At 45.2% G+C, this 144,179-nt stretch overlaps 1 protein-coding gene across 1 annotated transcript; it reads right to left on the reverse strand.

Moving 5' to 3' along the window:
* Positions 1-32,520: 32,520 nt before the first annotated feature.
* LOC138297110 (cystatin-like) lies at positions 32,521-70,361 on the reverse strand. The gene is made up of 4 exons (XM_069236609.1): positions 70,338-70,361; positions 70,079-70,222; positions 38,520-38,633; positions 32,521-33,546 (listed from the first exon to the last, which is right to left on the reverse strand). The coding sequence occupies exons 1-4, from the start codon at positions 70,359-70,361 to the stop codon at positions 33,466-33,468; spliced, it is 363 nt and encodes a 120-aa protein (XP_069092710.1). The 3' UTR covers positions 32,521-33,465.
* Positions 70,362-144,179: the final 73,818 nt, after the last annotated feature.

A 144,179-nucleotide genomic window follows, 5' to 3' on the forward strand; every position in this document is an offset into this window, starting at 1 on the left:
TGGACCCCTGACGTAGGTTTGTTCCTAAACAATAGAGAACAAGGTGTGCTTGGGACAGTAATTAATATAAACAATTCCCTCGAAAGCATGAAGAGGGAAAGTACCTAAAGGGAACACCTACAGTTTGTTTATCTTTATTGCTTGATCTTGATGTCTTAGCGCGGTGACACTGATAATGCAAACTAAAACATGGGACTAACTCAAAATAAGGCAGCCATCTTAAAAGATTTAATCAAATAAATGCGCTAAAACAGAGTAAGCTAAGTAGGGTAAAAGTCACTGGGTGATGGGGGCACGAGTCTGCAAGCAAAAGCCTAAGCTAACTCCAGTATCCCATTAAAACAAACTAGGATTCACTACACTCTTTTTCTCTGCCCCTGCTTGACAGATCACCCTGACACTCTCTAGACAGCAGCTGAACTTGTAGAAGCCTAATGATTCAGCACCCATTCAGGATACAAACAACCGTTAGCCAGCTCTTCTAGGTAAACATAAAGAATTTATTAGAGATAGAAAGACATGTACATGAAGGATGCTCAGTACTAGTTGTACACGAACAGCCTAATTAAAGGAAGTAATACACGATCTTTTATAGTATTAAACCGAAAACATTGACGTATGATTATTTCTCCATTATGGCTGTCATCACGTACTCAGACTGGTACTTTCCAGAAGGGATATTGCTTCAGTTAGCATGCAATGACGATGATATTTCATGGTGGCTGTTCAGAGAGCAAGCCTTGCAACATAATGCGTTCCTAGCAGTAGCGAATTACATTTGTAGGCCTCTTTACTTAATGATAGGCCTGTGCAGAGATTGTCATTGTGTATCACAGGGGCCACTAGGCATAGCATACCTAAGAACTGTAAAATGCAATTCCACATTCCGCCCTCTGATACTCAATGACAAATCTAAGGGTCATGGTGTATTGCTCTTATTTCTACCTCTTGCTCGACCCTGTTGTCATCCTTATATCTTTTTCTTCGATAATGTGTGTGTTTCTGGTGACAGGTTTTTTTCAAGAGTAGGGCCAGGAAGGATGGACAAACTGGTATGAGCACACATAGTGTTATCAGTGCCACGATCCTATCACTAGTACCTCTACCAACCAGGTACCCAAACCCCTGAACCATGCTGCTATTCCATTCAGCATTCCTCCAACGTCTGTCCCATCTGCCACTTTCCCAGCTCCTCCTTCTACCTTTTTTATGTCCTCTATTTCCTTTCTTATATTCCCATTGTTATCCGGTGTATACATGCAGCATTTCTGATGGATCACGGCACCGACCCCTCCCTCTTTTGCCAGGATGGTGTCTAGCACAAGCCTATTCTGGATTACAAGTGCCCTCATGTCTGTGAGTTCCTCAGTGATGTTCCCTAAGGCTGCTGCGGTGTTGCTGGCTAGCCCTTCCACTAATTCGGCCAATCTGTGAATTTCATATTGTGAGTGTGCTATCCCTAATGGCATCACTATGATCCCCTGTATTGCTATTACCTCATCCACCCACGTTGGTGTCCTCTTCCTGCGCACCCCGCCAAGTGTTCTCTTTTCCCCCTTCTGTAATTCTGTTCTATGCGCCATTTTTGGTAGCACGAATGCTAGGTAGCAGGTACCTTGCCATCCTGCTGGCAATTTAAAAAAATGCCAATGTCCCACATATAATAAATATTCCTTTGGGTGGTGTCAGGCCTATGGACAAGCCTGTTGTGTTATTTCTTTTGTATTCCAGGCTCAATGTTGTATTGAAAATACTCTGGCCCACATCAATTCCGTTTTTGCTAGTGTCTGCATTACCTCTTGAGTATTTGAAACACCATGGTGCCTTTATTTCTGTATCTATGGCCAGGCATGGTATTCGTTGTTCTGAGCCATGATCTCTTTCAGTGTAACCCTTCCCTCTTTCTGTTGTAAATGCATTCAATAAATTCTCTTCTCCTTTCTTTGGATCTAATCTCCTACACTTAATTCTTCTCCTATCTTCTTCCTTCAATTTATTTGACAGTCTTTCTACCAATTTTTCTTCCATATCTCCTACATAAGGTTCGTCGTCCAAACCATAGTCATCCCTTTTTCTCCTCATCACCCATGTTTTTATTTCTCCTATGTTTATTTTTTTTCTCGTATTCTCTCCTTTTCCCTTTTCCTTGTTCTCATTTCTTTTAAATTTCCCCCTAACATATTATCTAATATTTTACATGCCACGAATTCTGTTAGGGGCATCTGAGTGTAATTTCTTTTCTCCTGGCTAGTGGTCGGTAGGTGGGTACAGATAGAACAATCAGACACATTTGTAGTTCTTTGTACATTGATACCATTTGCACAAATGTATTGTCCTTATAATCTTCTCCATCTTCTTTCCATTTTGTATATTTCACCCATTTTGTTTTATCCTCCACCCTCTCATGTTGTTTTGAGTTATTGTTGTTCTCACCACCGGTTGCTCCTTCACCTTGGCCACTTTTGGGGATGTAGTGTTCCTGGTCGATCCATGGAATATGTATGTCGTCTTTATATACTATCAGGAACGTTGTTATTATTATAGCTGCTACCGGGGTGAGTAATGCTGTGACTACCACAGGCAACTTCTTCTGCTCCTTTTTCTTACTTTGTAATCTGAAATCCATGTCGCCTTATAGGGTGCGGTCGGATGTGGCTAGCACTGGAAACCAGTCCTATTGGTATGTAACCTTTGGTACCTCCTTATTCCTGTAAGAGTGCCACACGAGTAGTCTATTCCTTCGGTATATTTTCAGGGCGATGTCGAATGCTATTTGACATTTGTAGTTATGCAGAGTATAAAGGGATGAATCTCAATGTCCAGTTCTAAGGGAGTTGGGTGCGACAGTCCACTGACCCGAGGGATGGCCCTTTTGTCCTATTTTTGCTATATTCCTAATTGGAAGAGGCACCTCCCAATGGGGCTACAAGCCGCACCGATCCTAGTGACCGGCCGCTTCCGTAGGACTACTGGGATCTGTACCTCTCGGTTCAAATTTTTCTTGCAGACTTTTAGTATTCTGTTCGTTTATATCCTGATGTCTTTAATACTTAAGTGGGCTCACTTGACTCTCCGACTCCTGTGGAGAGTAGCACGAGCAGTTCTGAAAGAGTATCCTGGTGTCTTGAAGGACCCGCTTGCACCCTCCGACTCCTGTGGGGTTGCAGCACGAGCAGTCCAAAAACAATGTTCCTGTGTACTGGGGAACCCGCTTACACTCTCCGACTCCTGTGGGAGTGTAGCACGAGCAGTTCCGTCAGTGTTGGCTGGTGGCGCTTGTTGAACGAAGGTTGTACCGCTGTGGTGAAGGTGGCATTACTCTCATCAGCAACTTTGTTGGCGGCTGGTCGTCCTTTGGTCCAGCGGCCTTCTTGGTGTGTGAGGTATGGACCCAGGATGTCATGCCCTCACACTTGACTGCTGTGGCTGTTGTCAACAGGACTTGGTGTGGTCCCTTCCACCGTGGTTGAAGGCAGTGACGTCTGGTGTGGCCTTTACCCACACCCAGTCTCCAGGATGAAGTCCGTGTTCCGGTGGTGTACCTTCTTGGTGTAATAGCTGTGGATCCAGGAGGTCAGTCCCTCCTACTTTTCAGGTGACCCAAGCCCAATCTCCTTGTTGGAGATCATGTACAGGTAGTGTTGTCCAGCCAGGAAGGGCCTGCAGCACCTAATGCTGAAGGCAATGCAAACTGCTGTTAAAATGTCTTATCAGATAACTTCTCAGCACCAGACATGTTCATAGGCCAGTCAAACAGTATTTCAGTCGGTGCTCAGTTTGACAACTTTGTCAAGGGTGCCTCTCTTGACCAATGAAGCAAACAGTAGTGCGTCAATCTAGAACCGCTCAGCAGATGCACAAAATCTTTTAAAGGGACATGTCTGACTGGTTTATGGGGTAACTAGTACACTCTTAAACGGAAATCAGCACTCAAAAAATAAATAACAATTACACTCAGTAAAGGTGGAATATTCACACAAACTATTTCACCAAACAAATGGTGATCCAAAGGTCAGGAGAAAACACATGTTACACTGGTATACAGCCAGTATTTTTGGAACACAGCATTGAATCCTATTATTCTATTTCAACACACAGAATATCTGCATCAATGCTGGAAGGGTTGGGACTTTGCAGGCATCACCGCCATCAGAAGTCACTTCCCCTTTCTCGTACAAGTGTGATGTTCTGAAATGCAGATGTTCCTTTAAGATTTTATATTTATTTTATTTATTTATATTTGGCACCCTCATCCTCAGAAGCATATTACTAATAGCTGTATTGCAGCACTACATAGCACATCCTAAGGTAGTAATAACTCTATCCTAATATAGGTATGTTCAATACCCAAAATCAGTTTGGAGAATATTTAGTTGCAATCTACCAACACATGAAGGCAATCCATGTCACTGTGCACATTAAGATGTACCACTAAAGATTCCCATTAATTATGAAAACATAAAACGTAACATAGACAGACGGATACAGAAACCACATCTTCTCGTCCATGTTCTGAAACTTAGGAAAAAACATGGATAGAAAAAATCTCCTCCTGCCGCCAATTATATGCACATATGTATACGTAGATACATACATCCTGCGTCCAGGGTGTATATAAAAAAAATCCTATAAACTTTAAAATTAACTGTAACATTCAGCTGCACATTTATTTATTTTACACTTCTACTTTGTCCGTCATGGTGACATCTCGCAACAATCCATGGCTTTGCCCTTGGAGCCATGCCCAGAGTCTGTGGTTTTCAGAAATGGGGAAGGTAATCTTAACTGCCACAACTAATTTGCAATGCACATTAATTAGGTGGATCCATTAAAGAATCCATTAATATTTACACAAGATCTACTGTCCTGATACAATATAAGCAGTATTGCCGTTACTGCTATAAAATAAAATACATTTATGACAAATGCGTTGCATTTTTATTTATTCATTGCTCTTTTGATACTTTGGTTGCACTCACATGACTTCAACATACTACATGTACTGCAGATGTTTAAACATCCACTTGTGTTATTTTCTTTTAGCATCTTATTAAGTGAAATCGATCAGTCACTAACACGTCATGTGTCATTATTATTACTGCACTAATATGTTTATTTTAAATATCAATACACCTTAGTAGAAGTTTGTTATCACATAACTAACTCACTCTACATCCCAACAAGAACCCACATTTTTATATATCTATTATTTCCTTATATTATTTACAATTCAGCACATAGTAACTTTTCTGTTAATTTCTATACAGTATATCTTCCATCATTGAACATGACTAAATTATTCATATGTACTCTATAGAGCTATGAAAAAATACACAACCAGCGGTATGGAATTACCGTAAACAAACGCCCAGCACAATTCTTCCAGAATGCTCTCTCATCAGATGCAAATATCTGCAGAAGCTTGAAAGCAAAATTTGCTATTCTTTGCTTTCAAAATATCTTCACAAACAATGTAACCGAGAAAGAAACATTCTGCTAAACTACCATGATATTTTAGGTGTCATTTCTTTGAAGCATCATTTAGTAAAACGTGCGGATGCATGGTGGTATTTCCAAAATTTATATTCATAACGGAAAAACCAATGTAACCTTTTCAGCAAAGTTGCACATTGCCACAGTAGTTCCTGGCATGAACAAAACTACTTTGTGCCAAAACTACTTTGTGCCAATATGCTTCGTATGGAAGAGCAGAATGGTGTCACTACCACTGAAGCCAGTCAATAAACAGAGAGACAGAATTCAAATAACAAAAGGTCTGTGATAACCAGTTTGTGGCAGAATTCTTAAAGAAAATCACAAAGTGCACCCATGGTATCTGTTCCTGCATTAGTGCAGATTTACAGCTTTTATGCATGAGCTAGCATTTAACAAGGCAGACCAGGAAATCGGACTCCTAGACAATATTTGTAAACATCATTTTAGCAGGAGAAAATATGCATGTGTTTTTACCAGACAAGTAGATTGATGACACAAACTGTCCCATCCACAAGTAGACATTTTATAAAATTCCACACTCCTGACAACATATTGTTAACTGCTGCAAATGAATCCTCTGTTCCATCAAGACTAAATTTGTTCACTGTAAGAATTTTGGCAACCTTTGCATGGGTCAAATATTTTTAAATGTAATCCCTACATAAAAAATTTCTTATTTGTTGTACACCTGTGGTTCCCAACCTTTTTACTCCTGGGGACCACCAGTGAAACATTGCTGCAAGCCAGGTACCCCCCAAGCAATTTGCACAATTTAAATTTCAAACATGACATAATTCTTTTATATTGAAAAAATATGCAAAAATCTAAACATTTTATTGGGAATGTTGGTGCTGCATCTCAGCGACTAACTTTTCAATCTTTAGTCTCATTTAGGAAAGGTGAATCCTTCGGGCAATTTCTTTAATTATTTCCGGGGCTATTTCTGTTATTATTTTTAGGTACATAAGATCTAAGAAAGCTTTTATACATAAATATGTGGTGGGGAAAGGAAGTAAACCATAAGTGCCTCTCTTCTCTCCCTATCCTTTTTGGCACATGTAATTAATTTTTATTATAGCATCTCTCATACCAGTGTAGGTGTTGGAGCACTTTACAGGGGAGTACAAGGTGTAGGATTCACATGGCATCCGCACTGGTAGGCATTTTGCTAAGAGTGCTTGGTCTGGAGAAGCACAAACTCAGCATTCAGAACAATACACAGTTGTTAGTGTTGTCTTTAATAATAAGAATGTATTTCTACACAGGAAACCACCCCCTTTTTGTTTCTTTCTTTTGAGCAGCATAAGGAAAATGAAAGACTGGGAAAAAAAAGCTTTCTAATTTGTGCTATGCAGTTGGCATGCAGCTCCCTAATTGCAGTTCATAGCTCACTGTGCTAGATTACGATTATGAACTGTACAGTAACTAAAGAATCTCTGTGACAAAAGCAGTAACCCACTGTGCCATCCCCATAAAATACTGTTCTTTGCATAATACACATCCTTTGCAGCCGGCATATTAACCATCTGCACTACTTTTCAGTTCTAAACTGCCACTGTCCAAAACTCTCATTCCTCCCCAGCAGGTACATTAATCACTGGAGTTGTCTTGACGCTTTTATTTTCGCTGTACAATGATCTTTGCAGTGCTTTTAAACCTGCTGAAGAAAGGACGTAATAAATATAAAAACACTCACACATATGTTTCTGTAGAGGCACCAGCTAGAGAAGTGACTTCCTCCCAGCCAGGCCTGGGGCACCCTGGGAATGTGTCACGGACCCCAGTGGGTCCACGGACTATAGGTTGGGAACCACTGTTGTACACTATCCACAGCTGTACAGTGAAATGCCCCCTGAGGATTTTAACCTAAAGCCACTAACAAGTAATAAAGTCAGAAGCTTGTGTCTTATTACGTGTGATAACTTAACAATTGAACTTACATTTTCTACAGTGTGTAAGCATGTTACAGCCATCCCTTGTCTACTTGCAAACCTTTCCCATACTTAGTCTAGTGCCAAATGATAGTGTAGTAATTGGAGTAGTGGCCACATATTTCAGGCCAGTGTATCGCTTTCTTACAATCCTCCCACAAATCTCATGGTACAATAATGCTAAACAATGTAGCCAGATCCTTCCAAAGCAGCCCTTCCCATGGCTATTATTCTGTTTAACTCTGTACATTTTTATGTACGTCGAGAGACTGTGTCTTGTGATCTACAGCTGTGTGTTTGTATTGTTGAGCACCTCCTTCCACATCTTGATGTTATGGATTGTGTGATGTGCATACGTGGACATATCCCATAGTAAATTGTGTGATCCCTCACGCCCCTTTCCAATACACCTTTCATTTCATTTGATATCTGTTCGTACTTCTGTTCATGTTTTCTAATGGCATTAGCCACTTCCTCTTTACCCTGGCTATGGAATAACTGTCTAATTCTTTCACAAGGTCTCTTACGTTTTGCTTTTTATTTTTCACTTCCTCATCCATCAAACGCCATGCCAGGGTGCGGCTTTCACGTTCCGTCTCTGCCTGCTGTTGTAGAGGCAGCTCAGAGTGTTTGGTCCCTTTTGTAGTGCCCTCAGGCTGTAGTGTATTTCCCAAATGTCCTCAAGCAAAATCGATGTTTTGTTCCCGTGACTGTGCACTCGCCACTGGAAGAGAGCTTGACAAGCCCCTATTATCTCTATTTTTTTTTTGTCCTCCAATCTTCCCTGCCCATGTCAGCCCCCCCACCATGTGGAGGAAACCATTCTTCAGTTCAGGCATTTTTTATTTTTAGATTATCCTCCACATACAGGACAGCCCCACATTCAAGGGACATCCCATATGCTACTAGTATGTAGGTGGCATTGTAAAGCACAACACATGTCCGCAAAGCCACAGAAACACTACTGTCAGTTTCCTTCGAAAGTCAAAGTCTAAGTACAGGAGTGCATGTAGGCCTTCTTTCGCCGCTATTTGATATGCTGCACTGTCCTTAGGGGGCTAGGTTGATGTGTCTCTAGTTTGTCTTTACTAAGAGGGTTCCCCATGACTGTCTTACCCTAACCTTTTGTTACATAACACAAAGACAATTACAATCGCTCTAGAAAACAGTAGGATGTCGGTGTGTTCTTTACACCGCTCATACCCCGTGACACAGAAGGGATAACAATGGGTGCATTCACGCACGGAGCTTCTCTCTGCCAACAACAATCATTTATTAGTAAAAGCAAGAAGCCAGTCTGCATTCATGCCACAACTCACACAGCCATGTCCACCTTAGCGCACACAAAGTTTGAAATCAGACAGTACCCAAGGTGCTAGTGACGGCGTCCACACTGGTGTCTTTGGGGGGAATCAAGAGATGACAGAATAGTCAGGAGGGAAAGATAAGAATATCACACCCTTGCTTTCCTGCCCTGGGGCAGGGTGCGGCTGTATGATATCGGAAACTGGACCAGATCCGTGGCCAGTGACACACAGATAGTGCAATAGCGGTGAACAAGCCAGGCAACCACATGTGACAACAGAACCATAGACAAGGGTCACAGTACAACTTGCCCTGTGGGGTGATCCTACTCCCACCCCTTGTATCAAATATGTAGTGAGTGCAGGGTGGCGTTTGTACTTTGTGATGTTTGCAGATTAAATCAGTCAATTGTCATAAAAATGGGTATTATGTCGCCCAAGAGTCCACCCACCTAGTCTTAAATTTTCTAAAAAATTCTTATCCTAAAGCGCAAATGCATGAGGTCAAAATAAATCACAGTGCACCACCTTGTGGTGAACCCTTCACTCAGGAATCAAAACCACTTTCACACACACAATCAATCAGCATTTATATTTCACGCTCTTTTTTCAGTATTTGTACAGGAAAATCAGATAGTTCAATATGTAATAGGCATAGTTCACAGAGCTGCAATATCACCGGAAACAGATAACATGACAATCAAATAACATGACAAATGGATAATATGACAAACAGAGCCTGGCACCACCTGCCTGCTCCACTGGAATGAACCACTATCATTCCGATACTGGAATGAACCACTATCATTCCTATCCACACGGACGCTGACAACACCTGCCAGTTCCTCTTAAATGGACCATTACCATTCTCATACACATAAACACATAGACCCTGGCACAACCTGCCAGTTGTTCTGGAATGGACAACTACCGTTCCACATCTGGGCAATGCCCTTTTAACCTGGGGTTGGCTTGGCGCCTACAACACCCTCTCTGTCCAGAGTTATCCGCCCCAGCTCCTCCGGCTGGGGACTGCAAACAGCGACTCGCGCTGTGTTCTGAAGCAACACCGCTAGATGCCTCTATTCCTCGGACTTCGTTTTTAACAGTAACAAGCTACATGAAATACAGGAAGCTAATCTAAGTATACAGCTGCAGCGCAGGGAGGAAGGAAATGGTGTAATACAATGGAAGGACTGAATTAACACAGAATGCTAGCAGCAGACGAATGGTTATAGGTAACCATCTGAATGTTTTCACGAGGTGCATTAGCGGAGCCCGCAACAGAGGACAACAGAGGAAGAAATGCCCTTGGCATGCCACCGGAGACAGAGAAAAAAAAAATGCCATTATAAAGAAGAGCAGGCTAAGGCGTACGGCAAATAGAAATATTAACCATAAATGCATAACCACTCTATGCAGGAAACATTAACGAAACACCCCAGTTACCTCCCTGTTTCGCAATATTTACACCGAAAATACAGTAGAGCAAACAGCGAGAGCAGGACCACGAAGCAGCCATAGATACTCACGACAGCTCCAGCCTCCGTCGCAGGAGGGGCCCTGCCCAATGGGTCAGCTGTCGCCCCAACCGAAACAGGAGCCGGGCTGAAGGGAGCTATCCACTGAACGAGACCGCAATTCTTCACCAAATGTACAAGCCTAATTATTCAGCACCCATTCAGGATACAAACAACCGTTAGCGAGCTCTTCTAGGTAAACATAAAGAATTTATTAGAGATAGAAAGGCATGTACATGGAGGATGCTCGGTACTAGTTGTACACTAACAGCCTAATTAAAGGAAGTAATACACAATCTTTTATAGTATTAAACCACAAACATTGACGTATGATTATTTCTCCATTATGGCTGACATCATGTACCAGAAGGGATATTGCTTCAGTCAGCATGCAATGACGATGATATTTCATGGTGGCTGTTCAGAGAGCAAGCCTTGCAACATAATGCGTTCCTAGCAGTAGCGAATTACATTTGTAGGCCTCTTTACTTAATGATAGGCCTGTGCAGAGATTGTCATTGTGTATCACAGGGGCCACTAGGCATAGCATACCTAAGAACTGTAAAATGCGATTCCACAAACTGACGAAAGTATAAGTTTTGAAAATTGTGTGAAGATTCATCAAACAGTGCCAAAGTTAATGGCAAAACAAACAATGTTCCATCTATGGTATAAATGGTCCTAACTATAACTACCTAGTGGCAACCAGCACTAGGTAATATAAATATATATTTAGCAATCACATAGTGATGTATCTATAGTTCGGATTTCCAGAGACTGAAATTCTCTGATTTTGCCCGTAAGTAACTTTGCGCCCGCTTGACGAATCGCCACAAAACTTTGCAGACCTTTAGCTTTTTCTACATTGGCAGATAATGCAAAGTTTTGTGGTGATTGGTCAAGGCGGTGCACAAAAAAAAGGGGTCCAAAATGCATTTTTCCAACTATTCTTTTTCCAGTGGCATTTGTATCACCTGTGGTGCTAAAATACATGAACAGTTTGAATGAAATGTGGCAGGAATATTGATTATGGTGTGCAGATAATTATTTTGAGTAGCACAGGGAAGTAGGGAAAATGTATTTTTAAATTATAAGGTATTTTAACTTAGTAATATCTCTGTCAATTTTGTGAAATTTCACTGCCTTTCACAAAATCATTGCAGTACATAATGGTAGCAAGACATTACGTGATTGGCTAATGACTGCCACTACAACAGTTAAAGACAGTCCTGTTGTTTTAAATACACTTAGGCTGTGTTCTGTGTTACGGGCTTAAATACAGGAAAGTATTAGCTTTTATATTTAGGGAACAAGAAGAAAACCAACTACTTACATATATGTAAGTAACTAACACAGAACACAGCAAAAGTGTGCTGAAAACTACATGGCTCTTTTACATTTTGTAAAAATGGCCATTAGCCAATCAGATACTGCCCTTGTCATTGGCATGTACCAGAAAGTTATAGCAGTACAATATGTAACTATTTTAACACATAATTTAAAAGCTACTTAAGTTATTTATACCTACTACTAGAAATTACCATTTGCACCTTCAAATCTATATTCCTGCCACAATAGATCTACTCACTCACTTTCAATCTACTTGTGTTTCAAGTACCAAACTGCACTGTACAACACTCAACTCTAAACCACTGCACTCTAAGCTATTACACTGTAAGGAACGCACTCTACGACACTACACTTTACACTATTCCACTCTACTATATGACACTCCACGACATTCATCTCTACAACACTCCACTCTACGACATTCCACTATACACTATTACACCATACACTACTCCATTCTACTGCATTCTAATGCACACCATTATACTCTGTGCTACTCTATGCCACTCAACTGTATACTATTACATTGTACGCTACAACAGTCTACCCACTCCACTTTGCAGTATTCCACTCTACACTGCTGCATTCTACCCCACTCCACTGTATGCTATTTCACTCTTCATGACTTCACTGTATGCCACTCCACACCACTCCAGGCTAATCTAATCCGCTCTACACCACGGTACACCACTACACTGTACCTCACTCCACTCTGACACTCCACTGTACAAAAAGTCCACTCTACATCACTCCATTCTATTCTATTCCACTACATGCCACTCCAGTGTCTGCAATTCCACTCTGCGCCATTACACTGTACCTCACTCCACCCTATACAACATCACTTTACGTCATTCCTAAACACTCTTGTGTACGCTATTCCCGTCTATGCTACGCCATTCCACTTCACTGTAAACTATTTAATTTTACACAGATCCACTCCATCACACTGCACTGTACGTCACTTGATTGTATGCCGCTCCACTCTGCACTTTTTCACTGTACACCACTCCACTCTATTCCAGTGACTTCCACTCCACTATATGCTCTTACACTGCACCCCACTCCACACTATTCCACTCTATTGTATGCTTCTCCACTATGCTATCCCATCTACACAACTCCACTCTACAGTATTCCACTCTACACCACTCAACTGTAAGCCCCTCCACTATATGCTTTTCCACTCTATGACATTCCACTCTATCTCACTCCACCCCACTCTATGCCACTCCATTGTACACTATCACACTCTACGCCAATCCACTCTTTCCAACTCCATGCCACTCCACTGTATGCTATTCCACTGTACACCACTCCACGCCACTATACTACACACTTTTCCATTGTACACAACTACACTCTATGCCTCTCAACTTTACAATATTCAACTTTGCACAAGTCAACTCTAACCCACTCCTTTCTACCCAACTCCACTCTACCCCTCCACTGTGTGCCACTCCACACTATTCCAAACTATACCACTCCATTCCTCATCACTTTACACTATTTCAGTGTATGCTACTCTACTGTATGCTATTCCACTGCTATGCCACTCCACTCTATGCACTCCACACCACTCAGCACTCTACTCAACAGTCTATGCCCTTCCATTCTACTGTACTAACCTCCACTCTATAGGGCACTCCACTGTATAACAAAGTACTCCTGTCAAATCGAGTCAATAGCACTCTGCTTTACTGTATCCCACTGAACAACACTCTACTCAATTCCCTCTACTCCGTTCCAACCCACTTTACTATACTATACTCTATAAGACAATACTCCATTCTACTCCACTACTATACTTTACATAACTCTGCAATACACTACTCTATGCCACTCATCTTTAGAACAGTCTATGCCACTCCACTCGACGATACTCTATCACACTCTACTCCACGACACTCTACAGTACAACACTGTTATCCACTCTACGGCACTCCACTCTATTATACTGTGACACTCTACAACATGCCAGTCCATCCACTTTATAAGCACCACTCCCCTCTACAACAGTTCACTCCACTGTATGCGCCGCCAGTCAGCTCCACCCCACTCTGCAACACCCTACTCCACTCCAGTTTACCCCACTGCACAACACTTTACCCCACTCTACGGCACTGTGCAATACTCCACTCTACACCGCTCCACTGTACCACCCTCTACTCCCCTCTACGCAATTCCACTCTCCAAGACTCTACTTCACTCTTTGCCACTATACCATACTGCATGCCACTCTATACACCTATACACTACACTGTCTAACCCTCTACTCCACTCTATGCCCCTACACTCCACTGTACAACACACTGACACTTCCTAACACTTTGCAACATACCACTCTGCTTTACTGTACAAGATGCCACTCCAGTTCATGACAGTTCTCAACTATACGCCTGTCCACTCTAGACCACTTCACGCCACTGTAGTATACACAGTATTCCCAACTATAATATATATATATATATATACACACACACACACATACATACATATATATACACACAAGTACATATATGTATTCACTGAAGAAAAAAAAACAAAGGTTACAGGGACGTTATAGTTAGGTTGATGTTTTACCCATACAAAAGCCATCAAAATTCAACAGTTGCAGTTATACTTATGTTAAGAAACTATAACCTGTTGCCCAAAGTAACTTTCCGGCATGAATTATAGTTTATTCAGATAAGTATAACTATAACTGTACAGCGATCAAGCTTACTGGTCACTTCTTAAAATGCAGTTTACAAATGCAATTAAGCGCTAGTTTAAATGGTACCTGAGCTAAATAGTGAATACAGATCCACTTGCACTACAAAAACTTCATTACTGTGAATACGACATGATGTGTTTGGGCAACTGCAAAGAGAGAGAGAGAGAACGTTACTAGTTTAAAATCTTAACTCAGAAGGAATAATGAAATCATTATGTTGAATTTTACTTCAAAACAAACAAGAAAATTATCTTTAGGCACATATGAGACAATGTAACATGTGCTCGTTTTAATTGCAGAATGGTTCTTTCACGTCACCATTTTGTTTAAGCAAACCAGCATTAAGAGCTGTACCTGGTCGTGCAGCCGCTTTCTTCAGAGAGTTGCATGCAGGATGGAACTGGTAGAGGACGCGGCTTGGATGCTAGAAAGATCTGTTTTTGTTTAACCCCTTCGCTGCCAGGCCTTTTCCCCCCAGTTTGCACTTAGGCCCTCATAACTTTTTGTCCACATAAGCTACCCACGGCAAATTTGTGTCCTTTTTTCCAGCAACCTAGGGATTTTAGAGGTACCCTGACTTTGTGGGTTCCCTGAAGGAGACCAATAAATTAGCCAAAATACAGTGAAAAGTTTGTTTTTAAAAAAAACAAATGGGAAAAAAGGGCTGCAGAAGAAGGCTTTTGATTTTTTCCCTGAAAATGACTCAACAAAGGGTTTGCGGTGCTAAATTCACTATCTTCCCAGCTTTCAGGAACAGGCAGACCTGAATCAGAAAACTTAATTTTTCAACACAATTTTAGCATTTTACTGGGACAAACCCCATTTTTACTATTTTTTGTGCTTTCAGCCTCCTTCCAGTTAGTGACAGAAATGGGTCTGAAAACAAAGCTGGATCCCAGAAAGCTAAACATTTCTTAAAAGTAGACAGAATTCTGAATTCAGCAAGGGGGAATTTGTGTAGATCCTACAAAGGTTCCCTACACAAAATAACAGCTGAAATAAAAAAAATATTGAAATTGAGGTGAAAAAACAGCCATTGTTCTCCACGTTTTACTCTGTAACTTTCTCCTGCGATTTCAGATTTTGAAAGCAATATACCGTTATGTCTGCTGGACTCTTCTGGTTGCGGGGATATATAGGGCTTGTAGGTTCATCAAGAATCTTAGGTACCCAGAGCCAGTAAATGAGCTGCACCTTGCAATGGGTTTTCATTCTATACCGGGTATACAGCAATTAATTTGCTGAAATATAAAGTAGGTATCAAGAAAACCTTTGTATTTCCAAAATGGGCACAAGATAAGGTGCTGAGAAGCAGTGGTTATTTTCACATCTCTGAAATCCAGGGAGCCCATACTAGCATGTGAATTACTGGACATTTCTCAAATAGACATCTTTTTTACACACTGTCTTACATTTGTAAGGAAAAAATGTAGAGAAAGACAAGGGGCAATCACAGTTGTTTTCCCATTCTCTGTTCCCCCAAGTCTACCGATAAAAATGGTACCTCACTTGCGTGGGTAGGTCTAATGCTCGCGACAGGAAACACAACATGGACACATCACATTTTTACATTGAAATTGGATATGTTTTTTGCAAAGTGCCTAGCTGTAGATTTTGGTCCTGGGCTCAGCAGCCATATAGGGAAACCTACCAAACCCAAACATTTCTGAAAACTAGACACCCGAGGGAATCCAGGGAGGTGTGACTTGCGTGGATCCCCCAATGTTTTCTTACCCAGAATCCTCAGCAAATCTCACATTTAGCTAAAAAAAGAGAATCAAATTGTTCCCACAATTCTCTGTGGGATCACCACACCGGGACAAATTTCCTACCACCCAACGTTCCCCTCAGCCTCCCGGTAAAAATGATACCTCACTTGTATAGGTGGGCCAAGTGCCTGTGACAGGGAAGAGCCAAAAACATGTCTAAATTTAGGTGGAACCAAAGTGGGTCCAAAAGGGCAGTTTAAAAAAAATAATAATTTAGGCTGACAAGTGGGGCAAAATGTTTATCGGTATAGATGAGACAATGCTGGGTGGTAGGAATTTTGTGGATTCCTGCAGATTCTGGAAGGTTCCATCACAAAAATGTGTGATTTCCAGCAAAGTTGGAGGTTTGCAGGGCATTGTGGGTAAGCAAATGGTGCGGGGTGCATGTGAAGCACAACACCCTGGACTCACCCAGATGTTTAGTTTTCAGATGTGTCTAGGTCCTGATGATTTTTCTACATGGCAGCATCCCAAAGTCCAAAAAGTGCATCTCTCACCATTCCAAGTGGGATGATTTTGAGGGATAGCAAAGCTCTCATGGCCCAAATGTAAAACCAAAACCCAAAATAATCAAATGTCCTATTGCTTGCCGTTGAATAAGATGTTTTAGTGTGCAGGGGGAGAGCTGAAAGACTGTTACCCCCTTCAGTTGGGGTGGGGACAGAACCATGCCTATACTGGTCGGTAGCCACCACCACACTATTTTTTTATTTTTTATTCCCTGCCATCTAGTAGACTTTCTGCCCCCCCCCCCCAAGGGTGTGAATCGGGGGTAATTGCCCCATCTGCCAGAACAACATTTTGAAGAAAATAAATCTTCCCTGGTCTCTGGTGGGCTTTCTGCCCCCAGCCTTTCAAAATTAGTCCGATCTGCCCCGGGGGGGGTCAGATATGGCCAACAGTAATGTGCCCCCATGGGAAGCGACCCTTGCCCAAGGGGCTGCCCCCCTCAAACAAAACACACACATACCAATCCCTGGGTGCCTAAGTGGTTTCTGCCCCCCCAGGGGAAGATCGGCCTCATACAAATAGGCCGATTTGCCCCAAGGGGAGCAGAAATGGCCTAAAATAAATTTTCTCCCCTCAGGAGAGCTACCCTTATCTAAGGGGTCGCTCCCCTTGCGTGAAATTGGTGCAAAAAACAAATCCCCGGTGCCTAGTGGTTTCTGCCCCTCTTGGGGCTGATCGGCCTAATAAAAATAAGCCAATCTGCCCCCAAGGGGGGCAGAAAAGACCTAAAATATATTTGCCCCCCAGGGGACCGGCCCCTGCCTAAGGGGTCACTCCCCATACATAAAAGCAAAGTAAACAAAAAATATATATATCCCTGGTGTATAGGGATTTCTGCCGGTCGGCCTAATTATAATAGGCCAATCTGCCCACGGCCTAAAAATACTTTGCCCCCTTGGGGAGTGGCCCTTGCCCAAGGGGCTGCCCCATCCCCATATGCGCAAGTAAAAAAAAAAAAAAGTGCCCTGGTGTCTAGTGGTTTCTGCCACCCTTGTGGGGCAGATTTGCCTAATAAAAAAGTGGCCTAAAATTAATTTTGCCCCCCGGGGAGCAACCCTTGCCCTAAGGGGTCGCTCCCCACATATAAAAAAAAAAATACATTTTTTTTTTTAAATATATATTTTTTTTATCCCTGGTGTCTAGGGGGTTTCTGCCCCAGTGGGGGAAGATTGTCCTAATTATATTAGGTGGCTCTGCCACCAGGGGGGGCAGAAATGGCCTAAAAATAATTTGGCACCCTGGGGAGCAGCCCTTGTTCACTTGTTTAACTTTAGAAAATGGTGTATCTGTAAATGTGTCTGCACAATATGAACCCTGCACAATATGAACCGTGAAGGTAGTAAGACTTTTAACATCTTCCAATCTTGGTTATTTTAAGTGACAATGTCTCTTTGGACATGTTTTCCATACAGTATACACTGTTTTGAGAAGATACTTTTAAAACTCTGTAGTTTATTTCTCATGAGTGTTTCAAGCAGTGTGGTACAGAGTAAACTCTCTCATTAAACAGTGTTTGCAGTACCCACTTTTCAACTAGAACCCACTTCATTTCTAAGTGTAGGTTTGGTGACTGTGAGACGTTTGATGCAGATAAAGGCTGTCCTACTAGGGTATTAATTTTGGAATAGATGTGGGGCAGAGCCTAGACAGGCAGCAAGATGGCTGCTTGATAGAGGGCTGTGCCAGCCAATTAGCTAATTATCTGGACACAGCAGGCTCCCCTACGATGTCCACCACTATGGCAGCCCCTAGATGGAGGCGGTGAGGCCACCCATGTGCTTAATAGACGTCAGAGCTGCCTAGGGAACTGCACCAAGGCGGACAGAGTCATGGTCCATTTTGGGCCTTGACACAGCCTACGGAGCATGTGGCTGCACTGCAGCCCGGGCCCCCAGCCAGAGCGGGAGAGAGAAGAGCCAGGACTGAGGAAAGTCTTTCACCCTCAGCCACAAGCCAGCCCTCGACTCGGCACCACTGCCCCTCAGATCTAGAAGCTGCGGCTTGCAGAATCTGTCACCGTCAGGTAGCGAAACCTCAGCGCTTGGTGCTTAGCTGCTGGGGCTGCCGACTACAATGCACAACCTGCTTACCGCATCAAGTTGTGCCTTGCAACATCTGAGTTTGCTATGGACTCCCCGTCTCAGCCTTAAAATCCCTCTTCCGGGCGAAGTCGGGAGATGCCTGGAGTGGGCCTGTAAACATGATGAGGAGCTGAAGGAGCATAACACTCTTACAAACGGTAAGCAGGCAGTTCTTTTTTGTCATTCCTCCTGAGACCGGCGGGGCCCTGCCGTGTACCACTTGCACCTCAGCATTGCGAAGCTAGCCCTGCAATATCTTCCGGTAAAATAAAAAACCGCCAGGACAAAGACATCCACAACCTTGCATGCCCTTACACTGCTTCATGGCTGGGACCCCACTCCACCTACGGGCCCCTTCCAACAACTGCTCATGATCCGGCAGGGGCAGCAATATCACTATGCAGCAGCAGCCAAATGAACAGGACAGTCCCCGTCCAACTCTAACTTTTAGACCCTGGGCCTATTTGTGCCCCCCAAAGAGGGAGACCAAACTGGGGAGTGGTAGGGCCGGGGTGCTAATAGACACTCACTACATCCACCAAACTGGCAAGCTCACCTGTTCAATCAGGTACTTGCACCTCTGCGGGGGGTCCCATAGAATTTCACATGGACCTTGACTAACAGCTGCCCTCCTGCACCACAGATCATAGCCCGGGAAATGTCCTCAACAACGACTCCTGAAGATCAATGCCACGAACAACACAAGCGTAACCACGCTTGACGAAATGACAGCTGCCTTTTTCTCTGCCTTAACCAAGCATGTGCTGAACAACGTATATGCATGGTTAAGACAGAGAAAAAAGCAGAGTGGATCGGGAGAGGACGCGGTCAGGGAAGTGGGGTTGGGGCAGGGTTGGGCGATAGTTTTTAGTGGTGGGATGGATTAAGGGATTGGGGCGGAGGGGATCAGAGTAGTTTTGTTTTTTGGGGGTGGGGCGGGGGTCAGGTAGTTTTGGTTTTAGGGGCGGTGGTTATTTTTCATTTTTAGGGGAGGGGGTCGGGGTAGTTTAGTTTATAGGGGTGGGGGTCAGGGTAGTTTCGTTTTTGGGTGTTAGGGCAGTTTAGGGGCGGGGTGGAGGGGATTGGGGTTGTTTGGTTTTTAGGGACAGGGTAGTGGGGTCAGGTTGCTTTGTTTCTAGGGGCGGAGGGGTCAGGGTAGTTTTGTTTTTAGGGGCAAGGGTGGGGGGGATTGGGGTAGTTTGGTTTTTAGGAGCAGGAGTGGGGATCGGGGTAGTTCTGGTTTTTAGGGGCAGAGTTGGGGGTGGGGTAGTTTTGTTTTTTGGGGTGGGGTGGGATAGTTTTGTTTTTACAGGCAGGAATCGGGGTAGTTTTGTTTTTAGGGGCGGACGTAGGGGGTTGGGGTAGTTTTGATTTTAGGGGTGGGGGATAGGGTAGTTTGCTTTTTGGGGGTGGAGGGGTCAGGGTAGTTTTATTTTTGGGGGTGGGGTAGTTTGGTTTTTAGGGGCAGGGGATCAGGTTAGGTCTGTTTTTAGGGGTGGGGTGGGGGAATCAAGGTAGTTTTGTTTTTGGGGGTGGAGGATGGGTAGTTTTGTTTTTGTGGGTAGGGTGGGGTAGTTGTGTTTTTAGGGGCATGGATCGGGGAAGTTTTGTTTTTAGGGGTGGGGGTCAGGGTAATTTGTTTTGGGGTTTGGGGGAATCGGGGTAGTTTGGTTTTTAGGGGGTGGAGAGGTCGGGGTAGTTCTGTTTTTTGGGGTGGGGTGGGGTAGTTTTGATTTTAGGGGCGGGGATCGGGTAGTTTTGTTTTCAGGAGCAGGGGTGGGGATGGGGGGGATCGGGGTAGTTTGCTTATTGGGGTGCAGAGGTCAGGGTAGTTTCATTTTTATGGGTGGGGTAGCTTGGTTTTTAGGGGTGGGGGATCAGGGTAGTTCTGTTTTTAGGTGTGGGGTACTCTTGTTTTTGGAGTGGATGGGGGAAGGGTAGCTTTGTTTTTGTGGGTGGCGCGGGATGGTCGTGTTTTTTTAGGGAGGAGGTGGTGGGGTCAGGTGGATTTGTTTTTAGGGGCGGGGGTAATTCTGTTTTTTGGGGGTTGGTGGGGAAGGGGTAGTTTTGTTTTTAGGGGTGGAGAGGTCGGGTGGTTCTGTTTTTTGGGGTGGGGCGGGGTAGTTTTGTTTTCGGGGCAGGGGTGGGGGATCGGGGTAGTTATGTTTTTAGGTGTGGGGGATTAGGGTAGTTTTGTTTTTGGGGGTGGATGGGGAGGGGTAGGTTTGTTTTTGTGGGTGGGGCAGGGTGGTTGTGTTTTTTAGGGGCAGAAGTGGTGGGGTCAGGTGGTTTTATTTTTAGGGGCGGGGGATCGGGGTAGTTCTGTTTTTAGAGGGGTGTTGGTGGGAGGGATAGTTTTGTTTTTGTGGGTGGGGTGGGGTAGTTGTGTTTTTAGGGGAAGAGGTGATGGGGTCATGGTGGTTTCGTTTTTAGGGGCGGGGATCGGGGTAGTTTTGTTTTTAGGGGTGAAGGTGGGGGTCAGGGTAGTTTTTTAGGGGCAGGGTGGGGTAGTTTGGTTTTTAGATGTGGGGTGGATGGGTCGGGTAGTTTGGTTTTTACGAGCAGGGGTAGGGGAGTTTTGTTTTTAGGGGTGGAGTGGGGGATTGGGGTAGTTTGGTTTTTAGGAGCAGGGGTGGGGGATCGGGGTAGTTTGGTTTTTGTGGGTGGGGCAGGGTAGTTTTGTTTTTAGGGGTGGGGAATCGGCGTAGCTCTGTTTTTAGGGGTGATGTGGGGGAAGGATAGCTTTGTTTTTTGGGGTGGGGCAGCGTAGTTTTGTTTTTAGGGGCGGGGGTCAGGGTAGTTGTTTTTCTTAGATGTGTGGTGGGGTCAGGGTAGTTTGGTTTTTAGGAGCAGGGGCGGGGGATCGGGGTAGTTCTGTTTTAAGGGCAATGCAGGGGCAAGATAGCTTTGTTTTTTGGGGTGGGGCAGGGTAGTTTTGTTTTTAGGGGCAGATGTGGGGGAGTTAGGGTAGTTTGTTTTTTAGATGTGGGGTGGGGGGTCAGGGTAGTTTGGGTTTTAGGGGCAGGGGTGGGGGGATGGTTTAGTTTGGTTTTTTGGGTGTAGAGGTAGGGGTTGTTTTATTTTTGGAGGTGGAGAGGTCGGGGTCGTTTTATTTTAGGGGTGGGGTAGTTGTGTTTTTAGGGGCAGAGGTGGTGTGTGTCGGGTGGTTTTGTTTTAGGGGCAGAGGGAATCGGGGTAGTTCTGCTTTTAGGGGTGAGGTGGGGAAGTAGGATAGTTTTGTTTTTTGGGGTGGGCCGGGGTAGTTTTGTTTTTAGGGGTGGGGGAATCGGGATAGTTTTGTCTTTAGGGGAGGGGGGGGTCAAGTAATTTTGTTGTTAGGGGTGTGGGGTCGGTTTGTTTTGATTTTAAGGGCAGCTGTAGTTTTTTTAAGGGCAAGGGGAGGTGGTAATTTGTTTTTTAGATGTGCCGTGGGGATCGGGTAGTTTGGTTTTTTGGGGGTGGAGTGGGGTGTCAGTTGTGTTTAGGGTGGGTGGGGGGGGTCGGGGAATGTTTTTGGGGCTCAGGATGGGTGGGGGTGTTGGGGTTCGGGGTAGTTTTAGTATTTGGGCTAGGGTATTTCCCGGCCTTAGGGCAGATGGGGGGTGGCATGTTAGAACCACGCATGGCATTCCCACACATGCCTTTATTAGGCATACTTTTACAACAAAAAATTGTTGTAAAGGCATTTGTGGTAACAACGCAGTTGTTGTTCCGACCACGCTGTTCAGGCATGCGCAACATGGGGAATTAAGACATGTGCCAATCAAAGCTCTCTTCCAAAGGCAAACGGCACACCTGCCATGCTGACCAAGAGACATCACCTGAGAAATCCTCTGACTCCCCCTTCTGAGATGCCCAGCATGTCAGCAGTCTAAAGGAACTGCTTGTGGAAGTAAAAACCAGCTTCAGACCAATCAACACGAAGCTGGACCTTTTAACAAGCCACCTCTACCACATGAAGGAGTTGGTATGCATAAGGACAGATTAGACCACCTGGAAAACTAGGTATCGGATGCAGACAACACTCAGGCTGATTCCAGGGAACCCCTCCTGTGCATGGAAATGATACTAGACCTTATCAAAGGTTTGGAAGTGCATTTGTGACATAACCTCTGGATCACAGGAGTCCCAGAGTCTACTGTGGAGGACTTTGTAGAGTCCATGCTCCACAAGTTATTTGGGAAGGCCCAATCCCTGGTCCTCATCATGGTGCTTGTTCATTGCTGTCTCTGGGTGCGTCCCCTCCCCCCCAGGAACCCCTGTTCAACCCATAGTTGCAAGACTCCTCAACTACAGAGACAGCAATGTCACCCTGTGCCAGGCCCAAGAGCGCTGTACTGTCTACTACCAGGGTTACACACTTTCATTTTACCAAACTTTACCCTATCAGTACAGGCCACTCGTCGAGAGTTTCTACCAGCCTAGAGACTCCTTCAGAAAGCCAAAATCTAATATGCACTCTTCTCTCCTGTTAAGCTGCATATCTACCATGAAGAAAACCTCACTACTTTTAAGGATGCCAAGGCCACTCTCAAATTTGCCAAACATCACCGCCAGAAAAGCATCATCCCGGCTATTGCTGTGGAGCCAAGAAGAAACCCACCTCAGCGACAAGGACTAGCATAATGCACATCAGGAGTTGCTGTGGGACTAGTTTACTACCACATAACTCCCCCACCTGGTGGGAATAACCCTGGCAATCACACATGTTCACTTGCATCATTGCTACATTGCATGCACTAATGACTACCATGACTTTTGTTCAACATGATGACAGAAGGGAGCCCACTGTAATTACCCGGGGAGCCGTATGCCCCCTCGGCGACCTGGTGTCAACTTGATGTAATCAAAACAAATACCTAAAGCATTTCCGTTAGAAATTGTAAAAATGGGAGGGTCTTATTGCCATAGAAATGATGGTTAGTGCTCTAAAAAACTAACAAGAGGGCATATCTTCTGAGTTCTCAAATAACGACAAAGCACTTTTAAATCATTAGCCATCTTAATGTTTTTTTATCTAGTTGACCCCTTATTATTTGTTACACTTAGGAGAGAGGGCGTGGTGTTAGCGCCAGAACTGCACGCTTTGCAACAGGAGAACCAAGATCCAGTTTCGCATCAGCTGAACATCCTGTGATTCTGAGCACTTCACCTAGTCTCCCTATACCTAAAATCAAAATGAATGTGTCCTTGTGTAATGTAACTGATAATCATGTACAGCACTCCAGTAGCTTCGGGTCACGTATGCGCTATATAACACTGCAAAAAACACAACAAAACAATTAATTGTCTTCCACAGTTCTGTCATTGGGCTATACTTGGGCTACATTTGGGTGATGTATGCTACAGCTGGACTTTTTGTTTTCTCTGGGGGCTATCTTGGGAAACCTATTTGTTATAAAGCTCCATACTTTCCTTATTTACTGCAGAATCCTCAGGAGAAAAGGGTTTCAGTTTTCCACTTCAATTCCATCAAAATGGCGTTCAGATGTGACACATTTTTGGCATAAATTCAGAATGTTAGCACTCTACTTGCTCATTAGAAAGCTGTGAGCTGATGATCACAATGGAGTTAACTGGTAGTCTGCTGCTGGTGTTGAAAGTTCATGTTTCAGTCCATATGTCAGAATGTTTTAATGAAACAGAAGAGAAAGATACTGGAGTGCTCACTTAAAACATGTCCTAATTGTTCTATCTACAGCACTAACAATAATTTCTATGACAAAATGAACCGCCTTGTGCGGTTCTTTCTAAATTAAATGTTTAACATTTTAGCAGTTTGAGTCAATCAAGATGGCTTCAGGTGTGCCACACGTTTGTCATAGTAAGACTGTTAGCAAGTTAGTTGTTCTCTAGAACACTGGGAGGCAGCAGTAGAACACAAGGGAATCAACTTACAGGCTGCTCCTGTTAAAAGTACATGTTTTACTGAAGATGTCAGACTTCATTCTCAAATGGCCAAGAAAGACAGGATGAAGTTATAGAAAATATGCTCTCATTCTGGCTTCTTGGGCATCTTCCATCACCTCTATGGGCAAAAACCATAAGAAAACAGTTTTCTTGCTAAAATGATTAATGAAATTCCAGCAGAAGGCTTTTTCACAGGGTAAAAATCACCTTAGAGCACACTGCAGTTTCTAAAATTATTATGGTATCATCAACAAATGTTTTATATTGTAACTAAAACCTCTTATCATCCTTTATATGTTCTCCTTTTTGTGACCCTCAAACTCTGGCATTCAGTACAATGCATTTCAATGGGTGCAATCATGTATACTGGTTCCAAGATGGCTGCCAGCACCTCCTGGTTGAAGTGCTGACAGCCAAACATATATCACCACGAGATCTGTGCTTAGACTCTGCCCAGATATCCAAATTTGGTCTTCTTTAAATATCTCAAAAACTACTGAACGGATCTACACCAAATAACAAAAGAAAGGGCGCTTTCTGGACCAAGAGCTGCCTTTCTGCCAAATCTGATGTAATAACGTCCAGCGGTTCGGGCTCTAGCAGTGTCTAAAATCTGTATGGGAAACACACTCTTTTTGCCCCCCCCTCCGCCCCCGCTTTACAGATCACCCCAAATCGTTCCATGCACAACAGGTCACTAGAGGACCTCTTTTTTTGGGGGAAATGTAATTAACATTCACTAGAAAGGGTCAAAGATTATAGCAAAGTCAAAAAATTATTTTCCTATGGAAATTAGGTCCCAACTATAACTACCCAAGAGTGACTCTCAGGAGGTGTAGGTGTATGTATGTGTGTATGTGTGTATGTGTGTATGTGTGTATGTGTGTGTGTGTGTGTGTGTGTGTGTGTGTATGTGTGTGTGTGTGTGTGTGTGTGTGTATGTGTGTATGTGTGTGTGTGTGTGTATACACGCATATACACACACACACATATACTTATATAATTAAGATAGCACAAGCATAGCCAAAAGCAGTTTCTCTATCTCAGCCGCCCCTCTAGGTGTTCTACATGGCAGTTGCAAAGCACTCCACTTTTCCTATTTCTAAACCTTTGAAGGAACTCTTAGTTTTGAACATAAAGGTCAATATTCCAGATTTTCTGTTTTCAGTGGCACTTGTGTCTTTACTGCAGAGCTCGAAGATATAGTTCTGCCCACTGTTCATGTATAAATGGGCAGCGCAGCATCCCTGGGCCTGCCCTCAGCACCTGGCCCATGTGTCTTTTGGCTTCAGGGTGGTGTGGGGTGGGACAGACCAGGTGACGGTCATTTGCAATATAACTTCACGTAGAGCCATTCATACAGCGCAGGTCACAACTTAAACGCAAAAACTGTTAAGTATGAGTAGGCTCCATTTTTTTTCTTATTTAGTCTCCACTCTGTCTTTTCTGTATGTGCAGGAGCCCTCAGCTCAGCTCTTCTAACTGCTCTTTCTATGTTCTGGGCCATGACTGGAGTGAGCATCAGAATTAAAAAAGGGTATTCCTTTCTTTAAACATGAACCAACAAATCGCTTCAGCTTAGTACATAAACTGAAACAATCCATCACATTTAGAGAAATAAATATCCTCTTTAGAATTTTGAAGACTGCCACCACGTTAATAATAATGGGCCAGAGGTCTTCTCATTGGCATTTGGCTCTTCTTGTTTTGAATTTGGGCCATACTGCAGTGTGACCAGAGCAGGTGTCAGAATAGCATTGGCAAAGCCAACAGGTCTTGCCTATGCAAGAGCTAGTGGCTTTGTCAATGCTTTAGCCAAGTTGTGCACCAGTGTGGCTAAAAGTTAGTGGTGTGAAGGAGAGTGTTATGTAGTGGTGCTGAATGGCGTGGAGTTCAGTGGAGTGGAGCAGTGTTGTGGAGGGAGTAGAGTATCAGGGTGGAAGGGAGTAGAGTATCATGAAGAGCAGTGGTGTAGAGCGGAATGGCATAGGTGGAGAAGAGTTGAATGGCAGAGTGGTGTAATGGCATAGTATACTGTTGTGTAAAGCACTGTAGAGTGGAGTAATGTTGTACAGTTGCATAGAGTGGAGTAGTGTTGTGGAACAGCACAGAGGAATACAGTGGCGGAGTGAAGTACAGTGTCAGATTGGAGTAGAGTTTAATAGAGTAGAGCGTCAGAGTGAAGTATCGTGTAGTGTAATGGAAGGAAGTAGAGTGGGCTATTGTGAAGTGGCATAAAATATAGAATGGATTGGTGTACAGCCCAGTGGCACAGAGTGCATTGGTTTTGTGTAAAGTGGTGTTGAGCCCATTGGCGTAGAGTGCAGTGACAGAGCAGAGTGCAGGGGAACAGAGTAGAGTGCAGAAGGGTAGAGTGGAGTGGCACACTGTGTGGTAGTGCAACATGGAGTAGAGTGGCAAAGAGTGCAGTAGCCCAGATTATATATTTTTCAGAGTAGAGTTTAATGGCGTGGAGTGGTGCAGGATAGAGTGCAGAGGTGTAGAGTGGTGTTAGTGAGTGGAGTAATGCAGAGCAGAGTGGTGTAGAGTGGAGAGGCATATAGCACACTGGTGTAGAGTACAGTAGAGTGGTGCAGTGGCAGAGTTGAGTGGCATAGAGTTCAGTAGTAGAAAGTGCAGTCTTGCAGAGTAGTGGGTCAGAGTGGAGTGGTGCAGCACAGATTTCAGAGCAGTGGCATAGAGCAGAGCAGGTTGTTTCAGAGTTGAGTGACACAGAGTGGATTGGTAACCAGTAGAGTGGAGAGGCATTGTATGCACTGGTGTAGAAATGGTTAGAGTGGCGTAGAGTGGATTGCCATAGTGTGCACTGACAAAGAATGGAGTGGTACAGAGCAGAGTGCATAGGTGTAGAGTGCAGTGGTGTTGAGTAGAGTGGTTCAGAGTGGAGTAGTGCAGAGAGCAAAGGCACAGAGCACAGTGGTGCAGAGAAGAATGGAGTGACACAGAGTGCAGTGGCAATGCAATGGCGTAGAGTGGCATAGCGTGCAGTGGCATAGAGTGTTGTACAGTAGAGTGTAGTGGTTTAGAGTAGTTAACATAGAGTGCAGGGGTTTCGAATAGTGTAGAGTGCATTGGCAGAGAGTACCGTGGTTTCAAGTAGAGTGGCATAGAGCGCAGTGATGTAGAGTAGAATGGTGCAAAGTAGTGTAGAGTGCAGCAGCATAGAATGTAGTGGCATAAAGTGCAGTGGCACTGAGTAGTGGCATAGAATGACTCAGACTAGAATGTATTGGTGTACAGTGCAGTGGCATAGAGTGCAGTGTTGCAGAATAGCATAGAGTGGAGTGTCAAAGTGGAGTGATTAAGAGTGCAATGGCTTAGACTGGATTTAAAGCACCATGCCATCAGTGTGAAGGAGCACACAAAAGAAAACAGAAGAACGCTCGCAGTCAAACAGATCAGCAGTTATGCAATTATCTATGTAACCGGGCCGATGTCATGCAAACCGCTCGACAACTGCCCAGCGAGATGGTGCTGTGCAGGAAAGAAAAAGAAAAAGTAGTCCAGAAGCCATGCAGAAAACATGAAGCATTGTATCTTTTCAGTAGTTCACCGGTGCTGTTGAGGAGGGCTAAACACTGGAACAGGCATGACATATGCATGCCTTTCACTAATGAAATCAAGCGAATTGTAAGAGACAAGCCCACTAACCAATAAAACTGATGGCCGTGACATGGGCATGGTTAAAAGCCCACAGAGAGATTACAATAGGGGCCAGAGCACTTGCGTGCTTGACCCTAAAAAGGTGCTTTTTTAATTCTTTAAACAGGACACTTGGAACCGCTTCAACTTAATAACCAAGTCACAGCCATTTTGCATATCATGATTAAAGAAAGAAATACCACTTTTATATTTTGACCACATTTTGGTGGATTCAGATGTCGCTAGTCCATGCTATTGATACAGCATGCCTCCTAGTAACTGTCTGGCATCATCACACAAGAGAACAGTTTAACAACCTCTCAGACTACACTAAATACATTTCATGTTTACACCTAATGAGCAAAGTGCTAGTGTTTTACAAGGAATTGTGGTTAGAGTCAGTCTGTCTTACTTTATGTGATTTGCATTTGAACGTTTTATCAACTTGATCTTTATGGAATTGTGCACATATGGTGCCTGGCTATTTGGTTAAATATCAATGGTTTGATTCTCTGCGTTTAAAGCACCGGATGTCTGCCATTTAAACTAACACTGCAGAATATAAAGCAGAGACAAAAATATGCGGATTCAAATCTGCATTCCCTCCACGTGCAAATTGCACAGCTCCATGAGACACCCATCTTGCAGAGCACTTCACTTAAATGCTCTATTTCTAGACCACTGGAGGGAGTTTTTGCTTTGAACATAAAGGTCAACACTGCAGATTTCCTGCTATCAGTGATAAAGTTGTCTCCACTGCAGAGCTCAAAGGCACTTAAAATCGAAGACAATGAATGTAAACTGAATACCTTCATGTTTTCCAAAATGCAGCATGCCACCAAAAATACATTTTCATTCCAGTACCCCTCCCATTAGGTCATGGTCTGCTCCTTCACCTCTGGCTGGTCCTTCTAGCTCCTTTCACAACATCTGACCTTCGCCTTCAGGAGTAGAAACTGTCCGCCCAATTGATGGACTGCCCCTAGAACTTTGTCTTTTTCTACACCAACTTCCCTCGATATAGTTCATCCTTCTATCAACTACCAGTGATTAAAGCGCAGGCTTGCTTCTCCCTGGGGAGAAGATATGGAGTTAAGAGTCAGAGCGTCCTACGTAGGAATTGTATAATGGGACCTCCTTTGCGCCGGTTTAGCATTGTGTGATTCTGGACAAATCAATGTATACAGCATGTGATCTTGCGTAAGGTAACTGGAGCTCATGTAAAGTGCGCCAGTACCTTTGCATCATGTTCACGCTATATAAAACTGCAACAAAAAACCCGCCTGCATTGTTCCACTATGACCGGTCTGCAGGTGCCAGTGGAAAATTTTGAATAATCACACAATCAGTCTCTCTAGCAAACCTTTAGTACAGTGTTTTCCAATTAAGCCTTTGCCCTGACAGGCACATCAAATTTCATTCAAACTTGCTGATCAGTATAGAGAAAGGTGCAGAAGACATTGTGACGCAAAGGGTTAATTAGCTTGAGCAGTGTAGATGAGCGTGATGCCTGCTGAAACCCCCGAACAACGTGGAAAAGTTCATGATGTTATTTTCAAGCTTGTTTGTGTAGGAAACTCCATCTCAACCTTGAGAACGAGAGTGCAGGGAGAAGATGGAATGAAAACAAAGGCTGGGGAAGGGCTGAGCAGCCAAGAGACAAGTGCTGATAGCATAGTTAGAAAATGCCAGAAAGAGATAGAATCCAACCTTCGAGTTATTTAGGCACTGAAGTGAGGGTGAGGGATTTGAAGCTCGCGGATGGGGCTGTGAAAGCTGCCATCTTCAGACAAAGTGCTGTCTCCCTGTTTGCTGTTTAGAGATCGTGATGCTTGAGAGCGGGAGAGGTCCAAGCGGGCGGTAGAGGGCTTCCCAGCATTTCGTGAACTAAGTTAAGTTCCACACAGGGATGAAAGGCCTTTGTTACTCTGCTCTTTTATTATGATTGATTATTATGCTTGCACTGTGTTTATAATCTGAAGTATTCAGCTCGTTTATATTTTGCTTTCTGAACATCGTAGTGTGAGCTTGCTGCAATAATTGAAACATGCATTTTGGTGTGCAGTAAATCAAAGCTTATCTGAAGTATTCAACTCATTTATATTTTGCTTCCTGAACATCGTAGTGTGATGCATTTTGGTTTACAGTTAATCAAAGCTTATATCGGTCAATGAACTCCGTGTGTGTGTGTGTGTGTGTGTGTGTGTGTGTGTGTGTGTGTGTGTATATATACATATATATATACACATATATACACATACACACACACACACACACAGATGCTCTTTGTAGTGTACTCATATATAAATAGATGCTTTTCATTGCTATTCTTATTCTACTATTGTTGACGTGCTAAATGCATACATTTACCTGAAATTCTAGTAAAGCTAAATTGTATTCATAATTGGCGTGTGGTCCTTCATTGAGTGCCCTTATTGACTTATACCGAACAGGAGTGAGGCACAAGATACTCACGTGTTAAGAGATGCATAACAGTATGTAAGTGCATTGTCGCCTAAAAGAGCAGTGTTTAGGTGTCCGGCATGTATGGCAGAGAATCCTCTGTCTGTGTTGCAACACAATCATTAGCTGCATCTAGATCTTAAAGCTGAGAAAAGTGTCACAAAACGCAGTAATGGATATTACACATCCAGCCATGGTATTCATTGTTAGGATTAGCCTTGGGTAGCAAATTAGCATTTAAAAAAAAATAGGGATTTAGTGCCACTACCCAAGGCCTGAAAGCTTTAAAGGATATTAGAACATTGGAATGTTGGTAGCTCCATTGAAAACAATGGAGTGCTGCGGGCTTTTACTGGCCGGTAAAAGCCCGCAGTGCCAACATTCCAATGTTCGCTTTGTTCACAGCAACAGCTGTGAACAAAGCCTCACGGAGCCCGAAATCCCCTCGGGCTCTGTGAATTATTATTTTTTTTTAATAGAACATTCTGCCCTGAGTGGCAGAATGTTCTAATAGCCTTAGAAACCGCTGTAACGGGCACTACCGGCTATTAAAGTCCCTCTCCCTTGTTAAATGCCCTCTCCTTCGGCTCGGGCATTTAACGCGGGGAGCGGGCCTTTAATAGCTGGTAGAGCCCGCTACGGCGGGCTCTAAGGCTATATTAGAACATTGGAATGTAGAATGCTCCATTGAAGACAATTGAGTAGCTCCGGGCTTCTAATGGCTAGTAAAATCCCAAAGCTCCAATATTCTAATGTTGGTCTTTCACATCTGTAGCTGTGAACAAAGGCCTCTATGAGTCCTAGGGGAATTCAACCCCCTCGGGTTCCTTGAGGCCATTGTTTTTCTAATTAGAGCATTCTGCCCTGATGGGACAGAATGGTCCAATAGCTTCATAGCCCGCCGTAACTGGGCTATCCAGGCCATTAAAGCCCCGCTCCTTTGTTAAAGGCTTTGGCTAAGGCCTTGAACGCAAGAGCGGGCCTTTAATGGCCAGTATAGCACGCTACGGTGAGCTGTAGTCTTGTACATCATGGAACAATGTAGATTACCCTGCACTCAGGTGGCTACTGTGACCCAAACATAGGTAGTGTAAGGGAATAGTTCAATTCAGGTGAATCTGCAGTTTTAGTACAGCAGAGTACATTTATGATAGTACTGATGTTCACACAGACATAGGCACAACAGGAATATATTAATTTCAAGTGGATCTAGATGTGTTCACCCAGGTGTAAGGTAGATGATGATCAGATCGATGTAGATCAGTTGCACTGTTTATACAAACAAGGCCAGTTTAAGAACACACACCAATTCATGTGTGCATCAATTGTATTAATATAAATACACATGACCTCAGCTACAGTCACATCTGGAGAGTTGTAAGGAGATTAGATAATGTAAAACATGTTATGTCACTAGTCCTATTTACACTAATGTGAGAATTCCTTTGAATTTGAGTGAGCCTAAAACTAGTTAAATACACCTACATCTGAGGCTGAAGTAGATTTTAGATCAGGTGGCTCGAAAGCAGATTAGCTATTGTGAATCTAACACTATTGACTGCATTTTAATTTAAATATGTCTTAAACAGATAAAATATTGAAATCAGCACCAAGGAACAACCTACACAGCAGTCCAAGAACACTTCAAAGTCAGATTGTTGTAACCAGTTGTCCTTTTGGCAAATTAGGTAGTCCAGTAGCACCTACGCATTACTTATATGTTATGCTGGTGGGGCACCAACATTTTTGATTGCTTTCAGTTCCACTGTACCAAAGCAACATGACTGATATAGATTTGATGTAGTATTCATGCATTCTACTTATTTCCCATCAATCCCAATTCTAGTTCAGACCATAAATTGCTTTAGTTATTTTTCAGTGATAATTAGTTCCTGAGATAATAGAACCACTCCATGGAATTGGTCTGATTGCTGCCTTAGTTAACCCATCTGCTCTTGACAAGAAGAATACAAGTTAAATAGGTTATATTTTTCTCACCTTCATGTTGGAACTTAGAAGAATGTCTGTGCTTTTCCATAAAATAAGCATGAATTATAAAGACATTTTATTACCTGCTGGAGTTTTCAAAATATACAGAATTTTCTGGCAGTGTGACAAAGTGGTAAGTGGTCTGCCTGGATCTTATGAGAGAGGCCCCTCATTTTATTTTGCGGGTGAGATGGACATCTGGTTTTGTTACGCCCCCTACCTGCAAGAGTTAAATAAAAGGGCATGAGTGTCTGGTAGGGAATACAGAGGCATCAGGTGGATTCTAGCCTTGGTATGCAGGGTGTCAATGTGTATTTGCACCTGCCGTGGGCTTCTGAGCAGAGCATCGGGACAGCAGCAATCTTTCTCTTAGAAATTAAGCACTGCATGTAGTACGCTGGCTGCCTATAACAATCAAGTGCTAAAAAATACAAATATTATGTAGTATGTAAAAAAAAAAAAAAAAGCATTAAGCATTACATTGACCACAAGCAGCTGGAAATGACAATTACGTAAAAACAGATACTAGTTAGTGAGTCTTTAAGGGTATTTCAAAAGGTGCATTACACACAGCTTGCACAAACAAAGCCATTTTGTTAACCATTTTTATTATGCTTAAAACAAGAGTCTCATTAAGGAGTTATTTGCAGAGAAATGAGTAATTTTGTAAAAACTAAAAATAAGTCAGGAAAAAGTATTGCTCTTTTTTTAATTATCGTTGATGAAGCGTATTTATTGCAGTGTGGCTCTGGAAAGAAGGCATCTACTCTTCACACTGGCGTTTCAGCAGTTTAGTCATGCTTTTCCAAGGGACAGTGTAAATTTCAAAATTACACTTTACGGTCTGGTGAAGAAAACATGAAACATGGTTAGAATATGTAGTTTTATATTCTGTTTACTAGAAAAGGAACACTACAACTAGGTGTATACATTAAAATATTAAACAAGTTTAACTATGCCAAATTATATTCACATTTGTAGTGCATTCGTTAACAGCTCATAGCCCAATTGGAAATTAAACATTCAAAAAGTCAACAGGCTTGGCATGGTCATTGAGGTAGTACTCTGTAATCCACAGAAGATAACTCTGAAAGACAAAAGAGACCAGTGGATGAAGAGAGCGGGATGAAAGTCCCTCCCAGTATGTATAACTCAGTATTGCAACATCTGATCGAATGAGTGTATTACACCAGGACCAGAAGTGGATGGGTGTAGGAGTAAGCAATTGTGAGGAGCCATGTCAGGTTTCAAATTACCTCATGAATATTACAAATTCTGAAGTTGGTCGGATGACCCATTGTGATTTGATGATCACTAATTTCTTAAACATAATCCTGGCAAGTCAGAGATATTGCTGACTACTTTGGAGTAGTGAACACCTATATATACACACATGTATAGGTCCTAAACCACTAGAGTAATGATCCACCTCTTCTCAAGTCAAGAACTTTGTCATCCTTGTGGATGGCGCCCGTTCCACTCACTCTTAGATCTCAGCAGTTACCAAGTGCTCCTTCCTTCAGATTTGGGAGGTCATCATATCAAATGCACTGTCTGCCTGTCCATGTTGTCACTCAAACGAGATGCTTCGTGCCTCAATAGGGCCACAAAACTACTGAAGGATCCTATCAAGAAGCAACTTTAAGCATGTCTTATGTAAAATTGATTGCCTCCCTATAAAGAATCACGCTTTAAATCACTTTTAATATTCTTCTGGCCTGTCAATGCAACAAGGACTTAGCAATGATGATGGAAGTAGTGTTTCCTTGAAGAGGAGGGGTTCAAGGAGCTAAATATCAGTAAGGATCCTTACAATAGGGACAGTAAAAAGCAGAACAACAAACAAGTGTAAAGCCAAGTCTCAAGCAGTGTGCTGAAATGTAAGTGGGTAGTTGAAACCCTAAAAGGCATGAGTTCACTGTTCATTAATAAGGCAACCAACATGGAGGAGGCGCAGCCCCCCTTTCTGCTATTACAGGGACCACAAGTGGTCTTTGGCAAGATTCATGAAGTGGAGTTATTTTCTCAAATGCCGTCCTACTCACCAGTTGATATGTACCACATGTCTCCCTACTTAAGACTCCGTTATGCTAGTCCGGAGCAAGTGGCATAGCTGCCTGCATCCTGGCGGTAAAACCTCTGGATTCACATATCACTATCTCTAAGTGACGAGCTTAGCCATCTTAAAGGTTGGGACAACCTTAAAGTAATGGCAATTTATGTTTAGGTTTAATAACAGGACTGCCTGTCCTGTTCTGTATTTAAAGTACCATGAAACCCTCAAGGGTGTAAAAACACTGTACACACAGTTTACATACAACCTGTATTTTGTGGCCCTCCCCAATTGTACTGCTATTCCTCCTCCATCCCAGCACTAAACTTATTTTTTTTTGTTTTTAAACAGTTGAGGCAGTTGGTACTAATGTAGGCAAAAAAAGAAATCGGTGATGATTTCTTCTGTTATTATTTTGTCCCTGTGGCTGATCTACAAAAGTAATACAACGGATCATCTGACAGACTTGTCTGGTCACAGGGATAGTCAGTGTCTGTTTGTTGTCCAAAAATACAGAATACCCAGGGCCATCACTGAGCTGCAGCTTATAAAGATGTTGGATTGTGCACTGACCATGCATACATTTATAAGATAAAATCTAATAAATAAAAAATGGGTATGAAATAAAGCTATTTAACAAAATATATTCTGAACTGATGCTTTAAGAGGTTGCATTTATTTACGATGGACAAATCCCTTCCATTTTGATGCATAGCACATATGTAAGGTTGTCTTATGTGCCTCTCGCAGGATTTGCCTAAACTTCTCAGATACTTTAAAATGTCGGTTGCCAAATTGCTGGAATCCTCTCCCTGAGGTCGAGGTGTCTGAGCTTACTCTGATGCTACAAGAGGAGGTCTGATCCGATGTGAAGTTTATCATGTGGGAGAACAGACATCTCCAGCAGCATTAAATACCATGGCTGCTTTGCACACTTTGGCACCCTGAAGAGGCGAGTGATGGATGTTTGCCTCATTTTCCTGACTACACATTTTATGAGAGTTAGTGCAGGAAAAGCACAAGCAAATACGTTTAACCACCTCACTAAAACTGCACTGCCCATTAACTGTGGATGTTGAAACCTGCAGGTGAAGGTAGGGGTTGAGGCCCAATGGCAGGATGGACTGATCCTCACCTCATTCTATTTTTTATTCTTTAGAATACCTAGTGTTTTGTGTACTTGGTCACCAAGGATGACAGAATGTAAATACATTGCTCCAAACAGCCCCTAGGGGCAGAAATTTGGGTTGCCTTCCGGGGATGGGAAGATGGCCAATGCCAGGTAGAAGCAGCACCCAGTCCATACTTTTATACAAAATGGCTATCCATGTTGCCCTTTCTGAAAAGAGGGATGCTCTTGCTATTGGCCCTGCTGGGTTGTGCTGCCCTCCCCCTTGAAGCCATCCTTGGTGGCTTCCTGTTCAGAGCCTCCTTTTCTTGCAAATCCTTGAACAGTGATCCTCTAGAAATGTGTGGACATTTTGCAGCAGGACAAACATGACAAACTGTTGACACCGGTGTTAGCCCCACAGTAATTGCCTTTTCTTTTTTAGGGTCGAGCCTGCGTCACATGTGCTGGGGCATGCATATCGCTTGAGAGAAACTGTAGTAGTTAAAAAAGGGCTCGGAGCCCCGCCCATGTCACGTCAGTGTCTTACATTGGTTCATGGGCTTGCCTTTTAAAATCTGCTTGCTTTCACTAGTGGAAGGCATGCATATGTCATGCCTTTTCCGGTGGCTAGCCCTCCTCGAGCGCAGCAACGAAGTACTGAAAACATACGAGGCTTGCTGTTTTCCGTCCAGTTTGTGGAGTACTTTTTCTCTTTTTTTGCAGCGCGATCTCGCTTGTTCAGCAACGCGATCGTGCTTGTTTTTTTCTCCATTTAACAAGGCAAGAAAAGTCCGGTTGGGAGTTTACAACGGCTAATAGCTCAAACTCTGAGAAATAAGAGACCCGTTGCATTGCAAATGCTTGTTGTTTTTATGGGATGGTGCCCCCCATTCCCCTAATGCCCCTTACCTCAAACAGCACTGCAACTGTGGGTGGCGAAATGCGTAAGTGCTGCAGTGCAGGCAATGAAGAAATGCACATCTAACACGGGCTAAATTCTGCATACTCTAGAGAGCGACACGACTGGAAAGGGGAGAGTCTCCCCTTTCCAACATTACCTCTCTTGGCCAGATAGGTGCTCAGGGAGCTTCGACACCTATCTTGCCCTTTGCTACCCCTGGCACTGTCTTAGTGACCTCTGGCCTCAGAGGTGGCAAATTCGGTGCCAGGAACAGAGGGACAGCTCGTCCTTATAGAAGCTGGTTGGGACTCCACTTTATTTGTTTTCTGTAAAAGTATTACACTAATAGTGAATAATAAAATATTTTTCACTATTAGTGTAATAAAAATTGAGTCAAATTACCTGGAATATGCCATTTAATAGCAACTGAGGTAAATAAAGAATACTTCTAAATGTATGTTGTGTGGGTGCTTGCGGGTGAGAGTGTGTTTATATGAGAGACTAAGTGTGAATGTATGTGTATGTAGAAGTATATATACATATGTGTGAGAGAGAGAGAGAGAGAGAGAGAGAGAGAGAGAGAGAGAAAGTGGAGGCCAAAGGGCATGTGATGTCACTTCCGCTACCCATGGCACTTCGGTGAACTGATGTCCATGGCTGTAACACTGAGTGCCGACCAAACTGAAAACAGCCGGAGGCATTAAGCTCCTGCTGCTTTCAATTTCAATTATGTCAGCTCAGCTCCCATGGCATTGCTGCGCGTCGGTGAAGTTAAAAGAAAATGTATCTCGAGCTGCAAGAAAAACGCTTTCCTTGCACCCCAAGTGGAGGCATGAAAACCGAATTCATCTGCTGCAAGTACCAGAGGGGTTTCTGCCCTTAGTGTGAAGATGTAACGTTCTCTTCAATACAGCGCTAGTGTGGAGGATGTAAATGTCAGGTGGCCTGACTTAAGGCACCAAGACAAATAAAGCTACAAAGAGTTTAAAAACTCATTGTCACTGCTTACATTTTGCTATGCACCTCAGTGACCAAGGTATCAAAAAATGTTATTCCATTTCTTTCATATGCCTTTTATATTGCTCCAAAGGAAAAACCAAAGTCTTTAAAAGTACATTAAAATGAGCCAATGGCAACCGCTCACATGCAAATGCTTTTCGCACGTACATTATCAAGGTCACATGACATCATCGATAGCATAAACATTAATAAATAATACACAGAATCGTTCCCGTACCTTCCAATATGTGCTATTTAACCCTACCCTTTAATATAAGCCTAATGTATTAAAGTGCATATGAAGATATAGAGCAGAAGCTTGACAACTTTATTCCATTTATTTTTTGTAACGGTCTACAAATAGCTGAAGTCTGATGACAAATGAAACTTCAGACCGCATATCTATGAATCCAATACATGTACAAAATAATAGCATCAAGGGGCTGTTTTTTGCAATCCCTAAAATGTTTAGCACTGATGGTTTGATTAATTTATAATGGATCAACTTCTCTTGTTGCTGCATTTGTCTATTTAATAGGCGTAACCAGAGACTGCATGATTCTAAATATTAATCATTTTACTGATCATAAAGGTCTAATGCAAGTTGAAAATGACAACAGGCAAGATGGCAGAGTATAATATTTGTGTTTTCCAAAAATAGGCTACAGCTTCATCAGAAGGTAATTCTTATCTGAGAACAGCGGGTTTCTTCAATGCATTACCAAGGTATCAAAACAAAAGCATGCACAGTACCTTCAGCAACTCAGGTTCCTTGTGAAGCTCACAGTTTTCAACCACAACATACGAGTTGGTGCAGGTTGTCCGTGCCATATTAACTGTGATAATGTATTTGAGCCCATTCACCACCTTGAAAAAAGGAAACAAAAAACTTCAATTACAATGACTTTTGTTGTGCCATTGACTTTATACATATCGTCTACTCTCCTCTGCGAGGTGGTTAGAAATGTTCACCCTGCCGGAAGGACAAATTCCATGTGGGCAGCATTGCTACTCACATCAAAACACGTTACACACAATCTTCGACATACTAGTCGACACAATCGAAGGAGTAGCAGCATGAGTCGTATATCAGACGATACACAGAAGTGAGATTGGTTCGAGTGCTTTGCACACGTTGAGGTTTTTGAAGAAGGTAAAGCAAAGTTGCGTTTCCTGATTTCAAGGTGTATAAGGACCTCCAGGAGAAAGAATATCTGACAGGAGAAAGAATATCTGACCTAAATTGGCAATGGCTTGCACATGTTGAATACAGACATGGCACTTCAATTATATCTTTCCATCAATGTAAAGTATATTTTTAAATTCTAAGGAGTTTTTACTGGCGAGACAAGAGAACAATCAACCTTTTACTTCCTTGAAATACACGTCAATAGATGTATCTATCGAAACGAGCTAGTTATTGCAGGTGTTATGTGGATTCTGAGAAATGTGGTATCACACCATGTACTAATGCAATAAGAGTAGCACCCTCTACAATAACAAATGTGAGCTTATCCAGATAATATAAGGAGACAAAGAAAATGAGACAACGAAGCAAAAACCGAGAAAGAAAACAGGATAAGGAGTGGGCAGGTTTGTTACCGCTTTGCAAACTGACCCCTGTTACATGGATTATTGCACAACTGCAGATATACTTCAGTGTTTGAGAACTATTTTTTCTTTTGTCTCTTCCCTTCAAGCTCCATGGAGGCCATGGCACTCAGCGCAAAACAGCGCAAACTCCATGGGAGGTATTGATGTGCTGGCCACATTGTTACCTAATCAGACTAATTTCTTTTGGATCGCCCCTTCACGTTCCATAGCTTTCACAAAAACACATGTAATTGATAAACGCTTTATGTAAAAAACACAGAAATCCTAAAAGTGGATCTCCCGACAAAGCAGGATAGCCAATACTACAATTTTCACTACACTCTGGAAACTCACCCCATAATGCTTTGCAAGGCATTACTTTTACAAAACACTTTTGCTCATAACTCAGCCTGTAGTGGTCCTAGGACAATGGTACCACCACCATAACAGTCACAACAACTTGCCCTGTCTACATCATCTCTGGGACCTCACACTAAGTTAGTGGGGACCCCAAAATAATAACCCCTCCCAATACAGTGTCATTTTAAGCTCTATCATGGCTGGAACTTTTGTCTTCCAACTGGGAGCAGTTTGTGTTTTAAGGGCCCAGTTTGTAATAGCACTGAAGTAGGCCTGTTAGGCCTGAAACAATGTGTAATGCACTACGCCCTCCAAGGCCTTAATATATGGATACACTGCATTACTTTCAGCCATTTTCTTTTTATGTGGCTATGCCCTCCAGGAGCTAACTGTATGATTGCATGGCCATGTTTCTTACAAATGCTATTTTTATTGTGGTGTCCTCTAGCATTATTATCTAGGCATTATAATCACATAATACAATATTCGGAGCAAGTAACTCGCTCCATGATGCTTTGCAAGGCATAACTCAAGACTGGGGTGGTGCTAGGACAATGGAACAACCTTCAAAACATTCACCATGACATGCTCTGTTTACGTCATCTCTAGGCCCCATACTTGGGCAACCTGAACAATATTTTTTTACAAAGACTCAGGGACTGGATCCCTGTGTCCCACAAATGAAAAAATATTTAAGTGACCCCAAAGGGCATATATGGTGGTCCCAAATGGCATGGTCCCTACTGAAATGCATGGTACTGAATGTGAGGTTTTTATAGTCAAAAACAGGAGAATGTATAAAGGGTGGTGATTTTAGTTACAGTATAAATCATTTGTTGATGGTACCATACTACTTTTAGAAATTGTGGTCTGTTCTAAGGTGATTTTACCCTGTGCAAAAGCCTTCTGGTGGGATTTCATAAATCATGTTTGAGAGAAAAACGGTTTTCCCCATAGAGGTCATGAAATGTGCTCCAGAACCTAAAACAAGAGCATATTTTCTGTAAATTTACACTATCTTTCTCAACCATATCAGAATGAAGTCTCACATTTCCAGTAAAACATGTACTTCCAACAACTTCCCAGAGTGTTCTAAAGAACAACTGGAGCACTAACATATTTACTTATGACAAATGTGTAGCAGACCTGAAGCCATCTTGATTGAATCAAACTGGTAAAACTTGAAACATTTCATTTAAAAAGGAACAGAATGAGGGGGTTTATTTTGTCATAGAAACTATAGTTAGAACAATTAGGACACATTTTAAGACAGTTCTCAAATATCTTTCTCCCCTATTTCATTAAAACATTCCGACATGCAGACATGCAGACTGAAAGATGGACTTTTAACATCAGCAGCAGACTGCCAGTTAACTCTGTGGTAATTAGCAGCTTTACTACAATGCTCTAATAGCAACTAGAGCGCAAACATTCTGAACTTATTCAGAAAGTGTGGCACATCGGAAAGCCATCTTGATGGAATAAAAGTGGAAAATTGAAATCAGTTTCTACTGAGGAAACTGCAGTAAATAAGGAAATCAATCAGCATCATAACAAATAAGTCATCGAAGATGGCCACAGGAGAAAACAAGAGGCCAAAAGTAGCATAAATATCAGTACAGCCCAATGACAGAAGTGAGAAAACACTTTGGGGGTCATTTTGACCCCGGCGGGCGGTGGGAGCCGCCCGCCCGGAGGGAACCGCCGAATGACCGCACTGCGGTCAAAAGACCGCAGCGGTCATTCTGTCTTTCCCGCTGGGCCGGCGGGCGACCGCCAGAAGGCCGCCCGCCGGTACAGCGGGAAACCCCCCTCAACAATGAAGCCGGCTCTGAATGGAGCCGGCGGAGTTGGGATGGTGCGACGGGTGCAGTGGCACCCGTCGCGATTTTCAGTGTCTGCTTTGCAGACACTGAAAATCCTAATGGGGCCCTGTTAGGGGGCCCCTGCAGTGCCCATGCCAATGGCATGGGCACTGCAGGGGCCCCCAGGGGCCCCATGACACCCGTTCCCGCCAGCCTCTTCCTGGCGGTGTAAACCGCCAGGAACAGGCTGGCGGGAAGGGGGTCGGAATCCCCATGGCGGCGCTGCATGCAGCGCCGCCATGGAGGATTCCCTGGGGCAGGGGAAAACCGGCGGGAAAACGCTGGTTTCCCTTTTCTGACCGCGGCTTTACCGCCGCGGTCAGAATTGCCCCAGAAGCACCACCAGCCTGTTGGCGGTGCTTCCTCCATCCCCGGCCCTGGCGGTCCATGACCACCAGGGTCGGAATGACCCCCTTTGTTTTTTGTAATCTTATATAGTGCAAACTTGACCTGGTGGTATTGGAGTGCTTTACATGAGCATCAGTTACATTACACAAGGACACATTCATTTTGGTTTTAGGCATGGGGGGAGGGATTAAGTGATTTGTCCAGAAACACAGAATGTCGAAATGACGCCAAAACTCAAATCAGGGTCCCTAGTTGCAAAGTCTACAGCTCTGGCCGGAACCTCACATCCCCTCCCCTAAGTGTAACATAAAATCAAGGGATAAACCGAAAAAAGAAAAAGTAAAATACCAAACCTTTTAAAAGTGCTTTGGCGCTGAGAACTCAGAAAATACGTACTCATTTTAGTTTTTAGAGCATTAACCATAATTTCTAAAGGAAATGTTTTAGGTATTACAGTTTTAAATACATCAAGATGACATCTGGTGTGCCACACTTTTGTAATAAATATAGAATGTCAGCAATCTAGTTGTTCATTAGAATACTATGAGGAGGCAGAAGTCAGGGGTAAGGACTCGGATAAATGAGGGCAAGGATGAGGGTGCAGAGGGGACAAGTTGAGCACACTGGACAGGCGGGTGGTGCAGTTGCAGCACAATGGACCATGGAGGGCAGGGGAAAGGGGGTAGAGACAACAAACCAACAATGCAGGACAGGAAAGAGGATGTGGCAGTATAACAGACCATTGAGGGCATATGAAAAAGGCAGTGGCAGTACAAGAATACATGCCAATAGATGTGATTCAGGCAGGAGACTCACAATGTTTTCAAGCATAACACAGCTTTATTTTATCTGTTTCCTGTCCAAAATCTCCTCTTTTTCCATGTACGTCAATGAGGAAAATCAATCCCCCAGGTTTCTTTTTTCAAAATCTCCCTCTTAGCAAGTTCATTGGATCACGCAGGGCATGAGGAAAGGGGTAGAGGGATGGACTCTGATATCAGGGCGCAGGAGGGAGATGGGCAGGTACACCTAACTGACCTGACAGGCGTTGGGGGTTGCAGCAGCACAATACACCACACAGGGGAAGCGGGATGGCAGTGCAGCACAACAGACCATGGAAAGTAATAGGAAGGGGACAGGGCCATGCAGCACATGGACGACAGACAGCGGAGGGTAAAGAGACAAAGGCAGCAAGCGGACCAGGCCGGACAGACAGGAGGGATAGTTGTAGCATAACGGACTATGAAAGTCAGGAGGGAGGGGTAGGGGCACAACAACGGACCACACAAACCAGGAGGAAAGGGATGGAGGACAGCATATGGAAATACAGAGGGCAAGGGCAGCAAACTGGCCATGGAGGGAAGGCAGGATGGACACTGGAAGCACAAGACACCATGGAAGACAACAGGGAGAGGGTCAGGAGCAGCAAGCTGATCACACAGGGCAGGTGAGAGGGGCTGTGTCAGCACAGAAGACCATGCATAGCAGGCAAGTGGGTTAGTGGCAGCACAACGGCCAAGGTGGGCAAGAGGGAGGGGCAGAGTTATGCGCAAAGGACCATGGAGGACAGATGGGAGGAGTAGGGGTTCAACACAGACAAAAGAAGGCAGTGAAGGGGCTTCACAACAGACCATACAGGGCAGGCAGGAGGAGCGGTTGCAGCGCAATAGAGAATGGAGGGCAGGGGGCAGTGGCAGCAAAATGGACCATGAGACAGGAGGGAGGGGATAGGAGCATAGAACTCAGGCAGGGTAAATGTGGCAGGGACAGGCAGCAGTCATTTGACTATGCTCAGTAGGCCACAGAGGCAGTGACAGATCAGCAGAACACTCAGAGTAGATAGGATGGGCAGTGGCAAGTCCATGGTGGGCAAAAAGGAGGAAGCAGGAGCATGCACACAGACATTGGAGGGCAGGGGGGGAGGAGGGTAGGAGCAGTAAGGTAAACACAGAGGCCAAGAAGGAGGACAGTGATGGCATATAGAATTGGGCAACAGAGGGCAGGAGTGGTCTGGAACATCAAGCTAAATGGAGGGCAGTGGCAGCACATGCAGGGCAGGAGGGAGGATGGCTGGTGCATGGACTCGGACAACAGAGGGTAGGGATGAGGTGGATGGGGCAGCATGCTAACTGTCAAAGGCAGGCGGGAAGAGCAATAGCAGAACAATGGTCACACAGGGCTGTATATGAGGGAGCAGGAGCATGGACCTGGACAATGAAGAGCAAGGAGGAGGGGAGGCAGGAGCAGCAAGCTTGGGTTGGAGCAGCACAATGCCAGGCCTGAGTCAAACCCCCCACTCCCTTACCCTCCCACCGTGCATTGAGATGTGCATCTTACTTAACATTTTTTTTTTTTTTAAACTAGAAATTCACTGAGAAAATACAAAGGTTACAGGGATGTTATAGGTAGGTAATAGAATAAAACGAAAACCTTACAAATTCACTAAAAAAATAAATAAAAAAACAAAGGTTACAGGGGTGTTATAGTTAGGTTCAGATTTTACACACACAAAACCATAGAAATTCATCTTCTACAGTTACATGAAATAATTCTTAACTATAATTTGTGACCTAGGGAAACTATAACTCGCACCCTTGCCATACACAACAAAGCCACGCTATCATGAACAATGAGTCAAATCCCACTCTAAATATATATATAATGTATTGGAAATAGTTGGTCTCCCTATAGGTAGCTTATGCTATCTTTATTGAAGACCTAAAAATGTTTCGAGAGACATGGGTCCAGAAACTTAAACTCAAGATACTGAATTCAACACTCATGCCTAGTAACAGCAAAAGTAAAGTGAGTGGTAATAAATTTGTGATAACCTTTAGGCCTCAGTCCCCAAAAACGTTTTAGGTGTGTGTATGGTTAGCAACGGTGCTTGTCTGGTGAACTGATCTAGCACTCAGTTGTCTGATGAACCAAGTAGACAGGCAAAGGAATGCTTCTCTTTCAGATGGCTACACACAAAACTGATGCCAACTTGGATTTAGAGCGAGAAAAAGGAAGCTCTACGGAGGAACTTTAGGTTCACCACTAAAATAGCATAATCAGACCTGAAAATATGGGTTAGTCTGCATGAAAACATCTAGTGTCTGGATTAGGCAATAAAAAATTGATGCCTAAGAAAGATGACAATCACTCAAAGGCTTGCACAGGTGTAACAGATTTGTATTTACTTTAACCCCCCAAACCCTCAAAGTACCTTCATGTAACTTCCTCTGGCTTAATCTTCTTTACCCCCTAAAAATAATTTAAACAACTAAATTCTTGGATACATACAACTCTCTCAGCCCTATTTGGGCCACACCCGACCACATTAAAATTAAATGAAAATAGTTGGCGTCCTCCATCCAAAACTTTGTTCCCCCTCTCACTCTGAGGGACGATCTATCTGCTCTCAATAACAAAACAGAAAGGTGATACCATAGCGACAGAGCCACTGTAAACACAAAGAAAAGTCAACTGTCTGCCATGTTCTGCACTGAACAAGATGTCAGCATAAGAGAATCAATTGTAGTTACCCCTTTGTCCCCCTCGCTTACTTTCATTACTACATCAGGCAGTCATGCTTCCAGACACCACCAATCAGCATAACTTTTTCACCTTAAAAGGCCCGTTCCTTCCTTGTCACGTCCAGTTTGTCAAGTCTTTCTGGGTCAGACAACCCAGAATCAGTCTTGTGTGGCATCCACTACGACTTCTGGAACATCCCCTGCACGGTGGGCTGCTGTATGCTTCAGTCCAGGTCCAGCAGAGAAGGGAGCAGCAGAGCACTCCTGTTAGTGCTCCGACCAGCAACTTACTAGAGCATTTGAGGAGTGGTAAACAGTCACTTGGTAACTACTTAGATTCTCACCCTGAAAGGTTAAGGATGCTTTTACATGAGGAAGAGCCCTATTTCTTGTGTAACTGGTCAATCTGGGGGAAAAGGGCAAAGTCTTTTGAAAATGAGAGAACATCAAAGAAAGTCAAGAGGTGGGATATCAGATTCCCAATCTCATTTGGATCATTCTTCAGGCCCTGACTCAGAGGCCCCCTGAGCCCCTCTTACACAGGCAAATATGTGAGGAGGGAGAAAATTCCTCAGATACTGGTACATAAAAAGGGAGGATCTGGGTGTGATCCCATGCCTGTATCAGAAAATGCTGATGGTCTTATTAGGTCTCACATAGGCAGAGTATGCGCTGTGTCTTCAAGACACTTTGTTTACAATTAATGAGCTACAGCCCGCCCATAGCGTACCATTGGTTAGTTTCAGCATTGCTCTCCTTCGCTTCTTTTCTATCTATCAGAGCATGCATGCGCTTTATCGTCTCTTGAGTTTGTGCCACTCCTGGAGCATTGGCCAAGTACTTGTGCTCTTCCACTGCTCCCATTTTTTAGAGCTATTTTTTTGTTTGTTTTCAAGCACTCCCTATGAGTGCTTGTGTTTCCTAGCCCATCTGTTACTCTCCACCCTCTACCCGACCCAGTCCCTGTTTCATCTCTCTCAACCCACCCTCAGGTCTGTTTTCCTCTCCCACATCTGCTCGTCCCAGTTTCATTCATGTGCATGTGTCCCCACCACACCTTGGCAAGTGGGAGATATTTCAGGGACAGCATATTGCATGAACACACAAGACATGTGCGAAATACAACCTGGATAAGGCTCAAACCCACAATCCCCCAGCTCTGGAGGCTGATGCCTTATCCATTTATGTAGTACGCATGCAACAAAATCGCATTCCATGCCTTTTGCAGATGGGGAGGGGGGTGAAGACAGTCTGTGTCTATAATGTTTAATAAGCTCCTTCTAAAAGTGTTTTGAGCGTTTCAAGCTGTGCTTTCTTGGCACAAGGTCTATGCATCTAAATACAAACAGTTAAAAATAAAATAGATAAGATATCAACCCGGTCATAGCAGCTAGCTGCTTCCTGACTCGTAGCGACTAACCTGGTGCCCATTTTGAACAAGAGCAAGTCTAATTCCCCACCACAGTTTTCCAATCATGGTGATTATTATAAGTGCTATGATAAACTAGTGATTATTAAAGATGGGCATTACGCATAATGCAGCAAGCTCAATGAAACAGCAGTAAAAGTAAAACTGGAAGTGATCAGAATTGTCTTCATCATGTACGTCAAATACGAACATGTGCGATTAGTTCTTGGTTATAAACATTAAAATTAACCTTAAACATTAAGAACATTAAAAAAACCTTGCTGCACAAGTTGATCTAGGAAATTGCTTTGTTCCGCAGTCGAACAGACCACCTCTTGGAACAGAATATTTTCGAATTATATTACTTAGCAAATTAATCTGTGTTACATGCAAACTGCATAGAATACTCATCTATCTTTTTGTGTGTGTGAACTGTAAATAAGACCACACCCTAAACATCCAGTTAGTTAGAAATGCCAGATGTGAGGAATCTTCTCCCCACAGCTGTGAGTTACTTTAACAAATTCCACGCCGCTGAATTCAGGGCACAGGACATTATTGTTTTCAAAATAAAATACTCATTTGTTATTTATGAAGAGTTATTTTCCTTGAGTACTTTTCCCATCTGGGAGCTGCCCAGGATCATCCTTAAAACAACATTGCATGTACTTCTGTTTTGTTCGCATTGATAGCCCTACTTCAAACTCAAAAGTGCCTCTGTACTAGATCACTTATCTTGGAATCAGTCTACATGGTTGTAATGTTATGTGAAAAAGATTTGGTCTTATTTACAAGAGCTGTCAAAATAAGTTTTACCACAATCTCTTTTAAGAGTCCCAAACATGCCTATTGCGGAGTAGCCACAAAACTGGATAACATTAAAGTAAAGTAGCTAGTAAGGTAAACAGTGAGTTATTAGTCAATAAAATAGTTTAATAGGCTTGAAGGTCACACATTTGAATCCCAATATGGTTGGCTCAACTTTTAGTACTTTGTATAACTTTTAGTCATGCTGCACAGCAACCGTGCTACTCTACAACATGGTTAAAAGACATTAGCAAAAGCAAATAGCTCTTGCATGGGCCTGTTGGCTTTGCTGCCAATGCTTGTTCTGAAGTATGAAAGGCTACCCTCAATCGAAATGCCCATTCATAACAAGCATTGGAAGTGCATGAAGGTCTGGTTTTGAAAGGAATGTGAAGCATTACCAGTAAATAGAATGGGAATGGATATGTATGTGTGTGGAAGCAAAGTACTATAGAAAAATATTACTGTAGGTTAAATTTTAGGTGCCAGTGGTACTGTCAAGCCAGATCTAAAACTATGTAGGTTAATGCCTGACAACCATAATTTATAATTATCTAAGACACATTGCTAGCATTTCAAAGTTATGTCTGTGCTCCTGAAAGCTCAGTTGAGGCATCTGGATAAATAAACAAAATGACTACAGCTGTGTAGTGGGCAAGAATTATTTTGTTTGAACACACAACACAAAACATGTACTCCAGGGTCCCAACATTTGGGGGGAGTCAAAGACCTTATCTACTGATACTCACCTACCATAAGATAGCTGTGCTGTCAAGTCAGACCCTACAAAGTACAAATATTTTACCAGAAAATGTATTCCTTGGAGAATTAGGAAGAGACTCTTCCTCTTAATGTTGATGCTATACTATCTCCCTTAATTGGCTGCACATCAATGAACCTGGAAAACTGAACCCCAGTAGATACAGTGGACAGGAAGGTGGATGGTGGTTTGAAGAAAATAGTTTGCAGCCAATATTCTGGCCCTTAAAGCAGCAACTTATTTTGAATGTTACCCAAGAGGGTATGAATTGTTCTGATCTCCTTGTACAGGTGGAACAGGAAGCTAAATTACTGGCTGATGTATGAGACATTTTCAGCTCTGAGGCTATTGCTGGGGACCTAGCCAGAAGAAACGTATGGATAAGAAATTGTAAAACTGACTGCTCAGAGAAATTTACCTCTTTGAAGATTCCTGTTTGGGCCATCATGAAGCTTATGAGAAAGATTCTAAACCCTGATCTTCATGCCGTAAGTAATTTTAGCCGAAAAAAAGTCTTCAAAAGTTCCATACACTGTAAACCAGTCAAGCAATTCTAAGTAAAAATCCTGGTTATTGCTAATCTCCTTCTGATCCAGAAGTGATAGGGGGAAGGTGCATGGACTTGTATGATGTATGACAAAAACATTTCAGTCTGTTGGATTTTAATTATTATCATGACAAGCTATCAGATAGACTTTGGTTATTGGCCTTCAGACTCATGATTCAATCCTGCTCCCATTCCCAGAATACTATCAGAAGGTAATCCCTTTGGGAGGGAGCTCAGGCAAAGGAGAGTAATTGTTCCACTCCTTTCAGAGAAAGTCAAAATGGTTTTTATTCTATTCTCTTCCTAGTACTGAAGGCCTCAGGATATTCCAGGCCAGCACTGCATATAAAGAAAGTCAACTCGTACATAAAAAGAAAGCACTTCAGGATCACCACATGACAGAATATAATTCCAATGATCACCAACAGGAATTTTCGATCCACCTTCGTCTTGCAGGACTCATATCTATACATCCCAATTCATGCAAAGCATCAGATGTTTGTATACTTTGCCAGAGGAGATCTTTAGTTTCAGATCAGGGTCCTCCTCCTCAGACTGAAGTCTGCTACAGGAGTTTTCACTTAGGTCCTGGCTCCTCTGGTGGCGCGCCTTCATCAGGCGAGGATGTTGTTTAAATCCCATCTAGAGAACTGGCTGATTAATTCATCTCTGAGGGTTCGAACAGGTTCTCATAGAGAAAGAGTGTGGTCAGGACTAAATTAACATGAGTTTCTGTTATGTTAGCGTTTTTCGTAAAATCAACACAAAGATATGCCCCTTAAACATTACACACAGACATTGATGGGTTAAGTAGTCCCACTTGTCTTTCTTAAAATTAATTCAAAGATGTAAAAACAATGAGTAAATGAAGAAATTATGAAGAAAGCAACCAGATACAAAAACAGTCTTTTTAGGTCGAACCTAGGCAGTACATGTACGGTCTGATCAAAACATGCTGTATTCAGTGTGGGGGCTTACAGCCCGCCCACAGGCTTGCTATTTCCTGGTTGCATTGTCACTCTTGTATTCTTTCTTCCTATTAGTTTACGGCATGCATTTGTCATGCCTCTTTTAGTGTTTATCCCTCCCAGACAGCGGACTAAGTACAATATCACTCCACTAGTTACCATTATAGCATGTGTTTTGGGGACTTTTTTGGGTTGAAAAGGAATGAATACGATCGGTCCTTCTTAGGGTCGAGCGGACGCAAGAGCTCTAGACCAAGTTGTAATCTCTCTGTGGGCTTCTATCCACGCCCATGTCATGCCATGTCATGGCATTAGTTTGTGGGCTTGCCTTTTAAAAACTGATTGATTCAATTTGTGAAAGGCATACATAGGTCATTCCTTTTACACTGTTTAGCCCTCCTCAAGCGCACCGGTAAACTACTGAAAACATACGGGGTTCTGTGTTTTCAGCTGGTTTCTAGACTACTTTGTCTTTTCATTTTATGCACAGAGTGATCTCGCTGGCCAGAAGTCAAGCGCTTTGAATGACATCCACCCTGTTACATGGGTAATTGCACTTTTGCCGGTAACATAGATAATTGCAATTTTGCCAATAAATTTCACTGCGAGCGAACTTCTGTTTCCTTTTCTGTGCCTCCTTCAAGCACATGTCGACCATAAGCTCGCATATGTGAAACTGTTTTACTTTTCATTATTATTTTATGTGGCAAGAAAAGTCTGGTTAGGGCTTTACATTGCTAATGGCTCTAATGCGAGCAAACGGTGAGACCCAAAGTATCGCAAATGCTTGTTTCTTTTGAGGTTGCATTCTTTTTTTTCCCTTTTGAAATTGCGTTATTGCCCTTTAGAAAAGTTTTTGGGTAATCAACTTTTTTGTGTGTTTACATCAGAACTGGAGAATGTTGGCATATTGTTCTGAAAATGAGTTTCAGTTTGCTGTTATGTTCGAGGTCGCAGTTCTCCATTGATATTTTTAAGGCACTAGGACATTAAGTGTTTTGTCCACAATCACAGGATGTTGAGCCGAAGTCGAGATTCAAACCCGGTTCTGCTTTGCTGCCATCTGAAAAGCAGTGGGGCTTTCCTCTTCTTTTTAGATGTAGGTATTGGAGCGCTGTGCACGAGCCAGCTGCATTACACACAGACATGCCTGCATCTGTGCTACACATTTGGGCACTCACGTTTATGCTGCTTTGAAAGTACATGCAACATTAAAATATTTGAACTAGTTTATGTTGTAAAACACTTGATTTAATGCACATTTGGCCCAAAATTGGTCCCCTCAGACAAGTAATATTTTGCTCAAAGTCAAATGTGTGCCACCTTGTTTTGGGTGCCCGAGCTCGCCCTGTTTTTGCTCTCAGTCCGGCCCTGGTTTCGTCCTGGGATATTTCCACGTGCACATTCTGAGAGGATTCCCAAACGCCCCTAGTGGCCCCACGAAAAAAAGGCATTCCCGTACTCTAACCATGGGCCAGCGATGCAAGGAGCGGGCCGATGCCATGAAATATACCACGATAAAACGGTGGGAGCGTGATTTCATTATAGTGCTGTGTCGATTTTAAATCTTATTCGACCTATTGCCACACACGCTGCCAGTTACGATCACATGCAAAGGAGCTGGAAACATAATTTCCAGTAATAGGCCATCAAACTACCCTAGTGCAAGTTGTAAAATGCTGATGTACATGCCAAGGAAAAAAAACGCGTCTAAACATGTTTAAATAATTTTTACTGGAAAAGCACAAGGAGCAACACTGCAATTTATCTTATGCAGTTTTTATGTCATGCAAACTCTATGGTATTGTTCCCTTTGCATGAGCACCAGCTTCATCACAAAAAGCACACATTTATTTTTTAGTAAAGACAGGGGCATTGAGTGTTTTGCCCAGAATCCCCGAATGTGGAGCCGAAGCTGAGATTAAAACCCAGGTCCAAAATCGGCAGCTCTGATTGTCATGCCACGTCCTCTCTTTGTGATGCAGGAGAGTTTTTCAGAAAATACAGTGGTAATAGATCCAAAAGCATTTTATTCCAGTGTAACAAAGCATACCACTTTTCATTGAAAGCATAGTTTCAACGAGGAAAAAAAATATAATTGGCAAATAAAGAGTTTCCCCTTCAGCACAGCCCAGGACGAGAACGCTGTAGATGCTATTTATGTGCATTCCTGTGCAATGAAAGGCTGTGCTCATTTTTATTTTATGTATTTAGGTTTGCAAAAGTGCTTAACTGACATCGGCACAAATGTTACTTTAGCAAGGGCATAAACACAACACTACACACCACTCCATCAATACCACTCAAACCAACTCAGCACCACTCCACAACACTACATTCTACTCAGATTTTCAATACTTTTCTCAACACCAAAAACTTTTAGCCATAATAAGTAGCAACTACACTAATATACAACATAACTACAGCATACTGGCAAAGCCATCAGTGAGACGGATTGGCTGTGCCAATGCTGGTTTTATTTTCTATACATAAAAGAAACAACATCAAAGTAATACAGAAAAAAACCACTATTTGCTCCATCACAAAGAGTCGCCGAAATCCTACCACACATCCCCTTTAAAGCACATAAATACACTCAACCTATCACAATTTTTTTTTTTTTAAAGGAAAACCAAAAGGAGGGAGTAACTCGAAGACCTGAGGGTCCAACAAAGGAGGTGAAACACCCTTCTTATGGTGAGAGTAATGATGCTTTCTATTTTTGATAACAGAATGCCCTGCAGAACTTTCAATCTGTCGACATTTTGGTCCCACTCATTTAATTTCTAAGTACTTTTTTCAGGACAATGATAAGGGTTATACATTCACAGAGACTTCTTCCAAAAGCCACGACTGCTTAAATGTGCTCTGTTAGAAATGGGGTCTCTAGTTGGCAGTCGGTTTGCACCCTGTCACAAGTAGGGACCCTCACTCTAGTTAGGATAAGGGAGATACCTGCTCAGATAATTCCTGCTCAATCCCTTGGTAGCTTGGCACGAGCAGTCAGCCTTATCTCATAAGCAATGTGTAAAGCATTTGCACATACACAGTGAAAACACTACAAAAGGACCTCACACCAGTTTTAGAAAAATAGCCAATATTTATCTATTTAAAACAAGACCAAATATGATAAAAACCCAACATACAGTAACAAAAATATGAATTCTACAAGATTTACTCAAAAATACAGTTCCTTGAAGTCAATAGCTGCACCTGGTGTTATCACGGCGTCATGAGCAACAAAACCAACAGTTCAGGCCGACCATGGCATCGCGGGCCAGCTATGGTGTCGGAACACCCGCAAACAGTACCTTGGATTTGCAGGGCGTCGTGATCCTTGCGGTGAGCTTCGAAGAGAGGCATCGCTGACGTCACGGTGTCGGTTCTGGAGTCGTCGAGCCCTTGAAGTTGACACACATTGTGCATCGAACTCTGGGCTGATGAAGTCGTGTGCGCCGGTGTGGATGGCGTCGGGACTGCAGTGCGAAGCGGGACGATGCGACATGCGGTGCCCACAGGTCACGGTGCAGGTAGCGCCTCTGCGACGGCGTCCAGCGGCATCTGTGAGATTAGGGCTGCGGTGGTAAGCCGGGCAGTGCGATGTGCGGTGTCCACAGGTCACGGTACAGGCAGCAGCTTTGTCGCTGCTGAAGTGCTGTCGCCGGTTGGCTCAAGCCAGTGGTGCAGGACGGGACGGTGCTTCGTGACCCTCACAAGCGTTGTCCACAGGCCACGGTGCAGGCAGGATGCCTGGTGATGACACAGGAGTCGATGGTGCTTGCGTATGTGGACCGGGGCTGTGGTGCGGGAGGGGACGGTGCTTTTTGTACCTCACGAGCGGTGTCCACAGGCCACGGCGCAGGCAGCGGCACCTGTGTCAGCAGGAGCGGCATTGTTGGGGGATGCCCAGGCTGCGGTGTGAGCAGGCAATGCCAGAGTGTGGGGCCCACAGGTCGCGGTGCGAGCATCGGCTCGGTGAAGTCGTCCGATGACGGCATCGGGGAGACCAGGGTCACGGCGCAAAGCTCCGTGAGGCGTCTACAGGTCACGGTGCAGGCCAGCAGTGTCATTGCCAGCGTTGCAGTGGGTTCTCCTCTTGAACAGCACAGAACACACAGTTCACAGTGCTGCAGGTCGAGGAAAGTGAAATCTTTGGTGGCCCGTGAGACTTCCAACAGGAGGCAAGCTCTACTCCAAGCCCTTGGAGAATTTTATCAAGCAGGGCACACAGCAAAGTTCACCCTTTGCACTCTTTTCAGGCAGAAGCAGCAACTGCGGGCCAGTCCAGCAAAGCAGCACAGCAAAGGGACAGTACAACTCCTTCAGCTCTTCTTGTTGCAGAGGTCCCTCTTGATTCCAAAAAGATTCTAAAGGTTTGGGGTTTTGGGTCTTCTTATACCCGGTTCTGCCTTTGAAGTTGACAAACTTCAAAGCAAAGTCTCAAGTGTTTGCAAGATCCTTCCTCGTCCAGGCCAGGCCCCAGACGCACACACAAGGGGTCGGAGACTGCATTGTGTGAGGGCAGGCACAGTCCTTTCAGGTGAGAACGACCACTCCTCCCTCCTCTCTAGCTCAGATGGCTCATCAAGATATGCAGGCTACACCCCCGCCCTCTTTTGTGTCACTGTCTAGAGAGGTGCAAAACAGCCCAACTGTCAAGCTGACCCAGACAGACAATCCACAAACAGGCAGAGTCACAGAATGGTATAATCAAGAAAATGGCTACTTTCTAAAAGTGGTATTTTCAAACAGACAATTAAAAAAACAACTTCACTAAAATATGTATTTTTAAATTGTGAGTTGAGAGACCCTAAACTCCACATTTCTATCTGCTCTCAAAAGGAATCTGCGCTTTAAGGATATCTAAAGGAGCACCCATGTTAACCTATGAGAGAGATAGGCCGTGCACCGTGAAAACCGAATTTGGCAGTATTTCACCATTAGGACATATGAAACACACTGGTATATGTTCTACCTTAAACATACACTGCACCCTGCCCATGGGGCTACCTAGGGCCTACCTTAGGGGTGCTTTACATGTAGTAAAAGAGAAGGTTTAGGCCTGGCAAGAGGGTACACTCGCCAAGTCGAATTGGCAGTTTAAAAACTGCGCACCCAGACACTGCAGTGGCAGGTCTGAGCCATGTTTGCAGGGCTACTACTGTGGGTGGCACAACCAGTGCTGCAGGCCCACTAGTAGCATTTGATTTACAGGCCCTGGGCACCTCTAGTGCACTTTACTAGGGACTTACCAGTAAATCAAATATGCCAATTATGGATAAACCAATCAACAGTACATTTTACACAGAGAGCATATGCACTTTAGCACTGGTTAGCAGTGGTAAAGAGCCAGAGTCATAAAGCCAACAAAACAGGTCAGAAAGAATAAGAGAAAAGAGGCAAAAGGACTGGGGATGACCCTGCAAAAGGGCCATTTCCAACATGCTCCATGCCAGAAAACATCCTACAGTGTCATTAGGGAAATGTTCTTTTCTAGCAGCCTCTACTCAGTATCATATTCTTATGGTTCTCTACTGTATCAAACCATCTTCGCATTTGGAAAACACAAGCCCCAATTCAGTGGTTTATTATAGGTGTGATTGTGTGACTTCACCATGCAATACATTCCTGATACCGACTTGGGTTCAGTTAAGCTCATTTTTTAAACCTTAGTGCAACCCTCGGTAACTAGATTTTTGAGCGGTCAGGCTTAAACAAAGAAAAAGTATAACGCATTTAGAAGCACCAAAAACAAGGAAAAAAAGTCACACAAGAAGTCCAACACCAATTTATAAAAATAACTCTTATTTTTAGATACCAAAAATCGGCTGTAGGGTTTTAGAGAGACAGATTTTTAATTACATCATAAATCACTGTTCTGTGTGCAAAAATCCAACAAGTCTTGGTAAGCAGAAAGTTTAGAACTTTGTAATACCTTTATAAAAGTATGTTTGGCTATTCTGACTTGCTTTAGCTGACCACCTCTGACAGGGAGGAAATCAAGGGGTTGGTAAGGAGTTGTGGGAGAGTTACCTTGGCACCAATGCAGTCTCAGGTCCACTTCCAGGCTCTATGGGTGAACCGCCATAGACTTCAGAGCGGTCGCGGTGCCAGGGATACAGAATACTATGCAGTTGCAGTTGATGGGGGGCTTCCTGGGGCTACCCCTCAGTCCACGGTCCAGATGAGGCCACTTTGTCTATAGGGGTCATGCCCCTCAAAGTCCTCTTCAATCCAGAAAAAATCCAGTTGCCACCAAACTAATGGTCTCCTGACACACTGAAACCAGTGGTTCTTTTTGGTGGAGGCTAGTGTCTGAATTGGGCAACCAAACTGCACTATGATGCATCTCCCAGGTCTCACAGACTTGTGGGCAACTTTTGAGTGGACCTGTTCTTATTGGCTGCGTATAGGCAGTCAGTAGTGATCAGGGAATTGTGGCTACTGACTTGCCAGGCTTGTGGCTCTGGTGCTTTAACAAAAAGTCCACCAACTGACTTTTGGAGTTCATCTCTTTTGTTTGGAGCTTGGGGCAACTTCTCAATGAGCCAGGCACCACAGGCACAGTCCTATCTTTGTCAGCCCGAAGATCAGCAGGTGCAGACCAGCAGCTGGTGCAGCCTTTCTTCCCACTTCTAGAGAACTGATGGGTAGTCCGTCAGTCCTCTCTCTAATCCAGATGTGATCTGAGGTCTGGTTGCCAGGGGTGCCATATTTACGCCCAGAAAGTGCCCTCAAGATGTAGCAGTTACTAGACAAATGAGCTACTAGGACCTTCCCCACGTGATGGAGACTTCCTACAATGTGTGGCATCTAGCTATCCTAGGGTGCATAATTCAGCCCAAACCCAAGATGGCAGAACCCTCCTCTTGTTGTGTGAAGCTTGGTAGCCCACCATAGAGGTGTGGCTACCAGAGGGCTACAAACCCACAGAAAAAGCAGTTAGGCAACTGCTCTCCTCTGTCCCCAACTCTAGTGTGTCTACCTGAACAAAAGAGCAGCCCCTCCATGTGTGTCCACCATTTACCCTGCAAAGGCGGCTTTCCCTTTTGAAGCTTGCCTTTGGGTTCACACCTCAAGTGGCTTCCTGCAAAGGAGAGTTAACACCTATACCAATTATATGCCTCTATTGTTCCCGCTCCTTGGAGTCATTGACACTTTTCCCCAGGAGGGCAGAAATCTGTCTGGTGGCCAGCATCTGTAGACAGGCAATAGAAAACATGGTCATCAGCGTGGCAACTTTCTAAACATTTCAGTTCTTTAAATGTTAAATTAAATTTGACTTGGACATCAGGTCGGGTTTATTGTAACAATTATTTTGATACCGTGAAGTACCAGCCATAGTAGTCCCATTAAGAATTTAACACAGCTGAGTTTTCATCATGTTACCCTGCTCCTGCCAATGGGGCTACCAGCTTTTCCAATAGTAAAAACAACTATTTGGAGTTTTTATTTGTAGGACATACAAAAATACATGTCCTATTTTTAATATACATCACCCTGATTTATAACACGATGGGCTTGCTGTAGGAGAGACATACATATTTTAATATCTGGTGGACTATAAAAAGCACACCGTATTTGTGAATTCCCCTGGAGGGGACTGAGAAAATTGCCAAAATAAAGCTATATTTTGATTTTTCTGGGTAAAATAGGAAAAAGTGTTCTGCTAAAAAGTGTCTGTTTTTTCCTGAAAATGGCATCAATGACGGGTATACCACACTAAATTCACCATCTTCCCAGTTTTTAGAAGCATATAGAGCAGAATAAAAAAATAAAAAATTTTTATCACTGTTTTGTGAATTGTTCCTCTTTTTTGCACTTTCAACCCACTTCCAGTTTGTGGTGGAAACCAGCATGAAACCTATGGGTATTCCAGGAAAGCTGCAGATTTCCAAAAAGTAGGACACAATTCAGAATTCAGCAAGGGATCATATGGGTAGATCTCTCAATGTTTTCCCAAAGAAACTAATTGTTGAAATAAAGAAATAGTGAAAATGAGTAAGAAAAAAACTGCAATTTTTAAACAGCGTTTTCATCTCAAACACTATGGGCCTGATTCTAACTTTGGAGGACGGTGTTAAACCGTCCCAAAAGTGGCGGATATACCACCTACCGTATTACGAGTTCCATAGGATATAATGGACTCGTAATACGGTAGGTGGTATATCCGCCACTTTTGGGACGGTTTAACACCGTCCTCCAAAGTTAGAATCAGGCCCTATGTCATTATGGCAGATTTACAAATGCAATACACCATTATGTCCGCTAGACCTGTCAGGTTGCAGGGATATATAGGGTTTGTAGGTTCTCCAAGAACAAGAGGTACCCAGAGCCAACAACTGCGCGGGACCATACAATGGTTTTTATTGTGCAACGAGTGTAGACCAATTAATATGGTGAAATATGTAGAGTGAAAAATAGGTAGCAAGGAAATCTATGTATTTCTTAAATGAGCACAAAATATGAGTTTAGCTGCAGTGGCTATTTGTATATCTATGAATTTGTGAGCACCTATGCTAGCAAGTGATTCAGAGGGTATTTTTCAAAATGTCTTTTCTTACACACTGGTTTACATTAGGAAGGCACAAATGCATGGTCCCATCCAATTGGTAATAACAAATGTTCTACTACTCTATGTTCCTTCATGTTTTCCTATAAAAATGGTAATTCACTTGTGTGGGTAGGTCTTGTGTCCGCAATAGGAAAAGGGCCAAAATGCAACAAGGACGCATCACATTTTCTCCACTGAAAAGTGACCCTTTGTTCCCCAATGCAGGAGGCTGTAGGTTTTGGGCCATTGGTCAAGCACCAACTAGGGAAATCTAGCACACTTGTACCTTTTTGAAAACTAGAATACTAGGGGAATCCAGAGTTGAGTGACTTGCACAGCTCTACCAAGGTTTATTATACCCAGAATCCCTTACAAACATCAAACTTTGATTAAAAAATAAAAAATGTCCTCAAATTTCAGAGATGGAAGGTTCTGGAATCTGCAGGCAGCCACAAAAATCCTTCAACCTTTCATTCCCCTACATCACCTGATAAGAATGGTACCTCACTTTTGAGGGTCTGCGACAGCAAAGGGCCCAAAATGCAACATGGACATATCACATTTTTCCACTTAAAACGGACCCTTTTGTAGCTGTGGGTTTTGGGCCCTAGCTTAACTGGGACCTAGAGAAACCTAGCAAACTGCACATTTTTTAATACTAGACACCTGAAGGAATCGAGGGGGGTGGAATGACTTGCGTGGCTCTTACTAGTTTTTTTTTTTTAATTATTATTTATTTATTTTATGTTTACACAAAATCCTGTGCAAACATCAAACTTTGCCTAAATCAATACATTTTCTTCACAACTGTGTTATGGAAAGCTGGCACCTAGGGAAACCTGTACATTTTTTTAAATCGGGACAGTTTTGGGAATCCAGGGTGGGGTGTCTCTTGAGTGGCTGTTAGAAACCTAAAATTATTGCTAAAAACACACATTTTCCTAACTATTCTGTGCAGGAAAGTTCTGTTCTGGAATCTGTGGGGATCTACAAATATTTTACCACCAAGAGTTCCCCACATGTTTATTGATAACAAAGGTACTTTACTTGTGCGGGTGGCCCAAGAGACCACCACACAAAAGGCCCTCAAGCTCTACGTGGAGAGATCAGTGATACAGGTAACTGCTGTATTTGGGGCAGTGCTGGGCCATCACCCATGGAAAACCACCAACCACATACATGGGTGAAATGTAGGCACCCAGGGTATTCCATGGCGGTGTGCCTTGCATGACTCCCACAAGGTTTTCTTACCCACAGCGTCTTGCAAACCTCAAACTCTGGCTAAAAGCACACACTTTCCTTACATTTCAGTGATAAAAAAACTCCAGATTCATGAAAAATCCACAAAATACCTACCACCCATGTTCCCCCACCCAGGGGCACACTCCCTCTCTGCCTTCCGTGGAAGACAAAATACCGATTTAACCCCTTTGAGGTGGGAATGTGGCCTCATGTCAGAGGCAGACACCTGCACCCCTTTCTTTAGTCCCAAATGCAAAATGCCTGGTGTCCAGATTTGTGGCAACCTCCCCAACTGGGAGGAACTTTTTATCTGCCCCCAGGGAGCAGAGGACGCTGTTGCCCCATCCAGGGTGGGGGTATGCTCGATGTTAGGGTAGGCCGCTACCTCCATTTATATGTTTTGCCACCATTTTTAATTGCCAGGTGTCTAGGAGAGCTTTCTGACCCCAAATAGGTGCAAATTGGGGGCAGAACCATGGGGGAGGGGACAGGAAGATTGGTTTGTCCCTTTTGGGGTGGAGGTATGGCCAATGTGTTATGATTTGCCATTTTCGACAAGCATGTAAAATATCTTAATGAATCTGAACCCCAGCTACAGATATGTCAGTTTGCTATCTTCTGTTTGTACAATCACCGGTCTGTAATATACCCCACATAATTTCTGTCCAGGTAATGTGATCCAAAACACCAGGACAGAGTAGGCTGTATTCACTCTGCGGAACAAGAACCAGAGTCACCATCTACCCACAAATTTGGGAATTGCTGCTAAATGTGAAATTGTCAGATTGTTGAATCTGGGCCTGATTTTTCATCCATCAGTAACACAGCAACAGCATAACCAAGCTTTACCTTATCAAAGTGGTGTTCAAAGCAGAACGAAAGAACACCCACCACAAAACAAAAGTTCTCTGCAGCTTCTTTAATTGATTGATGGGACATCAAAGTTTAAAAATTGGACCTTAAGCTATCAGATGTAATAACGGAACATATTTTCTCAGTATGCAATGTACCATAATTCCTGCCTCACAAATTATCTGTACCAAAGGTTAGGAACAACATTATTTATGGTATTACCCTGGTTTCTTTGAACAGTAGATTTAGTAATTCTCTATGCATGAAATATTTTACAAAATGGAAAACGTAAGCTTACAACTGATTAGATATTTTGTTTCCGTTGCGTTTGTCTGCTTTTTTTTTAGAAAACGTATATTATTAGACAATGGTGACAGTGACCATTTTACAGTGGAAGTGCTTCTTCATCCAACTACAAATCTAAGAATTTAACATCCACAGGCCCTGTGTATAAAATATACTTTGCTACTGCTGGAGAAGCTGAGAAAATTCGAGATGAACAAGATGATTTATGAACATTTGGGGACAGGAAAGCTTATATATGATATTTTAACAGTAGAATTGGTAGTTTAACACTCAATGAATTACAAAAATGGGATTGATACAAAGAATTTCAGCAAATGAATTGATTAATAGTTCGATTGAGTGTTCAACTTTAAAAAAGGGGGGATAAAAACAGTGAATACAAAATTACAAATGTTTCATCAATGTAGAGTTGAAGAAGAACTGAAAGAATATGAAAGTGAGAAATCAAAGTGCAAAAAGTGTACCAGAGAGAAAGATTAGTCCACAAAGGATAAAAATGAGACCTAATGTTTAAGGTACTTTGAATGGGGACTCAATACGGTTTTAAATGCTGGTTTAAACTTACAGTACTCATAATCAGTCACTTTCTGAATGCGGTATTTCAAAGTCCACATAGATTACATCTATAGCTTCTGTATATAGTCGCCATGAACCATAGACTTTAATGCCATATGTACTGGATTAGAAATGCTAAAATTTGATAAACCTTTGAAATTGCCATATGTTTGCTGAAACTTAGCAGGATGGGCAAAGAGGTGGGCCCAGACAATTTACCAGCCTCAATCTCCAAAATCTATAATCCATATAGCCTAGCTGAGTTAACAGTAGCTGGTAAGGCTCAGGTTTCCTGGATTATCTGTGATTACGCCAGTCTTTAAAAAAAGTGGCCATAAAAAGCTTTTAGAATCTCATTTCAAATCTTTGTTAGATTCCATTGCCAAAGTATATATAAAGCTGTTTTGGCCCGCCTAAATAATTGGGTTGCCTCTCCAAAAATTGTTTCGTTTGGAAAAGACAATTTTCAGCAGGGTCACTTGACTACTGATCACTATTGTGTTTTGAGGGAGGTTCCGCAGAGGTCAAAGTTATATAGGCGTTCTTTGAAATGCAGCCTTCGCTTCAGTGGACCAACTGGTAATGTACATGAATCTAAATATGCAGAACATACCTACGGGTTTCTAAACTGAGCTCTGGTGAAGGCAGATGAAGAGGGGCATTTAACGGGGCTTTCTGCCAAGGTCTCAAGGAGACCTGAATAATCACCTCAGCAATGTTCAGCTTATTCTTATCAGTTCTGGCACCAGCGATTGCCTCATCTTGCTCATTTTCTACTAAGTTAGGTTTCACAAGGACGAAATCATTACTGCAAGCAGATAAATTGGCCATGCTAGATTATACACTAATAGTGATTTAAAAAAAAGCTAAATGCTCTCCAAAGTAAATGCACTGAGAATGTGATCATGATAAACACTGAAGTAAATTATATTAAAAAAGAAGGGGGAAAATTGGATAAAGCTTAGGTGGTATCTGTCCAATAGTAGGCTAGGTGACATACAACTTAATAAAAATGTCGGTATGGGATTCTAAAGATATATGTACTGGGACAATAATAAGGGCCATTTGAAATCTTGTACCTTGTAAACTTAGGAAGCATAGCAACAGTGGATGGACAATTTGTTGTTTTTTTTCTTATACGCCACTCCTCGGGGCTTATGCCAAAACATTTCCTCTATACTACAGCTACATGGCACTGAACTTGTAACTACTCAACAGTAGAGTGAATTTTAATTTGCTCCAGGAAAAATACCTGAAGTGGGGGCCCCACCTCCCTCAGTCATCTATGTTTCAGGGTTTAATTGTGAAGTGCAGTCACTGCTCTCAGACATTTGTTTAAGAAAAGCAAAGGCTCTACAGCTTTTTTCGCAGCGTAGGCAACGATGAGTTTGCAAAACATTCTTCTTTGTGCTGGTGTTTATGGAGAAAACCAAATGTTTAAGTCAGACGTCCTCTTGGCAGGATTGGAATGTCTTGAGAGGCAGTTTAAATGTGCAAGCATTCCCTTAGGTTTGTGGGTATAGTGTGCTCTAAAACATGTAAAAGGCCATAGGATTCAAAGGACAGCTGATGCTGCTTATCTGTCCTCAAAGAACTAGATGATGTCCTAAATACAAGAATTATGGAGGGGTTCTTAAGGTCCTGACTATGTAAGGAGGATACCAGATCCAAAATTACAGGCAGCAATTGTTAAATATTTCCCGAAGATAAACCACGGATGGCAGAGTATGACCTCCAAGAAAACAAGCATTTGCAATGCAATAGGTCTCGCATTTGCTTGAGTTAGAGCTATTGGCGCTGTAAATGTATAACTGGACTTTAATTGCCACATAAATTGGTCTACCTTGTCACACAATTTGGTCCTCACGGCCACATAATTCCAGTGGCCCTGCATATAGCTAAAGTACTTCATTTTCCTTCTTCCTCTATCTGCAGCAAAAAAACAAATGAAAATATAGCCATTATTTATTACATTTTTTATATTATTATTTTGCGGTTCCCCCTCATCCTAGTGTGGGGACTCAGAGATGACCTTGACAGAAAGAGCATGTTGTGCAGTCAGTTATGGGCAAAAATGTTTTGTAAAAGGAATGGCCCCCAAAGCATTATGGGGTGAGTTTCCAAGTGCAGCGAATATTGTGGTATCTTGACTGTAATGCTCAGAACAGCCCAGGAAGGAACCTCTATAAACATAGCATTTCTAGGAAACATGGAGGGTCATTCTGACCCTGGCGGCCGGTGGCCGCCAGGGCCACCGACCACGGGAGCACCGCCGACAGGCTGGCGGTGCTCCAATGAGCATTCTGACCGCGGCGGTTCAGCCGCGGTCAGAAGCGGAAAGTCAGCGGTCTCCCGCTGACTTTCCGCTGCTCATTGGAATCCTCCATGGCTGCGGAGCACGCTTCGCAGCCATGAGGATTCTGACCCCCCCTACCGCCATCCAGTTCATGGCGGGAAAGCCGCCATGAACAGGATGGCGGTAGGGGGGGTCGCGGGGCCCCTGCCGTGCCCATGCCAATGGCATGGGCACGGGCACGGCAGGGGCCCCCGTAAGAGGGCCCCGAAATGTATTTCACTGTCTGCCTTGCAGACAGTGAAATACGCGACGGGTGCAGTAGCACCCGTCGCACCTTCCCACTCCGCCGGCTCGATTACGAGCCGGCATCCTCGTGGGAAGGTCGTTTTCCCCTGGGCTGGCGGGCGGTTTAACTGGAACCGCCCGCCAGCCCAGGGGAAAACTCGTAATACCCGCAGCGGTCTTTTGACCGCGGCGCGGTAATTTGGAGGGCGGGATCCTGGCGGGCGGCCTCTGCCGCCCGCCAGGGTCATAATGAGGCCCATGGTCATGTAACCGTATAGTCAGCCCCTAGAGAGCATAACCACATTAAAACAGAATGATAGAATGTAATGCAGTTTAACCATATATTTAGCCCCTAGAGGGCGTAGTGCATTACACATTTTCAGACCAAGCAGCCCTACTAGAGTAATATTACAAACAAGGACCTTAAAACACAAACTACTTTCAGCTGTAAAACAAAAGCTCCAGCCATGAGAAAACTTAAAGACACTGGCTGGTGGGAGGGCTTATTATTTTGGGGTCCCCCAACCTGATGCCCTTGACAGAAAGAATGTGTTATGAACATTTTAATGGTGGTCCCATGGTCTTAGGACCACCACACAATGAGTTATGGGCAAAGATGTTTTGTAAAAGGAATGTCCCACTAAACATTATAGGGCGATTTTCTGAGGGCAGCAAATATTGTAGTATTTTGACTGTAATGCTCAGAACAGCCCCTAGAGGACACCAGAATAAAAATAGCACTTGTAAAAAAACATGGTCATGTAACCATACAGTCAGCCCCTAGAGGGCATAACGACATGAAAACAGAATGGCAGAAAGTAATGCAATGTAGCCATATGTGTAGCGCCTTATACATTTACAGGACTACTGCAATAATATTACCAACAAGACCCTTAAAACACAAACTACTCCCAGCTGTTAAACAAAAGTTCAGTCATGAGAAAGCTTAAAAAGACATTAGGACGGTCATTATGACCCTGGTGGCCGGCGGAACACTGGCGGTGTTCCACCAGTGTATTAGGACTGTTGCGCATTAGCCACGGGCATACTGCCACCCCTCCACTTTACCGCCAGGCAGTCATAATCCCCAACCGCCAGCCTGTCCATGGCGGTAAACACTGCCATGGAAAGGCTGATGGTAAGGGGCACTGCGGGTGCCCACTGCACTGCCCATGCACATAGCATGGGCAGTGCAGGGGCCCCCAGGCACAGCCCCATCGCACATGTCACTGCCCGAAATGCACGACGGGTGCACCTGCACCCGCTGCACATCAACATTGCTGCTGGCTCTATTATGAGACGGCTTCAATGTTGAGGTGACTTCCGCTGGCCCAGTGGAAATGTCAAAATAGGGTGCCAGCAATACCGCCAGCACTGGCGGTATGGTGGCGCCCGCAGCTTCGGCAGTCCATTTTTCAAGTGCGCCGAAGTCGTAATGAGGGCCTAAATGTTGAGAGAGGCTACTATTTTGGGGTCCCCATCATCCCAGGTTGGGGAGCCAGAGATGACCTAGAAAGGAAGAGCGAGTTGTGCTGACGGTTTGGTGGGGGTCCCGTTGTCATAGGACCAACATAGGTGGAGTTATGGGCAAAAAGAATTTTTAAAAAAGAAATACCCCGCAAAGCATTATGAGGCGAGTTTCCAGAGTGCAGTGAATACTGTATTTTTTTCTGTTTTAAAAGCTCCTTTTTTATTTTTCAACTGCTAAACTTGTACGTAACTCAGATTGAGGTTGTGCTTTATGAAACTTCAAGTCCTCATCTAAAGCGCTGCTTTAAAACAACAACAAAAAAAAGTAGAAGATTAAATAAATAGAAAAGAACCTGCCCCCACACCCTCCAGCTTGCAGCCTTTTTGCGCAGACACCACAAAGAAAGAGCAGCATGCCCAAAACAAGAAAAAGGAAGAAACAGCATATGGCCATGCAGCGCGAAGCAAAATAAAAAAGTAGTGTGCCACACTACTAAAGAATAAATGAAAGTGATGGGTATGAGATGGGCGTAAAGCAAGCCCACAGATGCAAATTACATCATGTCAAGAGACAAGAGGCTTCCGGGCTGCCTAGGAGCCACCTAAAAATAAAAGCTAACGAAAGAAGATTTATTTCTGAAATTAAAGTAACATTCCCTGCCCGACTGCCCAATGTTTATGACATCAGATGCAACTATCTGACATTTGGTCTTACAGTAATGCACATTGAAACTATCTAGCCGCCTTAAAATTAATAGTTAAAACTGAATCTTTGGCCTCGTGGCAGAATTGGCTCAATTTTAATGTATGTAAAAGACATTTTACGGTGTTGAATTATGAAATTATTCTTTATAATTGTGTAATATTTTATGTGCTTTGGGTAAACAAACGAATATGATTTACTTATAAAAATAGGAAAAATAAATACATCTATTGATGTTGAATAGTCCCATCCATGTGACTCCAGCGGAACATAGGGCCAGATGAAGCAAGAATACAATTTGCGACTTGAAAATTGCGAGTCATACCGACTCGCAAATTGCAACTCGCAAAAGTGCATGCAGAAAGGTGTTTCAGACACCTTCTGCGACTCGCTATGGGGTCGCAAAGACCCACCTCATGAATATTTATGAGGTGGGTCGCAAATTGCGACCCCATAGCAAGTCCATGCACTCACAGGGATGGTGGCCTGCTGGAGACAGCAGACCTCCATGTCTGTGACTGCTTTTTTTTAATAAAGCAGTTTTTTTTTTTTTTTAATTGTTTTTTTTAATTGCAGCCCGTTTTCCTTAAAAGAAAACGAGTTGCAATTCATAAAAATAATGAAACCATTTGGTTTCATTTTTTCAGCGACACTCACAAAGGGGAAGGGGTCCCATGGGGCCCCTTCCCGTTTGCGAATGCGTTACCACCAGTGTGACACTGGTGGTAACTGCGAGTTGGTTTGTTTAGCGGTCACAAAGCAACTCAGCATTGCGATGTGGTTGCAAATAGGAAGGGAACACCCCTTCCTATTTGCGAGTCGGAATCACATTTTGTGAGTCGGTACCGACTCGCAAAATGTGACTCTGCATCGCGATGGCCGTTTTGCATGTCGCAAACTGCGTTTTTCGCAGTTTGCGACATGCAAAACGGTTGCTACATCTGGCCCCAAGACACCAAAAATAGAAAAACCAGGGGGCTACTTTGAAAGCACAGGCAAGACCACACTTCCTCCCATTTAGTTCCTGTTCACCCCATGCATTACTTCCCCACTCCTAATTTCCACCACGCCCGGGCTGCTGTGTGTTCTTTCCAAAGCGAAACCATTACTAGCATGAAACAAGGCGAGCCAGAGAGCACAGAAAACAAATTGCACAGCGAGTGGCTTAAAAAGGAAGTGGAGCTGGAAATGCCCGAACCCTCTGGAGGCTGGAACCAAAGACTGGGTGACTCAAAGGTAATCAGTGGCGTCAAGACACTTCTCTCCCCTTCAGCAGCCGCAGTGGGGCCCGCCACTGAAACGCTAGTAATTTATAGCCCTCTTCTGCCTACAGATATAACTAAATATTAATGAAACATAAGGAGGGGTAACCATAAAGGGTGAAAGGGAAGAAACAGGGGCGGCTGGGAGGTGGCAATAAATATGATGAAATGAAGGAAGGGCAAAAGAGGACGAGGATATATGAAGGTGGAATGGATGGACGAATGGAAGAGCGCAAGTAAGGGTGATAGGATGAATAGAAGGTTAACAGGATGGAACAAGGGTTAAAGAACCAATGGGTGTAAAGATGGGTGCCTCAAATGATAAATAGAGGGGGAAGGAAGGATGAGTTTAAGAGTGAAAATATGGATGGATGGATGGAAAGACGATACGTGGTTGGAAGGAAGGATAACGTCTTCATTTGTCATTAGTAGTGGGGCTTAAAGTGTTTTTGATTGTTCTGGCTTCTCCCTTGAAGTGGACAATGAGAATGGAGAAATTACTAAGGTGTTTTGAGCGCTGTCACTTTTTCCCTGCCTGGTCTTGCAGCTGGACTCAAACTCCTAAGCATAACAAAACAATTCATACACTGGTTACAAGAGGTTAACCTGATCCTACTCTGTAAGGTCTTTCACAGCTACTCTTGTTATTTCAGCTTCCGGTAACATTAAAGGCAGAGATTTAGGGAAAGAGGCAAAATGTGTTTTCACACTGACTTGCCTTGGATCAATTAGGGAAAGAATAAATCAAAAGTGAGAAGTATGATCAACAGCTTGGAAAAATCATACTAATCTTATTTTCTTCACATAGAAAGAGGGAGCATTTATGTTATGCTATGCCAGCCCCCGGTAATCAAACGGGGCAAAGCCTACAGGTTTCACTTTGTCAAGAGTATGGATATCTCAAGATGTGGTCTGGAATTTGTAGTCCTCAATTTATACTGTAAAGACAAACTTACAAGTGACAGAATGTACACACAAAATGAACCGGTGAACATAACTTGACATCTCTAAGATTACTATAACTGCAGCACGTTTCTCACATAAAATTAGAATAAAGTGCTCTTAGTTTAAGTCCCGTTTCTCTACTGAAGCCAGGTACTCAACAAAGCACCCTTATTAAGCGAATGAGCCCTTATTTTACAAAGATTGCTTGGCTTTATTTTGTTATCCATCGGTCTAATAATCAGATGTCATAGCAGGTAGGAGCTTTTGTGAATGACGCTGCCAAACTTTTTTAAATGTTGCCAAACTAGTTCCTGTACTGTTTAGGTCTTGTCTATCGGACAGCACAAGCTGCACGGCTGTAAAAGGTCTTTTGTGGGTTCACAAAAAACTTAGTGTGTTTATGCCCACCCAATGCTTACCAGTGGTTTGCCTTTATTGTCACTCTCATTTGAATGCTTCTTATGTGATGGTTTGCCTCCCCTTTCTTATGTTTGTTCCTCCGCCGGAGCACAGCCTCTTTACCGTCCTTTTGACTGGCCGATATGCATCTTTCCACAACTCACATTTAGGGAACTACCTTTTTCTTTTTGTTTCAGCATTACATGCGTTTTCCAGCTTCCCCCTGTGTGCTTCTCCCCCACCAACTCCCTGATGCTCTCTCCCTCATGTGCCGCTCCCCCGTCCCTGTACTGATCCCTCCCTCCTCTGCTGCTCTAACCTCCCCCTTCATTCCCTCTCCTTCTTGCATCTGCAAATAATTTAAAGAAAAAAATGACTGTGCCCTTTTATGGGTGCATGCATGCAGACGTATGTGAAATGACAACTGCATCATAGCGCCCTTTTCTGGCAGATGCTGCATAGCATTAAAAAAATGCCAATGCTGCACAGCATTGACAAAGCCAATATATCCAACAGGCAAGACCTGTTGACTTTGTCAATGCTTATTGCTGAAAAGCAAATGGCCCTGAACGGTTAATGTCGTCTTGATTTGCCTCAGGTTGAAAAGGAAGGAGGGGTCGCCTGCACTGGGAGTAGAGGAACAGAAAAGCTGAAGAACAAAAAAAAAGTCTCTCCAGGGTGCTTGCTATCTGAAAGATAAAGTTAAATGTTTTCCGTTGGATAATCAGCTTGGAAGCCACTGCAGACTTTAATTGATTGAGCTATTTCAAACTTCGTAGTGTGAAAGTTACTCCATCCAGGTGTATTGTAAGAGTTACCAGTTCTGCAATGCGTCCTTTTGTTGGAGATTAAAAAACAAAACAAAGGTAAGCAATTGTACAGTCAGGTTGCTTTAACTGAAGCACTCGAACACAATCTTTTTTTAACATTTTGCAACAACCTAACATTCATACAATCGCATACTGTAACTTTTTTAAACTAAAGACTTGAAATATTCCCAATGCTCTCAGAGGCTGTGAAGTAAAGCGCTTTCATAAACATATAAACATCTCACTAATGCCCAGTAAACAATCAATGTTCAGCTCAGTGACCCTCGCTTAGATACGCAGACATCTGAAATGACCGAATGAACCAACTGAGAGAACAGTGCGTGTCACACAGATTTAACTTGTATCTACTTTTCATTTTAGGTGTGTGCGTTATCACCCCCCCTCCTCCACAACTTCCCATTCCTATCTCCGAAATTGAGTTGTTTGACCCACTGACCTGCTTCTGGACTTTGAGTACTCTGGAGACTTTGAAGGCGAACTTGTCGTTGCTGGCTTTGTTGTACTCTGTTGTTGCGAAATTCAGTGCTTTCTGCACACCGCGATGAGGGGGCCCGCGGGAAGCATAGAGCAACGCTCTAGTCTTCCCCGCGGGACGGTTCGGGGAAAGGAAGTGACGGCGGGACAGGGGATTGGGAGTAAGGTAAGTGGGGGTGGGTCTTAGGGGTGGGAATAAAAAGGGGTGGGGGTGGAGGGACCGGCCTCTTTCCGCGCGGACCCATCGTGCGGATAGTTTGGCCGGCCCCTGTGGGTGCATTTTTATAAAGGTAGTGTGGGGTCTCGGCGGTGCGGTCGGTGGGGCGCGCGGCAACCGGGGCTGGGCACACGCTATCCCCCGTGGGCGGGAATTAACAGGGGGCGGCAAGCGCTCCTCCGCGGGCGGCCGTTCCCCTTTTCCAGGCTGCACGTGTGGTTTGGCAGCCGGCCAGGCCGCGCCGCGGCTCCGCGGCCGGGAAAAAAGATCGGGTTGCGGTAGCAACCAGAATTAGACAGAAACAACCGGGACCAGAAAGGAACCGGTCGGGCACTACTATAAAAAAAAAAAAATATACATAAATATATATGTATTTCTTTTAAATAACTGGGAACACAACTTAGAAGGACACACACAGGGCAGAGAGTTTTTTCCCCCCGCACTCGGTAGGGGAGCCCCCCCCCCCCCCAAAAAAATAAAAAAAAAATAAAATAAATAAATAAATAAATAAATAGATATTTATATAGTTAAAAATAATAAGGGATTTTTAACATAGAGCCCTTGTCTTCGTTTCCCACCGAGTACAGGAGGCCCGGACACAAAAAAAAAAAAAAAAAAAAAAAAAAGGGGGAGGCCCGCCCCTGCGCCATGGCAGCCAGCCACGACGCGGAGGCGGTACGGGCCGCGCTTCGCGTACTTGGCGAAGCGGGTCGGGCTGACCTCCTCAGGCCTGGGGTTTTAGAACAGGCTTGGGTGGGTATGGTGCGGCCGACGCGTGCCGCGTCAAGCGGAGTAGCGGCGGCCGTAGCCGCATGCACATCCCCCGAGAGGCCCAAGAAACCCAAAAAAGCGGCGGTGGAAAGGGCGCATGGCGTACCCTCTCCCACCAGCCAATCAGGTGACGGGGAAGGTCCAGTGGTCGAGCCAGGCCCATCAGACGAGGGCACGGCACCAGCGCGCCAGGTGGGGGGCATAGATCCGCCCCAGGATCAGTTTTTAGAGACAGACGCCCCCGTGCAGGATGAGTTAGTGCGCGAGCATCCCGCACCCCCCACTGACCCCATGCCCATGGACCTGTCTCTGCCTAAGGGCGGGGCTAACAACAACACCAAAAAGAAAGGCAAGGGGCCCAGACTCACGGGCGGGTTGGGCAAGGGTAGGGCCGGTAAGGGGCAGTCCCATGAGACGCGAGGGCAGGCAGGGGAGTCGACGCCCCCCGGCCCCTGGCCTGGCAGGCTAGATATGGACGAGGCTTGGGACCTAGAGGCCAGGATTAAGGAACAGCGCCGCATAGTGGCAGAAACGGAGGACAGGTGGGCCCAATTGTGCTTGGAGAGGGACATGTCCGTGCCACACGGCCGGCAGCTAAAAAGACCAGCAGATAGCGTAGGCAGCACAGGAACCAGGCCGCAAGACGCCGGGAAAGGTAGTTGGGTATGGGTCCCGAGCGACAGGGGCCAGGAAACAGGGATGGATAGCGGTCTAGGCAGCGCGGTGGGTACCAGTGGCGCATGCGGCCAGACTGGGCGCGGAAGGTCAATGCCAAGGCAAGAGGTTGGCAGAAAGAAGGCGATGCCAACGGGGCGCAACACGGCCCCTGCACGTTGGTCCGAAGCGCTAGAGGGGTCTTCGGCGGCCTTCTCTACTCCGCAGGATCGGGGACAATACAGAGGTGGCGGACGCCACGAGGGCCATGAGGATAACCCTGCTAACTATATGATGATGAGCGGGAACGCTAGTAAACAGATGGATGTGTGTGAGGATGATGTGCTGGAACTGGATTATGAGGAGGAGCTGGAGGAATGGGAAGAGGGGGAGATCAGGGAGACAGAGATACTCAGCTTAAGGGGGAGGGGAAGAGGACGCAGGAGCGGCGCAACCCCCCTCTCCGTTTCTATTTTTCAGGAACGGGACTACGGCAGTGGTCCACAAGGAAAGAGGCAAGAGCAAGCACGGGGCCGAGGGGCCCGGAAGGTTTCGCGGCCTGTGGCTACACAAGGAGGAGGTAAAGGGCAATGGTGGTCGGTCTGGGGGGATGGCGGAAAAGGGGATGATGCGCCAATTTACAAGTCTGTAGGAGTAGGTGATGGTTCGATACTTGACCCAGTACCAGCTAAGGATAAACAGGGCGGGGAAAAAGGTACAGAGACACAAGCCAGAGCCACGACCGAGGGCGAGGGTGGAGACAAGGCAACAGGGGAGAAGTCAGGCGCAGAAGCAAAAGAAGGGGGTGAACACAAGAAGAGGCTACCCTATATGGGATTGGCGATGCCTTTGGGCTCACATGTGGCGGAGAAAACGAAAGCCAGAATATGGAGACACGAGTATGTGGACGTTTTTAAGTTATTACATAGGGACATACAAGCCAAGGAAGGGTCTAAGGAGGAGGAATGGGAGCTGGCCCGTAGGCCGAGGGTCCCAATCAATATGGATAACTGGACATCGGCGTTTCTGATTTTTGCGAGTATTTATTGTGAGAAATACCCTGACAGAGCTATAGCGCTATTTAAATACATGGACATTATTAGGAAAGCGCAGATGCATTTTGGGGGTTTTGCCTGGCTGAGTTACGACGAAGAGTTCAGAGCCCGAGTGAGCATTAACCCAGATAAGCCATGGGGGGATGTCGACCCAGAATTATGGATGCAATGGATGGCGTCATCGCAATCCACGGCATCAACTCATACAGCGAGTGGTTTACCGGTGATCTATAAGCCATTTCAGGCACGTCCCGCTCCGGGGGGGGCGGGTGTGGGACAGAAAACAACACCTAGCACGACAGGAGCGTGCTGGAATTTCAACAAGGGTTTCTGCTCCAGACATCCTTGTAAATTTAAACACGACTGCTCCAAGTGCGGGGGCCGTCATCCGGTCACACAATGTTTTTCACTTTCCAGCCCCTCCGAGCAATGGAGGGCCTCAAAAGGCAGAGGGACCCAGGGCGCTCCTGCTCCAAAGGGGACCTACTCCAGTTAGGGTAGATTTTATCTTGCCATGGCTTCACAGATACCCGGATGAGGCAGCTGCGTTGAAGTTAGCTGTAGGTTTTCAAGAGGGGTTCAGGGTCAGCTATCAAGGCCCGCGGGAGAGGCGCTGGGCAGACAACTTGCGGTCTGCGAAGGAACTACCTCAAGTGGTTAGGAAGAAGCTGGACAAGGAGCTGTCATTAGGTAGAATTGCGGGCCCATTCTATGAGTGGCCAAGTCAGAATTTAATGATCTCCCCATTGGGAGTCGTGCCGAAGAAGGCCCCGGGTGAGTTCAGGTTGATTCATCACCTATCATGGCCGGAGGGCACATCGGTTAACGATTTCATTGCGGCAGAAGATACCAGAGTGGAGTATGCGTCGGTGGATGATGCTATTAAATTGGTCAGGGGGTGTGGCAATGGCGCAGAACTGGCAAAATGCGACATACAATCTGCCTTCCGGTTGCTACCAATACACCCTGGGGACTTTGATTTGCTGGGGATGCAGTTTGAAGGGGCCATCTATGTGGACAGGGTTCTGCCCATGGGTTGCGCAATTTCATGCGCTTTGTTCGAAGCATTTAGCACCTTCATGCAGTGGGTGTTTGTAAAAAGTAGTGGGCACTATGCGGTGACCCATTATTTGGATGATTTCCTGTTCGTAGGGAAAAAGAATTCAGGTGAATGCCAGAGGGCCCTGACAATCTTTCAGGAGACGGCACAACAGATGGGGGTGCCTTTGGCACCCGAAAAAACTGAAGGCCCCGCAGCGGTACTAACTTTTCTGGGTATTGAGTTGGACTCCAATACTATGACGGCCAGATTACCAGCACAGAAGGTAACGGAGATACTGGTTTTCTTGGGTCTTGTGAAAGAGGCACGAAAAATCGACTTGCGGACAGCCCAGAAGCTGTTGGGGTATCTCAATTTTGCTTGCAGGGTAGTTAGGGGGGGAAGGACTTTCTGTAGGCGATTGGGTTTGGCCATGTCGGGTGCAGTTTTGCCACACCACAGAATAAGAGTGTCGACGGGACTTAGAGAAGATGTGAGAGTGTGGGAAGCATTTTTGAAACAATTCAATGGGGTATCTATGTGGTTCTGTGAAGAAGAGACAGTGTGGCAGGTGCAGATTTTTTCGGATGCGGCGGGAGCGCATGGCTTTGGGATTTTCTGGGACGGCCGGTGGTGCGCGGAGGCGTGGCCAACATTATGGTTAAAACAGGGAAGAAGTATTGCCTTTTTGGAATTTTTTCCCCTCCTGGTGGCCATGGCGGTATGGGGACAGGAATTGGCAAACAGGACAGTTTTATTCAGAATCGACAATATGGCGGTTGTCGAGCTGGTGAACAGACAGAAGGCGAGGGATGTGAGGGTGTTGCGCTTGTTGCGCCGTTTTATGTTGCAATGTTTATCTTTGAATGTGATATTTAAAGCTGTACATATTCCAGGAGTTTTCAACGAGATTGCGGATTCCCTGTCTCGTTCACAGTGGCAGCGTTTCAGCAACCTGGCGCCAGGAGCAGAACAGAACAAGACACCGGTCCCGGCAGACATTTGGGAATGGGGGGCATGATCACAGGGCTGGTGGAGATGTCCTTAGCGGAATCTACTCGGCGAAGTTACCGGCTGGCTTGGTTGGATTTTCAGTTTTTTGAACGGTTTATAGGAAGTTTTTGGGGACAAAGCAAAGGACAGTTAGAGCATCGGGCGTTGCGTTTTGTGCTGCATATGATTCAGAAAGGGCTGTCAGCAGCCACTATCGGGGGAAAATTGGCAGGGGTATCGTTTTATGGGAAATTGTTTTTTGATCACGACCCGGCAAGAAACGATCTGCTGGGAAGGATGCTGAAAGGTTGGGGCAGGATTAGATCGGTAGAGGGTAGAGCGGCCAGGGAGCCCATTGATTTTGATTTATTACTGGAGTTGTTACACGTACTGCCGGTATGTTGCGCAGACGATTACGAATTGGCACTTTTTCGACTATGCATGGTGTGGATGTTTTTTGGAGCTTTCCGAGTGTCAGAGTTGCTGGGGGTTGGCAGGGCGGTGGGGGTACGCTACAAGGATGTGTGCGCGCACGGTGGCCGTTTAGGGATTTGGCTTAGACGATCAAAAACCGATCAACTAGGCAGGGGTAAGTGGGTATGGTTAGAAAAAGGGGGCAACGTGTTGGCCTGCCCTGTTGCGGAATGGAGTAAGTGGCAATTTTCAGGCAGGTTGAAAAAAGAAGAAGGGGTTTTCACACACAGGTCAGGCTCCAAGCTCACCAGTTTTCAGTTCCTGCGAGTATTAAGGATGGCTTTAGGACGTGTGGGCCGTCAGGCCATGGATTTTGGCACGCATTCATTCAGAATTGGGGCGGCCACGGCTGCAGCGCATTTGGGTTGGGACTGGGCAAAGATTAGGGCAATAGGCCGCTGGAGATCAAGGTGTTGTGAACGATACGTTAGACCCTGAGATGTGAGGAGGGATAGCTTCAAAGTTTTTGGTTGAGGGGGGGGGGGGGTTTTGGATGTTCAAAAACACATGTTACAGTTATTTTTCCGTTGCAGGAGATGCGATTGGTCCATCGCAGGGCAAGACGGTGACATGGCTGGTCGGCCATTCATTTGTACATTGGGCAGCGAAGTTCGCCGAGAAGCAGATATATGGTCGGGCCTTGGGACTATCCAGCAGACGGCACGAGGTGCTATGGTGGGGGAAGAGCGGAATGCGGTGGGGTAACCTGCTTCCTTTCATCACTACTAACTTATCGAACTGGGGATGTCCCGATTTGTTGATCATTCATTTGGGAGAGAATGATTTGGTAAAATTATCAGGACTCACGCTACTGCAGCACATGCAGAGGGACTTGGAGATTCTCAAGGAAAAACTGCATGGTACATGCTTGGTTTGGACAGAGCTTGTTCCACGTAGAGTGTGGAGAGGGGCAGTAAAGTACGGAGCCATGGAACGGGCTCGAAGGAAACTTAACAGAGCAATGAGAGTGTTCTGCTGGGCTCAGGGGATAAAGATACTTAAGCATGAAAATATTACGGAGCAGGAGGCAGCTTTATTCAGAGATGATGGGGTCCACTTGTCCACACTAGGGAATGCGTATTATTTGACAGATCTGAGACTGCTGGTTGAAGAGTTGTGGGGAGAGAATTTGTGGATTACAAACAAGAAATGAGTAGCGCGGGGTGCAGTAGCGTGTCTGGGGGGGGGTGGGGCAGCACAACGCCAAGTGGGTTGGTGCTGGTTGGCAGTAGATGGGGGAGGGTGGTGAGCCAGATGCGGGCTTGGCCACCCTTCCAGGGAATAAACAAGCAGGTGAAGGCTCTGAGTGGGGGTACGCACGAACCAAATGGGGCATGAAAGGAAAAGGGGAGTGCGTAGGGGAATGGAAACGAAATAAGGGTTTGAAGGGGAAGGATGAGCGAGGCAGATGTTAAAGGGAGGGCGTTAATAAAGTTACGGTTTACGTTATAAAAGTTAAGGTTATTTTGCTTATGCAACCCTGTCCTAATAAATGACCTTTTACACTAAGAATACAGCTGTCACTGAGTTATTTCCCGATGAGGGGGCCCGCGGGAAGCATAGAGCAACGCTCTAGTCTTCCCCGCGGGACGGTTCGGGGAAAGGAAGTGACGGCGGGACAGGGGATTGGGAGTAAGGTAAGTGGGGGTGGGTCTTAGGGGTGGGAATAAAAAGGGGTGGGGGTGGAGGGACCGGCCTCTTTCCGCGCGGACCCATCGTGCGGATAGTTTGGCCTCCCACCCACCCGGCAATTGGAAGAAGAGTTTTGAAGGATGGAAGTTAGAGGTAGGGCAAAAAAGGGGGGAGGTTTACTTGTCAGTTAGGGCAGGTTGCAGCAGAGAGCGAGCAGTAGATGGGGGAGGGTGGTGAGCCAGATGCGGGCTTGGCCACCCTTCCAGGGAATAAACAAGCAGGTGAAGGCTCTGAGTGGGGGTACGCACGAACCAAATGGGGCATGAAAGGAAAAGGGGAGTGCGTAGGGGAATGGAAACGAAATAAGGGTTTGAAGGGGAAGGATGAGCGAGGCAGATGTTAAAGGGAGGGCGTTAATAAAGTTACGGTTTACGTTATAAAAGTTAAGGTTATTTTGCTTATGCAACCCTGTCCTAATAAATGACCTTTTACACTAAGAATACAGCTGTCACTGAGTTATTTCCCGATCTACGGTCGCAACCGCAGGAGCCCCCACAAGCGGCCACAATTTACGTTCGCTGTCCGCCATTACCGCGGCAAAGACGGCCGCGAAGACCAGCACCGGTATCTGCCACGAAGCAGCCATGTTTGTCCACTCGCAAGTGATTTACAGCTTCCCTCTGTCCGAGCTACGAACGACCCTCCGTCTCCTCGTGATTCCAAGCTACGTAGGCTCACTGTGTCACCATCCGGCCCAATAGCTTCTGGAGAAAACAAATGAATAGTCCTGTTACTCCTCATCTTGCCTCGTTTATTCTCAAAATCTCCTTTTGGGTAACAACGTTGACAGTGATTAATTTGTAAATAAAAATGTCCCGGTGCCCGAAGCTCTTGTCTGAAACACGCGATTGCTGCAATTAAATGTGCGAGCACGGAATACTGAGGCAGCATATTCCTGATGTAATCTTTGGTCTCTCTAAATCATTTTACAGCACCTCCCTGCCCTTTCAGCTCACTCCTGCAGCTTTCTACCTTTGTGAAGCTTTTTCTCTTCCTCCGTCTTTTCCATGTGTGTCTTTCGCTCGCAGTAAATGCTTGGGGTAGAAAAATAAGTGCTGACCCTAAAAAATAAGTGGCGGTGCCTCGCACCCGAAACCACAGGCACAAATTAAGCACTGAATGTTGGCATGTGAGGAGCAGAGCGTAATGCTTCTGCTTTCCTAAAGATCTTTGGAGCCCCCTGATCACGAGGTGAGCGAGAGAGACATACAGTCATTGTCTATTTCAGAATGCAAAATGTCCAATGTAATTAAGTCAAGAAGACATTGATTTTATTATAAACTGCTACCTATTCATGTTTCATTTAAATCTTCGATTTATGAGTGTGACTGCAAAGGGAGTGAATTTTAACGTTTCCATTTTATTAATAGTTGCTTCCACAAAAGAGAGACTGACATCAGAAAGCATATGGTGTTTTCCTTAACTCCACTACTGTTAAAAAAGTATTTATCACCTTTTTAAATTTCCTTAACTATTTATTTTATGTATTTCCAACCTGGAAAGTACAAATAAGGCATATTACTCAAAGATGGACTAGTGGACGCCAATTCATCAAATTTCCCGGGGTAGCGAAAGTGATATCACACACCCTATGATCCTAATGGAGTCACTGAAGTAACATCATATGGTTTATAATTCCAAATTTTCCAAGGAAGTGATGAGTCATGAACATAACCCTAATGACTTTAATTGGCATTGCTGAAGTGCCATAATAACTGCACGATTATAACAACACAAAAGAGATGGATGTCTACATTAGGGACCACCTATATTAAGGTGATCATTGAAAGTGTTTAGGCATAATAGTTGCCTTAAAATGTAGAGAATGAGGAAAGCAAGGGATTTTTTTGGGAAGGGGTGTTCTCCAAGCCCCCTCCCTCCACCCCTCCTGATAGCATTTTTTTTTAAATGAGGTCAAGTGGATATTAAAGTACACTTTTTCACATACATTTAACAAGGAAAACAATAGGCTCTAAAAAGGCACTCTAACATTTCAAGTCTTTTTTGAGGGTGCTTCTTGCTAACGAAATCTGACTCCCTAGGATTGAATCCTACTTTTTCAAAATGTTATATGGGTGCCCCCGTATGTCAACAATTGCCTCGATTTCGCCAGGGATAGCATTTTGTCATGGGGATCCCGTCCTTTGCCATTGGTGCCCCTCCTGCGAAAAAATAGATACAGTGTGCCAATTCCAGAATTTTGTCGTCCCTACACAATGGGAGACCCTTAAGTGAAAAATTACCTATATTATGTCAGGGCCAACATTTTTTTCATTGTTGCCCCCTCCCACGTGGCACTGTTACCCACCTTTATGACCTTGGTACTGACAACCATGGTTGCAAAGGCAGTGCCACGGATCGCAAAGGGCAACCCAGGGATGGCAGCTGCGCTTTTTGGCGTATCCTAAATTATGACGGTAGCTGCTGGAATGTGACTGGAAAAATAATTTGAGGAGGCTCAAGAAGCACACGTTTATTTTTCAGTTCAGTCGCAAAAATGTACTTAAGATTTGATAAGTAGGTGTAATGGAATGTTTATACTATGTAAGCTGACTTTTATCTGTGATGTTGAACTGTTACTCTGTTAAAGGTATTCTTGGGTCTGGCTGGGAAGAACATGAGATCCCTAAATTACTTTCCGATTCATTTTCCCTTTGTGTTAACTTGGGGCCTGCACATAATACTCCCATACGGACTAAAGTCACTACTTTTATATGGTGTATAATATTAAGAAGCATTGGCAAAGCCAATATAACTGTGACTGGCCTTTTATTTTTGTTCAAACCATTTTTATTGAAAAAAGTGAGCAGCTGCAGAACAGACAGTAAAGGCACATTACATGTTACATTGTAAAAGCATATCAGACCTCATATGTAAGAGTATAGATACAGGATTCAAAAGATACAGCGTAATGTTAGAATCACTATTTATGCCTTTACCATGTAAGGCAACTTGATGAAGTTCATGTCTAGAGAGGTAAAGACCTATGGTTGAGGTCCCTGAATTTGTGCACGGTGAATGAACCAGGTCGAGGAAAACAGAAAAGAAATGGAAAAGGAGGGGTGGGGAGAAAGGAGAAGAAGGAAGTAGGAAATGAGATGGGGAAGATCAACGGTGGTTACAGTGAAGGCAAATCTGGTAATCAACTGATAATGTAAAATGTTAATATGTGCCAGGTGAGTTGAGCCTGGAGGTCTGACTGGGCAGGGGGATTGCTGGGTTCATGGTGGGTCTATTTTTTGTAAGTAATGGTCAGGTTTGTTCCATAGGCAGCCTGTGTGTGATGTGTTATGCAGTTTCTTGTACATGATGTTGTCTGCACGTCTGGTGGCGCACTGGGAGTTCCACAATTTGTTAAAGGGGTGACAGTAGTCGATTTCCATTCTGATAAGACCGTTTTGAACCCACAGCAAGAATTAGGTCCAATAGAAGAGAGTCATGTAAAGGAAGATCTGTACTAGCTGGGTGTGCTACAAAGCCCAAGCATGAGAATAGTAGGGATAGTGTATTTCTGATTTTGAAAATGTCATAGATTGTTTGTAGGATTTTGGTCCAGAACAGGGTTACCATTTTGCATGAGAGAAAAATATGTTCTAGTGTTCCAGGGAGGTCACCATAGCGACAGCAGATATCTGATTGTATTATTCCTAGTTTGTGTAATCTGGTGGGAGTCCAATGAGTTTTGTGTATCATCCAGAATCTAGACTGCACAATTGCAGGTGTGATTTTAGCCATAAAAGCTGAGTGCCAGACTCTATTCCAGATAGGTCAGTGAAGTGTGGTGTGAGATTCTCTGGTATGAGTGGGGACCATTTATTTTTCAGATTATGTGTGAGGTGTGTTTTGGGACGCTCAAGCAGTTTGTAAATGCGTTCTGCTGTGTGACTGAGTTTTTTGAGGTTCCCTAGGAGGCCGGGTACGTCCGCAGTGTGTGGTTTAGGCAATAGTCTGGTGGCCCTTTTAAGTTTCAGAAAGTTGTACAATTTTGGGGGGGGGAGATCGTAACAGGAGCTTAGTTCGGCAAAGGTAGAAGGGTACGGGGAGAGCCTAGATCACCAAGAAGGTGTAAACCTCTGTTAGACCACTGTTCCCTGAACAAGGTTTTTCCATCTAGTTTATTTTATGGGTGTGCCAGAGGAAGGATAGGGTGGAATTGGCAAGGCACTTTTTCAGAGTTTTTCGAACTGCAGTAGTGCAGCGGTTGTGTCAGCTATTAAGGTGAGAGAGTGGGCCACAGGGAGTTTCCAGAGCCCTCTAATGGCTCAATGTGGGACTAATTTTGAGCCAAAAAGGGGAGAGCCATCCTTCTCTCTGAACCACCAGCTGGCATGAGCTGCTAGGAAGGCCTGTTGATATCTGTAAAAGTCAGGCATGTTTAGCCCTCCCCTGTTCTTCACCTTAAGGGAAGGACCAGCTACCCTGGCTCTTCTCCCTTCATAGGAAATCCGAGACAAGTCTTTCCACAGTTTTGAAGAAGGAGGTGGTAAGATTTATGGGTAGCACACTTCAGAGGAAATTAATTAGTGGGGCCACCATAATGTTCGAGTTTTCTGGTCTGCCCCACCAAGTTAGATGTTTGGGGCACAACAAGCTTAGGAGGTCTTTGAATTTTGTTAGTGTCTTATTTTTGGTAATTGCTAGGGAGGTCTGAATGTTCTTTCTGAACCAGATACCAAGGTATTTAAAGGCAACGGTTTGCCATTTTAGGCAAGAGGTGCCCAGGATCGCAGGTGTAAACAGTATGTTCATGGGAAAATCCTCCGTTTTCGATCGATTCAGTGTGTAACTAGAGACCCAGGAGTATTTCTTGATCTTGGCCATGATGTGGGGAATTGCAGGGTCTGTATCTTCTGTAAAGATTAGCACATCATCGGAGTAAACCGCAACTAATGGCCAGATTGGAAGTTAACGCCTTTGATGTTATCATTTTGTGTCAATGAGGAGAAAAAGGGTTCAATTACAAAGAGGGATAAAAGCGGGGAAAGTGGACATCCTTATCTCATGCACTGTTTCAGTGGGAATTAGTCAGAAAGGTTGCCGTTGATTCTGACCTTAGTTGTTAATCGCGTATAAGGCCATAACCATGTGAGTGAATAACTTGCCTCAGCAGAATTTGTTTAGCACCTTTCGCAAAAAAAAATCCAAGAGACCTTGTCAAAGGCCTTTCCCACATCAAATGCAGTCACTGCAGTTTGGGTTTGAGAGTATTTGACCTTGTCCAGTGCATGGCAAAAGACCCGGATATTATCTTCTGCCTTTCAAAAAGCCAGTTTGGTGAGGGGCAATGAGTTTTGGGATCACCTTTTTAAGTCTTTGAGCTAGAACCTTAGCATATATTTTACAGTTGGTATTAATTAGTGATATCGGCCGATAATTTTTAACATGCATGGTATCCTTGTCCTTTTTCGGTATGACGACTATAGTAGGTTAGGAGCCCGTGCCGGTGACACAGCCTGTAGAGATATATGATTGAAAGAGGGCAAGGACTGGTTCAGCAAGGAGGTCGGGAAACCTTTTGTAAAACTTTGCAGAGTAACCGTCCGGGCCTGTGGCCTTGACTACTGGGAGGGATTTTATAGCTTGGCAGATTTCATTTATCGTGAGTGGGGTGTTAAGGAGGGATCTATTCTCTGGGGATGCCATTGGTGGAGGGCAGGAGTTCAAATATGATAGACAATCTTCTGAGTTTATTGTTGAACCCGGTGAGTATAAGTCAGAATAGAAAGAGTGAAAAACCTTCAAGATGTCTTGTGTGGAAGTAAGGGTGGTGCCTGCAGAGTTTTTGATTGAGGAGATAGTGGACCTGCTTTTCGAATATTTCATGTAATTAGCTGAGGCCTTCCTAGCTTTATTTTTGTTGGACAATTTTTCTGCATTCGAGATTGACATCCATTTTTGCACCTTTCTGTTTAATATTTGGTTGTGCTCAAATTGTAATTTACATAGCTGTGGGAGGTCTTGGGAACCCGTGGAGTGTCATGGCTTCGTTCAGGGACTTCATCTATGGTTCTAATGAGTTGAGACATTTGTTTAAGGTTTTATTTCTAACTGTTGCAATGTTCAGCAGAGTGCTTCTAAGCATGCTTTCAGGGTATCCCATCTGATCGAATCAGATGTGTCTCCTGATTTGTTGTCTGCTAGAAATTAACGTATTGCCATAGTGATCTTGGGCCCGGGGGACTCGTTTTCCAAAAGTGCATCGTTGAGGCGCCATAGTTTCGGGAGGGCCTGAGCCGTGGTGAGTTTGAGGTCTAAGGTAATGCACGCACCGTCGCTAATTGTAATGGTTTTGATTTTTGAGTTTTGTGAGAAGGGGATGAATGATTTGTCAATTAAATGTAGTGGCTACCTGAGGGCTAGAATAATCTCCGGATATCAACTAGATTGTTGTTTTTGCAGAATAAGTTAATTTGAGCATGGAATCTACTGCCGCAGGATTTCTGAGAAGAAATCCTGTCTACATTCCCATCCATTGGGATGTTAAAGTCGCCCCCTACTATAATGCTGCTATTCTCTGGGATTTCAGAGATACGTTTGTCTAATTCCTTCAAAAAGTCCACTGAATTATCGTTTGGTACATAGATGTTTACAATGACCAGTTCTTTGTTTTTATTTGAGATTCTGGTGATCAACCAGCATCCCTGATGGTTGTGTGTATGTGATAGTATTTTTGATTCAGAGCTTCTGGAGAACAGAGTGATGACTCTGTTCTTTTTATGAAATACTGGAGAGAGTAAGGAGGAGTAAAATCTGGCATCCATGATAGACTTTATGTGAGTCTCTTGGAGCATGACTATGTCCGCCTATAGTTTTTTGCAGCGGTCGGCAATTTTTCCCATTTGACTGGGTGTTGTATAACCTTTGTATTTAAAGAGATAATTCTAAGGTTAGCCATTTTTCAGTAGTGCATTGTGTGGGTTTTTGTGTGGTTTTGTAAGTGAGCAGGTTATGTGAGGGAGCTGTGGTGTGATAGCGTTTTGTGTTGTAATGCAAAGTGTACGTACTGGGTGCGATTTATACACATGATGTTGGGCCTTGTCACTGGATCCCTTGGGGATGTAGGAAGCAAAAAACTTGACAGGTGAAAAGGCACTTTGGTCGCCTGTGTGAAGAGAGTAAGATAGTTGAGATATAAGAAGCAGAAATGCCTTGTTTGCACAGGGAAAGCAGAAGAAAGGGGAGGTAACCAAGATAACGGATAGGAAAATACAAAAGCGAAACAACTTAAAAATCTTATGAAAATCCACCCTCCACCCCTACCTGTAATGTGGGAGATCCACACTACCCCACCCAGATTAAAGTGAGAGAGAGGAAGGCCACAAGAGTCCAAACCTCAGCTGCAGAGATCACAATTTCATCTTGTAGACAGTATCAGAGTCCCAACATCGAATATTGCCAAAGGTCAGAGTGTAGATCGCTGAATAGATGATGCACAAGGAAGCACATTAACCAGTTTAACTTGAACAGATGACAGCTACTTACGTGATGCCGCTGATGAGAACTTAAGTGTCCTATTTAATCATTCTTTGAGGGCTATGGTCTTATGAAGAAAATGCATATCGACGGTTGGTGAAAGACCATGACAGTACCAGTAGAAGACTCTCAGGCCTCCATTCCTGTTTGGGTAGAGGTATCCATGAATGCTTGGAGGTCAGCTGGGGAAGTGAAGAACATTCCTATGCCTCTGTAGAAAATGCAAACTTTGGCTGGAACAGTGAATTAGAATGGGATATTTCAATCTCTCAGAGCTTGGCGGAGTGCCAGGAAACCTTTCCTTGTTCAGACAGTTTCTTTGCAGTAATCTTGAGATATAGAAATTTGTGATCCATTCCAATGAATTTGTTGTACTTTCTGCATATGAGCGAGAATTGTTTAGGTGTGGTGATGCCGCAATGGAAACAAGATCATTGTGCATGGGCAGTAGTGTTACCATTCAACAAGCTTGGGACTTGCCGGATGGGATTCAGTGGGCCTGTTTGATTTCAAAGTCTCTCGAAAGTAAGGCCCAAGGTGCAGGGAATCCATGTTTCCAGAAACCAGGCACAAGAATTGGCATCATTTTCAACATTTTCAGGAAGCTCGAAAATGCGCAAATTCTCTCTGCGGTTGCAGTCTTCAAGTTCTGAGATCTCTCTTCTCATTTGATTTGTTGGTTGGTATGAGTAGTCCAAGAGTTTTTGAGTTGATGAGTTAGAGTTTTCTAGTGAGCTAATCCTAGACTCTTCTTCTGTGAGTCTAGCAGAGAGGCCCGTCCGGTCATCTCGTATGGCTTGGATGTTGTGGTGCATAACCTCAGTGTTAGCTTTGGTGTCTTGGGCTTGGTCATGGAGTGCATCGAGATGTTGTTAGATAACTTCAATGATCTGGCAAGATATCATCTTTGGATTTGATAGGAGAGTCTGGCACAGGGGGCTCAGGTTTTGGGTGTTTATGCAAGGATTTACTGTCCTTCTGGTCTTTATGTACTTTGTTTCCCTTGTGATCAGCCATGCTGAAACGTAGGTAGATGAGTACCACTAGAGACGTGGGTGGTAATGGCAGGTCAGTGACCAGTGCTATGGTGTTGTTGTGCATCCTAGGTGAGAGAAGTCGTGGCCAGGAGAAGTTCGATCACTGGGAGATCAGAGACGCAAGTAAGCGGAAGCAGGAGAAGGCAGAGCCCCTTCAGTGGTGGTCCATGGGCACCTATGCATCTGTGAGAGTGCACTGTGCCGTGAGGATGGATTCAGGTGTTGGATATCAGATTAGGGAGGTGTGCGTTACCCTGGTTTCTTTAAATTTCATGCTTGAGCTGAGGTTAAGCCACAGACCTGCCAGCTTCACCGGTAGTAGAAGGTTAATGGGGTTTGTTCTCTTAAGAGGGTGAATTTGGATTTCAGTCAGCAAATCACACTTAGGTGCAAAGAGCTCTGTGTGTGCTGTGGGCAGCATATGATGGGTGATATTCAATGGTTCCCCTTCTTTGTTGTGCCAGGGACTTGAAAACAGAGTGAGTTTTCTGCAGATTTGTGGTCTCTGGTGAGTTTTTCAAGGACCGGCAGTTGTCTGGCACAGGATCCTGCTCATAAGCCTAGGGTATGGTAATGGCCGCAAGTAGTAGAGCAGAGCCGGTCACCATCTTAAGGGCAGGAATTAAGCACGTTACAGTCAGTAGCAAAGTGAGGACAGTGTTGGCCCCACAGTCCCAAATAAGTTCCAGGCTGCACTAAAGAGAGAAGCAGATAGCTTGAGGTGAACACTCATTGGGCTCAGAGGATTCTCAATGTCACTAGTTCAGTGCTGCTAGTTTGGCTTGTGGGAGGAAGGCCTGGTGGTAGGAGGCCCCCTTGATTATCTGTGACACTGCGTAGGCCGCAAGGGTCAGGGAGGCCACGATGGCCGGTGACAGTGCACCTGGAGGGAGATGTGAGTCACAGCAATTAGGAATGTGAGACCCTCTTAATCGCACATAAGGGGGGGGCGCAAGCCCCAATACAGACCCGGTAGCGAATAGTATGGGGGTCTGGCCTGCTGCAGCATGTAGAAATGACGCTTGTGTAACAGCCCATGTTAGTACCTTTAGTGTTGCTGAGTCGACAGTTTGGTTGGCGGACCCCAGTTGTTGTCTGGAAGAAGTGGTGTGTTCAGATAATGTCCGAATCCTTAAGCAGAGAGGGTTCTGATCTTCAGGGAATGGCTAGTAGCTGGTGGAGTTGGTATGGAGCTCCCCAAGTATATGGTCCCCATTTTAGGATGCTGGGTTGTTACCAGACCATCGGCAGCATCTGGGCTCACCTGGCATAGTTTGGTTGATTGGCGACGTGCTGAGAGGGATCAGAGTTATGTAGTAAATTGCCTGATTATATCTTTGATTGGGTTTGGATGGCTGGGTGCAGAGATTGGGTTAGATGGTTTGCAGAGCAAGCTGTTCAGGCGGCCATCACTCTCGGGTACAAACTGTGGTTCTAAAAATTCTGGACCCATGTAATTTACTTTGCCACAACAGTACAATTTTAGTATCAAAAGACCGATAATGACTAGTACACTAAGTATGAGCATTTTCGCTCAATTCCAGCAGCGTTTTCACCTCGAAATCGCCATTTTCGTCCTGCACTCGTGACTCCCATTTTTTAAAGTTGCCCTCACATAGGCTTATAATACAGTCGGATTTGATTCCAAGGACACGTACGCCTTGATTGACTTTTCTCTGACCTGGGCAAGCTGGAACCATTGCCTCAGGCCAAACCTGTTTGGTCAGTCCCTCTCCCAGTGGCCGAATCAGATAGCATCAAGGCACACCATGCCATAAAACCCTTATTATCGCTCACACACCCTGCCTAATCTTACTCCCACCTGCACCTGCTCTTTTCTTCTTCTTACTTTACGAGGGGGAGGTGCCCGTTTTTATTGGGGGTCCACACTTATCTGATGTGAAATTCTAGGCCTTGCCGGGTAATTTATTATGGGTTGGATGACATGAAATATGAGGTTTCATCATGACACTGTTTTTTTCCTTTGTAGTGAAGACATGTGAATGACCAACCAAAATGTCAAGAATGTTTGCCTGAAGCTTAAAAAACTGTATATAAGGAAACCTGATTTTGCATTGACACACAGTCTCCTGAGAACATACAAACCGTGCTGTTGTACTTCTAGGACGCTTGTTACTTGGCTGCAGCCAATAAATTCGATCTTTGACTTCACCTAGAAGACTCTGAGTTTCTGTGGTCTGAATCAGGAAAGTACCCGAGGTCTTTGGGTGTACCCTGGCACCGCTGGGTTACCGGATCAGTACCGGTTCTGAAAAACCCAGTACCTCAGTTGGCGCCCAACGTGGGGCGATACCAGCGGTACCGGTCCAAGCCTGAGGTTCGTGAGGAGCTTCGTGTGAAAATTCTGGAGGAAGGCCACCACTTCATCGACCCCTGCATGTCGACGTGGTCCGAAAGTCTTTGCTGCGAGGTTCCCCGCTTCCCGACGGCTACGAAGGACTGCTGCCCTGGCTATCGCCCTGATTTGGACCCTTGATTTTTGGTAGAGCGAAACGATAAGACGAGTCTTCTGGTGACGTCATTGATATTTTCAGTTAAGTATAAGTGGAGCGTCTCCCAGTCCTTAGTTGGACACTTGGTTTGGTCCTTAGTTGGACACTTGGTTTGATCCTTAAGTTGGACATTTAGTTTGGTATCCCTTCGGGATCACTTTGATTTGGAACTTGCAAGTACCAAAGCCGAAGGACTCGTGTATTCACGAGACTATCGTAAACGATAATCCTTTGAAGTTTGAAGCTAGACTAGTGAGTGACGATGCCTGATCTTAGCAGACTTGGAAATTTGTTTTGTCTTGGTTGTAAAAGGGACTCCCGGTTGGAGGACGCATGTCCGGTTCCTCCGATTGGAACTCCAACCTATGAACTATATGTGAAGCACGGAGTAGGCCCCATCACATATAATGAAGTATGGATCCGTTACACCAGAAAAGATGGTGTTTTAAAATGGCCCCAAAATGGTAGCTTTGACACAGAAATCTTAGATAACCTCGAAGTTAGACTTTTTAGGAAGAAAGCCCGGCCGGCAATGTTTGATTCTTTCCGCTTATGGCATAAGGAAGCCAAGCAAAAGGAAATTAAATTAGCTAAGAAAAATAAGAGAGAAAAAGGTATTTCGATTCTGCAAGCTGCTATACAGTTTAAAGATAACGAAGCAGAACAGTTGAATGAGCAGTTGCATAGGCGACACAAAATGACAGTAGATAAATGCTATCCAGTTTTGTCGCCTCTTCAGCAAGATGCAGCAAAAGACTCTGAAAAAGATCCCCTAATGTTGCATTTGCTAAGTTCGCCACCACCCTATGCCCAGAATGCAACGGCACCTCCGCAACCTCTAGTTGCAAAACCAGTGGTTGCATTGCCTCCTGCTCCTCCCCAGCACCCACCAGCTATTCTTCAGTTGGTTCCTATTCCTCCGGTGCAGCCTTCTCAAGGGCCACCGGCTTTGACATCTGCTCTGCCTTTACTTCCTACAACTTTGACTACTATAGCGACTACCACTCCTGGTATTGTTTCTGACACTGCTTCTGTCTCTGCCTTGTCTCATTCTGTTTTTCCTCCTGTTAATTTGTCAACCTCTCCCTCTATCCGTCAGAGAATGACAAACACTGTGACTAGTCTTTTATCCCCTCTCTTTGGGTCATTAGCTACGACCCCAGTTACAGAGCGTAAGCAATTGCGTAGCCAATTGCCTGATGGTATGGAGAAAGAGACACTGAATTATTTGGCGCATAAATGGGTTACTGAACCAGCGAGATATGAACTAGAGTCTGTGATGGATGTCTTCCATCAGTGGGAAGAACCGAAACAGAGATACGTTTTTGAGAAAATGTGTACTTTTCTTTCTGAGGATTTAGAGGAAAATGGTTTGGAGCCCAATCCGCCTAAGTTGTGTCGTATACGGTTTGATTTTTCGACAGGTTTGATTGTGGGTTCAGATGCGACGTTATTGTCGTTTAGGACTGAAGGTGTTTCCAGATTATTGTTTAAATATGATTCTTCTGCTAAAAAGAAAGGGAAACAGTACCCCATGAGAGAAGTTCCCCCACAGTGGAGGGAAGGGGACCCAAATGCTAATCCACCTGTCCTGCCTCACTTCCAGCGTGTCTGGGTACACGTTCCATGGAAGCGAGCTGAAGTTTTAGCCCTTAAGCAGACATTGCCTGATCCCCGTAAGAATCCTACAGGGTATTACAAGGAATTGTCACAGACTGCGGGGTCTTGCATTATGAATTTAGCGGACATAGACATGTTGTTTGGGAATGTTGTTCCACAGCCTTTATGGGGAAAGATTCGCCATGCAGACCATGCTCAAGAATTAGGTGACACATGGGCCAATATTGCTGCTGCAGATGCCCGACAAATTGGTGGTGCTAAACCTGAGCCTTTAGTGACAGAACTTCCTGGTAGAATTATTGATTACATGAAAAGTATAATGCCTGCGATGCGTGTAAACTGGGATAAATTGTCTGCATGTAAGCAAAAGAAAGAAGAAACGGTATCAGATTTCTTCACCAGGTTTGAAGAAACGTTTGTGGACCACAGTGGTCAAGATATGAGCACGGAAGGTGGTCAACGTTTGTTCGTCGATAAATTTGTGCATAATCTGCTTCCTGAGTTGTGTAAAAAGTTAAAAGATTCAGAAAGTTCTTGGGCAGTTTCCTCTTCAGCGCAGATATTGGCTACTGCACAATACTACGAAAATAGAGATAAAGATGAGAGAGATAGAGTAGAGAAGAAAACAAAAGATTTGAAAACGAAGGTTCTGTTACAACAAGCGTACCCGCCACGTGGTGGTCAGAATAGTGGTGCACAGAACAACTATCAGAATAACTATCAGCCCCAACCGTTTCAGAGAAACTCGCAAAGAGCCGAGTATGCTCAACCACGTATCCCAGTAGGTCCCAATCAGTGTTCATATTGCAAGGAAGAGGGTCATTTCAAGTATAGTTGCCCTGCTTTGCTACAGCGCGCAAATGATACTTCCGGTTTAAGAGGTCGAGGTGTTCCACAAGCACCTAGAGGAAGAGGACGTGGATATGTTCCCCAGAACGCGCGCCCATTCCTCCCTCAAAACTCAATGAACAGATTTGATCAACAGGTTAATGCATCCGGTAGGACGGCTCAGTACTATACTGATGATTACTATACAGAGGGTGAGCATTTGGACAGTAATGATTGCTAGAACAGCCATAGACAAAGAGAGGGAGTTGTTTCAGTTCCAGTAGATCAGAGTGGGCCTTATGTTGAGGTGATTGCATCAGGTGTGTCAGAACCTTTTCTGTTGGATACTGGTGCTACCAAGAGTTCTATTATGCACTCAAAACTCCCTGGCGCACCTTTGTCTGGCGAAACAAATGTATCAGTAGGTTTTTCCGGCGCCCCAGTTAGAAATCCGATTTCTAACCCTATATCTCTTTCTGTTGGACCTTGTAAATTTGAAACACCCCTTATTTTGACGACAGGTTGTGGCGAGAATTTGTTAGGATTAGATTTGTTAAAAAGATTGTATGCGACATTGTATTGCTCTCCTTCTGGAGTGCAACTCACATTGGGTAAGAAAGTGGTTTCACCAATGTATTTGTCAAAGGACAGATTTCCACCAGAATTTTCGTCTCTTCCTAATACTCTTTGGGCTACTGGACCTAATGATGTAGGTCTTTTGGAAATTCAGCCATATGTGATAACATTAAAAGCCAATGTTAAAATGCCACGTATTCCCCAATACAAGATCTCCAGTGAGGGGGAAAAAGCGTTGTTGGCAATTATTCGTGATCTGATTGAGAAGGATGTAATTGAGGAGACAAGAGGCAACGTTTGCAATAGTCCTGTTTTGCCTGTCTTGAAGCATACTGACCCTACTCAGCCACCTGTTTATAGGTTTGTAATTGATCTTAGACAGGTGAACAAAATAGTTGTGCCACAGTTTCCAGTCGTCCCCGATATCACTGCATTGTTGACAATGATTCCGGCTTCAGCCACTTGGTTCTCAGTAATAGACCTGAAGAATGCTTTCTTCAGCATCCCTATTGCAGAAGAGAGCAGGGACATTTTTGGCTTTAATTTGGGAGGACGAAGCTTCAGATTTAAGAGAGCTCCACAAGGCTATTGTGAAAGTCCATCCATCTATAGTCAGGCTTTGAAAGCACAACTTTACACTCTTATGTTACCTGATGGCGCCACTCTCATTCAATATGTCGATGATTTGCTAGTTGCCGCAGATACTAAGGAGATCTGCAAAGAAGCAACATTGTCATTATTGCGTCATTTGTCTGATTTACACCACAAAGTGTCCCTTTCAAAGTTACAGTATTGTCAAAAAGAAGTGACCTATTTAGGTCATCTCTTTTCGAAGGAGGGAAGGCAACTGACCCCAGAGAGAATCAGAGCTGTTGCAGCAATGAGTGTGCCAAGAACACAAAGAGAAGTGCGTGCTTTCTTGGGTATTACATCATATTGCAGACAATGCATACCTAATTTTTCGTTAATAGCCAAACCCTTGGTGGCATTAACTTGTAAAGATATACCGAATCCCGTCCCATGGTCTGAAGATTGTCAGAAAAGTTTTGTTGAATTACGTGATGCATTATGTTCAGCTCCTGTGTTGGGTACCCCCAACTACAGCAAGCCTTTTACATTGTATGTCCATGAGAAAGAAGGTTGTGCGTTAGCAGTTTTGACACAACAATTTGGAGACAGGGAGCGTCCATGCGCCTATTTCTCTTCAACCTTAGACCCAGTAGCTAAGGCACTACCGAGCTGCTTAAGAGCGGCAGCGGCAGCTGCTGTTTCTATCCGCCAGTCTGCTGGTTTAGTGATGAATAACACATTAATCGTAATGGTTCCACATGCAGTGGACACGTTGTTAAACAGAACCAAGACACAGCATTTAACTAGTGCTCGATTGTCAGGTTACGAGTTGACATTGTTAGCAAGCCATGTACATATAAAAAGATGCACTACACTTAACCCAGCTACGTTATTGCCAATTGTGACGGAGTTAGATAATTCTGAACAACATGATTGTCTCCGTAGAACAGAAGAAGAAACGAAAGGGAGAATAGACCTTCTGGACACTCCCATTGCAAAGAGTGATGGTACTTTGTGGGTGGATGGTTCGTGCTTTAAGCTCCCGAATGGTGACACGACTGCGGCGTATGCTGTGACAACTTTGGGTACGATTGTTGAAGCTGCACGTATCCCACATAATTCAGCCCAAGCAGCTGAGTTAATAGCCCTAACAAGAGCATGTACAGTATCAAAAGGAATGAAAGTGACTATCTATACCGATAGCCAATATGCGTTTGGTGTGGCCCATAATTTTGGGCGTTTGTGGAAGGAACGTGGGTTCCTGACCTCGCATGGAACTAAAATACAGCATGGTCAGTTGGTAAATGAGCTCCTTGATTCACTTACTTTACCGTTGCAAGTTGCGATTGTGAAGTGTAGCGCCCATAAAAAGGTGACTGATGATGTTGGTCGTGGGAATGCATTTGCTGATGAGGTCGCAAAAGAAACGGCAAGGAATGTGATGAGCCGAATGTATGTCGCGGGCCCTGCAAGATGGATTGGTGATGTTGGAATGTGTGAAGACACGATAGAAAGCGTGAAATCGATTCAAGCTGAAGCCACAGAGAGAGAATTGAGTGTGTGGAGAGAAAGTACGGGTAAATTGGATGCGAATGGTTGTTGGGTCGAGTTGTCAGAACATCAAAGATGGTTGCTACCCGATGCGTATGTGCTTGCAGTAGTTACAATGGCTCATGGAATGGCTCACATCAGTGTGAAAGGGATTTGTAAGTTGTTGGCCCCAGTATGGCAAAATGCAGGAATTCCCAAGTGCGCAGAAAATGTGGTTAGAAATTGCATGGTATGCCTGAAACACAACCCTGGTAGAGGAACCCCAACTCCAGCTGGTCATTTTGCACCTCCTACGTATCCGTTTGAGGTTTTGCAGCTAGATTTCATCCACATGGAGAGGTGCAACAACTTAAAATATGTACTCGTTGTTGTTTGTGCCTTTTCAAGATGGGTGGAAGCCTATCCCCTAAAAGACAATACTGCGCTATCCACAGCCAAAGCCCTTGTGAAAGAGTTCTTCCCTAGATTCGGAATGCCGAGAATGATCTGGAGTGACAATGGAAGTGAATTTGTGGGTCAAGTGATGAAGAAAGTATGCGAAGGGCTAGGCATCAACCAAAAGTTTCACGCTGCAAATCACCCCCAATCAGCTGGTTTAGTGGAGTGCTATAACGGCACTCTAAAGCTAAAATTGGCCAAGATACAAGCGAGCTCTGGTCTCAAATGGCCTGACGCTCTACCCTTAGCACTCCTATCAACCAGAATGACTGTGCATTCACGAGTGAAACTTAGTCCTTACGAAATAGTCTTTGGCCGCCCGGCCAATATATGGGGAGTGCCTAGGCCCAAGAAGTTTAGCGAGATAGAGCATCCTGTCTTGCTTGACTATCTGTATGAATTGACGGCTAAATTGCGTGTCTTACATCAACAGGTCCACGACACCTTGCCTCCGGTCTCTGAATCTCCAGGTCATCCCATTGAGCCTGGATCCTGGGTTTTAATAAAGAACTTTCAGCGAACCAAAAACGAGCAGCCCAGGTGGACCGGACCGCACCTCGTTCTTCTCTCCACAAGATCAGCTGTTCGAGTAGAAGGGAAGAAACACTGGATCAATGGGACCCATTGCAAAAGGGTACCCCTACCTCTGCCATGTGACTGGTGGGTCCAGGAAGGTGTCGCCGACTCAGAGACTGAAACCGTGCCACGTTTTCTGCCTTTCAGCGATGCACGAATAAAAGGAACACTCACTGAGAAAGAAAGTGATGACATTTTACAATCAGCAGTATCACCGTCAGTTCAATTGGACACTACAGAACCTAAACTCCTTTTTCAGGACCACACGATACCTGGGACTAACCGTTATAATCTACGACCAAGAATAAAGGACAAATAAAACAGTTTACTTTTCTTCTCTTTAGCAAAGTTCTCCAATATGGAAAATTATTTTTGAATGACTTTTTGCTTTTTGTATTTTTTTTTAACCTCCATCCGGGTTCGGCTGTAGGATCGTGGCTGAAAAGACTTAGGGGGGTAGCCTGTGGACACAAGGTCTACAGGTCTGGTTTGTTCTAGGGCGGCCTGGAACATTCAGAACACTCCTAAGTGAAGTAAACCAACCGCCACGAACGGCAACGGTTAGAGGATGGAATCTTTCCAAAATGGAGAACATGTTGAAAGACTGAGTTTCAAGAAGAGAATATGTGAAACGATAACCAGGAAACGGTTTTTGCTGCTGTGCATTTTTATGTTATTTAGTATACTTATGTTTTTTATAGGATATATTTTATTCTGTTTTAACGTGATATTGGCACCCACTACCTCGTCTGCACCTCCTCCTTCCACTGTTTCCCCACATTCTTTTCAACTCCTCCCTAAACATGAATCTGCTAGGAGACTAGAATTCATTAATAACTCCTTCATCCAGCTTTTGCACCAACACCAACTAGTGATAAATACAACTAACTGTTGGGTGTGTGGCCTTATGCCTCACACAGCAGATAAAGGTATCCCTTATCTGATCCTGCCTTTTAGCCACAATGGTTCCGTGTGGGCATTCAGAACGATATTCATCTATGCACACTACCCCCTACGTTTTGCGGAAGACAACCCTAAGAAAAATGCTTTGGTTAAAGGAATCATAGACATGATGAAGGACAATATCTCCTACGAGACTATCCCCAGAGATGAGACAATGGCGTATATAGGATGGAACATGACCGGATATGAAGCCACAATGAATGAGAAACAGCAAGCTAAGATATCTTCCCTGATTTGGGTTGTACCCCATCAGGGTCACCTGTGTCTGCAAGGTACTGGCAAGAATCCCAGAGCTCAGCTAGGGGAAAGCGTCTGCACTGAGACATATGTCTTCGCATCTCAGACCTCCCCTCCGCTCTTGGCAGCTAAGGGTACCTATTTCATCTGCCATGATAGAGCCTTTACATGGTTGCCCCCTGACTTTTCGGGCACATGCTTCGTTTCGTTCCTGTTGCCCCCTACCTACACAGCAGCGGCAGATTACCACAAGACAAGGATAGTTAGAGGCGTCTTCAGTGAAGAAGACACTGCAGGACAAGAATTTGGGGACTTCGTAAAGGGTTCTCTGCCGTTCTGGGGACAAATAAGTAACAGCAGGAGCATAAGGCAATTGATAAGAGTGGTTGAATCCACCGTGGCTGAAACCGCTGGTGCCCTTGGTAACTTGACTGCTGAGCTCCAGTCGGATCGTCTTATGACCCTTCAGAACAGGGTCGCATTAGATGTCATACTTGCAGACCGGGTGGAGTATTGTGAGAAAACAGGGCTGATTGCAGAGGCCCCATAACTTTTTGCCCCCATTTTCCACTTTATGCTGGTGTTTTCCTGACTCTGATGGTGCCCTGGGTACTGCTAACCAGTCCCAGGGCCTGTGCTCTGTGTAAAATGGATATGCAAATTAGGCTAATTATAATTGGCTAAGTTAACTTACCTATAAGTCCCTAGTATATGGTAGGGCATGTAGGTTTAGGGACCACAGCATAGGTGGTGCACACCTAGGTGCATTGCTGAGGTGCCCAGTGTCATTTTAAAAGCAAGCCTGCCTTGCTGGCTGCTTTTAAATTAAAGTTATATGCAAATTCGACTTTGGAATTAAAGGTACTTCCAAAGTCTTAAGCTACCTTATTTTTACATATAAGTCACCCCTAAGGTGTGCCCTATGTGCCCCTAGGGCTGGGTGCCATGTAACTATAAGCAGGGACTTTATAAAAATAGATTTATAAGCCCTGGTGAGGTAAAAACAGCCAAATTCGTTTTTCCCTCATTGAAGTAAATGGCCTTCATAGGCTAGAATGGGCAGACTTTATTTTAAATTTTAAAGTCTCCTTAAATGTTACATACCAAGAATTTGGTATCAAATTGATTGTTGTAATAAATCCCACAACTTCCAGTTGTGGGATTTAATATAACTAGTGCAGGTAAAAAGTTTAGACTTTACCTAAAAAGTTGCCAATTTCAGCTCTGCATTGTTTTTGCTGCTGTGCTCTGATTGGCCAGCCTGCAGCAGCTTCTGCCAGGCTACCTTGATGAGGTGTGAAGTGGCCTGACTTCACACAAAGGAATGTGCTTGGGGGAGAGAATCTCCCCTCAGCAGATGGTGAGGCAGGAAGGGGGAGGGCTGCCAAACTGGTCTTCAAAGGCAGAGAAGGACATCTGGAGCACCCAGCAACACCCCCACATCCTGCAACCCCAGACAGCTAGGTGCCCCCTTGATTAGATTAGGAGAGGGCAGGAGAGGGGTGTGTTTATGATTTTTAGCCACACCAGTGGGTGGGCTCAGCCAGATCTCTCCTCCAAAAATCAGATTCATCCATTTTGGATTTTTAGAGACTGTTGCCTTCTGGGATGGATTTTTGCCACACTTCCCAGGAAGTGGTCATCACAGGGGGACGACCCTGTCCCTGATTGGAGAACCAGGGCCCCCCTGCTTTTCACCCAGGAGCAAGGATAAAACTGGCAGACCTGCACCCACACCTCAGATCCCCACCAAATTTCAAGAAGAAGGAACTACAAGGAGAAGAAGGACTGCCCTGCTGGACCCCTGGCCTGCACCTGGACCCTGCACTCAGAAAGACTGCACCAGCTGCACACTTGGGCTTCACCACAAGAAGGACTTTGCCTGGCTTCCACTGGTTCAAGGAGGGACTCCCTGTTTGCTACAGGTGAAAAATTGCTATCCAGAGTCCCCTGCACCAACTCCTGAAAAAGTGACCAGCTGACCACTGTCCAGTGGCCAAAAAGGAGTTTGCGCCAGGTGCATTCTGGGAGTTGAAGTCCGCACCCCCAAGGACCATCACAGAACTTCTGGACCCTTGGGGTGAGCTGTGGACCCCAAAAGAACCTTAAAAGAACATCTGGGTGAAGCCCCAGAAGTTTGGAAAAGATTGGAGAATTTTTGAAAAAAAGCTCCATAAAGTGACCGACCCGACGCGGAAATTCTAGCCGGCTTGCCTCAACCGCGACCCGGCCTGACTTCGTGGTTCGTCCCGGTAAAGAAAAACATCCAAAAAAGAGACTAAGTCCGAACGTAAAAAGTTGACCGGGACCTTCCAGCCATCGTATCCGAGAAGGGCTCCACGGACGTCGGATCAAGATCCAGGTTTACCCCGGTCGAAGGATTTTCATCTCGAAAAAACGACTAAGTCCGAAGGTAAAAATCCCCACCGAGGAAACCGACTTCGCGTATCCGGACAAGGGCTCCAGGAGGTCGGATCCAACTGGCAGGTTCGTCCCGGGGAAGAAAAACATCAAAAAAGAGACTAAGTCAGAAGGTAACTTTTTAACCGAGGCCTCCCGCGACTTGTAGCCGAGCAGGGCTCCATCGCGGTCGGCCTGAAAGTTTGACTTTGCCCCGGTCCTGGTGCAACCAGATGACCCGATTGGCGCTTTTTGTTTCTAAGCGCTAGAAAATAATAATACTTTAAAAATTCATATCTCCGGTTCCCCTGAACCGATTTTAATCGTTTTTGTGTCATTTTAAAGATAAAAATATAAGCTATTTTTATAAAATGGTTTTGGATTTTTAAACTGTTTCCTGTGTTTTATTTAATTACTGTTTTGTGATATTTGAATGCTTTACACTTTGTCTCCTAAGTTAAGCCTTGACGCTCGATGCCAAGCTACCAAGGGTAGAGCTGGGATTAATTTACTGAGACCTAACTGTACCTATGTGGAGGTTAGTGGCTTGTTGCTAGGTGTAGGTACCTACCTGCCCTACCAATAACCCATTTTCCAACAAGTATGTACATTGATCCAGTCGAGTTGCTGTGTTTTTGTCCCAGATAACGCTCCAACAGTATACCAGGCCATCTCCAAACTGCATAGAATTTCCGAATCTATTCATTTAGATAAAGGAGATTGGTCATTAATGGGATGGCTCTGGGAACTGATATCAGCATGGGGATGGAAGATTCTGATGGTCATTGGGATGATCTTGGCCATTCTTTTTCTGTTCTGTCTATGCGTGCAGTGTGCTCCTGCGATATGTGGCCTCTGTGTTACATCATGCATAAGGAAACCTGCACCAAGAGACGAGCTAAATACTAGAATGATGTTACAGCAACATCTCAACGACTTTAGAAACATAGACCTGGACTCAGATTAGCATGAGAATAGGTTTATTGCCTATGTAAGGGCAAAAGGAGGGTTTGTGGTTCTAAAAATTCTGGACCCATGTAATTTACTTTGCCACAACAGTACGATTTTAGTATCAAAAGACCGATAATGACTAGTACACTAAGCATGAGCATTTTCGCTCAATTCCAGCAGCGTTTTCACCTCGAAATCGCCATTTTCGTCCTGCACTCGTGACTCCCATTTTTTAAAGTTGCCCTCACATAGGCTTATAATACAGTCGGATTTGATTCCAAGGACACGTACGCCTTGATTGACTTTTCTCTGACCTGGGCAAGCTGGAACCATTGCCTCAGGCCAAACCTGTTTGGTCAGTCCCTCTCCCAGTGGCCGAATCAGATAGCATCAAGGCACACCATGCCATAAAACCCTTATTATCGCTCACACACCCTGCCTAATCTTACTCCCACCTGCACCTGCTCTTTTCTTCTTCTTACTTTACGAGGGGGAGGTGCCCGTTTTTATTGGGGGTCCACACTTATCTGATGTGAAATTCTAGGCCTTGCCGGGTAATTTATTATGGGTTGGATGACATGAAATATGAGGTTTCATCATGACACTGTTTTTTTCCTTTGTAGTGAAGACATGTGAATGACCAACCAAAATGTCAAGAATGTTTGCCTGAAGCTTAAAAAACTGTATATAAGGAAACCTGATTTTGCATTGACACACAGTCTCCTGAGAACATACAAACCGTGCTGTTGTACTTCTAGGACGCTTGTTACTTGGCTGCAGCCAATAAATTCGATCTTTGACTTCACCTAGAAGACTCTGAGTTTCTGTGGTCTGAATCAGGAAAGTACCCGAGGTCTTTGGGTGTACCCTGGCACCGCTGGGTTACCGGATCAGTACCGGTTCTGAAAAACACAGTACCTCAAAACCACGCTCTCCGTCCACAAGCCTTTTGGCTTTCACAATGCTTGTTTTGTTGTGGTTTTTGCAAAACTTTATTGTTGGGGAAGCTGCTGTTTTCTCATCAATGTAAAAAAAATGGCTACACACATTTCCCTACACTTCCCTACCTTTAAGGGGACTAATTTTTATGTGGATGTGCTCCTTGTGAAAGGGCAGAATCTTGTCACTCACAGAGAAGTTAACCAATGGGTGAAATGGGTTGACCCATTGCCCTATGCTGTAGGGACTGGAAGGAAAATGTGAATAACAGAATAACGAACCAATAGATGAACAATGTTGACTGAAATCTCCTATAGGTATTTTATAGACATAATTTTAATCAACTCAAAGGTCTTGGCTTACGCCAGACCTGAAAAGGGATCTTTTACTTTCTTTGGACTTCCTGAGATGGCACAAGATATGGCTGATTGAAACACTCCCCAGTAATCATACTATAAATATAAAATTTTACATATAATTGTAATAAAATAAAAAGGTCTTGGCCTAAAAACAGTATTTTACCACATTTAACATGCTTTAGAATGCACGAGATAGGTCTGTGTGTGTGTGTATATATATATATATATATATATATATATATTCACTTAAAAAAAACAAAGGTTACAGGGATGTTATGGTTGAGTTCTGAATTTACTTGCACAAAACCAGAGAAATTCAACAGCTACAATTAGAGGTACTTCAAGTAACTATAGCTGACGGACCTCCCATACATAGTTTTTTTCTTCAATAGTTTGACTGCTAATGTTTCATCGATATTTTTATTGACATTATATAATTTGTCATGAATGCTGTAATATCTGGAGTAATTAGCAGTGCGTGGCGAGGGTGCGAGTTATAGTTACCTTAGGACACGAGTTATAGTTACTTGAAACAATTCTAACTGTAGCTGCTGAATTTCTCTGGTTTTGTGCAAGTAAATTCGGAACCTAACTATAACATCCCTGTAACCTTTGTTTTTTTCAGTGAATTTTGATGGTTTTTTTTTAACCTAAAGTCATTTTCATCACTATACGTTAATCTAACCACCGCTGCACATGGCTAGGGTTGGCCTGGGGCCAGGCCCTGCGGCCAACACCCGATACCCACCCACCCCCATGCTGCTTCCGGCCTTTGGCCATGCACAGCAGGAGTTGGCTGCAGGGCCTGTCTCTCTGGGTATGAGAATAGGTGGGAGAGGGTGTCGCAGTATGGGAGAGTGGCTGTGAGAGTTTCTGGTTGCACTCCAATAGATAAGAAATACATTCATCTCCACAAACAATTCAAATTGTTTTTCAATACCGAATTGCAGAGTAAAATCACTTGCTTTGCCTTCCCCAAGCCCAGGAGTTAGGGTAATTTCTCCTTTTCAGAAGTGGAGCTTCAACTCGGAGCACCTGCTACATTTATTTTTGTAAGTGCTTCCTGTTGAGGGTTAATTCTTGTGAAATGAGTATCATGGCCAGAACAGAAGCTCACCTGCTCGTTTATCCAACAAGAGTCAACAGTTTGCACAACATGTCTCCCCAACTTGGAGTGTTTGCTCTGACTTAGCAGGAACTGTCAAAGCTCGCCAAGTCAGAGCAAGCAGCTAGGACCCGGAGGTGATCACTCAGGACATAGCAGGAGCCGGCCCTGGGGTGTGGTGGTCCCCAGGGACATTATTGTCTCCATGAGAGGGGGCTGTGCAGCCCTCCTCCAATGTGGCATTTAGCCTCGGGGAGGTGGTGGTCCCCGTGGCTGAAGGGGGGGTGAGCGCCCTCCCTTAATGTGAAATGAATTGCCCTGTGGAAGTGGTGGTTCCTGAGGCTGTGGGAGGCACATGGGCCCCCGCATTTATTTCATCATGTGCCCAACGGAGGTGGGTGGTCCCGGAGCTGCAGAGGGGACACACTGGCACCCTCCATTAATTTAATCTTTTTCCCCAGGGAGGTGGCGATCCCTTGCGCTGCAGGGGGCCACATGGCCCTTGAGCATATAATTAAGTATGAGCCCCAGGGAGGTGGTGGTCCCGGGGGACATAAGTAAGCCCAGGAGGGGGGCCCGTGCGCTTCCCTCCTTCATTCTTCCCTAGGACCTGGCCAACCTATGGACTTTAGTAAAGAAGCGCTGGAGACCACATGTTTTAAAAAAAATCAAAAAACATATTTTATAACACAAACAAGCTATTAGACAGAACAATCACCAGTACCCAGTAGCCAGACGTTTCCGTGAGCTGCATCTCTGATAATCTGGTCCGTTTTGTTGTGATAGATGCAGTGCGACAGGATATCATAGGAGGGGACAGAGAACTTAAATTATGTACACTGGAATCTAGATACATTCTTGATTTTGACTCCACAACCCTGGGGGTTTCAATACTAGTGAGGAATTGTCTGTACACGTGGGCTGAATAGATGATTGAAGGACATCTAATGTTTGACATGGTTCTGTTGCTCATGTTACATGAGTTATGAGTCTGTTTTTTATGGGTATAACATCCACACACAAGATTTTGACAATTCTTTTATATATTTGTATTGTTTCTTGTCTCGCACTCTGGTGAGGATCAACACATATGGTCTGCAAGTTGAGCACTGCACTGGGCTGTTACTGCACTGTTTGCCTGATGTCACTGGAGTCTTTTGGTGCTGTATGAGTGGAGGAATCTATTTCCAAAATCTTAGTATGTGGGCTTGATAAGTACTTTTACTTTTTTGGGGCAGTCAGTATGTACCTTAAGTATGAGAGTAAGCACTGAGAGAGCCCCTCAAAAAGCATGGTGAGTAATTCTCTACCATCACCATGAACATAACCTGTCTATACTGACACTTGCTCAATTATAACCATAACCCACTGGCATAAGACAGAGCATGGTAGAAGGAAGAATTGGTGAGATCTATTAATAATTTGATATACTGGTGTATAATTGTGCAGTGCACTAATTCATGGGGATAGAAGATGAATGCATATTGAATTCAATACCGCTTAATGCGATCATGTGATTCCCCACTACTATCTGGGGGTCAGACACAGAACTGGCAGGCAGCCAGTGGGATGGAAATCTTTATTGAGCAAACTTTAAATACACTTTAGAACTCGGGTATAAATTGCCATGTGTATAGAATGATGGGTTGGATAGAGGGACAGTGTACATAAAGCACCAACCAGTAAGCTTGAGGAATTGCATAATCTTGAGCACGGAGGACATTTGAATGTGTATAATTACTTTAGGAGATGTAATTTTTGGCAGTTTTTTTTTTTGCCATGTCATTATTTCCAGAGCCGCCAACGCGTACAGATACAGTATTGTATATATAAATGTATCTTGTAGGAATTGTAAGCAGTGTGAATTAATTAGACAATCATCATGATGGTGTGTGTAACATGTTCCAAAATGGTGCTTATGAGATAGTGGATGTTTACAATATGTTCTCACAGTGGTCCGTTGTTTGTTTTCACCAAAATGTTTTTTATGTATTAAATAGTGTCAAACTCCCCCTCCATACCATGATTAAGGCTACGGCCGAAATGTGTTGGGCGAGGAGATGTTTGTTGTAGAAATGTTAAACTTGGAGTGTCCTGATCCTGCCTTTATACATATTGGGAGAAGTGTGGAATGTTTGGGGCTGCCGGAGCCCTGCCCAGACTGCCGCAAATATGTGCCTCTTCACTCCGGTTTCCCTGATAAGGTGTTGATATATATATCCTAGTCCTGCCCCACCCTGCACTGCTGGGTGTGCCAGAAGGAGAAAAATAAAACAATAGTAAACAATCGTTTTATTGTTCTGCTTCTGGCTCAGCCAGTGGGGCAGCGCTCCTTCTACATGGCGAATGAGCCATCCCTGTAGTTATAGTTAGGGGCTAGTTTCCATAGAAAAAGCAGCATATATCTTTGGTGCCGCTTTGCGAATCTTCACAAAAGTTTCCCCAAAAAATATGATGCTTACGTCAGAGTCTGTCTTGAAAGTTTTGGGGTGATCTGTCAAGCAGGAGTTGAGAAACTGGAGGTATCCCAAAACACTTTTCCCCCTTGCATTTTTCCATAGGGATTTCGAACAGGGATAGCGCCCAAACCACTAGACGGAATTACACCAAATTTGGCAGAAAGGTAGCTTTTGTTACCAAAAGCTCCCTTTTTGTTATTTGGTGTAACTCTGTTCAGTAGTTTTTGAGAAAGTAAAGAAAATCCAAATTTGTATATATAGGGATACAAAGGCTCTGCAATCCTCCCGATCTCGTGTTGAGATCTGATTGGCTGCCACAACTTCAACAAGGAAATGTTGGCAGTCATGTTGGGACTCGGTTTGAGCGGAGTCCCAGAACAAAAGATTAGGAAAAAGAAAAAGGGCCAAGGTAAGGACACCCTGACGCCTAAGCTCTGGTGCTGGGGTCCAAGAGGGAGACCCCCAGAGCAAAAAAGCATTTTCTTTTTTAATTGCAGAGAGTTGCGGCAGATCTGTGGATCCATTGAAAATAAAAAATAAAACAAGTGCAGGCTCTTGCACTTGTATAAATGAAGTTCCCGGGTGGGCCAGGCCGGGGCGTGTAAAAAAATAAGGAAGTTGGCACACAGTGCCCCACTTCTGGGATTATTCAAGCTTCAGGGACCGCCACCTTACCGGGGGTTTTATAGCATTGGATGCGGGGGGCATGGGACCCCCCCCCAGGCCATGGGGACTGCCACCTCCCTGGAGCAAACATACAGAGAAAGGCAGGGGGGTCTGCCTGGCTCCCCTGCAGCCCCGGGGACTGCCACCTCCCCAGGGTTACAATAAAAGAATGAAGTGGGTCTGTTGCAGACCTCTGGCCCCGAGGACCACCACCTCACCATGGCAAATGCAATGTTGGAAGGGGGCCGCGTGGCCATCCTTGAGGAGCCATACATGGCCCTGGTGACTACCACCGACCAGGGCCGGCTCCTGCTCTGCCCCGTGGTGCCCACCCCTGGGACATAGCTGTTTGCCTTTGCTTGCTGGGATCAGCTCCCACCAAGCAAACGCAAACATAATTTTTCTTTCTGCAAGCGGTAGCTGTCAAACAGCTCCCGCTTGAAGAAAGCAGAGTTTTCACCTGCTTCCCTGCACGCAAATATGCATGCAGGGAAACAGATGAACACATTGCTCTTGCAAGCAGGGAGCTGCTATTTAAAGCAGCTCCAGGCCTGCTTGAGCAGTGCCATCTCCCACGGGACATGGGGAGCCAGCTCGGACCGCGGGGGCCTTCAGGCTACTTCAAATGTTTAAGGTATATATTAAAAGGTGATCTCGCTGTTTTTCTTGACAATTACATGTTTCATTTCAATTTGTCCTAAAATATATCTTTCTAACTATATCACTTATTAAAGTTTAGAAAAACTCTCTGGATGGTTACTAGGAGATGGCCAACCCCTGCCATGCATGACTGAAGGCAGTGGGCTGCGTGGGGTTGGGTGGTTATAGAGATTGGCTGCAGGCCCTGGCAGCTCACGACCTTCGGCGCTAGGGTGGATGGTCATAGGGGCCTGGCCGCACGGCCTGGCCACAGGCCGGTACCTGCAATCAACATCCATTACCCACAGCCGAGGCCTTGCCCAGCGGAGGTTGGATTAACATAGTAATTAAAATGACCTTACGTTAAAAAAAAGTAGAAATTCACTGGAAAAAAAAGTCACAGGGATGTTATAGTTATGAAAGAGAATTAAAAAAACTCCTTACAAATTCACTTATAAAACCAATGGTTACAGGGATGTTATAGTTGGGTACTGAATTTACTTACACAAAACCACAGAAATTCAGCAGGTATTGTTAGAGTTATTTCAAGTAACTATAACTTACGCCCTAAGGTATCTATAACTCATGCCCTCACCATGCACTGCTGTTTACCCCACAAATTACAGCACTCACAACATCGTTGATAACATAATTGATAATGTCACTGTAATATCTGCAGTAAAACTATTGATCAGATAACTGTGTGTGGTGGAGGCATGAGTTATAGTTACTTTAGGAAGAGAGTTGTTACTTGAAAAAGTGCTACATTTCTATGGTTTTGTGTGAGTAAATGCAGAACATAACTATAACACCCCTGCAACCTTTGGTTTTATAAGTGAATTTCCAAGGTGTTTTTTGTTCTTTTTGATAACTAGATCATCCTAGGTAGTAGTTTTTTAAACATTTTATTTCTACATTTTCCTTCTCTGTTTTGCAGGAGATGTTTTTTTACTCTGTTTCTTGTGTTTGTTCTTTACATTAAAAAAAATACAAAAAAATGTTAAAAAACACAAAAAAGTGCAGTTGTTCAAAATGTTACTTCAAAAAGCTCTTCTCAAAGCTACCCTATACTTTTATTATGTATGTTGTTTGCACTATGTTCTCAGTTTTTTCCCTTCTTGATCACTCTCGCGAGACACACGCGAGAGCCATGATGGTCTCATACATAGCATCGGTGACTTTCACAAGCCTTTTGCGAGAGCCAGGGCTCACAGTTCTCTGCGTCTACTGCGAGGGGGCAGTGTATACTGATTTGCATTTGTGAGGGTCTTGCAAGAGTGTACCTTTGTAATGGAACTTACATTTCCACCGAACATATCCTGTTGTAATAGATATAATTTATGGGCACCATATTTTTGCTACCTTTTTAAAAAGAAATACGACCCCGTTAGACTCTCATGAGATCATAAAAATACTTTACGGGTAGAATTTACATCTTCCTTCACTACAATACTTGCCTATTACAATGCACATTACCACAGTTTTTAAGCAGCCTTGTTGAGGAATTAAAGAAAAACACATGCTGGGTGCACCACATAATCAGCGACAAAGATAGAATTCAACCATCTGCTCATGCTATTCTCCTGAGATCCCAGGAGATACAAGTTCAAGACCGCCCCGTTTGTGATACATGCCCCACGAAACTACTCATCCATGCTGAAGTAATTGCCTTGGGGCAAGTGCAACTCAAACACTTTCAACAAATATTATGGACATCCAGGGCACCATTGTAAATTCACCAGTCTATCCAGCCTCTACGGCAACCCTCATAAAGCAAATAGAAATGACCACTGCTATCTCAATGCCTCCCCCACACAAATTAGCTCAGCCAGGAATCAAAGCAACCCCAGCAACAACCTCACATGGCCCATTCCAACAATGTCTGCTTACAAGCCCACAAGACAATGCACATCAAACCAAGAGTAACGTTCCAGGGTGAGGAGGCTCCTAGGCAAATTAAAAAGACTGGGAGCCAGGATGGCATCCCACCAAAGAGAAAGCACAAACAGCACCATAAACAATGGAAACAGGATACTAGAGTTGCTGTGCATATGACAAAGTGTTCTAGGGGGAAGTTATTTCCAATCTTCATGAAAAGTCAAGCATGAACAGGTGCATCAACCACCATTGGAGAGACTACTCATATTTGCATTTAGTCCAACCGTCGAGTGGAGTAATACCCAACAGCAAGCCCCAGTGGGGGATGAGCAACCTTGCCCAAGGTAAGTGCACCTCCAGTATCACCGCACTTGATCCCAACAGAACATGAAGACAGGAGTGCAAAGGAGCTCAGAGTGCTCAATGCAAACAAAAAGTACTGATCAACCATAACCATTCATCCAACAAGACACCAGTGGGGCATGAGCAAGCTCACCCTGGATAAGTGAGCCCCCAGTATCAGCACACTTGCACCCAATAGAACATTAAGACAGACAGAACGCAAAATACTCGAACTTAAAATGATTGATTACAGCCAAGCACCCAACAAGATGATCAGCAATACCGAAGGGCTACAGTTGACCCAAATTGGTATCAAAGTTCTGCTGGTGCCCCAATATGCCTTATTAGGTTTTCCTGATGCACTGAACTGTGGCACCTGATAAAACTCTTTAAGAAAATTAAGTCCCTAGAAAATCTTAAATCATCACCTATCTCCTCTGTAGCATTTGTAAAACCCATGGGATCCAAAATGACAGAACCCACTCTGATTACCATGGCTTTATTCGACACAGCATGAAAAGTGCTAGGAGAAAAATAAATCTTTCTGGAAAGGGGAATCAAAATCTCACCTTATAATGACAGCTGCTAACCAACTCCTCTAGCAACCACTCCGGAGTCTCTGGAGGGAGCACACCACAGAAAAAATGTCACAACAGGCAGAATCAGTTGCACAAAATCCAATTTTTGGGGAGCCCTTTATTACGAAAATGATTGATTATTATACTGTAGTAAATACTAGTTTGTTTTAATGGGATAACGGGAGTTAGCTTAGCCTTTGGGTTGCAGACTCGTGCCCCCGGCACCTAGTGACTTTTAACCTACTTAGCTTGTTCTTTCTTAGACCATTTATTTAATTAATTCTTCTAAGATGGCTGCCTTGTTTATAGTTAGGCCTTTTTTGTTTAGAGTTATGTTATTAGTGTCACAGCGCTAAGGCGTCAACTCATGCAACAAAGACAAACAAACTGTAGGTGCTCACATTAAAAATTACCGTCCCAGGCATGCATCGTTATCTATTGTTTTAGAACAACCTACATCAGGGGTCCAAGTAGATCTGTACAGAAACATCACACTTTAAACAGATAATCAGAGGGATTCCGACCAGATACCATTGCTGCTATCGATGCTGCACATCGCCTTGACGCTGACCCGGACTTTGTATTCTTCCGAAGTTTGAGCTTGAGACCTCATTCAAAGTAACCGGGGTTGGGGCTCCTTCCAGGGACATGGCATCAGTAGATTAGGTTTAACATAGCCAGCTCTCCTCTAGGTAGAAGGTTAGGCCTAATATGATAGGGTACACGGACATTTGATACACTTTATGTCTTTCTATGCTAATACAAGATTGTGGGGGTCTTCATAATCATGACTCTCATTTTTACCATTCTATCTCTTGTTTTGTTAAATTATCTTAATCATTGCAGCCAATACGATTTATCGCATTGTATTAAATGAAATCTATTGAAACATTAGAGCATCTTCGTTATTACCTGTGTTTGGTTGAGACCTAATATATTTGTGAGAAAGGGGTAATCTCCGTTTAACCACGCCACTCCCTGAGATGTTATACTTTTGAGTCCATGCGTAAAGGCTGCTACAAATCACCTTTAACTGTTTGGGTTATTGGTGAGGTACTGCTAGTGAGCCGGAAGGGTTGGGACTACAGTTGCAACTTGTTGTAGGATAGGCACAGCCATAGACATTCCTGAAAATGCTAGACAAGCATTAACGTTACATCTAGTAGCACATGGCTTAAGAGAAAAGGGCAGGGAAGTCATGTTCATAGTAGAAGCTAATGAAGTTTACCAAACAGAAACGTTTTATGCCTGGGTCACCTTTCCTGAGGGAGATGCCAGGTCAGTCTCTTTTCACACATATAGAATTGCTAATGTACCTCAATGGTACCAAGCATACCAGTATCACGAAATACCGCTCACCTATCAAGAGCATCAGAACTGGTTTGAAGGCGCCCTACCACATGTTATACAACGAGTGAGATTAGGTCCTTTAAGTAATGACGGACCAACATGGCCTATGTTTGCCACATAAACACCTCACCCAGATATATAGAATGTGCCAGTAGAAGATCTGCGGAACTTATATATTGGAATTGTAACATTATATAGAAGGCTTGTTCAGTTCGTAATGCAGACTTTGAACACAATACCAGTGCTTCCAGCACTACCAGCACCTGCTGGATATCAATTGACTAATGGGATTAATCCACAAACAGTACATACTATTATTGGTAAAGTACCCACAGAACGGGAGAAAATACCTTATTGGATAGCCCAGAAAACAAATCAGCTGGAAGCTGTGTTTCCCCATGCGGGACCACAGTAGAAACATAGAATTCTAACAATGTGCTTGCCCTTTTGGATTTTTCCCTCGGTGGACGACTATGCCACAAGTCTTCGCTGCAATATATACTACGACACATGGTACCCCGACACTTGCCAATTTACCAGAAGTGTTAAAACAAATTCAGAATGAGCATGGGGTAGCCCCTGCCCTATATTTGGGAATGAAATTGATGCGTAATTTTGACGTAGTATCTTCGATAATACTCAGTAACATTAAAGGGGAAGCAGTAGCACTGGCTGTATGCCAGCGTCTCTGAGAAACTCCACATTTGGAACAAGAGAGACAGCTACCAAAAATAATTTCCGATACCTATACTAGTATAGGACGGGATAGCTTGGGAGCCAAGCCAAAGAAATTGGAAGTACACAGTACCACCCCTAAGGAAGGTACTAAACAGACACAAGAGAGTTCGAAAAAGCGCTGGGAGAAGCCAAAACAATTTAAAGAAAGACAGAAGCAGAGAGCAGATTCTCCACATCCAGAGAACTCCGAAAGGAGATATACTTTCAGAAATAGGGAGAATATTAGAACTCCTGATAGGTATGCTGATTCACGTCCCTCTCGTTCCTTTAAGGACGCTCCGGATAGGCGTAGTGAGAGAGGGGGCCGTCCCGACTGACGTCCAGACTACTTGAAACAAAAGAAAGACCCCCACAGTCTACAGTAAAAAAAGAAGACAAGACTTCGCAACAAAATCCACAGTTTAAAAAGAAAAAGGTGTCAGCACTATCGCTTAAAAATGCCAATACACTTGAGAACTTTGATGAAGAACAAGACGTGGGCAGTGACACTGCTAGACAGCGCAGCAGAGGTCACGATATGTCGCCAGAGTCTGAGAGAACATCTGGATGTGACAGCAACTAGCGATTTTGTTGCAGTTGAAACGGCGGACGGGTGTGTACTCCCACCAGATAGACTTTATGATCTAAAGATCCAAATTGAGGGAGACATGGAACGCACCATTGGTGTGATCTTTTGGGACAAACTTAATTGTGACATCCTATTGGCCGAAAGAGATTGGCCGCCCAAACACATCCGTAAGCTCCTACATGGGGAAAGTGTCATTTTGTCTTGTTTCTCTAATGTTCCAGCTGCTAAAAAGGAAGCCTACGCTGTTAGTTGGGCTCTAGCACAGGCACCTGCATTATATCCCAGTCATGTAGGTTGGGACAGGGAGTCTCTGTGTTATGTAATTCCTATCAGGTCTACACCCCAGCCACAATATCAAGTTAAACATGAGGCGAAAGCTCCAGTGAGGGAGATCCTCACTCAGCTGGAGTATCAGGGGGTAGTTGTGCCCTGTGCCTCTGCAATGAATAACCCGTTATTCCCGGTTGCAAAGCCAGACCATTCCTATAGAATAGTCTTAGATTACAGACATTTAAATAGCCATACCCGTACATATGCTATACAAAATTCACATAGCACTGCACTAATAAATAACATGGTGCGCAAAAAATATAAAACAACATTGGATATATCAAATGGGGTCTTCTGCCGGAATTTAGCGGAAGAAAGTAGGGACCTGAGTGCATTCTCATTTGTCTCACAAAAACACTTTTGCCGTCTACCCCAGGGCTATAAGAATAGTCCAGGGCTGTTCTCAGCCAGAGTCACATTAATATTAAATGATATTGATCCTGAGGAGTTATCCTATGTGGATGACATTTATCTCACAGACGATGACCTGAACAGTCATCTTGTGAAAGTCAATCGCATTATTTTGGGGTTTGCAGAAGTCGGTTATAAATTCAACTTTAAGAAAAGAAAGATTGCCTTTCTCAGTGTACTGTTCCTGGGATATGAGCTATCAAATGAAGGAAAGAGCCTGGCCCCACACTTCCTAGAAGAATGTGCACAACTGCACCCACCAAATACGCTAAGGAAACTACAGTCTTTGCTCGATTTCTTTAATTTTGGCAGAACATACATTCGGGACTATGCACAACGCATTAAGCCACTACATGACTTAATACGACCATACTTTTCTAGCAGACACTGGACAATTGAACATACATGCATCCTTAGGGATTTGCAACAGGATATGCTAGAAGCCAAACACTTACACACCGCTGACAACAAGAAAGATTTGGTCATCAGTATAATTGCTGGTGCCCTTGGGTTCACATATGTCACCTTCAATGAGGGTGACACAGTGCCCATAGCATATAAATCTTATCTAAACGCGAATGCAGAGCAACGCTTTGCGCCCATAGAAAAAATTCGAACTGCAGTTCAGATGGCTGTCATAAAAGAGAGACCACTTGCCCAGGGGAAACGCATCATTGTTGTTACCCCGGTGCCAGCACTAGAGTCCGTCACCAAAGCGAGTGTTCCTAATGCTAAAGCACTAAACCCACGCTGGATTCAGTGGGCAACTTCTCTGACAGCTACTGATGTAGATTATATTTTTGATCTGAAACTTCGGACACAAGGATTTCTCCAATATGAACAAGAGTGCCCTGCTCTTCTACATCCTTTACCTTTAGACAACCATGATACTGTAATTTATACTGATGGTTCAGCCCAACCAGCTGTAGGTACCAAACATCAATACTAAGCCGCTTGCGCAGCCGTGAGTGGAGTGATGAAGGATGGAATTTTCCACCCTCAAAATACCTATACGCAGACCCTCGGGGACCTCACAGCTCAATTGGCTGAAGTTAAAGCCCTTATTTTAGCGCTAGAAAAAACAGAGGCAGGAAGACTGACTTTGATAGTCTGTGATTCATATTACTGCATTCAGTCTTACAGTGATTATCTTAATCATTGGAAACTGAACTGGTTCAGAGATTCTAAAGGGAACACCATAAAACACAAGACATTGTGGAGGAGGGTGGCTGATCTTAAGGATAAGCTACGGTGTGTCCATGTAGTACATACATTGGGCCACCAACGTGTAGAAGCACACGTTATCGGTAATACTTTGGCTGACAAGGCAGCCAAATCTGCAGTAGCTACGGCTTCTGTGGCTGCAGTGACTTGTTCCCATATGTGATTGGATAATGAAATAATGACTGCTGTGAAAGCTTCGGCTGAAGGCAAGTCTCTCCCGAAAGGAGACCCTACCAAATATTCGTAGCATATCAGTGCACAGAATGATGCTTATGCAACACTTCCTGGGGTTGGAGATTGGTCAATCCCCAACGAAGACCAGAGATTAGATCTAGTGAAAGCATCGCATGAGGGTGTCGCTTCTGCTCATGCTGGCATTTCGGCCATGGTAACACTCCTACAGAAAAGATTCTGGTGGACGGTTCTATACAAACAGGCAAAGCAATATGTCCTTTGTTGTGACATCTGTCAGCAAATAAAGGGCTCTAATGTCAAACGCCCACCACAGACATCCCTCATAGTGTCCAGTAGGCCATTACAATGTGTGTACCTGGACCACTGCGGATGGTGCATACAAATACATTCTAGTCGCTGGAGATTCTTGTTCTAGATTCTTGTGGGTATGGCCACAGCGGTTGGCTGATGCTCGAACTGTTATCAAAGATTTGCTGATCTTTCGCTGTACATATGCGGTTGCAGCATTCAACTCGGACCAGGGCCCTACATTTGCCTCGAAGGCATTCAGGGATACCATGGGGACAATGGGTGTTGAACTCCATTACTTCTAACCATACCATCCCAATGGAAATTTGGTCGTGGAGAGGCGGAACCGTGATCTAAAGCAGTCCTTAACAGCTAGAGTATTGGGTTCTGACTGAAGCTGGCTTCATCACCTATATGGGGTCCAGAGAGCACTGAATAATCTGCCAAGGCGGTCCTGGGGGGGACAAACTACCTATGAGGTTCTCTTTGAGATACCTATTTTTTTTTTCACAAATTTGTTTATTGGTATTTTACATCTTTACTTTGCTTCATGTTTCTACATTTGTTTACGCTTCATACAATATAGCATGTGTTCTTAAATAGTTACATAGCTGGCATTGTATATATTATGCATTGCTGCAACATATCACTTGATATACATTTGCAGTTATTCAGTTATACATTTCCGTTGTTTTTACATCCAAAGTTAACGTACCATGTTGGTTTAAAGTTATTTCTAGTATGTGTGTTCAATTGGAGTAATCTGATTAGGTACAAAGAGGAGAAAAGGAGAGGGATCATGAGCTATGTATAAATGCTAATTTGAGAGTAAGGGGGAAGGGGCAGAACAATAAGGGAGAAAAAGATTAACATTCAACAATTGCCGGCAATGGACACTTATGTAGAATACACTTATGTGATTATTTCCAGTCGGAATGGGATTACATTGTTGCAGAACAGTTTATTAATAGGAGGGTTGGGTCAGGTATCAGGTTAAGCAGGCATTGTCATTTTTAATTCCAGTATCAGGGTATATCTGGCTGACTTTAGTTATTCAGTTCCCCCATGCATTGTGTTTTCTTGTTAGGGGGACGTCCACCTACATTACTCCACTCCCTTTTCTGATGGGTGCATTCCCTCATCATGCAGCCGCAGTAACATTCCCTCCCAGCTAGCAGGCAATGGAAACTGTCTCAACCCCAAAACCTCTTCCCGCGCCAGCATTGTGCCTTCAGCTCCCGCCCACACTTCGAAAGATCTTTTCCAGGCCTGTGTCGGTGGCGGGTCAGGCGATTTCCATCTGCGGGTCACTAATCGCTTTGCTACTATAAGTCCCAGTTCTGCGAAGCATGCTTCTGCTCTATGTTGCTTGCTTCTGGGAAATAAAGCTAATATGCACGCTTCCCATGTAAAGGGTATTTGTAGTGCTATACAGTCGGATAGGCTTTCCTTTACTGCTCTCCAATAGGAGCTCAAGGTAGGACAAGACCAGAGCATGTGTAGCAGGTCTGCTCCGATTTCCTGGCATCTGGGGCAGGCTGCATCTGTGCAAGTGAAGTATCTATTCACTCGAGCCGGTGTGAGGTATGCTCTATTCACTATGTAGTATTGGATTAAGCAGAATCGGGAATTGCGAGGCACGTTGAGGTGGCCTGAAAGGGCAGCTTTCCATCGTGGTATTGTGATTGACACGCCTGAGTCTGTTTCCGATGCCATACGTAGCGCTTCGTTGTCAAGAGCGGTTTGGGATCTCAAAGCATCTGCTAGCCAGCTAATTAAATGATGCCCTCGGCCCACCACCTGTAAGTATTGAATCAATAAGTGAGTGGGAGGAGCCACAGAGATGTCGCCCCATTTGGTTCTCATTGCCTCTATCAGGGAGCGGTGCAATAAGAATTGGCCTGGTCGTAGCCCCATTTCTTGAAGCCTGGCAAAGGGAAGCAGTTGGGAGTCTTCGTACAAGTCTCCCAGTGTGTCTATTTCTATTTCATGCCATGCGTGCAGTTCGGATTCTGACGTGATTCTGGAACCTCTTGGTGTGCCTCATAACGCCAAGGCCAGTGCAAAGGGAAGCTGTGTATTTGTAAGGCGAAGTGAGCGACGAAAGCATTTGTGAGCCACCCTAAGAAAGAGTTGTCGGGGTGTTTGTGTCTGCGTGAGTGGGTGAAATAAATGTTGTATCTGTGGGAGTGTCCAGGGTCTGCTCTCTGATGCCGTGTCTACACATTGAAGATCTGCCAACCATCTGGCTATCCATTGAAGTTGAGCCGCTAGGTAGTATTGTTCCAGGTTAGGAACTGCTAGTCCACCCTTATCTGGTGGCAGGTACAGTTTCTTTAAGGCAACCCTACAGCGGCCATTGTTCCAAATGAATTCCCTCAGTCCCATCTCCAGAGCCCTGAAGAAACCAGGAGGAACGTAGTGCGGAAGATTAGTGAAGAAGTAAAGAAGTCGGGGCAGGACCACCATTTTCAGGAGTACTATCCTGCCTGCTACAGACAACGGTAGTGTTTTCCAGAAGACCATTTGGGATTTAACCGAGGACACAGCTCTTACAAGGTTGCCCTCAAATATGTCTTCCTCACGGTGGTATATTTGAATACCCAAGTATCTGAATGTATGGGGTTGCCATGGGACGGGATTTTCGGCAATAATAAGTCCCGGGTCAGGGAGTCCTTGGTCGAATGGGAAGAGGCAGAATTTCGACCAGTTGACTCTCAGGCCAGATGAAAGGGCGAATTGTTGTAGAAGTAAACCAGCCTCAGGAGGGATTCGCGTAATGTCTCGGAAGTATAAAAGAAGGTCATCAGTATATAGTGAGATTATGTGAGTATCATCCCCTAACGGAATACCCCAGCCAACCCCCGCTCTGCGCATGGCTATTGCCAGGGGCTCCATAGCGAGTGAGAACAGCAGTGGTGAAAGGGGGCAACCCTGTCTCGTACCCCTGCCTACTCGAATTGGTTCCGATATTTCAGACCCCAGTTTCACTCGGATTAGTGGTCTGGTATATAATAACTTAGTCAAGCGAGTGAAGAATGGTCCCGCACCGAATTGTCGAAGGACTCCGAACAGATAGGGCCATTCCAAGGAGTCAAAGGCCTTTTCCAGGTCTAAAATGAGACAGCCCGCTCGTGGCCAGTCCCGTTTCGCATATTGCATAACTCGGAATAACCTTCTAATGTTGTGGGAGGTATCTCTGGCCGGGACAAATCCATTCTGGTCCGAGTGTATCAGGCCTGGTATAACCGGTGCAAGGCGCATCGCCAGTAATTTGGCTAATATTTTATAATCTGTGTTCAACATTGCCAATGGTCTATATGAACCCATGTCTACCGGGTTACCTCCAGGTTTAGGAAGGGAGACCAGCAGTGCCTCTCTCTGAGTGGCTGAAAGATGGCCCTCTCGCTCAGCTGTCTTGTAGAGTTCAAGTAATTTGGGCGCCAGATGCACCGCGAAGGCTTTATAAAAGTCGACTGGGAGTCCGCCTGGGCCTGGTGTTTTGCCAGATGCGAGCTCGCGGATACTAGATCGAATTTCTTTGAGGTCTAGGGGCGCTTCAAGTGCTTCGGCTTGTTCATACTCTATGTGTGGTAGTACTACTCCGGTGAGGAATTCTAAGCTGGAGTTGCTGTCAGAGGTTGCCCACGAGGCATAAAGTGCCTCGTAGTGCCTTGCGAATTCAGTTTGTATCTCCTGTGGCGTATATAGTAGTTCCCCTGTTTGTGAGAGGATTTCCAATATTGGTTTCCTCTCGTAGTCCTGTCGAATCAGCCAGGCCAGGAGCTTGCCTGCCTTATCAGCAGATGTGTGAGTTCTTGCAGAGTGTGCGGAGTAATTCAAACAACGCAGACGCTCTAGTAGTGATAGATGCTCAGCGCATTGCTGGCAATCTCGTGTGATCAGGCTGGTTGTTGGTTGCTTCCCTCTCTGGTTGTATTAGATCCCGCTCTATTTTGGTCAGTTCCCATTCGACAGAGCGGCGCAGGCTGCATTGAGTGCCCAGACAGTGTCCTCGTATGAAGACTTTAAATGTGTCCCATTCTATCAAACCCGACGAGGCCGTGCCGTCATTTTGTTCGAAAAATTCTGGGATTACAACGCTTAACGATGCTCGGAAAGCAGAATCTTCCAGCAACTCCGGCCTCAACCTCCATGTAGGAATAGCCGCGCGGGAGGAACCCCAGCACAAACGTGCAATTAGGGGATTGTGATCAGAGTGCGTGCGCCCTAGGTATTCCAAATCCACCACTATCATGGCGAGATTCATGGTGCAGAATATTCTGTCTAGGCGTACGTGCAGGGAGTGTGTTTCAGAGTAAAAGGAGTAAACCCTGTCCATCTTATGTCGCTCTCTCCACACATCTACCAGTTGCCATTGTTGGGTCCAGTTCACCAGTCCCTTTGAGGCAGCTACCACTGGCGATGTAGGCAGCGGGAGGTAGGAGCGGTCCATTGTCACATCAATTACACTATTGTAGTTCCGAGGAGCCATGGAAGGCCACTCCAACCCGCCAATTGGTGGGAAAGCCCGTGAAGGAAAGTGGTTTCGTCTGTGTTTGGGGAGTATATTGATCCCAGTACAACCATATGACCTGCTAGTTTTCCTCTAACTAGCACAAATCTGCCCTGTGGGTCTACGATTTGCTCCTCTACCTTAAAGGGGGTGCCAGCTCTAGTCCAAATTAGCGCACCTTTAGCGTATGCTGAGTGCCCTGTCGCATATAATTGTCCTCTCCAGCGCCTGCGCAGTCGGGGGACCTCGAGGCTCGTTATGTGTGCCTCCTGTAGGAGAGCTATGTGAACAGAGTGACGTTTGAGATAGGAGTAAATAGCGTATCGCCGTTTGGGGGTGTGGATACCTCTCACGTTCCAGGTGATTGTTGTGTATGTGGCCATACTGGAAACTCTGGACTGTCTGATATAACTCCTTGCCCTGTCCTTTCGAGTCGGAACTCATCATTATTTTCCCTTTTTCTGCTAGGTGTAAAGGATTCAGTAAGTGTCGGCCGGCAAGACCAAAACATAACTAAATGCCATTGAAGCAGATAGACAACAGGTCACTGCCCAAACTAACCAACAGAAACGACAATGTGTCAACACACACCTGAACATTATTTGTCTCCACTGGTAGGAGCTTGGGGGTAGGTCCATATTAGACCAAAAAGAGGAGAGGGGGGAGTGTCTCAGACGTGCACCTTATCTGGTCTGGATGTGGCAGATAAAAGTGAGAATATAGGGGGTGTGCAAGGGGGGGGCTCCCCATCCCCCGGGTCTGGTGTCCAGGGGCCAGAGGCCAGGGACCCGACGCTTATATTACTGGTTATTGGCTATTGTGTGTGTTCAGGAAGTAGGCCAAATGTCTCACATCTCTTAGATTACGCCAGTACGAGTATCATTGGCTTGGTGACACCTGCTATGCATAATTTCTAAGCATTGTTCTAAGTTTCTTTTTTTTTTTCCCCTTTTTAAAAAAAAAACTTTGTCAGCAGTTGCCGGTGTTATGGAGGGGCCTCCCGCATGATCTGGCTCCAGCAGCTGATCTGGCGTGAGGGGGCGGTCACTGTTTGGTTGAGAGAGTTCTGTGTCAGATCCTGAAGGTAGGGGTGATGCACCTATCATTGCTGCTGTGTGAATCACTTCTCTTCTCTCCTGAATTAGTTGTTCTATGTCTGGAGCACATTTAGTTAAGTAAGTGCGGGTTGAGTTTCTCCTCCTATCCCTCCTGATGCGGCTGCGCCTGGGTCTAGGTGGTGGTTCTGCTTGTTCTGACGCTCCACCAGGTGACAGCCCAGATGTCTCAAGCCATTCCCATGCTGCCTCCGGGGTGGAGAAGAAGTGTGTTTTTCCTCCTGTCACAACACGTAGCTTGGCGGGAAATAGCAGAGAGTAAGTCAGGTCTAGGGAGCGCAGCTTGCTCTTCAAGGGCAAGTAGGAGGCTTTATCTCTTTGTACCGCTAATGTATAATCAGGAAATAGCAAGATCTGCATGTTGTCTATTTGGGGGGGTGGGCCGGCTCTCACCGTTCTTAGTATAATGTCCCTATCTGCGTAGTGGAGTAGGCGAATGATGAATGGGCGTGGAGTGTTGCCTGGCGGCCTTGGCCGGGCCGGGATGCGATGCGTGCGTTCCACAGAGAAGAAAGGAGTTAGTTCGCCCTCCGGTACCAATCCCCGCAGCCAGCTCTCGGAGTAGGTCACAGGGTCACGGTCTTCAATGCCTTCTGGTAGATTCACTACCCGGATGTTGTTTATTCTGGAAGGGCCTTCTGCGTCTTCGACTCGGCGTTCTAGTGCTGTGACCCTGGCCTGCATGTCTTCCAGTCCTGTCTTCAATTGGGTAGTCGTGGGCATTAGTTTGTTTACTGTGGCCTCAATCTCTTTGGTTCTATCTGTGAGATTGCGATGGTCCGCGTGGAGAAGGACAAGGTCGCCCGCTACTTTATCAATTTTGGCTTCCAGTGACGTACGGGCGCGTTCCAGTGAGTCTCTGATGCGTTCCACCGCTGCCAGCACTGCATCAAGTTTTTGGCTGTCTTGGTTTGGTGAGTCTTGTATTTTCCCAGTTCCTGCTCCCGAGCACAGTCGGTCCGTTCCGGCCATGGTCCCGTTTAGTTGAGGAGGGAGGAATGAAGGTTCTGCTTAGTCTCAGGTCATGATGACCGTTTTGTCGGATACCGTATAAGCTTTGCGCTCTAGTTTAGTTTCATCTAGGCTGGCAAATGGGGGGGTTAGGTAAGTAGTTTGACAACGGGATCACACAGTTCTGATCCGAGTCACGCCTCCCGTGTTCACCACCGTTCCGTGATAATGTTCTCCCCTGGTGGCTTAGCTAGTAAGGAGTCGCAGTTTGTGACATTTCCATCGTAAAGGTTTGCACGTCCATGTTCGTTAGTTTGCACTGTGATCTTTGATGGAGCTTCTGTTCACCGGATGCTGGAAGGGCATGGACGGGCCCGCTTGTCTAGGGAGTGACAGCCCCCATGCGACAGCATGAGCAGCCCGGTTAGGTGGTTCACTCTGTACGATCACCTGGGACCCAGTTGTTTGCAGTTGGTGTGTTATGTGGTTGCGCAGTCTGAATAAGGCGGCTGCGTTTTAGTGTTAATGCGAGTGGAGGTCGAATGACTCCCTTGAGTTCACAGGAGGTTTTGCTTGTTTATCACTTTAAGGTGCCCGGGTGCCCCGGGGGGGGGGGAGTCTTCTTTTTGCGCGAGGTGTTGGCAGCATAGGGCATGGGTAAGCCGCTTGTTCTTTTTTCTTACTTGGTTGCCAGGTGGGTGTTGCCTCTCCCCTCTATGTCAATTTCACTGGTCTCCAGGGGGGGTTTTAGGCCCATATTTTGGCCCAAAACTGCATAGCTTGTTTTCACCCTTTGGCTTGGCTTGCTTCAGGTCTGGTCCTTTTATATGGTGGTTTTGTGATGGGACGCTCGTCCTCACGGGTTGCCCAAGCTTGTATCTGCCTCTCAAGCGCAGTTCGGGGGGGGGGTCCTCAGCCCAGGCCCTGGCCGCCCCACGTGTCTACTCTTCCCCGGGTGCCCCGTTCCGACTCCCAACATCAGATCGCACGCTTCTCACCTGGAAACCACTGTGTCTCGTAGACCGGTCACGGCCCACGCGGTCGCGAAGCCGGCCCAGGTGCCTCTTTATCCTAGTGGGCCCCTGGTTCCTAAAGCATTCGAATCACTCGCCTCCAGTGCGGTCCTCGGGGGCGGAATGTCATTGCCCTGCTGCAGGCTCTCAGGTTTCTGTTCTTTATCACCTTGTCCCTCCGCTCCGAACTCTGGCCCTCGAGTGTTGTCCTCGCAATCACGAGCAGCTTCGACTCACGGCTTAGGGTCCGGGTGCGGCCCGCATACGTAAAGGGCCGCTTCGGTTTCTTCTTCTTCTGACCCGCAAGGTCGTAGCGCTATCCAGTTGTTGTAGAGCGCCAGGGAATCCACCGCCGGCAGGTCCAGCACCCCAGATCCCCAGGGCCCGATCTTACTCCTGGGCTCCGGACGGAGTCCGTACAGTCGGGGGAGTCCCGTGACACGCGTCGCCGCCTTCTCGCAGCCCCTCCAGTTCGCGGTTCAGGGGTCAGGTGTGACTCGCGGAGTCGCAAGGCCACTTCTGTACATATTTAAGGAGTTCCTCGCTCCTCTAGCGCCGAGACCCAGGGCCCAGGGCTCCAGTTTCCAGCGCGACCTTCGTGACCGCAGCGCCGATTCACCTCTGTGGGGCGCCGAGGGTCCGTTCACGGCACTTTTGGTTCATCAAGCCTCACCTGCTCCGTTTCGAGTCTCGGGGGAGTGGGATGCCCCCCCCCCCCCACCCACCCTAGTTTGAGTCGGATTATCCGGACGCGGTGCGGAGCTCTAAAAGCTCGCGTTTGCCATGTTTGGCAGCTTGGCCAAGCCCCCCGTCTTTGAGATACCTATGTATGTCCCAGATCTTGATGGTTCTGGTATGGTGGCAGCAGAAACACCTTTTGACATAAATTAATGTCTCACTGTTTTATAGGAGCTTCAACAATTTCAAGATGAAAAATCATCCACCAGTGTTGCCATTTTAGGAATGAGGGCTATTCCAACAACTTCCACTGCCTGGATTACTAACGTTGGGGATCTGGTTCGTGAAAAGATTGCTGTAAAGAAGGAATTCGGTCCATCCTACAGAGCACCAGTCTCAGTCTTGGGAATACAAGGTACCAGAACTGTAATATTACCACCATTGCCTGGTTCTCGAGGAAACAGATTTGTTTCAATTGACAATGTCAAACTACACCATGTGGCCGATCCTGCACAGTATACCCAGAGGTCCCTTGGGTGGTTCCCGATCCCCTCTCACTACCCAACAGGACATTCCTCTTCAGAACAGAGTGACCAATACTACTATGGACTATGCTACAATGTCCAACAATACTATAATTTCCTCCTCGACCATGGGGAGGGCGGACAATGAGCTCTTGCTGGTTTCAGTCAACACTTCCACGGCAACATCTGGTCAAGAATTGGCTGTTTTATACACCAATACAACTCAGACTGATGGCACTATTTACTATGAGCCTCCGCAAGAAGTAAACACATCTACAAGTACTGAACTTGCTCCTGTTTTGACAGAGACTGGCTCTGGCTATTTTGTCGACATTGATGACTTTTCTTCGGACTCATCCACTTGTGCGATTGAAAATGATTCAAAGACATGCAAGCTATATCAATGGCTTAAAAATAACTACTTGATATATCCATGGAACTATTTTTGGTTCTGCCTAACATTTATTACCTTATTTTTATGGATTGGTTTTGTGACTGTTTGTTTCTTGCTTATAAATGGTCATTACATCCCTGAATTCGCAATCGTAGCACCAATAAATGAAGTTTTAACTCCACATCATTCCTCACACAAGGTCCTCAGAGACTTCTTCCGGTGAACATTTCAGCTGCACCAATTCCTGATGGGATTATGTGGGACAAAGTTCCTTTTGAAATACATGGGCCTACGGAGGTCATTCAAATTCCATATGTTTTCAAAATATCCATGACAGATGTTATCACACCCGGTGTTGTTTCTGATAGTTTGGATGTCCAGACAGTTGATACTATGTTAACTGAAATGAAGGACTATTCAATATTTGACAGTGATGATGTATATGTAAATACAATGAATTATGGGGAAATGTTCTGCTACAAAAATTGGGGACATTACTACCTGCACAGTGCAACTAGACATAGACCTATACTTAATTAAACACAGTGGGAACATTGTTCAACACCACCAGTGGGGAGCCCTAAACTTATTTAGAAAAATTCACTTACTTTTCTGGACATGACACAAGAAACTCCGAGTCATATTTTTTCAAATTGCCTCATTCAAAAGTTAGGAAACTTTTCTAACAGATACAAAACTGATATATTCAGATGCCTTTGTTTCCGGTCTTACCATTGAAGGTTACGATCACTGGAAGAACAATATTGATTCAAAGAGTGTATGGGGGGCACATGATTGGCAAATACAGGGCAGGGAGTCCTTGTTTAGGGTATGCCTGATTCCTGAACAAATGATTTTTTTTAATGACACTGTTCAACAGACGTCCTGCCTCGGGTTAGCAAAAATAAAAGAAATGAACATGCCCAGTATCACCACACCGGCTAAATTCAATAGTTGGCAATTCTTTTTGAATAACACCGAAGAAGAGCTAGATGCAAAAGTTCAGGCTGGTACCTATAATTCTTCACTTTCCATTCCCAGCAGGTGGTTAGTTTGGCCAATAGACGCTCGTTTTTTAAATTCCTCAGGGGGTTTTGGGATTAGCCGGCCAGATCCTCGCTTCATCTCAGGTCAACACACGGGGATAGTCACCACATACAGTGTGGGTAAACTGTGGGTACAGTCTAACACATTAGCAGCAGTTAAAGAACACCTGAACACACTTTCTGAAAATATAGACTTGCAGGACTTCCTGTTAGGTTCTAGGAAACAGCGCTCTAAAAGATTTGAATATGCAATGTATAATGAGATATAGAAACTTTCTCAGTTAGAAGCCGCTGCACGTTTAAGGCAGATAGATAAGGAAAACTTAGAAAGAACTTTGGCGGTTGTCCATAACGGCATGAACACCCTGTCCAACAGAATTTATTCGCTGAAAAAAATAGTGTCACCTACGATTGATAATATTCAGTCAGACATGTCCCGTTTATACCATGGACAAAGTCAGCTGCGTTCTATTAAGCGGCTTGGTTGGACGTTACAAACATTGAAAAATGGCCGTGTTCCACGGAGATACATTAACGGTAGTGAACTGTTTGCTGCTTTTAATCTCTCTGGGAAACAACAGACAATGGCTAAAAGGGAAGCAAGTTTCACCATGCTTCATATAGAAAAGTTGGAAAAGTTGCCTTTTACGATTGCAGAGTCTCCTTCGACTTTTTGGCTCATACATGGCATTATTAATCTGCCAATATCCACCTTTTGTTTTTCGAAGTGCTTGAAACATCTTGCTGTGGGCAGGTATGAGCGTTTGGGTGATAGCTATATTAAGGAAAAGTAGAAGTTGCCTTTTGATTTTAAATGTCTGAACGGCAAAAGAGAAATCTTTCTTAGCGGAAGTGACTCTGAGACTACTGTTTGTCATTCTATGATCTCCAAGAAGGTGTCCCTTCACGGCCAATGCAATGCAGGGGTCGCGAACTTGGCCTGTTTTCTGAAGGGTACTTCCATCTCTTTGATTCGACCAACATTTCATGTACTTACCAATGGCAGTTACGTTGTGCTGAGCGATCAAAGCTGTTGCAGTATGCAACCGGGCATTGCCTACACAATTTCGGTCTCTAAGGTTGTTACGTGTTGTGGTATGTTTTATTTCCCCCCACCCAAGAGATAAAGGTATCAGAAATGTGGCCTCACATTGATACTATTAATGTGAATTATGACAAGCTGAGTAGACTAAAAGCCCTGCTGTTTCAGAAACAGGTCGCATTGACATCCACTAGAGAGACGTATGCGCTCCAAATTGTGAGATCATCAGCCGAGATACAATCCCTATTAAATACCAACTTCCCCAAGTACTTTGGTGAGCTGATATCCAGAATATTCAATGCCTCGAGCACAACTGGGATTGTCCACTTCTTTAAGGCTGTCGGGTCTGGATTTGTGTCCATCTTCCAGGCTATCTTCGGAGTCATCCCGTCTGCAATCCATTCACTCTTTTCAAGTGTGTTTAGTGGCTTTCCTATAATTTTGGCATTATTTGGCAGAATGCTACTGCTGTTTTTTCTTATTCGCAGTAGTTGTCTCTTTACAGCTACATGGAGCAATGGAGCCATTGCCACCAGCACAACTGTGCCGTGAACGCATGGTTCAGATCTTCGATGCTTCCTTGCGGGAGGAACTAGAGCGTGCAGCCGGTCTTTCGCTGCGTATGGTGCTTCTTCGAACATTTGCCAACTATGGCAGTCATTACAACATTGGCGGTAAATTCCACTTACCGCCGTGCAGAAGACCGCCAACACGCGGCCGTGGAAATCCGCCACAGCTATTATGACCCACAGCTCGGAATCCGCCAAAATTCAGACAACCACACAAGTCCGCCACACCAAAGGTCAGTGATAAACTGGTGAAAACAAAACCGACACCGTCACGCCAACAGAAATACGCCCACACTATCACGACACACAAATCCACGCAGCAGTCTTTCAACCACAGTATTCCATTGGCGGTGCACACCGCCACACTCAAAATACACACAAGTTTACAAAACACAGACACATTGGACAATTCAAAATACACACACCTGATGCACATACACACACACCACTCCCTCACACCCATTGCAATATAAAACACACACCCACATCACCCACAAACCCCTACGGCCACAATTACTGAGAGAAGGCCAGAGATAGACACTACAAACAACTACCAAGCATCCACAGGCACACAATACCATCACCCACATAACTTCCACGCACCTCACACAACACACCACTAAATACCACCCTACTTATCACTACACACCCCACCCCACCCCACACATCACCCACACCACCCCATGGCACGGCAAAGACACCCCAGGTTCTCTGAGGAGGAGCTCAGGGTCATAGTGGAGGAAATCATCCGGGTAGAGCCACAGCTATTCGGATCACAGGTGCAGCACACCTCCATAGCTAGGAAGATGGAGCTATGGCACAGAATAGTGGACAGGGTGAACGCAGTGGGACAGCACCCGAGAAATAGGGATGACATCAGGAGGAGGTGGGACGACCTTCGGGGGAAGGTGCGTTCCGTGGTCTCAAGACACCACCTTGCGGTTCAGCGGACTGGCGGCTGACCCCCACCTCCTCCCCAACAACTAACAACAAGGGAGGAGCAGGTCTTGGCGATTCTGCATCATGAGGGCCTCGCAGGAGTAGATGGAGGAATGGACTCTGGTAATTCAAATCTCAACTATTACATCCCCCTGTATGCCATCACATACCCCCACCCTCACCCTCACCACATCACTCCAACTCCTCACAAATGTCCCAACATCACAAACCACACATCCTAACACCAATCCCTGCATGCATCAACAAAGCATGGACACCCATCACCAAAGCATGGCCACTGCACATACCCATACACCCCCCTAAACCACCATCACACAAGGTCCCACACAGGAATGCAAGCACTGGGGTACATGGTCACCCACCTATTGCACACCATGGCACACACAGATGTTATAAACATCCTTTTATACCCCTGCAGGACCCCTACCCAACGTCACCGGACAGGAGGGTTCACACATGTCCACACCACCAACAGAAGAGGCCCACAGTGATGACAGCAGCTCTGTCCAACTGGATCTAGATGAACAGCCCGGCCCATCGGGGACCTCAGGACAGTCGGTTCCCCTGACACAGTCACAGGCCACTACAGAGCTTCCCCCCCTCTGGAAACACCAGCACAGCACCCACCCAGCGGGCCCATACCTCTGTCCCCAGGACACGTCAATCAGAAATGTGTCCACCACTACAGGGACCCCAGGCTAACCCACCACCCCAACAACAACAGGGACCTGGGGGCAGTGGTAGTGGGCACACGGTCCAGGGGATGGAAACCCAGGAACACAGGGGAACTGGGAGGGCTGCTGTGCGACAGGGGGAAGACAGGCCAAGGGAACCCACTCTCCACGAGGCCCTCTACAACATCATAGGAGCCTACCACCACTCCCAGGAGACAATGGCAACGGTACTGGCCAAGTTTCAGGAGACCCAGTGCCTGGAGGAGGAACAGTATTTGGGGTTCAGGGAGGAACTCAGATCCATCAATTCCACCCTGGGCACCATCGTAGGGGTGCTGAAGGAAGTACTCAACACCAGGAGGGACGCTGTGGCACAACAAGGGGCCCCTGACACTAGCCTGGATGATGAACTGCCCACCACCTCCGCCGGCGCTAGTGGACAGGAGGCACTGCCACAGGACCACCACACCAGGACCCCACCCCCTGCAGAGGGAGAACCACCCCGCAAACGGTCCCTGAGATCCAGGATAAAGACAGAGAACAATGCCAAGACCCCCGCCAAGAAATTAGACCACCCTGAATGTTATCCTTCTGTCCCACTTTGTCACCCTGTCTATCCTCAAACTGCCCCAGCTCCACTTCCTATGCCCATTTGGGCAATGCACCTGTGAGACTAATAGACTGGACCCTGCCATGGACATTGCTCCACCATCACCCCTCACCATTTTGCAACCCCCTCCAATATTGAGCACTTAAATAAACACCCTTGAAGCACAAAACAATCTGGAGTCAGTCTGTGATTTCGAAATAGTATATTAGCAATTACAGTGACAAAATGCTCTTTCAAATGTAATGTCAACAGCTCTAGTCCATGAGGAAACAAAGCAGATGTCACACTGTGGGACCCACATCTGTGAAATGGTACGGGAAAGTGACAACTCAGTGACCATACACTGGGAGAAAACGACAGACAGTACAGAGGTAGTAGTGTTAAAGTACATTTAGTAGACAGGTTTGTATTCTTACCTGTGTCTCACTGGAAATATTGCAGGATCACCGAGTTCCTGTTGTCGATGTCCTCTTCTCCTGCTTCCCCGTCTTCACTGTCCACAGGCTCCACAGCTGCAACAACACCGCCATCTGGACCATCCTCCTGCAGAAAAGGCACCTGTCGTCGCAAAGCTAAGTTGTGAAGCATACAGCAGGCCACAATGATCTGGCACACCTTCTTTGGTGAGTAGAATAGGGATCCACCTGTCATATGGAGGCACCTGAACCTGGCCTTCAGGAAGCCGAAGGTCGGCTCTATTATCCGCCGAGTTCACCCATGGGCCTCATTGTAGCGTTCCTCTGCCCTTGTCCTGGGATTTCTCACTGGGGTCAGTAGCCATGACAGGTTGGGATAACCAGAGTCACCTGCAAATGGCGAGGGAAAACTTTTAGACACACATTAACCTGTATGGATATCCCCAGACCCAGACAAACATTCCCACTGACTTGCTTCCAGGTGCTCACCTGATAGCCACACACGGTGCCTCTGGAGTTGCCCCATCACATAAGGGATGCTGCTATTCCGCAGGATGTAAGCGTCATGCACTGAGCCAGGGAATTTGGCATTAACATGGGAGATGTACTGGTCTGCCAAACACACCATCTGCACATTCATGGAATGATAACTCTTCCGGTTTCTGTACACCTGTTCACTCCTGCGGGGTTGTACCAAAGCCACATGTGTCCCATCAATGGCACCTATAATGTTGGGGATATGTCCCAGGGCATAGAAGTCACCTTTCACTGTAGGCAAATCCTGCACCTGAGGGAAAACGATGTAGCTCCACATGTGTTTCAGCAGGGCAGACAACACTCTGGACAACACATTGGAAAACATAGGCTGGGACATCCCTGATGCTATGGCCACTGTAGTTTGAAAAGACCCACTTGCTAGGAAATGGAGTACTGACAGCACCTGCACTTGAGGGGGGATTCCTGTGGGATGGTGGATAGCTGACATCAGGTCTGGCTCCAGCTGGGCACATAGTTCCAGGATTGTGGCACGATCAAGCCTGTAGATGATGATCACATGTCTTTCCTCCATTGTCGACAGGTCCACCAGCGGTCTGTACACCGGAGGATTCCGCCATCTCCTCACATGTCCCAGCAGACGGTGTCTATGAAGGACAACAGCGAGCACAGAGTCAACCAACTCAGAGGTACGTACACACAGCTTACACAGAACACGAATCATAATCTGAAATTTGGCCCGTATGAGTGTTGAGGCAAGGCCTAGGTATGTGTGACGCAGTTAAAAATTAAGCCATGTGGGCCCCTGAAATGGCGGCTGCCTGACCTGTAAAGTGGGACAATGGGATGTGAGGTAAATGTGCTGGCGTTGTACACCGTCGCGGTAGGCGGTCGAAGACTGCGGCACAATTCTGCATTGGTTAACATTGGACCCTATGGGTCCCAGGAGCCAATGACGATGTACGCCGGCAGTGACAGTACGCGCCGCCGCGGACATGACCGGCATTTTCTATCTGTGCAATCACTTGATACCTGATCTTCGACAGGAGAGGACCTACACTGCAAGTGCTGCTGTGACATCGGTCTGGAAGAGACAACGGCTCGTTCGTCTGGGGAAAGGGCCCCCTGCCTTCACATCGGAGGAGTTGGAGAAACTCGTGGATGGGGTCCTCCCCCAGTGCACGCTACTGTACGGTCCTCCAGACAAACAGGTAAGTACACTGGGAGCATACTGTATGGGCTATGCCTGTGTGGAGTGGGGTGGATGAAAGATGGGGGAGATTGAGGCGTGCATGAAACGACGGTGAGTGCATGTGCATCATGGCAAGGGTAGGGATGGGGGCCAATTACTGTGACGGTCCATTTGGTAATAACTTTTATTTTCCCCCTGTACAATTCATGTAGGTCAGCGCCAGCCAGAAAAAAGATATTTGGCGTGCCATCGCCAAGGATGTCCGGACCCTGGGGGTCTATCACAGACGGAGCACCCACTGCCGGAAGAGAGGGGAGGACATTTGCCGCTGGAGCAAGAAGATGGCTGAGGCCCAGCTGGGGATGGCCTCCCAACGTGGGAGGGGTGCACGTCGCACCATGACCCCCCTGATGCTCACGATCCTGGCGGTGGCGTACCCGGAGTTGGATGGGTGCTTGAGGGCATCACAGCAGCCACAAGGGGGTGAGGACACTCTCATTCTGCTGATTTTGCGCGCAGTAGAGGTGTCTGGGTGGGGGAGGTGGGCCGTGGGTTTCCCTAGGCCAGGGCGAGTGTGCTAGTTAGGTCCCCTTGTTCTGGCAGACCCTGTGGCACCCCACCCCACCTATGAACAGTGCCAAGTACACCTAGTCAGGCTCCTGTGTCATCCATGTGTGCAGATGTCGGCCATAGCCTTGTAGGCCATGTCCCAGGGATTGAACAGTGGAGCCCAAGTGCACGGCGTAGTGTCCGCCAACGGTAGCAGTAATGCATGCACTCAACATGTCTTTCTTCTGTCGTCCCCCCCTTTTTGTGGTCTCCCTGTTCTTGTGTGCATTAGCATCATCCGGCGGAGGAGCAGTGGCACCGGAGCAGGAAGGAGCTGCATCCCACATGGCCCTGGAGGGCGACACTACGGACTCGGAGTTCACCAGTGGGACGGAGGGTGAGGGGAGCTCCACTGCGGGGACAGGAGCTGACACCAGTGACACGGACTCGTCCTCTGATGGGAGCTCCATTGTGGTGGCGGCAACATCTGTGCCCCCTGCATCTACAGGTACAGCCGCCACCCCCCTCCCAGCAGCTTCTCAGTCTTTGCCCCCGTGCCCGCTCACCCAGGAGGGTGGGCATTACCTTCGCCCCAGGCACCCCAGGCCCTGCCCCAGTCAGCCCTGCTGACCTCAGTGAGGAGGCCATTGGCCTCCTCAGGTCCCTCACTGTTGGGCAGTCTACCATTTTGAATGCCATCCAGGGTGTAGAAAGGCAGTTGCAACAAACAAATGCATTCCTGGAGGGCATTCACTCTGGTCAGGCGGCCCTTCAGCGAGCTTTTCATACTCTGGCCTCAGCACTGATGGCAGCCATTGTCCCTGTCTCTAGCCTCCCCCCTCCAATTTCCTCCACCCAGAGCCAATCCCCTGTACCTCAGCCTATCCCAAGCACACCTTCAGACCAGCATGCACACACGTCAACACGCAAGGGAAGCTCTGGCAAACATAAGCACCACACATCCCACAGGCACTCACGCAAGCATCACACACATGCAGACACACCAACATCCACTGCCTCCACTGTGTCCCCCTCCTCCTCGTCTCCCTCCTCCCTCCCAGTCTCATCTACATGCACACCTGCATGCACTACATCTACAGCCACTACTTCCATCACCAGCACACCCACCACCACACCCCGCTCATGTGCAGTCACCACCCCCACTGCCATTCACATGTCCCGTGTCCTCTCGCAGTGTGTCTCTGACGCCACCTCCCAAGTTACACAAACGCAGGCACACACCCACCCAACAGCCATCCACCTCACAACAGCCTCCAGCACATGCACCTTCACCCAAAGTCACCAAACGAACACCTCCTACAACCACAACCTCTTCCTCCACTCCCAAACCCCCTCCAGCTGCCCGTCCCAGTGTTCCGAAGAAACTTTTCCTGTCCAACCTTGACCTCTTTCCCTCACCTCCCCCACCCCGTCCGTCTCCTAGGGCCCGACTCTCCAGGTCCCAACCTAGCAACTCAGCCACAGCATCTCCGGGACCAGTGGTGCCTGTAGCCACCGGAATCTGGAGTGCACCGGCCACCAGGGCAGCCAGTGTGGCACGGAGCCACAGCACGGACAGTCCCCCACCTGTGAAGCATCAAAAGTTGGCCAGTGCCCGGCAGGAGAGGGGGAAGACTCCAGCCACCAAAGCCGCTCCCAGGGGTACAGGTGGGAGTGTGGAGTCCGCTGCGACACCTTCCAAGGTGGGGAAGGGCCACAAGAAAGTCCGCAAGTCTGGGAAGAGCAGCACAGTGGAGAAGACCGCCATCATCCCCGCTGCCCAGGAGGCCAACGCCAGCACCAGCCCAGCTGCCCAGGAGGTGACCGCCATCATCCCTGCTGCCCAGGAGGCCACCACCACCAGCCCTGCTGCCCAGGAGGCCACCGGCACCAGCCCAGGAGGTGACCGCCATCATCCCTGCTACCCAGGAGGCCACCGCCACCAGCCCCGCTGCCCAGGAGGTCACCGCCACCAGCCCTGCTGCCCAGGAGGCCACTGCCACCAGCCCAGCTGCCCAGGAGGCAACTGCCATCATCTCCGCTCCCCAGGAGGCACCGCCAGCACCAGCCCTGCTGGGCCAGACAGGACCGCCAGCACCAGCCCTGCTGGGCCAGACAGGACTGCCAGCACCAGCCCTGCTGGGCCAGACAGGACTGCCGCCCTGCTGGGCCAGACAGGACCGCCAGCACCAGCCCTGCTGGGCCAGACAGGACCGCCAGCACCAGCCTCGCTGGGCCATAAAGGACCGCCAGCACCAGCCCCGCTGAGCCAGATAGGACCGCCAGCAGCTGAGTCACTGCAAAGGACCCCGCCGCCACAAGCACCGCTGAACAGGGCACCGCCGCCACAAGCACCACTGAACAGGTCACCGCCGCCACAAGCACCGCTGAACAGGTCACCGCCGCCAAAAGCACCGCTGAACAGGGCACCGCCGCAACAAGCACCACTGGCCCATGAGCGCCAAGGGCACTGACGCTACTGAGTCCGTCACGAGCAGGATGAAGCACTCTGGGCACCAAGCCCCCTCCAGAACCAGTGGAGAAAGGCATCCACTAACTCTGTCCTTGGCAGGATGAAGCACTCTTGGTACCAAGCCCCCTCCAGAACCAGTGGAGTATCACATCCACTACCTCTGTCCGTGGCAGGATGAAGCACTCTGGGCACCAAGCCCCCTCCAGAACCAGTGGAGAAAGGCATCCACTACCTCTGTCCTTGGCAGGATGAAGCACTCTGGGCACAAAGCCCCCTCCAGAACCAGTGGAGTATCACATCCACTAACTCTGTCCTTGGCAGGATGAAGCACTCTGGGCACATAGCCCCCTCCAGAACCAGTGGAGAAAGGCATCCACTAGAGAGACTGTGGCTTTGCACTCCACAGGATTGAAGAGTGGGCAAACCACCCACTGCAGAGACTTGAGAGACTGTGGCTTTGCACTCCCCAGGATGGAACAGTGGGCAAACCACTCACTGTAGACACTTGAGAGACTGTGGCTTTACACTCCCCAGGATGGAACAGTGGGCAAACCACCCACTGTAGAGACTTGAGAGACTGTGGCTTTGCACTCCCCAGGATGGAACAGTGGGCATGTGGCCCCCTCGTGGATTTGGCGTTGTGCACTCAACCGGCTGAGGTACCCCCCCTTTCCCTTCCCCCTGAGGTGCATGTTTAATTGCTATCTGATGCCCCTGCAGTGTTCTCTTCGTCATGTTCGGGGATTGAGTGTGGGCCTCGCCCATACCGTGTGGGCCCAGTGTTCCACGGACTTCAATGGAGCCCTACCTGGACTACTATTCTTGGTGTACATTTTGTTTATAGTGTATATATATATTTTTGCGTACTGGATGTTAATATATTACAATGGTTACACTCATTTTCTTTGGTCTTTGCATTCTTCCAGGGGGGTTGCGGGGTGTAACTGTAATGTATCATGCTGTATTAGTGTGTGTGTTGTCGTGGGTGAGGGTGGGGGTGGGGGTGGGGGTGTTGTGTATTGCGTGTGTGTGTCCCTGTTTTTTCCCTCCCCCCTCCCCTGTGTCGTAGGTGCAGTACTCACCGTTGTCTTCGCCGCTGGCGTTCGTGCTCCTGGTAGAGGAGCAAGAAGATAAGGGCTGGCAGGATCTGGAGCTCGGGCTCCATGGCGTCCGGATTCCTCGTGGGGTGTTTAGAGGTGAGTGTTTTCCCTTCGAAGTCCTGTTTCCGCCGTGTTTTTGTCCGCGGTGAATCGCGGTGAATCCAAAGGTGGTGGATGGGTAGGTTGTGATACTGTGGGCAGTACATTGTCCTCCGCCTCTCTGTTGGCAGTGACCGCCAAGCTGTTTGTTTGTACCGCCGTGGCGGTCTGAGTGTTAAAGTGGCTGTCTTTGTTGGCGGTTTCCGCCACCGTCGTGATTCCATTGTTTTTTTTTCGCCGGCCTGTTTGCAGTTTTACCGCCACTTTAACACCGACCACCAGGGTTGTAATGACCACCTATGTGTCTTGCTGTCCTGCCAGTATCACCTGTGGACCCAGAACTGCTGATGTCCCCGACGAGGCTTCATACACTGTCGTGCCCCATGATCCTAAGGCTGATCTGCGAGGCCACTTATGAACACTCAGAGTTGGTTCAGCCATCTACGGACAATGGCACTGACGCAGGTGGACCCACACATGAGACTATTGCACACTTTTGCTCTGTGAATCCATCCGCCCAAGTGATCGATTTCACATCAGACGATTTGGCCTCATTTTTTTATGACTTTTTGCAAGGAGACTTCAGAGCTAGTCTTCAAGATCATGACTGTAGTTCCACGCCACAATGATTTACTTTGGCCTGCTGTGTTTGTCATGGTTGACTTTAAATCTCTTTAGTATGTTTTAAACGTTCAATTTTTAACTATGTTTTTAACTTTGTATTTTATGCTTCACTTTTAGTTCAGAGCAGCTTTTTTTAGCTTTTAGATTACCTCACCTTCGGTGGCGGCCAGTACTGGTGTCATACTTGTTACGGCAATGGAGAGGGTGTAGTGAATCCTAGTTTGTTTTAATGGGATAATGGGAGTTAGCTTAGCCTTTGGCTTGCAGACCCGTGCTCTCGTCACCTAGTGACTTTTAACCTACTAAGCTTGCTCTGTCTTAGACCATTTATTTAATTAATTCTTCTAAGATGGCTGCCTTGTTCATAGTTAGGCCTTTTTGTTTGGAGTTATGTTATCAGTGTCACGTGCTAAGGCGTCAACTCATGCAACAAAGACAAACAAACTGTAGGTGCTCACATTAGAAATTACCGTCCCAAGCATGCAGCGTTATCTATTGTTTTGGAACAACCTACGTCAGGGGTCCAAGCAGATCTGTATAAAAACATCACACTTTAGACAGATAATCAGAGGAGTTTCGACCAGATACCATCGCTGCTATCAATGCTGCACGTCGCCTTGATGCTGACCCGGACTTCGTGTTCTTCCGAAGTCTGAGCTCGAGACCTCATTCAAGGTAACCAGGGTTGGGGGCTCCTTCACAGGACATGGCATTGGCAGATTAGGTTTAACATACCCAGATCTTCTCTAGGTAGAAGGTTAGGCCTATTATGATAGGGTACACAAACATATGATACACTTTATGTCTTTCTATGCTAATACAAGATGGTGGGGGTCTTCATAATCATGACCCTTGTCTTTACAATTCTATCTCTCGTACTGTTCATTATCTTAATCATTGCAGCCAATACAATTTACTGCATTGTATTAAATAAAATCTATTGAAACATTACTGCATCTTCGTTATTGCCTGTATTTGGTTGAGACATAATATATCTGTGAGAAAGGGGTAATCTCCGTTTAACCACGACACTCCCTGAGATGTCATACTTCTGAGTCCATGCGTAAAGAATGCCACAAATCACCTTTAACTGTTTGGGTTGTTGGTGAGGTACTGCTAGTGAGCCAGAAGGGTTGGGACTACAGTTGCAACTTGCTGTAGGATAGGCATAGTCACCTACAAACATAAGTATTGTCACCCTTGAACCAGCAGTCTTGCCCAGAGCAAGAGTCTAAACTATGACAATACTTAGATTGGCAAGAAGCAGTCACCCCACTCATATTTCTCCAGGCTAAAAAATCCTATTGATTCCCCAAGATCTACCCTGCAGATGTCGGATATGCTTCAGTGAGCAAATGCATCAATAAAATCTGACTGCTGCTGGCTCCCCTCCGCATTGTCAGAAAAGAGAGAAGCATGAAGGGGGAGAGCAGCACAGCTGCATATCATTAAGAATCAGGCAGCCAAGAACATCGGATGGAAGGCACCCCCACTCCTAATATGTTCATGGAACAATTGGGAATCAAGAATGAGTTCACATAACCAGAAGTGGTTGATATATCTTAGGCAGTTCCAAATGATACTGCTGCAAAAGACATTGGCTGAACATTTGGTGCCCCAGGTGGGGTACATAGAGAGTTCAAAGATCACCGCAAGACAGAGAAACAAGGATCGCCCAAAAGGGGGCCTAGCAATATATATCTTACTGCAAATAAATCTCCAAGCCAAACCAATACTATGTCCAAAGAATTCTTTCCTGGCAGTCAAAGAAGAAGTCTGGGCACATACGGTAAAACATCCACTAGTATTACTGAATGTTTTTATTAACCTAAAATGGAAGCCAAGGCTGGTAGTGGCTCAGATTTTGGAAACAACACCTATGCATCTGAAATGAGCACAAGTTGCACAGTTCACAATAATCTCTGGGGATTTTAGTGCTAACCTTTTATTCCTTATGCAAAAGATGATAATTCCCTGGCACAAGATGTTGGACATTTCACAACAAACAGCGCCCTCATTCAGACATAGTGATCACAAGGGTTCATGGCTTGACTCAAGCTTAACAGCAACAGGGCTACAGATTCTCAATGGGAGATTTATGGGGGACATCCATCTGGCCTGGACACACATCTCAAAAAGGTCCTTCACTATGATAGATTACACTGCATCCTCACTGGCTTTTTTCAAATACATCACAGACTTTAAAATCGAAGAGTGCTGTAATGTGATGTGGCTTTATGAAAAGAATCTTCAAGTGTTGTCATGGGAGCCGTGACATTCTGCTTCAGACAGTTGTAAGGAGCTGGCTCAGGTAGAGGTCACATCCATTTGTCTGGCTTATTAAACCACCTGTTTGATAAAGATACAGCGTTGGTGTGTCCTTCACAACATGATTTTGGTGACGAGATGAAGCCAGCTTCCATTGTGCAGGAGTGATGTGACCTTTACCCCGAGAATTGGATGATTTGTGATGGAAAACTCTCGAGCAGGAAAGACCGACGGTCTTTTAATGAAGTAAGGAACAAGTGGTTGACAAGATGATTTGCTGCTGACTCGTACAGGATTTATGGAGGTAAGCACTGATTAGCTACCAGTGCAGTGACAGTGTTGATTTTCCGTATACGAACACTTGTGGTTTATTTACGGGCCGTTTACTGTTCTGTGCATGTCAAGCATTGCGTGTGAACTTTAGGATCGTATTTACATCTCATTTCAATTGCATCACCGATTTGGGAGCAGATACTAGTATCGAAGAGGGATCGCGAGCAGTGCGTGAGAAAGTTGGATTCAGCGCAAGCGCTACGTTTGAAATTTGAACTGGAGTCTAAGTACGGGCGCGAGAAGTGCATGTGATATTTGCTTCAGCGCGAGCTATACGTTTCAAATTTGAACGAAGGATCAGCACAAGCAACAGCGCGTGTAACCCACAACAAATACTGTTTTGCATATAAGCATGGAGAATATAGAACATTACTGTCTAACTCCACATAGAGATCTCATCGACTATCTGAACTTTTTGCTTCTGGGTTCACGGTCATCATTTAGAGGAAAGGCCCTTCAGAAGTGTAATGTGGAGCATACAAAATAGGAACAGTGGATTGTGAAGGACGAAATGCTTCTGTGTGCATGGTCATCGCTTTGAAGAAAGGCTCTTTTGGAGTGGACTGCAGGAGCAAACAGCATACAGTGGTATATCAGCAAGAAAACTCTTCCGGGTGCACGTCATTGTTTAGAGGAAAAGCCCTTCAGAAGTGTGATGCGGAGCATACAGAATGTGAACTGTGGACTGTGAACGTCGAAACGCTTACGAGTGCACGGACTTCGCTTTGCAGAAAAGCCCTTTTAGAGTGGACTGCAGGAGCAAACAGCATACAGTGGTCTATCAGTACTGTGAGCTGGTTTTGGACTAATGCACATTTGTTTTGGTTCCCCTATAGGCGTTTGGAGGAGAAATTCAATGTGGGGGTGTGCTGTGAGTGGTTTTGGATTGCTAGTGTTGACAATGTATAATTGTTGAGAACAAGACTGAAGTTTTATTGTTTTTTTTATTTTCAAGTTGCTTTTATCGTATTGACCCAGGTATAAGATGGGTTTACATTCTATTATAGCACCACCTCCATTCTTACCTCAACTGGGCGAGACGTCAGTTGAATGGGAGGAATGGTTAGACATGTTTGAGAATTACCTGGAGGCTGTGAATGGTCATAGATTCTCTCACAATAGGAGAAAAGCAATTTTGTTGAATGCATTAGGGAAAGAAGGGCAACATATTTTTAAATACCTACCTGTATTACCCATTCAGGAGGGACAACCTGACATGGATTTTTATTCGGAAGCTTAGAAAAAAATGGAAATTAGATTTGCAAAGAGGCGGAATATAGTGTTAAGGCGTCATAAATTGTATACCCAGCCACAACCGGCAGGAGAGTCGATAGATGATTTAATTACTAGATTGAGAGAATTAGCGGTAAAATGCCAATTTGGTCCTATAACTGATGAGATGAAACATGCCCAGCTAATTGTGCAGTGTAGAAATCATAAAATATAGGAGAGATTGTGGGCTGCGAAGAATCCCACTTTAAAGGATGCCATAGAGATTGCCAAAGTGGTAGAGGAATCTGAATACTGTATGAGGGAGATGGATAAGAGGGAAGAAAAAACTGGTGTGACGTTTGTCGAACAGCATGGAGATAATTGGAGATAATGCTAGTGTAAGCAACAAATGTGGAACAGTTGTGAGCAAAGGGAGCAAAATGGGTCAGTGTATGAAAATGAACAATAGGATGTGTAATAAGTGTGGCAGTTTTAGTCATAGTTCAGACGCAAAGAACTGTTTTGCGAGTGGGAAGGAGTGTAGGAAGTGTAGTCAGAAAGGACATTTTGCAAGGATGTATCTGGGTACGGCAAGAACAAAAGTGTCAGGGCTGTCTGATGAGTTCAACAATGAAACATTGAGTTCAAGTACAGATAGGGTGTGGAGGATCAGGAGAACAAGAGGCAAAGACCCACAGCGGAATTTCTTGTAAGGGGGAAAAAGATTCACCTTATGGTTGATTCAGGATCTCTATATACCATTACACAAAACAACTAATTGGCCAGATGTCAGGTCATTGCCAAACGATAGCAACCCTGGAGGCTAATGGGGTGAGGAAATTGATTTTATAGGGTATATGTTTGCAGATATCACGTTTGGAGAAAAGAAGGTAAGAGAGACCGATTCTTGGGTGGATCCGTCAATATGATTTACATATTGTAATAAATCTACGTGCTGCTAATCCTGTTGTGGTGGGACAGGAAGTGACGATGGAGGATATTATCAGAGGTGCAGATAAAGTGTTCCGTGTTGAGATGGGAGAGCTGAAGGGATACTCCCACAAAATCAGATTGAAACAAGGGGCAATTCCAATTCAAAGCAGAGTTAGAAGAATACCTATTATGGTTAGAGAGGAAGTCAACAAACTGTTACAAGAAATGTTGAAGAGTGGTGTAATAGAACCAATAGAGACTTTGGATTGGATATCTCCAGTAGTTATAACTCGTAAGGCTGATAACAAGTTGAGATTTCATGTTGACTTGAGAAGTCTGAATCAATGTGTGATCGCAAATCATTTTCCTCTCCCCAAAATAAATGAGCTTATGTAGGAGGATGGCCTGGCTTATAGTGGGTACCTTATAGTGCTTACACCTTGTGCCAGGTCCAGTTATCCCTTATTAGTAGATTAGTAGTGTTCTAGCAGCTTAGGCTGAACTAGGAGACAAGCAAAACTCCTACTATACCACTTATATCATATAGCACTATATCATTAGAAACACAATACTCAGAGTTACTAAAAATAACGGTACTTTATTTTAGTGACAATATGCCAAAAGTATCTCAGAGGATATACTCCCTTAGGAGGTAAGTAATATACACAAAATATACACACAAACCAAAATCAGGTAAGTAAAACACTTAGAAAAGTAGTGCAAACACTATAGAACTCAATAGAATGCAATAGGAGACAATAGGCCTAGGGGCAACACAAACCATATACTCCAAAAGTGGAATGTAAACCACAAACGGACCCCAGGCCTAGTTTAGTGTGTAGAGGATCGCTGGGAGCGTAAGAAAACACTAAGGGTGTCCAAGATACCCCACCCCATGACCCTGAAAAGTAGGAGTAAAGTTACCCTACTACCCCAGAAAGACAGTAAAGTTGAGATAGGGGATTCTGCAAGGACAACAACTGACTGCAAAGCACTGAAGATGGATTCCTGGACCTGAGGACCTGCAAAGGAAGGTGACCAAGTCCAAGAGTCACGCAAGTGTCCGGGGGGGGGGCAGGACCCACTAAACCCTGGATGAAGGTGCAAAAGGGCTGCCTCTGGCCGGAAGAACCTGAAGATTCTGCAACAACGGAAGGTGCCAGGAACTTCTCCTTTGGTCAGAAGATGTCCCACGGTGTGCTGGAGGATGCAGAGTTGTTTCCACGCAGAAAGACTGCACCACCCCTTGCTAGCTGCAAGAGGCACGGTTGAAGATTATGGGTGCTGCTAGGGCCCAGGAAGGACAAGGAGGTCGCTCCTTGGAGGAGGAGACAGAGGGGGCGCTCAGCAACAGAGAGAGCCCACACAGAAGCAGGCAGCACCCGCAGAAGCACTTGAACAGGCGTTCAAGAAATCTGAACACGGCGGTCATCTCAGCACAACAAAAGAGGGTCCCACGAAGTCAGTGGTCAGCGAGTTGAGCAATACAGGACGGAGTGCTGGGGACCTGGGCTAGGCTGTGCACGAAGGAATCTTTGCAAGAGTGCACAGAAGCCCTAGCAGCTGCTGATCACACAGTAAACAGGATTACTGTCTGGCATGGGGAGGCAAGGACTTACCTCCACCAAATTTGGACAGAAGGACCATTGGACTGTCAGGGTCACGTGGATCCAGCTCCTGTGTTCCAGGGACCACGCTCGTCCAGATGAGAGGGGACCCAGAGGACCAGTGATGCAGAAGTTTGGTGCCTGCGGGAGATTTCTTCTTGGCTTCCAGTGCAGGGTGAAGGCAGACAGCCCTCAGAGCATGCACCACCAGGAAACAATTGAGACTTCCAGCACGATTAGGCACTACAATGTTGCTGGTAGTCTTCTTGCTACTTTGTTGCGGTTTTACAGGTGTCTTGGAGCAGTCAGCGGTCGATCCTTGGCAGAAGTCTAAGAGAGAAGTGCAGAGGAACCCTGGTGAGTTCTTGCAATCGTTATCTGAGGAGAACCCACAGGAGAGACCCTAAATAGCTCTCAGAGGAGGGTTGCCTACCTAACCAGGTAAAAGCCTATCAGGAGGGGTCTCTGACGTCACCTGCTGACACTGGCCACTCAGAGGTCTCCATTGTGCCCTCACACCTCTGCATTCAAGATGGCAGAGGTCTGGGACACACTGGAGGAGCTCTGGGCACCACCCCTGGGGTGGTGATGGACAGGGGAGTAGTCACTCCCCTTTCCTTTGTTCAGTTTCCCACCAGAGCAGGGGCTGGGAGCTCCCTGAACTGGTGTAGACTGGCTTATGCAAGGAGGGCACCATCTGTGACCTTCAAAGCATTTCCAGAGTCTGGGGGAGGCTACTCCTCCCCAGCTCTTAACACCTATTTCCAAAGGGAGAGGGTGTAAGACCCTCTCTCAGATGAAATCCTTTGTTCTGCCTTCCTGGGACTGGGCTGCCCAGACCCCAGGAGGGCAGAAACCTGTCTGAAGGTTGGCAGCAGCGGTAGCCCCAGAGAAAACCCCAGAGAGCTAGTTTGGCAGTACCCAGAGTCCATGCTGGAGTGCCGGGGATGCATGGGATTGGCACCCCAATACCAGATTTCGCTTGGGGGAACAATTCCATGAGCTTAGACATGTTACATGCCCATGTTCGCAGTTACCATTGTGAAGCTACACATAGGTATTGACCTATATGTAGTTCACACGTGTAATGGTTTCCCCGCACTCACAGAGTCTGGGGAAATTGCCCTGAACAATGTGGGGGCACCTTGGCTAGTGTCAGGATGCCCTCACACTTAGTAACTTTGCACCTAACCTTCACCAAGTGAGATTTAGAAATATAGGTGACTTATAAGTTACTTAAGTGCAGTGTAGGCTGCAGTGGCAGTCCTGTGTAAGAATTGTCTGAGCTCCCAATGGGTGGCAAAAGATGCTGCAGTCCATATGGATCTCCTGGAACCCCAATACCCTGGGTACCTAACTACCATATAGTAGGGAATTATAAGGGTGTTCCAGTGTGCCAATTAGAATTGGTAAAAATGGTCACTAACCTGCAGTGACAATTTTAAAAGCAGAGAGAGCATAAACACTGAGGTTCTGGTTAGCAGAGCCTCAGTGATACAGTTAGGCACCACACAGGAAACACATATAGGCCCCAAACTATGAGCACTGGGGTCCTGGCTAGCAGGATCCCAGTGACACACACAAAAACAAACTGGCACACAAGTAAAAATGGGGGTAACATGCCAGGCAAGATGGTACTTTTCTAAGCTTCTGACTTTGGTAAAGAGGGGGGAGTTTTTCACTAAGTTGGGTTCGAAGCACGCATATCACTAAATCAAATTGCATGAGGACTCCAAACCTCTCACAGCGTTCATAACCAATGGAGGGCACATTTCAATTTACCAGAATGCCTTCTGGGTTATGTTCAGCTGCAAGTGTTTTTCAAAGAGTAATGACAGATTTTTCCGAGATTTAAAGAATGTAATTTAATTCCAGGACGACATTTTACTTTTTGGTGATACATTAGAGAATCACAACTTCACATTGAAACAAGTATTGGACAGCATCTAAAATGCTGGGTTGAATTGAATATCAGACACTATTAGCGGAAGGTATCAAACCTAAACATAACTTGTTAGATGCTATAAAGTTAGCCCCACCACCTCAGGACAAAGATCAGCTGAGGTCTTTTTTAGGAATGGTTGAATATTATTCTAAATTTATGAAGAACTTTACCTCCAAAACTGAAAACCTCAAGGTAAATTTAAGAAAAGGTATAAAATTCTCATGGTCCAGTATACAACAAAGATGTTTTGAGGACGTTAAGAAAGAAGTGTGTGATGCTGGAATATTAACTTCTTTTGATACAGGGAAAAAAATCTGTGGTTACAGTGGATGCAAGTGCATGTGGTATAGGAGCTGTACTGCGCAAATTCATTCAACTGGTGAAAGAACAGTTGCATTCGCTTCTCGTTCCTTGACGAGTACCGAGCGCAATAATTCCATCATTGAGAGTGAAAACGTTGGCGGCTGTATGGGGTATGGAATATTTTAGAATATACATTTGGGGAACACAGGTGACATTACGTTCTGACCACAAACCTTTGATGAAGATTTTAGCTTCTGGTGGAGCTGGCAAGGGTTCAGCAAGACTAGCTCAGTTAGCAGCTAGGTTACAAGAATATAACTATGTTCTGGAATACATACCTGATTGGAAGAATGTTCAGGTGGACTGTCTATCACGGCTTCCTTTAGATTGGAAATCAGTTGAAGAAGAAGCTGTAATGAGGTGTGAGAGTGAAGGAGCATTTGCTAGTGTTTGTGATGTGGTACACAGTGGACGTTGGGGGCCATGAGTAAGGAAGAGTGGGAGGATGCCATGTCACAAGATGAAGTGTTGAAAGGAGTATCCAAATTGATCTTGAAAGGAGGAAGGAAGGAGAGTGCGTTACCGAAAGCTTTGAGGACGTTTGTGAAGGTTTTGGGTGAATTGTCTGTTTTGAGTGATAATGTTTTGGTACAAGTCGAAAGGTTGATACTACCGATGGGTGTTAGGAAACAATATTCCATATTGCTCATGAGTGTCATCTTGGTCAGACAATGACTAAAAAACGTCTTAGAGCGGGCTTTGGTGGGCCAGGAATGGACGATGATGTGGTGAACTGGGTGGAAAGGTGCTCCGAGTGCATTGAAAGTGCAAAAAGGTTGAAGGTGGGCAAACTAACCTTGTGTGGGAATATACAGGATCCAGGTAAGGCATGGCACACGGTCTGTGGGGACTTTATTGGTCTGATTGCAGGAGTTAATTACAGTCAGAGATTTCGTTTCATCTTGGTTGAATACCAAGAGGCTGATTGTGAAGTTTATGGCAGAAGTGACGACCACGTCCACAATAATGATCTTGTCTGAAATCTTTAGTGAGGAGGGATGTCCGGAATGTCTTGTGACTGACAATGGTACACAACTTACTGCACATCAGATTAAGAAAGTTTTAAGTAAAAGTGGAGTGAAACATTCACGCACTGCTCTTTACAATCCCCAAGGGAATGTTGTTGTAGAAAGGGCTAACAGAATGGTTAAGGGTGCCATTCAGTTAGCTTTGTCAAAAAGGCTGTGTGTGAGAAAAGTTGTGAGTGATTTGGTGTTGGCGTATCTAACAATAGAGAGCAACAGGCTGTCTTCTTCACCTTTTTGGTTGATGAGTGGTCAAAGGCCTAGTATTAAATTGACACCATCCTGGTTGAAAGCTTTGCTAGAAAGGAATGGGGGTGTACAGGAGTATCAAATGGAGGCAGGGGGGCACAAAAATAAAATTGTGCCTGGTGATTGGGTAGAAATAAAGTCTGGACGTAGTACTGGGGGGGTTAAACAAGTTTTGTGGGCCTTTTCAGGTTAAGTGGCATGTTGTATTAAAAATTGATGAAAATGGAATTTCAGAAGAATAGCAAAATTTAGGGCCCTAAATCCAGTACACAAGAAGATAGGTGTGATGGGTTCATGATGATTAAAGATGAAGACTTAGGCCCTCATTAGAACCCTGGCGGTCGCTGTTAAAGCGACTGTATTATCGCCAACAGGCCGGCGGTAAAAAAAA

Source organism: Pleurodeles waltl, chromosome 5, assembly GCF_031143425.1.
Source record: "Pleurodeles waltl isolate 20211129_DDA chromosome 5, aPleWal1.hap1.20221129, whole genome shotgun sequence".
In the NCBI taxonomy this organism is placed as follows: Eukaryota; Metazoa; Chordata; class Amphibia; order Caudata; family Salamandridae; genus Pleurodeles; species Pleurodeles waltl.

Coding starts and splice junctions, on each gene's coding strand:
- LOC138297110 (XM_069236609.1), bottom strand. CDS start 70,361: ATGGGTCCGCGCGGAAAGAGGCCG. Junction 70,223..70,337: donor GTCCGCGCGGAAAGAGGCCG/GTCCCTCCACCC, acceptor CCCGCGGGGAAG/ACTAGAGCGTTGCTCTATGC. Junction 38,634..70,078: donor TACTCAAAGTCCAGAAGCAG/GTCAGTGGGTCA, acceptor CCTTTTTTCAAG/GTGGTGAATGGGCTCAAATA.